Genomic DNA, 143,721 nt, shown 5'->3' on the forward strand with positions numbered 1-143,721 from the left:
TTCTGCAATTTTCTTTTCCGTTCGTACACGGGTGGAAAATCTTAAATAGACACGTCCGCTCCAGCTCCAATGCCCAACCGTCGGAGTTCGAGTGGGCGCGTGTGGGATTCGTACACACTAAAAATCATCTCAGCCCCAGCCCTGGGCAACCATCATTTAGGCACTGCTTGCCTTGCACTCACGATACTCTTCTTTTGAGCTTTCCTCCTTCCTTCCTTCAAAAGCTTATTCTGTATTTTTGCAATTGCGAATTAGTTTTCTGCAACCCTGAGTTAGTTCTCTTTCGTCCTCAGCATCTCCGCAACTATACTCTCCGGGCTCACATTCCTTCCCAGCGCTTGCTTCAGGCTCCTTTTCTCCAATCAAACCTTGGGCAACGAAACATCACATGCTCTGGATGTTCCGACAATTTAGTGAATTATCCAGCCAAAAAGCGATGTAGATACTGCCTGTATTTGGTTCCTCCATATTTCCGGAAAAGTCATACCCTAATATTGGTAATGAGGTTGCGTATCCACCGGCCCTTCGAAAGCTCGTCCCATCTGTGTTGCCAAAGATCATGCGACTCTGACCATGTCGCATTCCTGCATTCCGTGTGCCCCTCCATACGTCTTGTATGGGTTAGTACACTCATTTCATTCACCAGGATGTTGATTTATCATGCCCGCGACTACTAATTCTCCCTCATTTGATGTGGTTCTAAAAGCGCTGATAATCCGCAAAGCCAAAGTCGATAATCGAAAACCCGCCAACGCCACACAGGCGATGCGTAAAACAGAATGGCTTGCACCACTACGGCTAAAAGCAATCATCTTAATGTTTCGGCACCATTCTTGCAAGTATCGTGGTAGCACTAGTTGCCTTTTGAGATCAAAATTCTAGGTGCTCTCTGAAGCTCAGCTTGGAGTCAATTATCTCCTCCAGTTATTTGATAACCTGCTTAGGGACGATCATATAACCTTTGACGTCCATCTTCACGGTATTTTTTCCAAGGTTCGTAATTAAGACCGTTTTCTCATTCGACAGGGTCAATCAAGCCTTTTCCAGTCAGGTCTTAATAGATCTCGCCGTCTCCGTTGCATAAATCTCCACATCTTCTGGGTGCTTTACTGCAGCAACTACAACCAGGTCATCGGCAAACTCTACAAACCTAGTATCCTCGGGACGGAAAACATAGCCACTTCATTATAAATGACATTCCACAGCGAGTGACGCAGTACCGAGCCTTGCGATACCCCTACTGTGACAAGTAGTCTTTGGAACCCTCATCTCCCGGCACCAGAGCGTTCTAAAAAGTAATTCTCGACAAGACTCGCTAAATATCCAGGAACACCTATGTCAGTCACTGTCCCAGTTGGCTTAATGGAATGCATTTTTGACATCCAGTGCCCACACGACACACCAACCAGAATTCAGTGCATCTTCTGCCAGGATCAAAACCATGCTTATTGCTTCCAACGTAGAGTGGGCGCGTCAAAACCCGTACTGGCGCTGCGACAGACCATTGCCGCTTTCAATGATGGGTAGATAAATAGATATATAGATGATTCTTTCTATCATCCTCCTCCTCATTGTATCCAACAGGCAGATTGGACGATATGATGCTGCATCTGGCTTATTGGGTTTGGGAAGCAACACCAATTTTTGCTTTTATCGGTGGGAATTGTATATTCCTTCTTTTAAGCACGTTTCGAAGGTGTTGGCAAAAACTCAGTCTTAGTCTTCACTGCTAGCTTCAAAGCTCTTAAGGATGCCATCCAAACCTGGGACCTTATTGTCACCGATCCTTCCATATATTTCCCGTAGCTCCTCCTCGGTAACTGGAGGTATCACGCACTCATAGACATGGACCACCGTTTGTCCTTCGCTGTTTTACTGGTGAGGAAACAGTGGGGTGATCTTCGCAGTTTCTTCATTACCACCCTTTAATCCCCACCCCAATGGTTTATATTGGCATCTTCGCAAAACTGAAGCAGCTCCTTTTACTTTTGCGAATCGCCTTCTTTAAGCGGTCTCGCAGTTGTCTATACGTCTTTTTTCGATGGTCGCTACCGGGTTTTTCCCGAGCTTCTGGTAAAGTCTAGTTGAATGAAAACATGCGGCTCGTAAACTTGCTTTTTCATTGTTCCACCAATAGTTGGACTGCCCACTGGGGAACTGTCGCCTGTTGGGCATAGTGGAATCGCATGTTTTCGTCACTAATTCGATGATCTAGGTGGTTTTTTCTATGAAAGCTTTTCCCTCGAAGGCTTTCGCCATCAATACGGCATCCTGTCGGAGCTCTTTTTCGAGATCAATTCACCCTTGATCTAAATGCAGATTGTCTGGTGTTCACTGTGAGTACAGTCTTTACTAACCTGGCAAGCAAATCTGACTGTGAGTAAAGTCTTCACTAACTCGCCAAGTAACTCTTCTGACCACACGGGAGCGACGCTCACGTATGTCATGTCCACTATAGACTCCAGGACCCTTTCCCTGAAAGTGTATGAGGTCCCAACATTCGCAATACCACGTCTAGCTCGGCGCAGGATACGTGCTATTCGTTGTCCGATTGCCCCATTCAAGAGCCCACACATTAAAATCCCCTGCTACGATTATCGGCCAACGTCCTCTTACATCCAAAACCAAAGCGCTCAGCATTTGTTTGTACTCGTCAAGTGTAGCGTTGGGTGGAGCATAGCGACGGTGTTTGTTAACTCCTTTCACCTTCACCCTAATGAAGCATTCCAGGAAGACTTGCTCTCCGCATGCCCATAGCACTGCTTGGGCCGTTTGATCCTTGACCCAAATGCCACCATGGTGATTTCAATATGGCTCAAATTATGCCCGCGTCTATATATTTCTCGCGTATGTTTTGCGAGAGCAGATCCTGTGCCTTCTGTCAATGGTTAAGGTTGATTTGTATCAACATCATCTGCTACTTGCATGCCGGACTCTCCTATATTTCGAGTATCTGCTACCTGTCGATGGTTCACACCCTCCTTCTCTTTGCACAGTGGCAATTTGGGTCTAATCTACAGTCCTTGCTGATGTGACCCTCCGCTTCACATCTTTTGCATTGTTTCGACCTATCGCCGGCACTGGAACATGCCTTCGCGATGTGACTGAAGCCAAAGCATCTAAAGCACCGTTTCAGCGACACCTGCTCCCTAAGACGCCCTAGCCTATTCTTACCTTTCTTGCAGCCAACAGTTTGAATATTACTTTCACTGGTAGACTGATGATCGCGGTTTGTACTCCAGCCCCCAAACCAAACTGACCACCCCATTCGTCGTCTCAGAACGTCTGAAGGTCCGACGATAACTGGTCAGCCCCAGCATTTTCTTATAAAAAAAACAGACATGCCGGGAGCTCTGGCAAAGGCTACCCGAAATGCGGCACTACATCGCCTCACAATTTACAACCCTTTGAGCCGGCACAACTACCTGGTCGATACGGGGGCTGAAGTCTTAATTCTTCCCGTATCCCGCCATCATAATTTATCACCGCAACCGTTGAAACTCGTTGATCTTTATATTTGGCTACAGGCACATAGACATGAGTCTAGGACTTCGACGAGTGTTTTCTTGATGCTTCATTATCACGGACATCAGCATTCCCATCTTAGGCGCAGATTTTGTGCCACTATGGATTGCTAGTGAATCTCTCATGGACCCTACAACTGAGCAGGAAAAATCTCATCGTGCACATACAGCACTCTTTCCATCCATTTAAAGACGTTGTCGACCCACGTATTTGCGCACTTCTTCTTCCCCAACATCACTATCGAGCGTAGAGTCTTTGAGCCATTTAAGGATGATGTTCACAAAATCAACACTAGTGGCTACCCCATCATTTCTAATGTGCTTTCATTACCACCGCAGAAGCTCGCATTGTCGGGGAAAAAGTTCGAAGAACTCCTTAAGCCTGATAGTTGCAGATCTTCAAACATTTGTAATTCTTCGTCACTTCACATGGTCCTCAAACCCAATGGCGAGTGAATACCTTGTGGCAACTACAGACGTCTAAATGCCCAGACGATTCCAGACCAATACCCCATTCGCTTCATTCATTCTCGATTTTGCGCACTCTGTTACAAACTGTCGCATTTTCGCACCCGAAGACATTCCGAAAATGGCAACATGCTCAGCATTCGCACTCTTTGAGTTCACTAGAATAATTTTTGGACTGTTAAATACAGCGTAAACCTTTTAGAAGTTCATTCACTTTGTGCTGCGAAACTTGCACCTCTGTCTCGTTTATTTGAATGAAGTTCTGGTCGCGTTTTCTTGTGAGTCCAAGCATATACAGCACGAGTGCATTTTTCAACGTCTCTTTGAGGTCGACCTAGTAGCTAACATTGAAAAATGCGAATTTTTACAATTGCAAGTGAGATTTTCGGCCATCTGATTACCCCTGAAGGCATCCAACCGGATGATAAAGTATTTTTTTCCCGTCGTTTCGTGCCCAATTCTGCCCATCATCAGCGGATTCTTAACACCTGGGCAGAAGACCAAAGACTTCCGCCTTTCCAGGCGTTTAAGACCAGCAAGCAATAGCTGGTGGATGCTACACTTTTGGGATTCCCACATAAAATGCACCCCTAGGCGTATTCGCCGATGCCCACAACGTAACTACAGCACTTACAATCGTGAGTTATTAGACGCGTCTCTCACAATTAAATACTGCCGGTAAGCCACTCACTTTTGCTTTGAAACAAAAGGACGGCAAAGCCACTCTTTGTACTTTGCGGGGAACGCCTGATACTCCCCAGCGACCCTATACTCGACATTAGGGACCTAAAACTACCGGTTTGCTGAGTCTGCTCAAGGACGCAATGCTGAAGCTACCATCACCTGACAACCACACGGAAAACGTGGCTAATGTGCCCAGGAGTCTCGACTCCTGCGCGCATGTCTTATTAGGACCAACGCCCCCTTTGAAGTCCTCGAGCGAGGCCTTCACCATTACAGCCTCAACTTCGGGAGCACAATCAAGAGAGTCCGGCTAAAGCCCTTTTTACAGGAAGAAAGCGCAGTCAGGAAGAGAGGTGCGCGACTTGTTCATTTGGACTTGCGGCAGCTGAGTTGAGGAAGCCGTGTGTCTAGCTTCTGGCTGAAACCCCCTTTATTTTTTTATTTTACAAGAACGGAAACGAATTCTATAAGAACGAAAAAGGAAACGGATTATTATTATAAAGGGGAGAGTCCGCTTTTCATTTTAGAGAAAGGGTAAACATTTTGTAGTGAAATTCAAAAGTTTTCAGAAAATTTGTAAAAGTAGCCTCAATTTCTTTCACCTGAATGCAGTCATCAAAATAAACATTTGCTAAACTATCGTTTGTACATGTTATTATATACTTTTTTCAGGTAAAAGTTCGTGTTAAGTTCCTCCGCAACGAATATTTCGATGATCATTTCGATTTACGTGACAATTTCCATCTAGTTGGGAAAACGCTGCTCATGATCGGTTCCCAAATTCAACCAGGAAATATAGGCAAAAATGCACAATTATTAGGGGCAGTTCTATATCAAAAATATGATAAAGTGCTTACATTGCTTCCGGAAGTCAAATCAGTTCTCCACAAGGATGTTGTTCAAATTGCTTCAAAACAAATTGAACAAATCCCGGAAGACAAACTCGGCGAAAACGGTCAACAAGTAAAAACACAACTACAGACTCTTTCTGCAGACTCTAGTCTAAACTCATCCAATTTTGGTGAAGATGTTGAGAATCTAATAAAAACTGCAGTAGCTAAATGCGAAAAAGATGAAATTGCTAAACAAGAGAGCGTTTATAAAAGTTGGATGGAATTACGAGAAAATAAATTAAAGGAAGAAATAGAACGATTGGACCGAGCGAAACGATTGCAAGAAATCGAGAAGATGACAGAAAGCATGAAGTTGGAGGAGCAGAAATTATGGTTCTTCGAAAATGAAGATAAAATTGATCTACAAATCGACAGTAAGAAAGTGTTCTATCCTAAACGGTGGTTTGGCAAAAAGAAGAAGCCACGAGTTATTGATGAAGGCTATGTGCCACCTGAGGTTAGGCAGAAACAGTGAAAAGTTTGTTTTATTAATTTGAACGAATAGGAAATAAAATAGGTTGTAAATAAAAGAAAATTCGCATGTTCTGATTTAGTTGAAAAGTTGAAATCAAAAGACAGGTAAGTAGTATGCTTGATTTTCTGAAGGGGTGAATGGCAACCATATATATAGTAATGCGGCAGATACCCTTCTTGAAACTCATTCTTAGCTGTTGATATAGGAAGTACTTTCGAGATTTACGACCGTGAATTTTCTAAACCTACCCTTCATTTTTCTCCTGGCGGACTGTGAAATGTCTGCGCTAGAAATATTCGGATAACGAATGAGTTGAGTTTAGCGTCTTGCTTTGCTCATATTGACTATCACGGCTACGTCGGTGTCGAGGTATCGATCACTTTAGAATGAAATGAAGCTGTTTGTCGATATAGGTGGAATTATTTGTACAAAAGCGTTGAATTCCTTGAAAATTGCGTATGTAATATAGAAATTTTTTAATTGCAGAGAAAAGCGTTTGACCTCAGCGATTACATTCCTCGAATTCATAGTCTTGCCCAGCTTTTGGTTCAGATTCTTCCTCTCCCGTGAAAAATCACAACCTCTGGAAGCTCTTGTATGCCATCGCATCTAGAGCTATTCGGTGAATCATCCAACCCATAGCGATGCAGATACTCCATATAGCAACCGCTCTGTTCTGTATGTAACTGGCCTACCACATTACCCCGGGCTTTCCCATGATTCCGCTCAAGTAACATCTTAATACTAGGAATGAGCCTGTCGACCCTTCTTAAACTCGTCCCATCTGCATTGCCAGATATCATACGACTATGGCCTTGCCGTATTCCATTGTTCCGTGTGTCCTTCCAAACGTCTTGCATGGTACAGCACACTCGTTACTTTAGCTAAAATATCGACTGGGATCATGCCCGTACATCAGTACTGCCTCATCTGAAATGGTTTTAAAGGCACTGCAAACCCTCAACACCATCAGCCGGTAAACTGAATTCACCGACGTCCGTTTCTGAGAGTTTGCAACCGCCTAAGCCCACACCTGACGCATAAAGCAGAATGGAAAGCACCACTCCGGCTAGAAGCAACCTCCGATAGTGTTTTGTTGCACCAATATTCAGTAACATTTTTGTAAGTGCCGATATGGAATACTATAAGTCTTCTCTAAAGCTCAGTTTGACATCAAAAATCATCCCCAGGTATCTGATACGTAGCTTTGAGACGACATATGTCAACCAACTTTCACTTTCACAGTGTTTTTCTTTCTACGGTTCGATATTAAGGCCGCTTGCGTTTCATCATCTGATCTGTTAGCTTTGCTGTAACAACTACAGTTATGTCGTCTACAAAGCCCACAATGGTAGCCTCTTCTGGGATAGGGAGAGCAAGCATTTCATTATGCATGGCATTCCACAGCAGAGAACCCAGTACCCAAGCCTTGTGGTCCCTGTGCTCTCATCCGTCCTCTCTGTGAGGAAATTTTCAACCAGACTCGCTAAAAATGCATTTATGTCAGTGGACCCGGCTGTAATTCGGTTCCGGCTGTCGGAATTGAATGTATTTCTGACATCCAATGCCAACACGGCATAGCTGCCGCCAGCTGCACAACCATGCTTATTACATCCACCGTAGAGTTGACACATTGAAAACCATACCATACAAGCCATTGCTGCTTTCGGCGCTGTAGATGATTCTCCCATTGTATCCAACAGGCAGATCAGGGCATACCGTGTTGGATTTCCAGCTGACTTATTGGGTGTGAAAAGCAACACCAACTTTTGATTTTTCCACTGAGCATGGAATATTCCTTCGTTTAGGCACGGCTCGAAGGTGTTAGCAGAAAGGTCGTCATGGCGTACACTGCGCTGAACTTCACGAGATTTCGCTCGGCATCAGATTTCGAACTCGTCACGCCCACCATCATCTGCGGTGGTTAATAGAGCATTTAACTTCTTTCATTTATCAATTTGGTTCTACGATTCAGTCAGTGAGATCTTATGACGAACCTTCGGGACATGGACGACGTCATGTGTAGCACCCGAGAAAAGAACATTTTTGATGGCAGCCCAATTCTCAGGCGAGTTACTAGGTATATCTGCCGTCCAGGGCGGGGTTTGCAAATCTTCAACTTTGCGAAAAGCGGCGAACGCAACACGCAAGTGAACGTAAGCGACCAGCAAATTTTGATCCCTTTCGAGGCCTATGTCCTCTCTCGTTACATGCATCAGGAGACAACTCCTAAATTTACTGCTGATCGCAAATGGTCAACCTGATTGCTCGTATAGTGTCGGTCAGTTGAAACTAAACTGACCAGAGGCGATTTTCGTGCCACAAACCCCTAACACCGGGAAAGATGATTGGAACAACGATCCAAATCTTCAAGGCCAGCTCGTGGCGTTTATAAAGGTAACAGCTTCTATAATCTACACTAGAGATTTCTTTAAGGTCACTAAAGAATTCCTTATCTAGTGTCCGCAGGGTAGCTTTAGTTCAAGCTGGACAATTGCGAAAAAAACGCCTAAGAGTCTGTACCTCTTCTCCGCAAATTCGATAATGTGAACTGTACGATATGCCGAATCTAGCGTCATGGTTGGGCAGTGGCCTCTGGGGACTAAGAAGAGCAGAGCCTAGCTTGACCAGCCCGTCGTCCTACCTATTTTCCGCAAGGTGCCAATGATCTGGAATCCAGGGAAGGGTGACTTTGAGTGTGTCACTCAAACTCTTCAGATCGTTCCTGCACTTGATGACGGCTTGGTTGTCGGTCACAATAAATAGGTTGCGCTTAGGACTCAGATTATGCTCCGGGAAACGATAGGCTTCCACTATCACCAGTACCTTCGCTTTGAATACACTGGTGCACCCTGAAGAGCGTATGGCTCGGCTGCATTGCGTACATCTGAAAATATTCTTGCTCTGATTGCACAGACCGTCTTTGATCCATTGGTAATGAATACCGTGTATAAACCCATAACACATTAGCAGTCTTTTTGTATGATACTGTTCTGAATGCTTGACTTCATCATCAACAACTATTTGAGCACTTCTGAATATATTGCTCTTGCTGTGGCCATGTCACTACTGGACTTCATTTCATAGCTGGTTCTCGTTACTAGTTTTATTCCCGTTATAAACCTTAACGTCAGTCGGAATTCAGTTGTAGAATTTTCATAAATCAGTTAGTCCAGATTGATGCGCTACTGGATAACTTCTGGTGGTTTTAGATAGTTAGAAAGGAAAATCTGGAAAACAAGCCAATGTAAAACACCTGAGAATTCATTTCGAATGTATCTTTTTATTTCTTATCAAATAATTTCTATATAAATATCAGAAGGCTATTTTGGGCATTTTTTAACGCAAGGGAATAGACATTTTCCTTTTTTTCTCCTCTCTTCTATCTCCAGTCACTACTAAAATGTCGCATACTAGAATAATTATCATATTATAAGTTTTAAAATGAAAAATAAAGTCTATAACGTATGCATTGGCGAAATCCAGTCAATATAGAATTGAAAGTAATTTTAGCGTTCAATATTAATTTTTTTTTCATTGATAATTGCAATATTTTCCTACTTTCGTTTCTTGTTGCTGTTTTTTAAGTTTTTTATCTTTTTTTTTTCATTGAGATTACTTTATTTGCGTTTTTTGTTTCATTTATTTAAATAGTGTGCTTTGCTTTTGGCTTATTTTAAATAATTAACTTTACAAGTTTTGCGTCTTATAAATGAGAACTGATCGCCAGCGGTCTTTAATATTCTCTCCCAGTTTTACTTTTAACGTTGCTTATCCTTGAGTGATTTCGTTTTCAATTTGTCGAATTTTATCTTGCAAATTTTTACTATCCTTCTCCATTTCCTTCAAATCGGATGTGATTTTCTCTAAGTTCTTTGCAATATTTCGACTTTTCTCGTTCTCGATTTGATCTTCTACGTCGCGCATTTCACGCAATACGGCACCGGTTTCTTGTACGAGTGTGACTAGGTCGCTACAGTCGGAATGAAGTGTAGCTAAAAGTTTATAGATTTTCTTTGAATGTTCATCACGTCTGGCAGTCTGTAAATGTAGAGGGAGGATTTTTTGTTATGTACAGGTGGAAATAATTCAGCCAAATTGAAAACTGAAAATTAAACGAAGCCATGGGCATGGATACTACTTACTTTATAAAGCAGATCATCTGTTACGGTGAACTGACGATCTAGCTGTCCATTGATATTATTAATCTCTTTCTGCAGCTCTCTTGTATCACGAAGCACTTTATCAATATCATTTTTCTGTTTACGAATGTTGCCGACTATTTCTAAGATTCGAGTTGTGTATGCGTTCCTGTGAATAAGGAAATATTTTTATTACTTTCCTCAAATCCACTCGGTGGAAATTTGTGCTTATGATGGAGGATATCGCTCACCTGCTGATTTTGTTATCAACTTTTTGCAGCTCCGTCGTAAGCTGCGCATGGAGATTGTTTTTATGCTTCAAATCATCTACTATTTCGGATATTTTATCACGCACTACTTTGATTTCGTTTTGAATAACTCTATTTTTTTCCTGTAGGGTGAAGGGAAAGAAAAAATTAGCTTATATTTCCCTATGCAAGGTGTATTTTTAACAGCTTATGCAAGGCAACATTCTTCTGTGAAGTAAATTAGTACTCAACGTCCCATAAACATTAGAAAATTTCTTGAGTTTCAAAGTTGAAGAGTTAACCTGCAATATCGATTTCAAGGAAAGAAATTTTCAACTGGTTATATCTAGCTTTGTGAAACTCTCTGCTGGGTATTGCCGTTATTTTATTCCCCACTTTGCAGGTTGTTTGTATGCTAAATTACATAGCACGGCAACAATTGTAAAACACCATCATTACCATCACTCATAAAGAACTTCTTAGAAACTACATTGGGCGGCCTACGAAGAGACATCATCTTTAATCTGCACCAAAATTTCCGTACTATCATGATATCACTCACAACAGAACCTACGCGCCATCGTGGCCAGTTTTCCCCTCTTTCTGTGCTTCAGTTTCTTCCTAAGACAATGTAGCAAATATTCGTCGAGAAGTTGATCAGAAGGCGGAAGGGTAGCAGTTGATGATATTGAGAAACGGCCAACATTCCGGTGTAAGTTGTACCACACAGTGGGATGGGTCGAGCTACAGTATAATAGTATAGGAAGAATGTGATTTTCTCAAAAAGTCGGGCGGATTCAGATATGAAGGATTTCCAAAATGCTTCCTTCGTCCACCTCGAGCGAAACTTCTTGCGCGATGATACGACGGTGGATAGCACTCTATGTTAGTCCTTCCAACGACACTTTAGCACTATCATTGGTTGCACAATGTCCGAAGATAGAGAGATGTTAGTTGGTATTCGACTCAAATAAACCGCATTAAGAATAGGAGTAGATTTAGTTACCTTTAGGATATGTACAATAAAATCGACGTTGATATTGAAATTATTTTGAAACTTAGAGGAGGGCAATTTGAACCTGCAAGAGCCCATAAATGAACACTGTGTCCTATTTTCGCTTTTGATGCACCTTAAGTACGGAAACGTAATAGAATATTCACAAACGGGGTCAAAAAGCTACTGATGAGCATGATGCAAATGTGAAAAACGACATTTTGAGAAAAAAGCGTTTGAAAAGTCGCTTTTCAGATATGAAGACATTTCTCATTCTTAATTACAAACAAAATACAAAATGTAATCATCGAAGGGACTGATGCCAAGTAATTATAAATACACTACTTACTTACGTGATTACGTAAGGACATAAACGTTCTGGCCTGTACTGCACTCGGTTCAACGCTCATAAAATCTAAAGGAACACGAATTTCGTACTGAAATTGTTACAGCGTATTCTGGCATAGCTAAGTTAACGATATATGCATTTATTATGAAAACCTCCTAGTGTAGTTTCCCCCTTAACAGACAATGATCTAAAAACTCATGATGAATCAAATTCAGGCGGGCCGAACCCTATTCAACGGAAGAAAAACAAAAGGTACTGGAGAACAATATAATAACTCGGTTGAATTAGGATACAATATATGGTTGCCATTGGTAGAGTATAGAGCGTCAACCGCACCTATGCGCCATCGTTCGCACCTGAAATGCGCTTCAAATCCTTCCACGACTTTCTGAGACAATTGCACTCCTTCGGTTTGGGAAGCCACACTAGAAGGTTTTCATAATAGATTTTTTTATTGCATGGCGTAGCCAGCAATGAAATTTTTGTCCCACCTTAATGTGTGACCTACTGATTGCCACTTCCGCCTTCCGATCACATCGCCCACCTGCGCCCCGACTAAATTTTTCATTTGAATAGTATCGGGCCAGCGTACCCCGCTGATACGATTCAGACAAGTTTTGACGAAAGGTTGGAGCTTTTGAATAACAGTGGGTATTACTTTCTATGTGCTACTCCCATATAGTAACACAGAATGAACATTAGCACAGAACAGTCTCAACTTGATGTTAGTGATGAGACAGATACATTTCCAGATTTTAGACAAGGCAGCGAAAGCAAATCTAATAGCGCTATTAATGCGTTGAGCAACATCCATTTGGATGCCACCATCGACAGAAACCACGACTCCTAGACATATAAATTGGTCAACGCTTTCGATTCCCATTAATGCAGATAGGAAGAGTGTGATGATCCGTTAGACTGAGAACCGTGGCTTTGGTTTTGTCGGCGTTATCTTCAATCCAACTCTACTTGCCCCTCTTTCTAAATCCAGAGTCATTTGGCCAAGGTCGATGACTTGGTGAGAGAGCAAACAGATGTTATTAGTGTAGTCGAAGTGTTTGAGAAAAGATGTCATAGTCCACTGAATTGCTCCATATCCTCCGTCACCGATAACGCTTTGGATCTGAAAATCCTCTGAGATTTTACATTGACGCAGCATGTGACTTTTTGCGCCATGTCGCTACAACTCTGCGATTAGATCATTAAGCTCAGAAACTTTACTCCATTTGAGTGCATTGATGGCCCAAATGATTCCTCTTCTGCTTGGAGGAACAATCCGCCTCCATTTCATCCACAAGAGGAGGAACTTCACCGGATGTGATACGGTGAAGAATCGTAGTTCTTTCCACCTCTTCAGTTGCTCACGGTGCACACTACGCTGCACTTTCCGGGATTTCGCTCAGTATTGAATTTCGAGGGTGTCCCAGTGTTCAACAAAGCTTTCAATTCCTTCTGTTCATCGATCCACTTCCGCGATTTCGGAGTAAGCCAGATCTTATGACGCCCCTTAGGGACGTGGCTCAATGCTCACCAATATTCTCAGGGGGGTTACTCAGTGTGTTTGCTGTCCGACCAGCAAGATAACCCGCTCACTGTCCAGTGAGAACTGGACCTTATAAGCGGTCGATGTTAAACTTGAGGGTCGCCAGCTCTCAAACTCTGCGAGTAGAGCAGACGCAACACGCAAGCGAATGTAACCATCCCTTTCGAGGTCAATGTGAGCATCTCTCTTGTTACGTACATCCAATTGATCGTAAAGTTGTCAATCTGATTGCTCGTACTGAGTCGATCAGTTGAAACATAAATGACCATATGGCAGACTCTGTGGTTAAACAATGTGCTACTAAGGACGAAGCGATAGAAGCTGCAGTAGTCCACAAACCTTTCACCGTTATCGTTTCCGTCACCAAGAGTGTGTTCCCCATAACATTTCTGAGCAAAGTTTTGTCAAAGCCTACCATAGCATTCAGAGCACCCATCACGACCGCAACGTCACCTTTGGGAAGCCTCTCCTGAACTGCGGGTAGTGCATTCTACTCCACCATATCCGAGATCTCCGTTCGTGTATAGCACTGTAAAATTGTGCCACTCAACCTGGACCGGAATCTTGTAGTCAGAAATATGTTAGAAACCGGCTCGCGCCCCTTGCGAAAGCTATCAGAAACAACTCGACACCGGATTCGCGTCTGCTATCGTTGGACTTCCCAGAGTACAAAAGCACATTGCCACAAGAGAGAGAGAGAGAGGAGTACTTTCCAGGGCTCCACCATCTTTCTTCGCTTAGGTCCAGAATGTTCAGCTTAGAATTAGAAAAAGTGAGCATTCTGAGAAACCTCGCTACCGCTGTCGAGGAGCGTGCGTACATTTCAGAAACCAACCATAGTCCGTCTTCGATAGTTAAAGATCGTAGCCGTGAGGTGAATTCCTATCCGAGGCGTTGTTGTTGTTTCGGTAGAAGTAACATTTTAAAATCTGCAAGTCGCTGGCCCACAAATTTCTTTTCTTTTTAGTTACCTCTAACGACAAGCAGAGAAGCCTTTAGGCGTATTCTTAAGCCCCAACTCATAGCGCGCAGATTCGCAAACTGTTTGCTTAATCGTTGGCGCAAGAATCCAATTGGATCAGTTCCTTGAAGTGTGTTAGAGAACTTCATTCAAGACTGCAACGGTACACTACAGGATTACAGTACCTTGTAGGAGGCAATGTGGTCAGTTTTGCGCTCCCCCGAGATTATTACTCTGATTTGACTCAGGTACTCATTCACAGCTCGAGTCTACTGGTATCTGACGTCAAGTCACGATACAAATCCCACTGCCACCAATGAGATTTGAGCGGCGACCTTCCATATGACAGCCTTGCGCTCTAACCACTCAGCTATCCGGACACAATCTCTAATGATCTCTTGATAATAAATGTCTGCTGCTGATTGAAGTGTTTATTGTTTTAGTGGAACATCATATGTAGAGTTAAGTAAGGTATCTGAGACCCGACAAACGCTCACCTTTGGGTGCAATGGATAACGTTATCAATGCAATGTTTGCCTTTTATGATATGTGGTCCTCAAAATTTTTCAGGATCTTATTTATTGCACTTCACGATTTTTATCAAAGATGGAATCCATGTTTATGGTATATATGTGTACTTTATCCGTAATTTGTATTAGTTCTATCTACTTCTATCCTCATGAAACAGGCACTATCATTGTCAGTGGTAGTGATTTGGGCGATTTAAATATTTCAGGTAAATGCTATCAGCCAATGGAGAACTGTGCTATGAAATTGTTTCACTGATTAGCGCAACTTGAATGAAGTGACGTCCTACAACTGGTGTTCTTTATGATCGACGTATCAACGAACGTCTAAAATCTAAAATTTATCGCAGTGTTGTGCGCCCAGTCACCCTCTATGGTTCTGACTGTTGGCTAATGAGAATTCATGTACCAAGATTGGTCTGAACATCGAAGTCGATGGCAAGCGACCCAAAACAAGGGCCGGTGCAATGGTGGCTTGATAAGCTAGAAGAGTATTTGAAAGGGTTGCGACTGCATCTAGCTTAAGCCTTTGCTAGAACAAAATGGGGAAACCGATCACGACGAGCCGACGTAGACGGGACAAGGGCTTAAGAAAAAGAAGAAAAATCTCGCCTTCCTTAATATCAATTACGTTTGACAACGCTCGTATCTAAAGAAACTATATTTAATACTTACAAATGAACTGCTATTTTTCGACTTTGATTTCTCCAAAGTCTTCACTAACGGGTCCTTGTGACTCTTCCACTGTTCCATCAATTTATTCATCCGCTCCTTCGTCGCCGCTAGCACCATGTCCATCTTCTTCACATTCTCCTCGGGATTCTCCAATAAAATGCATGTTCGTTCCCGAATCTTACGTTCATTCCGCAACTCCTTGTTCGCTTCCTCTTGTTTTGTGCGAGCCTCCTTGATGCTCGTTATATCCGCGAGAATCTTCTTCCTACTCGTCAACAATTCATCCATTGCACTCTTAAGTTTTCCAATTTCCGAATTGAGAACTTCCTGTGTGTTGCCGTCTAACTGACCAGAACTACTTTGCTGCTGGATGGACTTTGTTTTGTCCGCTATGCTACTACTGCTGCTGCTACTGCTTGTGTCCACGTGATTGATTTCGTTTAACTTCTTCGAACTATCGACGGCTGATGACGGGCGCTTGGCGCCCAGATTCTTTGTGATAATTGACTTCATCAATTCCTCGGGATCAAGATTGAAATCACTGCTGTTCGATGCGACATCGTTCTTATGGATAATTGAAGATAAAATCGTTTGACTGTTTGTCTGCTGAAAGACACTGGGCGACCGCTTGTGCCAGTAATCCTGCTGTTTGTCGGGAATGTTGGACTTTCTAAGCGAATTTGGTATGTTCAGGTTGATACATGGCTGGAATGGGGTGCATTCACCGCTGAGTATTGGATATGATGAATTGTACTTGCGAATGCCGGACTTCATACAGTACTGCGGGATCCACGGACTACTAAGCTGTATTCGAATGTTTTGTTGTAATTCGTTCTCTAGCAACGTCAGTTTGTCTGTAAATTGGATGGAAAAGGTATTCATTGCTTTTGAGATTATACTTGTGTGGCAGGAACCTACCCAAAGGCTGCGCTAAGACCATTTTCTCCGATTCCTTCGGTAGTCTCTCGATTAGGAACATAAAAACACGCCGCACTTCAGTCACATTTGAATAGAGAAAAGTCTGGTAGCCAATGTCACCCCGAAACCCAATCGACTGGAAAGGAAATTCAATATTTTAATACACCCCGGCCAGGCATAATCCCGAATCTATTCGAACTTACAGTACAAGCCTCCGCCAGACTGGCGGTCACAGTAAATCTTTGCGCCATGCCTGGCGGTAGTTTTTTCGGCACATTCATGCTAGGCTTGATCAAGTGCAGGCACATCGAAACTGTCTCGACAAGCAATTCTGGGGTGAAACTTGATAAACTTAAAATATCCGGTTCGATATTACTGGAAAATCAAAAGGAAAAGGGACAATCAGAAATGGGTGACGAAAGTGGTTTTCTGCAAGAGGCTGTGACATGAAAACAGTCTACGAACCATCCGATTTGGCGCAAGCTATGTATTATGATATTGTCTACTTCATCCATATTATTGCTGTGGATCTAATTAAATTCACGTTTTACTACTAGCTACTTAAATTAATATCTAAGAAAGTGAATTTGTTCTCCGTTAAATTATCAACATTGGTCGGGGAGGAGAAAAAGTGATAAGTTGTGACAGTGACAGTGCAGATAGATGTCTTTTTGACAGTTGGAGAAGTGTCAACGTCAGGTTTTAACGTAGAGGAGTTCGTTCAATTGCCTAATTTTTATATTTTATCCAAGTAAAGTTTTAACTTGAGTGATAAAGTGAACACAATTCCAAATAATGAAGTATTTAGGAGAAAACATCTCTTTCATGAAATAAATTACTATGAAATGAGAACGTTGTATGAAAGTTCCTACCCTACTTAGACTCATATGGCAGTACTCAAATTAGTACCAATTGGATGCTATCTCAGCAACGGCAACCCGTTTGTCACCACAACTTCCTTTTCCTCAGAGCATATGTCAAAAGAGGACTTGAAAAATGGTAATTGCCGTAAATTTTCCGAAGAAATCTTTTTAATCCTTACGAGAAATTAAGTTAATTTCTTATTAAAACATGGCTTTTATTGTTCTCTCTTTAGGCTGCTCATAAGTCGTTCCGAATTAAACAAAAGTTGGCGAAAAAGCTAAAACAGAATCGTTCGGTCCCGCAATGGATCCGGCTACGTACTGGAAATACCATCAGGTGAGCCGCGTACTTTATTCAATAAAAGCTTCCAATATTTTACCAAACGAAATGAAGTGGATAATTTGAGAGTGCCGGGAAAGTGGTATTTAGTGAGATATTTTGCGAAAGTCCTGATCAATTGAGGTGTAGACCATCCAACTTGGTTTGTTTACTTGCGGTGACAGCAATGTCTCCTCGTTTGGATCTGCAAACGACACAAGTTACGGATGCTTTCCGGTTAGGAGTAAGGGTGTTTCCTGATCGATTAATATAACTCAAACAGGAAATGTGAGAAAAACGATTGTGGTTGCTCAGTTGTATATGAGTAAATTTATGTATTTTCGTCTAAGTAAAACCATCCATTGCGACACTGGTGGGAAGAGAGGAATTCACTTTAAGATGTTTTTGTGCGGTTCTAAAGGCGTGGATAAGTGAATTGTAACTAGAAAATCAAAAAAGAACCCTTTGCACTTCAACATCTTTCTCCAATACTTGCTTATTGAAATTTGAATCGAAAGCCCTGTGCAATGCGTTGCCGCATGCTCGTATTTCGGCAGAATTCTGTTTGGAATTGATTATATTTAGGACACTAAGTAATACTAATCTACTAATACTAATTATAAAATATCTTCGTGTTGATCCCTCTCTGATATTTCGAATCTAACCCCTTTCTCAATACGATCGGGGTTAAAAAGACAAGTTTGTCTCGTATCCTGCCATAGGTTGCCGTGCAATGTGTTCAGAGAAAGTGAGAGGAATCTTAAACATTCGGGTAAAAGTCTATAGTGAATGCTACACTGAAAGACCTAAGGGTTTAGTGAATTTCGGCTGACATTGGCGAATATTGACGGTTAGTTCCGCCAGCACATAAGCGCACTATCATCATCAACGGCGCAACAACCGGTATCCGGTCTAGGCCTGCCTTAATAAGGAACTCCAGACATGCCGGTTTTGCGCCGAGGTCCAACAATTCGATATCCCTAAAAACTGTCTGGTGTCCTGATCTACGCCATCGTTCCACCTCAGGCAGGGTCTGCCATGTCTTTTCTACCACAGATATTGTCCTTATACTTTCCGGGCTGGATCATCCTGATCCATGCGGATTAACTGACCCGCCCGCCGCAGCCTCTTTATCCACAAGCAGACGGTCATGGCATCGCTTATAGTTTTCGTCGTTATGTAGGCTACAAAATCGTCCATTCTCATGTAGGGGGCCAAAAACTCTTCGGAGGATTCTTCTCTCGAATGTGGCGATGGGTGCACAGTTTTTTTTTGCTAAGAACCCAATTTTGCAAGGAATGCAAGATTATTGTCTTTTACAGTAAGAACTTTGAACCTAGGGTGAGACATTTCGAGCGGAACAGTTTGTGTAAGCTGAAATAGGGTCTGTTGGCAGCCAACAACCGTGCGTGGATTTCATCGTCATAGCTGTTATCGGTTGTGGTTTTCGACCCTAGATAGAAGAAATTTTCAACGGTCTCAAAGTTGTAATCTCCTGTCTTCATTGTTTTCGTTCGATGTTGTTCGTTCTTTTGGTTTTGGCGCTGACGTTGCCACCATGTACTTGGTCTTGCCTTCATTAATGTGCAGATAGACTACATCTCGGGTTGTTCTTCCCATGATGTCGATATTGTCAGCGTAGGCTAGTAGTTGGGTGGACTTGAAGAGGATGATGCCTCTCGCATTTTCATCGGCATCGCGAACCACTTTCTCCAGGGCCAGGTTGAAGAGGATGTATGATAGGGCATCCCCTTGTCTTAGACCGTTGTTAATGTTGAATGTTCTCGAGAGTGACCCTGTTGCTTTTATCTGGCCTCGCCTAGTCATTCTTATCAATTTCGTTGGGATGCCGAATTCTTTTATGGCTGTGTACAGTTTTACCCCAGCTATGCTGTCATAGGCGGCTTTAAAGTCGACGAAAAGGTGGTGCAACTGATGTCCATCTTCCAACAGTTTTTCCATCGCTGATTTGCCTGGAGTTCTGGGCGTATGGTGCTATCCGGCCTAGCAAGATAAAGGAGAATATCTTATAGACGGTACTCAGCAAAGTGATACCTCTATTATTGCTGCACTGCGTTATATCCCCCTTTTTTATGATAAGATAATGCCTCGATGCCAGCGGTCAGGCATAGATTCGCTGTCCCATACTTTGAGCATCAGTTGATGAACCACTTGGTGTAATTGGTCGCCTCCATATTTAACCAATTCGGATGTAATTCCATCGGCTGCTGTCGGCCTATGGTTTTTAAGCCGATGAATTGCACGGACTGTTTCTTCTATGCTTGATAGTGGCAGCAATTGTCCGTCGTCTTCAGTTGGCAGGACCTCCAACTCGCCGATATGTTGAGCAGCTCATCAAAATACTCAACCCATCGCTCAAATATGCCCATTCGTTTGGAAATCAGAATTCTCTCTTTCTCCCGGCAGGATGAACATCGAGGTGCATAAGGCTTCACCCTGCTCACTTGTTGGTAAAACTTCCGTGCCTGGTGCGGTTGCTCCCTGTACATAAGCGCAGCCCAACTGAAACCTAGGTGCAACGCCCTTGCATGCATCTATGCTAGCCAAGCTCGGGAATATGGCGGGCTTCGTTGGATATTTCAGTCCTTCTTGTGCGACTACAAAAGAAGATCGCGTCTCAAACAAGGGCAATTGTAATTTGCGTCAAAACAAAAACTTCATCCATATACGAGGGAAATCGCGAAGCGTTATCGTCATGACTTGATGCAAAGTTGGATTACACTGAAAGCATCCATCAAGCCTCAAATGACGTTGAGACACGGCTTGTTTTTGGCCCCACTTTATCTTATTTTTTCAATTATTCCGAAATGTCCATTTCATACTGGAACTCCTGTATGAGGTGAATAAAAAACAAGATCTACTGGGTGAAACCTTCTACACATCAATTACTCGGATAAATTTCCACGGTGGATATCGTGTATGAACACTTATATTTAACGGAACATGTTTCGTTTGCGTTGCTTTTTATTCCTTTGACCACGGGTGGATGTGGCGCGGAGGTCTACATTGGTTTCGGAATCCTTTTAAACACAAATGCAGGAAGTGGGAACGATAAATTGTTAGATGAAATTACACAAAAACTATCGTTTACATGAAGTAGTCAAAGACACGACTGCTTAAAAACAGACGCATTATCCGATAAATTGAATGAGCTTAGAGAATATTGACAAACTAACCTTCTCGCGACGTTCTGCTCAAGCCGCAGATCATTACAGCTCTGTTCTTACCCTTTGATCGTTAACATTCGTTCAGATTAAATTCATTGTACCAGTTCTAAAGCGGGCAATTTCAATCCAAAGTTGATTAGGCGTCTAGGTCTTCCTCTCTCTTCATAATTGTCTTACCTTGATATCAGAACTCTACAGGATACTGTGCTCGTAGATTTTCCGGTACGTTAGCCTAATATAAAAAATTAGCATTTTATGAAAGGTCTTGCTCACCAATAATTTGCTGGAAAATTTACCAAACTTCCTCTTTTTCTTTAGTATTTGTTCCGTTCACAAGCGGGGTCGGCTAGTCGTAATCGGTTGCGTCATTTCTCGTTAGCGGTAATTACGTGACCATATCAACAACGCCTCGCTTGCCATTTTTCCACGGCCGGTCCAACCCCATGTCGATCGCGGATATCCTCATTTCAGATGTGATCAAAACGTGCCACGCCACTAGTCTAATGTAACATCTTCGTCTCCACTACCGCGAAACGCCGTTCATTATCTTTTATAGTCGACCAGCACTCAGAATCATAGATTGTGACAAGACAGATGACGGTGAATTTTAGATTTGAGCCGTACGTTGATATGTCGATCACAAAGAATGTCAGTTGTGGAAGCCCACTTCATCTAAATTGAGCTAATACCTGAAACAATTTTATAATGCAGTTCACCATTAGCTAAAAGCATTGACCCGAGATATTTAAATTGCTCACTTCTGGTCAGATCACTGCCACTGACAGTGATGGTGCCTGTTTCATAGGGTTCGGCCGACAAAAATTCTGTTTTATGCAGATTCAATTTGAGATCGTGTTAGCATGAGGCGGTCCTTGGACAAGTTATTCGAGATAAGCTTCGCTACTAGACGCTAGGAAATATTTGCATAAAGTAGAGTATAGGGCGCTGGCCGTTGGATGACCCGTGTGACACGTGTTCACAACAAGAGGAAAGAGGGGTGGTGAGAGGGCGCTTTGTTGAACACCTGCCGTTGATACACCTGCCAGACTTCCAACTTTATGGTACTTTTCGAATCGTGGTAAAGTAATTCAACCCAGCGCACGAGTTCTTCTGAGAGGTGTTGAAGAAGAGCATACCAGATGGGTTCAGGTGGCACACGGTCAAACGCTTTCTCCGGATCCAGAAATGCAATGTAAAGATGGTGGTGTCTCCATGAGTAATCGCGCTGCGCGTATTGCATCAATAGTTGCGCATTCTTTGCAAACTCCACTTGATTTACGTTTATTTGAACGATTTCGTGAATACGATTGTCAAGAATGAATTAAAAAATCTTCATGGTATGGGACAGCAACCGGTTCGGACGGTAATTTGAACATTCTGCTGGACTACCTTTCTTTCTCCATATTGGAACTGTGTTGCTTTGTTGCCAGTCAGTGTTCTAACTTCCTCAATAATCCGATTCAAGAACTCACAGAGGCACAGTGTTGTGTCCCAGCTCTTAATTTTCCAGAGCTCAGATGCAATGTCGTCAGATCCTTTTGCTTTCCCCGACTTAATTCGTTTTATTGCTCGCTCCACGTTAAGGGTGTTGACAGGTGGAATTGCCTTAAATGTCGCCAATGCTTGTGGAAGTGGAGGATGAACAAATTTTTCCGTTGAAATTTGCTCGAAATCTTCTCGTCATCTATCCGTCGCGACTTGCCGATTGGTAAGAAAAGTACCGTTGTTGTTACTAACGTAACAGAAATGTTCAATATTCTGTGTGCCATTAATGTCGAATTTTGACAAGTTGATAAAGATCTCTTTCATCATGCCGAGGGTAATGCATCGCTCGGGTAACAGCTTTCTTTGTTTCCCGGTTGGCATTATTGTAAACATGACAATTGGCCAGCGTTCTATCGTCGAGAAATTTATGGTAGAGGGTTTTCTTTACATGGACCTTCATTTGAATATCGTCATACCAAAGCCAAGTATCTCGGTTGATGAACCGCTTACCTGACCTGACGTTTCCGAAGGTTGCGTAGACTGCTTTGTGAATCGTGTCTTTAACTTAGTTTCATGATTCTTCCACATTCGTAATTTCCACCACCGGACCAGTCTGTTCCTCATCGTTGTGGTCATTGGTCGATATTGAGGGGCAATGGTGTCATAGGGAATGGCTTTGCAGTCAGTGACGGTGGTAAAAATATCGACGTCTTATGAGAATATAGTCGATTTGCGTTGTACTGATCCCACTATAAAATACAGGAGGATGAGGCAGTTGTTTGATAAACCATGTATTCACAAGTACAAGGTCATAAGTGTCCATAAAATCGACATGCCCCTGATTGCATTCCAAACCTTTTTACTCCATAGCATCTCTTGCCGTCTGCTTTTTCAACCACATGAAAATTAAGGCCGCCTGATGATATAGTCATCAGATGTTTATGTCGAGAAGTTGTAAGAAAACTTCTTTGTCAACAGCTGCCAATTTTTGCTGTGTAGACACGTATTTATTTTGCTCGGACTAATTTATTATGACCTAATGCCGTCCATTCGTCGAGAACCCTCAATTAAACTTTCGTGAATCTTACTCATCATTTTATCTCTGAATAACATTTTTGAGTCTAAGTTAAAAGATTCCTTTTGGCAGAAATTTACTGTTGTTTCTAGAGCGTTCCACTCATATGCGCTCCTGGGGCAGTGGATTCTACTGCATAGAATAGTCAATGATGTTTCACGCTACATGTTCGTCAACGTAACTCTGCCTTGGAGTTTGTGTCGAAGCAGGGTATCTCCAGCGTTGATGGTGGAATTCTCGAGTAACAATGATTGTTGCTTTTCAGTTTAAAGTTTGAAATTCGGACCCCACAACAAGACGTTAATGGGTGGGATGGCACAATACTACACCGATATATGAATTAACCAATTATCCCCGATTACTGAGCTCCTTCCTTTTTTTCAATTGGACTTTTGTTTCTTTTTCTTTCAAATTCTTTTTGCAATCCCGCAGTAGCGATATTATTTTAATGACAAAACCACTTGGAATGACTGCTATTCGGAGTTCCGGGAAGAGTATATATGTCAACAAGTTTTGTCATTAGAACGGAAGAAATCTTTGAATTTATAATCCCGTTTTAAGTAACTCGTTGCCTATAGATTTCTAATCCTTTTTTCTTTTTCTTTGCAGATATAACGCCAAGAGGCGTCACTGGAGACGCACCAAGCTAAAGTTGTAAGAACTTTGGCTGAGGACTTTTGGATGTATTACAATTTATGCATTGTATGCGTATTTGAGGTGTTTAAAAATAAAATGATGGATTTTAAAATCTATACGAAGTTTTTCTTTTCAATTGGTTATTTAAAACACAGATTTTTACCAGGCATTGTTGTAGTTCAAGGATCTATACTTTTTCAATAGCGAAAATGACATTAAATATAATCTTGCTCTCACCTACCTATTTGGAGGAACTGAGCTTCGTTCTTCAGTTTCAACTTATTTCCGTGTGGGTAAGAGTACCGTCATCAAATACAGATTAGTAAAACCTTGAGCATACTCCGGTTAAAAAGAATGTAAGGCAAAATATTGAAAGAGTTCACATCATTGTTGCAGCTAATTGACATAGCCTTTTTGAACTCGGGACCAGGAAGTTAATTTCCTCCTCGCTCATGAAAAACTGTCAAAAGAAATACTAAGCCAAAATGCACGGCCTTTAGAATTTAGATAAATCAATTTCTTAGAAACGGGGAGGTATTTCTGCACTCATGGCTACACCATTAAAGGGTCGAGAAAATTGCTATATTTCTGGTAAATCTGACTGTCTTGTCTCTGGAAGCATACAGCTTAAATGCCTAATGTAAACCGAATACTAGATGGAAATATTGCGACCGTTATGACCGTAATTACTTGCTATGAAGTGAGATGACCGAGTGGAATTTGATATTACACTTATTGGGAAGCAAAGCTGACAGAAGAAATATAGACTCGGCAAGAAGTCCAAGCTAAAGAAGTGATAATTTCACTGCGATCGCAACTTGGCGACAAATGAGCAATCTCGCTGTAACCCACAACTCGCTTTCCCATCTATGGCTAGTATTAAGCCAGGTCCAGGAAACTCCAAACCTCCATAAACATAAAACAGTGCATAAACGACACTAAATATTCACAAACATGTGGATGTGTTGCGTGTGCTTGTGGCAAATTCCTTATGATTTGCGCTAGAAAGCCGACACTTGATGGAATCGGCGGCAAGCGCTACCGAACCTATAGATACCAAAGTAAACACCCTATGCACGCGTTTGCGTTCAGTGCGGTTTGCTCAAGTTTGGCAAGTGGCAAGTGGAGGCATCAAAACGCTTTTAAGCGCTAGCAAATCTACAAAAACCAAGCTAACGCCCTAACCACATGTTTGCGTTTGCGACTGTTTGTTAGGATTTGGCAAACATGTTGATGCGCCTTTAATTTCCATGATCCTAAATAAAACTTGAAGCAGACGCGGTGATATCCAAACTCCACTAATGTTTTACTTCTAGAGTTTCATAATTCTTTCATTTTTGTGCCACCCTTATTTCCAAAAGTCATAATACAAGCGGCAAACGTCCGTTAGATCCTGTCTCCGCCAGACAGCTTTTAGGGATATCGAATTGGTGGACCTCGGCGTAAAACCGGGATGTCTGGAGTTCCTTATTAAGGCAGGCCTAGACCGGATACCGGTTGTTGCGCCGTTGATGATGACTTGCCTCCTCTGTAGTTTTCGCGGCATTGTCTGCATTTTTTTTTAAATAGGACATATGGTGACTATGAGCCAATCTTTCATTTTGCTTAGTGCCGGTCAAGAAGCTGAAACTAATCAAAAAGTAGGACAAAAAATAGATCATCCGGTTTTGAGGCCGAGTCAAATTCGCAGTGCTTTCTGTGCATTTGTAAATGCATTGTGTGTCCTGTTACTATAGCACTTCTGTGCGTGCGAATCCATGCAACTACGCAACCAGCTACAAACAACCAGACATCCATACATACAATAGGAAATTGATGATCGCCGCCTTCTACGGTTGACTTTGGCATCAAGTTTGAAAATTTCTATATCAAACGCGGCCAGATGCACTAACACCATCACACAAATGGGAACTAATACCAATGAAAATGCGCAGAAAGCAACTGCGATCTTTACTGAAAAGCCCCGCTTACCGCTGTATTTTTGTCCCGCAAAAATTCAAGGCTTGCCAAGGATGTTTCACCCCCTGTGTATAGTCTCCTTGGTGCCGGTGAACTTCTATACATTTGATATCGGATTACAATTCAGCTGAACTTTTGTCAACTTCCGGCGATGAGTCTCGTCCGGACTTTGATCGCGACCTTCCTTTATGGAGAAATCGGCGTAGTTTTGTTGCTCGTTTTGCCGGTGGCCAGCTCATCGCATGTATATTTCTTCCTTTTGCTCGGCGTCTTCGTTCTATTTCTGTTGGAGGCAATCTGCGAGATGCGTAAATACTCATAGGTGGATCTCGGCGCCGAGACGCACCTAAATGTGGAGATGCAGCACAGCATGCGGCTGTTCCGAGCTCAACGCAACTTCTCCATTTCTGGGTTTGCTATATTTCTGTCGTTAGTGAGCCGTCGGCTAGTGACCTTGGTTTCCACTCAAGCGACACTTCTCGTCCAGGCAGGGGCTCCATGAAGCAAACCCAGAGTGCCACTACCGCTGCTCGCAGTCTCTTCGAACAGAAAGGAAAGCCGTGTGGCGCGGAAGGGAGAGTCAGAGGCAGCAGAAGAGCATACATATGCGTCTAGGGTATAAGAAAAAAGATCTCGGTCGAATAGATACGACGCGAGTAAGAAATAAAAATTCACGGAATTATTTTGTGTTTCTTTTTATATGATAAGTGCATTTAAGTGCTTTAAAACACTGTTCAGTGTTTGGAGCGTTTACCCCCTTTCTTCTCTGTGAAGACACGGAAAGTTATTACTTATTACTTTATCATGGAATAAAGTAGGTTAACTCCAACTAGGATTTCTATCTTCTCTACAAGGTGCTCGCAACCATGCTTTTTCGGTTTTTCCCGCTTTTCTCTTTCGGGTAAATCCAATTGTTTCTGTTAGAATTCTTTCCAATAAAGTTTTCGGTGCTAGTAAAGGATTCTCCTTTCAGCCAGTGAAAAATACGAGCTCCGAGATTTCCATCGTAATTTGGACCATTAGATAAAGTATGCAGCTTAAACCTATAGAGATAATACGACACTTTCCATGCGCCGTGGGAAACTTGCCAACCAATCCCCGGTGGTAGGGTTCAGCCACTGTATCCACTGGCCCCTTTTCGGGCACTTCGTCGCTGTTGTCAGGTATTAATAGATCTCTTCCTTTTTTAATTTTCGTTCGAGATTAAAGAGAGATCACATTACATATGTTCACTATTTTGTGATGCCTGTCTGCTACATCACTTTAGACGGCCCTGAACACAGAACACACCCTTTATGTTACCTTTTTGTAAACTGCACTGAGTTTATGAAGTCTTCCCTATGCTGCGACTGCGTAAAGTAGGGTAGAGCTCATCACCTTGGCTATAAATAGCTTACATGTATGCGACGATGCTGGTATTTTCGATATCTTCTCTGCCACAGCTATACTCGTGGCGGATGACTTCCCGCGAGCATACCGCAGCTGTTGCTTAAAGCTAAGTTTAGCATCGACCATCGTTCCCAAATATTTTCCAATCGCAAGTGCCAGTTTAACGCTCTCTAACCAAGCCTTAACAGCACCGATTGTTTTACATAAGTATATCTTGGCATTCACGAAATCTTCGTAACCAGTATTAACGTCGATATAATCCACCAATGAGCTTTATTCAGGAACTAGTAATAAAACTGGTACAGATCACCGTGGAACACCTCAGAGACAACATACACCTCCGGTTTATAATCGGTTTCACATCAGAGTCTTCTACAAACTAGCTGTTGATAATACGTAGCTACAAATACCAACTGTTGCTGGGGACTTCCGCATAAGGGCCCAATCAGTTCTTCATTTTACTGTAGATTTTTAGGGGCATTTTCAGTAAGAGAGTAGGACAAGTGACGTACCGAATTGGATGGCTGGAGGTATCCCAATAACAATTCTATAGGCGCCTTCCTATGGATATACGTCCTACTCTGTACAAAGCTCCTTAAAACATTCTTTATTGTTTCGCTAGACAGCCAACTTGAGGTGTCTGAAGGGTTCCTTATAGGAGTACTCTTTGCCCCTTGATTGGCTATACCTACTGCTTTATGAGCCGCTTCTCTGGCTTGATGGTAAGTCGATCGCCAGTTTGCTATTCCATCTAACAGTTCAAACTGACTTACATTCAAAACACGAAGTTACCGTTGCTTGTATTATCAGGAATACTGCAGGGCAGGAGAGGAACAAAAGCAGAATTTTTAGGTGAATCACTGCGTTTAATAAGTCATAGTTGGTTTATTGGATGGTTTTTTTTGCTAGATGAGCTTATTTGCAGAATTCAAACAGTTCCATCCTCTTCGTGTCCTAACCTACTTGTTTACTAAATTCAGGCGACAATCAGGAAAACTACAATATTAGTGAAAGTCAACAAATTCTTGATAACAAAATAGATTTTTAATTCAAACCGACTATCGATTTCCATAAAAATCCAAAATAATAATGAATAAATAATTTGTACAAAATAAGTGCCTTTACAAATTAAGTTACCTTGTCTCTCATTTATAAAATAATTCTACACCTTAAGTGTTATATTACGACATGATTATAAAAAAATGTTGCAAGGAAAAGCAATTTTCAAAGATTAATAGACCACAATTTGTGCCTGTCCTCAGTGTCTCTCACTCCTCCTCCAATCATTCAGCAATAACCAACGTCCGAACTGATTCTTTCGTCTTTCGCGCGGGTGCACATTATTCCTATCTGTACAGCGTTTTGTATTTTACTTTATTCAATTGTTAATAATATTATCAACGTTACTTTTTATTCGTATCTCTTTTTTTCACAAACTATTGTCAATAATTCATAGTTCAGATTTCTTATTTACTTAATTGCCAATGGGGTAGCACTTATCAATGATATCATTTCCACTTCATTCTGCATGTATGCGTATATATTATGATAATTCATTAAATACTAAAACTTCATGATTTTAAAATAATTAAAATTAAAGAACAAGCGTTATTAGGGCTAAAATATAAAATATCTCTTACGAGGGATTAAACAACTCCGTTAAGCCGACACTTTGCCCGTTGTTCGTCAGAATGTCAGTCGCCCGCTGCAGGTTTCGAGATGGCAAGTTCATTGGAGGTAAGTTAGCTATTTCAATCTCTTGGCGGAATAGTTGGTTCATGCTGCAACCAATTAGCTGCAATTGGAGGTTTTTCGTATGAAATTATCTACTTTAAACCGTTTTCTACGATCGAAATATAAACGATACAGAAAATAAACATAAAGTGCATATTGAGTACGAACAAGGAGAGAAAGATGGTATACCTGCGCCGTGATTTTTTTAAATAGATCTTTCTTCGCCTTGTCGATCTTGTTTCCTTTCGTTTGGCCCAGCGCAATCTTCTCGTCTAGTTGCTGCAAGTCGGCCAAGTTGATGCTGGGGATCTGTTGCATTACGGCGATAATTGTGGGGAATTTCGGGCGTGTAATTTCATAGACCTGTACACCGAGAGTTATCAGACTTGCCTGAAAAATGGACGAACGTTTTTAGTTGTTAGAAAATCCTGTTCTGCCACTTTTGGAAGTAAAATATTGCTTTTTAAATGAATGATTGAAGATTACTATATGTTTAAGAGTGGAGACGTGAACTAGTATCCACAATAGAGTATAAGAACTGCTGAACTAACACCAAAAAGTTCTGCTACCATATCCTGTCTCCGTCTGCAAGCCGTGACTACTTGGAACTTTCTCTTAGCGAAAACTGTACACAGAGAAGGATGAGAAAGCGAGCCTCCTGCGCCTAAAAACCGAACTGTGCCAACAGGTTCTCGAAGTTATGGGTTGAATCGGGCTGACAACCATACACAACTGCTGTTGCGAAATCATGGGAGGAGCCTCAGACTGGATTGACTATATAACGACGGACTGGGGGAGAAACAATTTGCGCATTTTTTCATGGAACGTGTGCGATTTGTACAGACCACAAGCTGCATAACAGCTAGCCAATATCCTGATCCATTAAAGGTTGATGGCAATGCGTTACGATAGATTCGTTTGACAGGGACCGGCTCCCAGGAGAGGAGCCACTACACCATTTATTATAGCGACTGTCCAGTAAACCATCTTTTCAGTGCACGTTTCCTAGTCACCCGAAAAATGAAATCTCCTGTTACTGTGCTTGTAAGGAACATTTTGAAAACGTCCCTACAGAGGAGATCGATCGGAGGCAGTGGAACAGATCATCGAAGCCTTGGAGATTTTAACAGCCAAGAGGGATGGAGCCCGTTTTCAGGCGATATATCGGCTGTCATAGCAATGTCGCACGGGAAGGGTGAAACAAAATATAAGTCTCTATAGGCGGGACCACTCTCAAATAAATAATATATATGTATATGGTTGCCTTTCACCCCTTGGTGGAGTATAGCGCGTCAACCACGGCTTCCCGAGACGCTCGGAATCCCTCTCTCAACATGATCTTAGTGTTGAGATAACTGCATTGCCAGATTGTAGACATGGCAGGGAGCACGCAGATACCCCTTCAATCGTCACACTCAAAACGGATGCCCTTTTTTGGAATCTTAACGACCATCCCCTTCTTCCACTCTCTGGGAAATGTCTCGGATTTCCAAGGTTTCCGTACGAATGGAAGCAGCAGATCTGCAGTACCTGCAGGTGCAGCGATAAATAACTCTGCGGGGGATAGTCAAGTCCAAAGACTTTACTCCATTTGAGTTCATTGATGTCCGAAATGTTTTCTCTTCTATTTGGAGGAACGGTCCGTATCCGGTGACTAACCATTTCATCCACAAAAGAAGGAACCTCACCGGATGTAATACGGTTAAGGCCTTTGGTGAAGTATTCTTTCTACCTGTTCAGTTGTTCATCATTGTGTAAGAGAAGTTGACCGATAACGTGCTTCACAGGACCATCGAAAGATGGTTTTCGTGATGCGGTACACAGTTCTGAAATCATTAAGATCTGCGGCATTTTCCGCTTCTTTGATCAGCCCAATAGCAAATTTTCTTTTGTGACGCGGTACATTACGCTACACTACTTCTCGGGATTTCGCTCGGCACCGGAGTTCGATCGCGTTACATCGCATCACTCGCAGTAGTCAGTAGAATCTTCGACCCCTTTTGTTCATCGATCTGCTTCCACGACTCTGCAGTCAGCCACATCTTATGACGCCTTTTCGGAACGTGGCCGACGACTTGTAAAGCATCCGAAAAAAGAGCATTTTGATGGCGGTCCAATGCTCATCGATATTCTCAGGCGCGTTACTCAGCAGATCTGCCGTTCGATCAGCAAGATAGCTCTTCCACTGTCGAGCGACAGCTGGGTGGTACAAGCGATCGATGTTGAACTTAAGAGGTCGCTCCCCAACCCTGCAAGATTTAGCCAACGTAAGCGATGGTGATCCCTTTCAAGGCGGATATCAGCGCGTCTCTTGTTACGCATATCTAGAAGACAACTCCTAAATCTACTGATGTCGCGAAATAGTCGATCTGATTACTACGGTGTCGATCAGTTGAAATCTAACTGACCTTATGGCAGGCTCTGTTCTCGAACAGTGTACCAACGATGACGAGGCGGTGGAAGTTGCAGCGATTCACGAACCTCTCACCATTACCGTTAGAGTCGCCAAGACCGTGCTTCCCCACCACATGTCCAAGCAAAGTATTGTCAGATCCTACCTTGGCATTCAGATCACCTATCACCTTTATGAAGCTTCCCCTGAACCGCGTTTAATTGGTCATAGAAAGCATCCTTCTCCGCTACAACGGAAGTCTCCGTAACCTGGACCCAAGTCGAGAAGTTAGAAGTCTCTCAGAAACCGGCTCCTAGGTACTCCCCAGAGTCCTGCCATCTTATTTCGCTTAGGCCCAAAATGTCGTATATATCGCTGGAATTCCCGCTCAAGTTGGAGAAAGCGAGCATTCTGAGGACCCTCGCTCCTCGAATAGGGAGAAGCGTACGCACATTCCAGAAACCAATCACAGTCCGTTTTCGATAGCTGAAGGTCGTTGCCGTGAGGTCAGTCCTTATTCGGGGTGTTCTTGACATTTTGGTAGCAGTAGAGTTTCAAAATTTGTAGGTTGCTAACCAACAAATGTCTATCCCTTTTAGTCCTTTTACGACAAGCAAGGAAGGCTTTGAGTATATTCTTAAGCCCCAACTCACAAGGACACCCCAATCTCTCAGCCTTGATGAGTATTAAAGCATATAAGGGAGCCAGTATAGACTTGGATCACTTTCTAATTAACATAATAGAGGTTCGAGCACCATGCCAATGAGACCACCTCCGATCAAATACTAAAGCGATCCACAAGAAAGTTCTTCGTAGCTCCCATAAGGCGAAATGAACCATCAACAAATGACTTTCACAACTATTTTGTAAAAAAGTCGATCGAATGATCGGTTTGACGGTGATTATAAGTTAGCAAAGAAATGGAAGAATGCTGCATACGGCGCAAAGCGGCAATCTCAAAGAACGCGAGCACGTGCAGAGATTTAACAACTCCATCGAGGAGAAAAACAATTTCATAGATAGAAAAAGGAAGCTTCACGAGCATCCGCACAAGTCAGAGTGATGAAACCATATACTCCTCGATGTTTATAATTTCAAGGCGATTTTCGACGATATAAGCATATTGGAGCCATATCTATGCTGGCGTAATGGGGACAATAAAGCGAAATGTACAAACTGCCCTCATCCAGATCAAGTAAGTCGCGCGAGACACTACGCTGTACCTTAATGAAGGCATTACAAAATACATGGTGGCAACGTCAGCACAAAAAATGAAGACAACAATATTAAAAGGCATTGGTCAACTGGAAACACTGAAGATAAGAAAGTAATTATATAACAAGAAAGTACAACTTTAGAACCGTTGATAATTTTTCCTACCTAGGGTCGAAGATAACAACCGATAACAACTGGGACGACGAAATCTGCGCAAGGTTGTTAGGAGCCAACAGAACTTATTTTAGTTTACAAAAACTGTTCAAAAGGTCTCACCATTGGGTCAAAGCTTCTATTGTACAAGACCAGGTATTCTTTGGAGACTTCGGTTCGCAGAGAAGGCTCCTGTGCAGATTTATTGACCCTATACAGAAGGATATGCGTTCCCATAGTTTATATAACGATGAGATTTATGAGTGATACCACAACCGTTTGGCTGTGGATAAAATCCGGCTCATTAGCCTGTGGTGAGCCGGGCTAAAAATAATCCACTGTTCTGCGATACGTGTTTTTGCGTCGATCTAATGGTCGGCGACTTTGTGATAGTGGATTACATGGTACAGCCGGTGTGAGCTATCCATTGCTACATTCGCCTTCTAATCAATACATTTACCCCACCGGCACCTAGTTCGTAAAGCGCATTTTTGGAGGTGGCCCAAACTTCATCAATATTCTTCGGCGAACTGTTTAAGATGCCTGCCGTCCGGTCTGCAAGAACGATTGCCAGGTTTCGAAAGTCAATCGTTTAGAGGGTCGAATCTTCTCACTCATGCGAGTGGAGAACGATATGAAAGACCTCGCTCGAGGCCGATGTTAGCGCCTGTCTTATTTCACTCATCCAGAGAACCACTCCTAAATTTATTTGCAATAATGAGGCGTTGGAAGCGACAGAGAGGTAAATATCATGTTCCCCCTTTGCATGTTCGAACAACCTGTTTCGCTCTGTCATCTTTAGTTATCCTCCCCTGGGCTGCAGACAATTCCTCATAGAAAAGGAAGTCTATGTTGGTATATAACACTAGAAGGGAGGTAGGAAGCAGACTTTACCTGATTTGATTCGTGTTGGCCATGAATTTGTAGAGCCCGCAAAACCGACGCCATGGTATTAGTTGCCAACCACTCTGTAAGCAATTGCTCTGCTGTTAGGAAGCGAATAATTGGACCCGCTAGCTGCACCGCCTTCAGACTCGATTGTCCATCGTTCCAGAATATTGAGCTGAGATTATAATAATAAATTGAGCACACAACTTAATGCATCATGAAATTATGCATACTCACTGTAAAATAGTCAATACAATTGGATGGCACGTTGCTTGATTTCTCAACAGCTTCCCTCCCAAATCACTTATCACTTCGGACGCCATTGCCGATTGAGTCGCACGAGTCATCGATTGAACCATTCCATCCATCGATTGGTCTTCGAAATCCATCGTAGCATCAGATGCATTGCCCACCAAATGATCATTCATCGTAATTGATCCTCCCACTAAGGCGACTTTCAATACATCCAAATATTCACGAGTTAATGTTCTGTTGAGCATATCGTCCAACACTTCTTGAGTATCATCCTCTTCGTTAAGTTTGCCTGCAGCATACAGAGCTGTGATGTATTCCCACCGAGCTTTCAGTCGATGAAGCACTACAATTTGAAACAATTCTTAATAAAATTAACATCCTCTTTGAAATGGAACATTTTCACTTACTAATTGGAGCTAAATGTGCAAACACAGGAACTAAAACTTGCTCATAAAATGCAGAAGGACATGAGTATACGAATGGTTTGAGAAAAACTCGAATAATACTCCGCAAACGATAGTCGGGAACATGCTCGAGACTCGAGAAGCTGCTACCGATCAAATCACTCACCAAAGTAGGCCACTGGTACAGATCTCTCCCCAACGACGGACCTGATGCTCCCATCATATGATAACAACCATCAAAAATCAGGGTCAGAAATTGTTGCATTTTATCCAGCGCCGTTGGAACTTTCTTAATAGTCGGATCCATTGGATCTGTTAGCACGGGCGACACTCCCATCAGTACTTTCTTCTCATGCTCCAACATCGCATGCACGTTCTTGTAGCCTTCCGAGAGCATCGCTAACGCTTCCACACTGAAAAGTTCATTAAGTACTCGCAATAGCGCGAAAATATTTGGCAAAAGTGGGAGAACGTGGGGGGTGGCGGGATTTCGATAGACTGGATTGTACGACTCCGTTCTTCCAACTACAAAGCCTCCGCGAGATGCACGATCTGGGTCATCAGGCCACGAGCACCGTTTCACAACACCCAACACAATATGTAGAGCGTCGATGATTTTTCCTCTATTCGGAGCACACGGGTCGCTTTCCAATGGCATAATAGGAGCCTTGTTTAACCCAATGTAATTGATGAAATCTGGAGGTGATCGGAATATTGGCGCCAATTCCGTCCACTGCGATTGTGCACTGTCAATAATTTCCTTAACAAAGCTCGTTTGTCGAATATAATCACAGAAATGATTCGAAATTAGCAAGAGAGCCTCCTGCAAAGTCACTGCCTCCATTTTAGTAATCTGTTGAGATTGAATCAGGTTCTTGACAGTCACATGAATTTGGTCGAAAACGGGAAGCAACAGCAGAGGATACTTATGACCGAGCTTGACCATCAAAGATGCTGCATGTCGTCGTAAGTTTTTCACGGCCTTAGATCGAGGACTTTTCGATTCACTGTTTTCAGTAAACACCAATGAAGCGAAGATTTTGCTTAAGACTCGCATAAGTGTAGCTGCGGTCATTGCTGCATTGTTTCCAGCCGGAATTTGGCACGATGACATACTTAGAAAGACGAATAAAGCCGAAATGCATGAAAGGATCACGGAAAGAACTAGCGGATCGGATGTTTCGATTTTGATGCATTCTTCCAATAAACGGATGCCAGCCGTTACTGATGGTCGCTCCGAAACCATGAGAATGCGACTCAAAACGCCATCTAGAACGGCAACTAGAGCTTCCCACTCCATATACACAGGATCATGAATGCTACATCTGAAAATAAACCACGAAATTTGTGTTACCGCATGCTTCGAATTTTTCAAAACCTACACTTACGTTGTATATGTTTCGGAATGTGCCTTGGACAGTCTTAAGTTGAGCCAATTTTCGCAATATGCAAACGTCACTAGGGGAACTATTAAAGTGGCTTGTCTAAATATCTCTAAGAAATCAGTCCGACAGCGGTGGAAGAATATCGTGAACTCCTCTTCACTGTCATAGTCTATACTTATGTAAGATTCCGTATCCATTCCTATTGTCACTGGGCGAGAAGTGGGATAAGGTATCTGTAACCGAGGACCATACACTTTAAAAGAACTCAAAGGCTTGCTTACATATTTGAACTTTTACCTTTATCACTTTTGGTCCGATTGATTGGATCACTTTCGGAATATATTCTAAGAACAGTGCGTCCCTGGAGATGTGCTCATGTTTCAGTAACATGTTCCAAATCAGTGCAGCACCGTGGGATAATGTTAAACTGGGATGTCTAGTCAAGATATAGACAGCTTCTAAATATTTAGTAAAATGAACTGGGCGTCCGATTGTGCCTTCCTCCTTTCCCCACAGCGCCGTCAATTGTTGACTCAAGCCGTTCAGAACTGGTAGGATCTTCTTTAAAAATGCATAATTATGTTCGATGCTCACGGCTCCCGTTGGTACCATAACAACAGCACGATAAATATACTCAATTGGCTCTTCGCCGAACAGATATAACAACGGTTTTCGATCTTTAACTTGACCCTTACGATTCACAATTTGCGACAGGCATTCGGCCGCGGCATTTTGAAATGCAATATCGTTGAGGAGAATGCATAGAATTTGTAGGAGTTTCCCTTCGCCACGCATGATATGCGTTATGGAAACCCATTCAACGAAACCTGTTAGCGTTAAAAGGACAACTTGAACAACACGACTGTGAGCACGGGCTTTTTGTAGGTTTCCAATTGTTGTCGTGCTTCGGAAACCGTTCACATGCATTTCGATTAGGCGTAGGAAGAAGTCGAAGATTTCGTCCATTTTCAGAGTAAGCGCTTGATAGATGTCTTTACGACGTTGATTCGATTCGATTGTCTTTGGGATTTCAACTGATTATTATCTAAAATTTTAACAGAGGAAAGTGCAATCTTACCTGCAATAACGCAACATCCTCAACTAAACGAAGAAAGATCAGCAAAACCAACTCGGTTTGAGCTTCACCCCTAGCGCAAGCGTCCGACAGTTCCGCTAATAATGTAGTCCATTGTTGTGGCCATTCGCGCTTGATCATCTCAACTATGATACGCGAAAGAGCATCCTTCAACGGCGCCAAACTTATGTCTTCAGCTGGACCGACACCAGTTAGTAACAATTGCATCGAGCTCTCCTGTGAAACATTTATAGTGCAACAAACTGTGTGTTAGCATTTTCTTAAGCGCCAAATTACCTTAATGAAAATTTTCTCTTGATGTGATATTGTGTTCCATTTGAATTTCACCGTATGCTCCATCAGTTGAAGACCGAAATGTTTAACGCTGGTGCTGAATTGATGACCGCTTGCGAGAAAGAGACCAGCTTGCGCGCAAAGCGGCGATGCGTCCTTGAAGCTATGGTCAACAAAAAATGTGAATTAAATAGTAACTTCTTACGTATAATTTAGATTAAACAATAAATACCTCTCACAAGCTTCGTAAGCTTCCTTTCGGGCTTCTGGCGATGTAGTGGGATTCATAATGAGTTCTACAGCCCTCGCCAGTTCACTGGCTAAAGCTGGTACCGTAGGATTTGGCTCCATTGGTACACAATATTCGACACAGTAGAAATTATACTCTGAAATGATAATGGGGACGAAAGTTTCATTATTATGGCTGAACAAAATGTGGGAGATGTGAGAATTGATAACGCTCATGGCAAGCGATTTGAAAGAAATGACGCCAAATTGTTTCGGGACTATAAACGAAGTAGACCAAATGAAAAATTGTATCAAGTTAGAAGAAACCCGTATTTTCAGTAACAACAGGAGGTTCGCGGTCGAGAAATACTGAAACAGCAGTGGCCGCCTGTGTGTGTTGCGAGTTGAATGCTAAACCAGGTGAAAAACAGCTACAGTTGCAAAACAAGAACTTTTCATGCTGACGTGGGTGACAAAAAATTATCTTTGGTTCCTCTTAAGGAGTAGACTCGTAAAAAGCCGCCTTTTTGGCCCTCCACGCATACTATTACCTTAAAGAGTCGGATCGCAGAATATGGGTAAAAGTTGAGGCAAATTGAGATTTTAGGGAAGGATCTGCGTGAGTTAAGGAATCTGGAAGAAGTGCGACTTGTTTTTAGAGACATGACGACCCGAAGTTTAGAGGCCACTTAGGCACTAGCAAGACTTTTGCTGGAGTGAGTAGGTTCTTTAGGTGGAGTGGTATGAAAAAAAATTTTCAGCAGTATGGGGTCACGAAGAACAAGAACCATTCCATTCCATTAGATAGCAATCTTTTTGTGTTGGACGATTTGGCGAGGTTTTTAGCTTTAGCCTAATCAGGAAGCTAGCACAGTGGCTAAAAGTTGTTTAGTGATGTAATTAGTCGCTACTCTTTACAACGAGTCATTGCGACAGATTAAAGGGCGAACTTCATAGGCGAGATTTTCACATCTTTGTGCAAACCTTGAAAATGAAAAATTTCCAAATGATGACATATCATTCGCAGTTTAATACTGAAGCAATTGACCCTAGTGAACTATTGGAAATATTTCGTGGATGATGCCTTTCGGGTCTGTGGCTAGCAGCTGAGGAAGGTAAAAGACTGCAGAAAGGGCGATAAGATAACTTGCAGTCTCTAGAGTCGCCCAGCGACCGCAAACGGTCGAATCCAGATGTACCTTCAATATCCAGCGTAAGTAAAAACCGTTAGTGTACCGGCAAAATGGACTATACTCCCAACACTTTTGCCAAGAAGTCGGCTAAAAAAATTACCTATTCCAAAGTCTCTTCTGTTGGCGAGTCCGCCATCCAAAGGGTGAAGGTAATGCGAGTGGAGATGAATGTGCACGGCGTCGGGTATTAACGACATTGGAGGCGATAGTTCTACGCATAGTATCCAATAATGTTATACGGAGACCAACGGAGACCATCATTCTTTAGATTGAATTAGTTTTGTAAGGAAAATCATTCTTCTTCGAATACCGAAAGATTTCCATTGACTGCTAAATGGGGCATAGTGTATTAACCACGCGTGCGCGTTATCTTTGGCGATTTGAGGAAATGTGCTTCAACTTCTCGCTCTGTGCTTCTGGGGCCTTGTATATTCCATTGGATACGAATGGAGTTGTTGGCCCTTCTTAATGTGTGATTTATCCGAAGCACGAAGGTTTGGAGGTTTCAAGTAACAGCAGTGGTCACTTTTGCATATGAAGAACATAAAGTCAGTGCTGAGATAGTTGCATTTCCAGATGGTGGACAAAACAGAGAAGACGGAACGCGTTTTTAATGCTCCGGTTGGCAGAAACAACGCTGTACTCACTATTGATTGCCGGCCGTGATGCAGTAGGCGAATGTTCCAAAGGCCCAATCAGGACGATTAGACCCGAGTCTGCGCGGGGACTCATTTCAAGTGACAATACCTTACCAGGGGAAAGGGTGGTACCATGGAACCGGGATAGACCCTAAATCCACATGTCTCGGGAGAATTCCTGTATAATGGGCGTTCAGCTCGGTTATAGCGGTTGGCCCCCGGGTGGGAGTTTCATGGTTCAAATCTTCAGGCCTCGGCGTGGTGTTACGTTTCAACGTGGGTGCCGTACTCTTTAGTTCGCTAGAGATTGAGGTAGATCTTGTATCCACCAGTATGAATAAACTGAGTCATGCACTCAGTATAGAAACGTTATGCTTGTTTCAGCGGGACTGATTGTTGTCACAAAATCGATTCGTGGCTTAAGAAGACCGTAGGGTTAAGTCAAGTTGATAGGTACTCATGTAAGATCCCAAAGACGTAACTGCTCACAAACGAAAATTGGAGAAGTGTGATGACCAATCATCAGTGTAGTTTACATGTTTGAGGAAAGATGTCGCAGTCAATTGAAACCCTACACGTCTACCTTACAAGGCAGTGTGGAAAACGTTCTCGATAATAAGAAGAACGAATATCGTTTACAGGGTACAACCCTGGCAGGCTGGAAATCGACTGAAAACCCTCTGACGTTTTATCTCGATGCTCCGTGCTGAGCATTGCAGATACACTCCCTGTTAGCGCTATCAAACGTTTTTTTTTTAAATTAATGAAAATTAGATGAAGCAGAGTTCTAAGCCTTGAAAATTGCTCCAAAATAGATGGTAGATGAGAATCTAGACCGGAAACCCGCTCAGGAGTAGTAACTCCAGCGGAAAACGGGCACGGAATTTCATTGTGCACCTTTCGAATAGGTAAGTGGTGTTTTGGTGTGTCGATGTCGCCTAGATAGTTTTCTTGTGTTTCTGCATTATATCCTGGGAGGAAACGGATGCATCAGAAAGATTGATCTTGAATGCATTTATTTATTTCCTTCTCACTTCTTAGGAGAGCAAACATGGATCTATTTCCGAGAATGCTGCGCGTGTTTGCGTCCACCAAGCTTCTCGTGGAGGAATTTTGAAGTATCATTTGTTTAGTGATTCCATTAAGATTCATTACCATTAATCCGAAATGAATCTTTAAGGAAGCTTTGACTTTGGTTCTCGCTGGCATGTGAGAAGTCATAAACAACTGGGGAATGTTTTTTGTTATGACAGATGCTGCCCCGTACTCATAACCACGTGGGTGCACAGCATCATATGCCGGGCATGCAAAGCACTAACGCCAGCTCTTATGCGCGAATTTTGGGTTATGCAACTCCGGCCGCAGTCGAACGTGTGCACGTCTACTCCGTGTCCCTGAAATTTCTAAGAATATACAGGGAGTTGAATCTCCTATGTATAGTGTTCGTGCTCTGCGGGGAGACCGTCAAGGCTAGTGCCTTTACTCCGTTTTAGCGCCTTGATGGCCGAGATGATTTCAATTCGGAGGAGTAGTCCTATCCGCATACAATGACTAGTCATTTCATCCACAAAAGCTGAAACTTCATCGGATAGCATCCAGTTAAGAAGCGCGTTAAAAGAGTTCCTTCCACCCCTTCAGCCACCAATTATCGTGGCTGAGGAACCAACAATTAACTCCCTCACAAGACCATCGAAACATGTACCATCACATTTTGAAATCATTGTTAGCTGCGGCAGGTTCTTCCCTGGGTAGCACAATTCCTTTTTGTCATGTCGCATACTACGTTTAACTCCCCGGGTTTTCGCACGATATCGGAGCTCGAGTGCGTCACGTTCGACGTCGCTCGCCGCGATCAATAGACCCTTCAACTTCTTCCGTTATCGATCCGCTTCCACGATTCCGCAATCAGCCAGATCTTATGACAGCCCTTCGGGACGTTGCGGCGACCTGCGTAGTTTCCGAGAAAAGAACTTTTTCAAAATGTTCATCAATATTCTCAGGCAGTTAGTGTTGTCGGGAGCGGAAAAATTATGATATCAAAAATGTGACAAAAAGATACTAAATGCTACTTTCATATAAAGTTACAAAAAATTCGTATTTGCACTTAGAAATATTAATCCAACAGATCTCGTTTTCGTGCCATGGCTCTGCCTTATCTCCTTTTTCTACCATAGATATTGCCCTTATAGACTTCCTGGGCTAGATCATCCTCGCCCATACAGATCAGGTGACCTGCCCACCGCAACCTGTTGGGCCGGATTTTATCCACAACTAGACGATCATAGTGTCGCTTACAGATTTTATCGTTATAGAGGCTACGGAATCATCCACCCTCTTGTATGGGGCCAAGCATTTTTCGGAGGATCCTTCTCTCGAACGCGACTAAGAGTTCGCAATTTTTGTTGCTAAGAACCCAAGTCTCCGAAGAATACATGAGGACTGGCAAAGTTATTGTCTTACACAAAAAGAACTTGAGACCATTTTTTTTAAGCTGAAATAGGCTCTCTCTTGCATTAACATCTGCATCGTGGATCACTCTTTCCAGGGCTAGGTGAAAAAGGACGCATGATGGGGCATACCCTTGTTTTAGACCGTTGTTGATGTGGAATGGTCTCGAGAGTGATCCTGCTGCTTTTGTCTGGCCTCGATCAGACAGACATTGGTCAGGGTAAGCCTAGTCAGTCTTATCAATATCGTCGGGATACCGAACATTGACCTGGAGTACAAGCAAATCCTACAAATGTTAATCCAGGCTAAGGTTTGCCGATAGAGGAAGCACATACAGTAACCATTCTCGTGCCAACAATGAAGTGTCCTTGGGGTTGTTGTCCTGTTGGAAGACAAAGGATTATTCTATGTCTAAGGTGGCATTTTGTAACAAATTAATTCTAGTCAATAAATACCGATCTGTTCACTCTTGTCTTTTGAAGCCCCAATTTAATTGATTCCCCCCACCATGCTTGGCGGTTGCATGTATGTTGCGAGTTTTAAGCTCTTTATTGGCTTATATACAGAATTCAAACAGCTTGTATTTACTGTGGCAAGATCATAGAATTGGATACCAGAAATTTATGATTTTAATAGTGTGCAAACGTGGATCCTTTTCAATTATATTGGAAATCAACGTTGGCGCCTAGCACTGTATAATTTTGTTGTTCCGTAATTCTGCAGTAACAATTCGACACTGGATTCGGGCCTACTACCACTTGGCTTTCCAGAGTACAGAGGACCACTCTCCCCACCATTTTACTTCGCTTAGGTCCAGAATAATAATAATAATAATCGTAGGCGCAACAATCCATATTGGATCGGGGCCTTGAAGTGTCTTAGAGCACTTCCTTCAAGACCGTAACGGTACACTACAGTACACTGTAGGAGGCAATGTGGTCAGCATTCCGCTCGCCCGAGATTATTACCCTGATTTGACTTAGGTACTCATTCACAGCTGAGTCGACTGGTATCCGACGACAAATCACGATACAAATCCTACTGCCACCAGTGAGATTTGAACCGCGACCTTCCGTATGATAGCCTTGTGCTCTTAATCACTCAACTATACGAATATTCATGAAACCTGCTGTTATCGGCGTTGAAAACATAAGCGAACGGCTATGCACTCTGCGCTTGTGAGGCAAGTTTAGAAATATAAGCCTCATTAACGTTCACGCCCCTACAGAGGAGACTGCAGAATCGAACAAGGATACCTTCTACGAAGCAGTAGAACGAACCCCGTCCCAGATATGATATCAAAATCATACTTGGGGATTTTAACACCCAAGTAGGAACGGAGCCCGTATTCAGGCGATAAGTTGGCTCTCATAGTTTACATCAAAACACCAACACTACAAAATAACGGAGTACGGATTATTCAATTCAGTGTCACACGAATTGGTTGTTGGAAGTATTTGGTTTGCACGGAAAGCGATCCACAAACAAACGTCGGCCTCTCCAGACGGAACCTGTCTCAACCAAATTGACTACGTGCTGATCGAACGCCACCTCTCAGCCTGGATGAATGTCAGAACTTATAGGGAGGTCAACATAGACTCGAATCACTATCTCGTTGGCATGGTGATCCGAGCTCGAATAACAACATCACCGAGAATCCCCTCCGACAACCAGGTGAGAGTTAACACTGAAGCCATCCACAACACCTATAAGAGTGAAATGGATGCCGCAATAACCGCAGTCAACAGAGATCGTGGAGATGAAGCATCAACAAAACATCTTCATAATCACCTGAAGAACGTTATCATGGATACGGCCACAAACATACTTGGCCCCAGCCGCAAAAGCAGGCGGAACGGCTGGTTTGACGATGAATGTATGCTAGCAACGGAACGGAAGAATGCTGCATACCGGGAAATGCTGCATTCTCAAAGAACGCGGCGAGCGGAGAAGCGACTTCACAGACGGAAAAAGGAAGCCTGGGAGAATCAACAGATCTGTGAACTCGAAAGTATAGGGAACAACCGCACCAGGCGCGCAAGTTTTATCAACAAGTCAGCAGGATGAAGCCACACCTCGATGCTCATCCTGCCGAGACAAAGGGCGAAATCTGATTTCCGCCAGAATGGGCATATTGGAGCGATGGGTTGAGTACTATGATGAACTTCTGAACAACTAGTAGGTCTCACGTTGCAGATCCTGCCAACAAGACAACGGACAAATATTTCCACCACCAAGTATAGGAGAAACAGTCGTGCAAAATCATAAGTCGTCAAGAGCCGATGGAATTACAGCCGAATTGGTTAAACATGGAGGCGACCAATTACACCAAGTGGTTCATAAACTGCCTGAAGACTGGCAAAGAGGCATTATCTGTCTCATACATAAAAAGGGAAATATCACACAGTGCAGCAATTATAGAGGTACCACGTTCCTAAGTACCATTTATAAGATATTCTCCGCTATATAGCCAGGTCGGATAGCCCCATACGCCCAGAACATTATTGGCCCATATCAAAGAGGCTTCACTCCAGGCAAATCAGCAACAGATCAGTTTTTCTCTCTGCGGCAAGCGATGGAAAAACTGTTGGAATATGGACATCAGTTGCACCATCTTTTTATCGACTTTAAAGCCACCTATGATAGCATAGCCAGGGCAAAACTGTACATGACGATGAGAGAATTCGGTATCTCGATGAAATTGATAAGACTAACTAGGCTGACCCTGACCAATGTGCGAGGCCAGATAAAAGCAGCAGGATCACTCTCAAGACCATTCGACATTAACAACGATCTACGAAAGGGGATGCCCTATTATGCGTCCTCTTTAACCTGGCCCTCAAGAAAGTGATCCGTGATGCTGAGGTAAATGCGAGGGATACGATCCTCTTTAAGTCCACCCAACTACTGGCCTATGCTGACGATATCGGGAAGAACGACTCGAGATTGATAATTTCTCCTATCTAGGATCGCAAATCACAACCGATAACAGCATGCCAGGCAGCTTTTAAGGATATCCGCGTGGCAAAACTGGGGTGTCTGGAGTTCGTTATTAACGCAGGCCTAAACCGGATACCGGTTGTTGCGCCGTTGATGAAGGAAATCTAATCCCAGCACATGGGTTTGTGTGATGCAGTTGCTCTTCTCCAGGGAACCGCGTCCAGCGCATCTGACTTGAAAATGCATCGATGTATCAATTATGTTCTTCCATTTCTCCCCAAGGATCAGAAAATGGCTTCGTTGATCCCCGACTTGCTCAAGAACAATGGTTGCAGAATTTCGCCATCCTTGTCTCGTTTCTTATTACTTTGTTTGGAAGGAGGAGTCGGCACAGCCAGAACAGGTAAGATTGGAAAGAAATAGTAGATGATGAAAGTTAGCAACTACCATTTCAAATTGGGAAAGTTTAAGGGGAAAAGGGATGCTTTTGCAGTCATTAGAAGGATTCAGCAGCCTGAAAAATAACTGACAATGACATATTGAGAAGGGGTGAAATGTGCTGATGCAAGTTTCGAGAGCGAAGAGTAATGCAATCTCCGCCAAACATGACGCAAATTCGTATTTGGTATTTCAGTAAAAAATTTGTTTTTTTAAACGAATGAAGAGAGAATAGTAGTTGAAGGATTGCTCTTAGATTTGGTAAGATGATAACGTTTCTAAGGAGTGCATCAATTTGTGCATTCAAATGCCGTACATGCTTCAATTGTTACCTCAGAGCCACTAAACTTAAGAACTAGAAGTGGCCTTAGAGCCACCACGCATTGCTCTCCCTTTGCTAACACAAAATTGCCAATTTCAATGCCAAAAAGTGTCCGCATCTAACCCCAAAACGTGCTCCAACTGCCGCGAATACCTCCAGCCAGAACCCAGCACGCTCGCGTCACTGTCGAACCATCTTCCAATTAGCATATGGCCCCATCATGCTGCAAATATTTCGCACAAAGTAAACACCGATTGGCAAAAATCCACGGAAAACTCCTATCCAAACTTCATATTTGACAGCCACTTGTACACGCATTGCACACACGTTTTTGCAATTTTCACTACTTACATTCGACTTCCTAACGTTTCTCTCGCGACCTCCTCAATGCTCACATTTAGCTTAATTCTTCTGGTCAATTTTCACCGTAATAGTTCCACAGAAAGTGAATTTTATCTGAATTTTCTGTAAAGATTGACATCAGCGACCAAATTGCACTCGCGACAAAAATGTCAATTTGCCGAACACAACATTTTCCTAACCATAAAAAAAAAATATTCTTTTGTATCTTTCAAGGGGGCGGGAGGCTGATGATACAGCGGTTGTGTGCTAAAAAGTTTTGAAGGGAGAAAAGGGCGCGAAACGTTGTGGATGGCGCTTTGGTGGTGGAGGGTTGTTAAGATTGCGATTTTAGCAGATATACGGCAGCGATTTTTAAAATTTTATACTCAAGAAGCGAGGGGATAACAGTGGAAGTAAAAATGGAACGAAATGTTGACTTGACAATGGACGTTATACCAGTTGGAAATGAAATATTATTCATGGTGTGATTTTTGTGCTTTCACTCCTTAATTTCCATCTGAATCACGGAAGAAATGAGTGAAAGTATTTGATGAGAATAACGAGAAGTCATTGCTTTATTAATTTTAAGGAAAACTGCGTAGCTCAGGATTCCATCAGGAAACCAGTAGATTTGTGTCTGTACTAAACCAATAGAAAGTCAGGGGAAGTACCCGAAACCGGTCTCACCTGGCAATGCTCAGACTGAAGTGTGTGCAATTCCCAAAGTGGTGTGTGCACTATTTTGGAAATTTTACAGAATTGTACACTGCGTTGCAATTGTGTGGGAGAATAACAGACCGCATATGTGTGTAGGCAGTGCTGCCACTTGGCGGACAAAAACCGTGGAAAGTCGAAATCGGCCAAGTATGGGAAAAACGGCGAACGAGCAAAAGTACACAAAGTGAAATGGTCGCTGGCTGCCGTGCGGTGCCATTGTCGCTTTCGTCTCGGTAGTGGTCGTGCGCGCTGTGTCCGCTGTCGTGTCGCTAAGTTCCGTTCGCGGAGTGAAGTGTTGTTTTGTGCTCGTTTGGAATTGCCGAAAAAAATACTTTGCAAATGCAGTGATTTTCTAAATTGACGAGTGGCCGCGAAGTGGACAAATGCAGTTGGCATAATGCGGAGATCCGGTTTGCGTTGATGCGGGCGACATTGGTGCCCAGGATCGGTGGCTCTCGGATTAAAATCAAATCAGCGGAGACGGTGGTGCAGAGCAACAGAAACTCGAAGGAGAGAAGTAGGAGCAGCAGAACAGGCGGACGGACAGGCAGGAGGACGGATAAAAAGTGGTCGGGCTGGTCGCGGGAGGCGCAAGGCGACTGGTGGCTGGCTAGAGGCTAGATTGCGGTACAGTGGCGGCTGCTTTGACCTCTCGCTGGACTTGGATGCACCCCTGCGGAGGCGGCTGAGGCTCCGTGTTGACCCGTGCACTGCAGCGGCGACTGCAGGCTCAGGCGGCGCGGCCGAGCAGTTTGACGTCTCGCTCAAAACAAAGACGCAGAGGGCGGCGACCCCATTTTCACCGTCGTCGTCATCGTCGCGTAATTAGGTATGAATTATTAATAGGTGACCTTTTCTTCCCATGTGCAGCGCCCGGCGGCGAGCGTGTGATCTCGTCAGCGCGTATTTTAAGATAAAAGTTATGTAATTGCTGGTTCCGTGCCGACAATTGAGGAAGTGGACGGCAATGGGATGAATAGACACAATTCGAGTTCGAGACGAGTTTCGTGCGCTACTGCAGCTGGTGGCGATCGTCGGGGCACGGAACTGGCGGTGAACGGCCGCTTGCATCACATGGGAAATCGCCAATCATTGCATTTGGTACATTTCTGTGACGAAGCGGTCACGGCTGATCTGATTCAATGATCACAGTTCGCGGCGGTTGAGAGAACGTTTCCTGTCCGTCGAGTTTCTTCCTAATGGGGAGCCAGGTGTGACTCAGCCTCCGCCTCCACGTCTTCGCACCTTTGTCTCGCCACGGCTGGAACTGGCCGAAAGCAACCTTAAAATTATTGGAGTAAGACAAGGCAGCGAGGCTTAGCCTTAGAGAAACGAGATTCCGACCGCCAGCGGCCATGCAGTGGATCCAAACAAAGACGCGGGGCCCGCTCCGGTAGAATTAATTGCGGAGCGAGGCCGGCACCGTGCAGAAACTGCTTAAGAGATTTTAATGAATGTCATACGCACTTGGTTATCTTCATTACGATTTGCGTTTTTTGTATGTTTGGCTGATTATCGCTCGGCGTGCACGAGATGATGAGGAAGGTCGTTAGCACGTTATAAATTTAAATGCATTAAATTCATGGATGCACAAACGATTGACGCAGAAATTAGAAGTTGCGCCACTGATTTGAATTTCAAATTAATCACGCGTTAGATGAAATGATTACGAGAGAATTGGGAACTAGGAAGAGCCGTAGTTCCAAGTACTTGGGTCTCATACATTATTTTACTATTGCTTGACCCATCTACTTTCATTATTTCCCGCCTACAACATTCGTGGTTTTTTGTGAAGATATGGACCTCTTCGCATTGCGTAGAACCCGCCTTTCGTAGATAAATTCGTCTCAACTCTAAGGGAGTTGGGCAGATAGCTGAACTCATCAAATCAACTTGGGATCAACCTGTAAGTCCAACAACCCTTTTCTGACTGGTCCCATCTCTGTTGCCATCTGCTTATGGATCTCTCCTTTTCGGCTTTTTTCACCTGCGATAAGGGAGAGATGAACCTGGTGTTATAAATGTTCCTCATTTCGGTTGCCAGGATGTCAATCGCCATCATTCCTGAAATGACGAACACTGCACCATCTGAGACGGTCCTGAAGGCAGAACACACCGTTTAGGTTGTTCTTCTGTAAACCGTTCTCAGTTTATGTGCATTGGCTAAAACATGCAGAGCTTTTCTTCCAACTGGGACTGCATACAACATGATAGAATTCACCACCCTGGCTATAAAAAGCCTGCAAGTATGCCGCGGTCCTCCCACGTTCGGCATCAACCTTGCCGGAGCTATACTCGTGGTGTATGCATTTTCGCGAATATGCGTGTTGGCTATGTATTATATGTGTTGGCTAAAATTGAGTTTTCCGTCTATCACCCCCCAGTATTTGACGGCCGGCTTGGAAGTGATGATACGATTCCCGATTCTAATGCAGGCGTAATTTCTCTTACGGCACTTATGAGGATCGCTTCCGTCTTTTCCTCCGCGAGTGCTAGTCCAGCACCCTCTAACCAAGTCTTAACCACATTGATTGCTTCGCTTGAGTACAACTCAGCATCCTCGATATAGCACAACCAGTGCTATATCGTCGGCGTAACTCACCACCGTGGCCCCCTCCGAAATCGGAAGGTTAAGTACATCATTATACATGATGTTCCACAGTAGTGGGCCCAGTACAGAGCCCTGTTGGACACCCGCGGAGAAAATGTACTCCTCATCGGTATTATACCAGAGTGTCCGCTCTTGCAAGTAGCTATCGATATTAGCGCCGAGGTAGGTGGGAACACCAATCGTCGCCAGAGACTTTCGTATAAGGTTCCAATTGGCTGAGTTGAATGCATTCTTCACATCTAGGGTCACCACCACAAAATATTTACTGGTACAACCCCTTCCGTGCACTTTCGGCCAAGCCAGTAACCATTTTATTGCCTATCTAAAAAGTCCCCTTGGCTCTCGTCGACTGGGCGTAATTTATTATAAATAACCCGTTCCAACATTTTCCCCATAGTGTCTAGAAGACATGGGTCCATAGGAGGAGAGTTTTCCTGGAGGTTTGCCAGGCTTAGGCAGCAGCACCGGCTTCTGTTGCTTCCATGCAGGGAAGATACCGTCGGACATGCACGTTTCGAATATGTTCGCGAACATATTCGGTCTACATGTGATGGCATGACTGAGGGCCTTACTCGGTATGCCGTCCAGATCCGGGGCTTTGCTGTTGCCTATTTGACTGCAGCTCTCCAGCAGCTCGTCCCTGGTGACTGGTGGAATCGGTGCCACATTCAGGGTGCGCTGGAAGGTGTCAGTATCCCCCTCTTGCTGGGGAAATTACCCCTGGATTATTTTCAACAAGGGCATGGGACACGTGATCTGCGGAAATGATCGGCCTCTGTATAGTCCTGTCATTTTTTTTTATATTTTTATAGGCGCTACCCCACGGATCTATGTCCGCTTCCAAACAGAGCTCCTTAAAACATTCCCTCTTACTCCGCTGGATAGCGAGCTTCAGGTTCTTGCGGGCTTCCCTATAGGCATGCTCCTTTTGCCCTTGATCGATTCTGTCTATTGCCTTCTGAGCCGTTCGTCTGGCTCTCCTAGGCAGCGACGCGTCACATGCTTTACAGATGCTTTGCGTAACATGGAGAGCTCTATTCGTGGAGGTGGCAGTTTTGCTCGGCAGGTGTAGCAACACCTCCATGAATGTTTGCTCATTCATCGCTTTTGCAGACCATCCTGGTGTTCTTTTGGATTTCGGCTTTCGAGGTGCGGGTCTCCTACCTTGTGGCTCCGTCCTTAGTTCAAAGGTGATTGCCTGGTGATCGCTGTATGTGAAGTCCTCGCTAACTTACCAGGACATATCACATGCTAGCGCAGGGCTGACAAAAGTCAGATCTATTATACAATTGAGCCAGATCCCCCTTTCCGATAAGTGTTCACATCACCTTAGTTGGGCGAATGCTTCTAACAAGTACAGCCCCTTTGTGTTAGTCTGTTTGCTGTTCAACTCGATAGCCCACGCATTAGAGTCACCCGCCGATGCCGCTAGTGCACGCCTTCATGAAGTGTCCAAACATTAGGCATTTAAAGCACCTCTTTAAAGAGATCTGTTCCATTACGCTCACGATGGATTCTTTGCTGAATTCCTCCAACTTGAATTGTTGCTTGAAGGCAGTGCAGATCTCTTCTCTGGATGTTACTTCATCTAGATCCTTGCACCGTATATAGATCTCATGTTTTTTGGAACGAACCTCGACATTCTTCCTAGGGGACTTTATAACTTGGTTACGACCTCACGCTGCTTCGACAACGGTAGCGGCGATCTTTAGAATGCTCACTTTCCCCGACGTGAGCGGAAATTCCAACGATATAAGCTGGACATAATTGAAGTAATATGGCGGGGCTCCGGAGTGTACTCCTCTTCCTCTTGGGACAATGTGCCCTTGTATTTTGGAAAGTCAAGTACGTGGATCCGGTGTCGGGATGCGTCTGACGGTTACCGCAAAGCGCGCTTACTTGTACAGATTAAGGAGTATCACAATTGTATAATGCTATGCATCAACCGAGACTTCCGACATAGTGGAGGAGTATGCTTTCTAAGAGCAATTACACGCACTTCAGGGGAGGCTTCCAAAAGGTAACATTGTGATAATAATGGGTGATCTGAATGCCAAGTTGGGCTCGGACATGTGAAGGGGGGAACATGGTCTTGGTGCCGGTACGATAATGGTGGGATGTTCGTGGATTTCCGCAACTTCCACCTTCTCATCATTGGTGGCATGTTGTCCGAGAACGTGCCATAAGGTCAGTTGGGTTTCAACTAACCGACACCGTACGAGCAATCAGATCGACCACTTTGCGTAAATTTAGGAGTTGCCTGTTTAATGTGAGCAACAAGAGAGGCACTGACATCACTCGGTCACCATGTGATGGTCGCTTACGTCCGCCACTTTTCGCACAGTGCCAATTCCCAAGTTCAACATCAACCGCTTGTATGATCCATCTGTCTCTGGACAGGAAGAGAGCTATCTTGTTGATTGGACTTAGTAATCCGCCCGAGAATATTGACGAGCATTGGGCTGCCATCAAAAATGCTCTTTTCTCCTACACAGTTCGTTGGCCACGTCCCGAAGGGGCGTCATAAGATCTGGCTGACTGCGGAATCGTGGAATCGGATGGAGTTGAAAGGTGGGCGTCAACTCCGATACTGACGAAATCCCGAAAAGATCAGCGACAAGAGAGAATTTGCTATTGCGCTGGTTAGGGGAGTGGATAATGCCTCAGAAGTGTATATTGCATTACGAACGAGCGTGCAGCCAACTTCTCAGCTACGATGACGAACAACTGCAGAGGTGGAAAGAATACTTCATCATGGTTCTTAACCGAATCACATCCGATTTTTCCTCTTATGGGTGAAATGCTTAGTGACCGTAACAAGCGGGTACGGACTGTTCGCCCAAGCCGTTTGATTTCGGCCATCAATGCACTCAAACGGGCTAAAGCCGCAGCACCTGGAGTTTCTGCAGATTTGCTGCTCTCCCTCGTACAGAATAAAGGGATCATCGTTAAGAACACATTGCCCGGGGTTTAGATTTTCCCTGCACCTGCTCATGGAATAGTTAGGATCACTGCGATATAGTATTTGTCTCCCTTTTGCGGTACTGAGCTTTTTACTTTCTCTCTACCTACGGATAGGAGATCAAATCCTTTGCCGAACTGTTCCTTACAGTTATTGCAAGGTGCGATCTCATTACCTGGGAGTTGGTTTCTGACAAGATCTGGTATCCGAGATTCCGCTCCAGGAATATCAATATTAAACAGTGTTACGCAACAACGGACATTTCCGATGCAGAGGAGGAAGATGATTTCCATGAGGAATTTTATGAAGTTCAGGAGAAACTTCCCAAAATTTGTATTGGGATCGTGATGTGGGTTTGAATTGCAAGGTGGATTTACAATTTATTTATAGAATACGGGCTGTGCTGCTGTGCGGCTGTGAAGCGTGGAATCTACACAGGCGTTTGAGAAGTCCATCGACAAATTCGAACGTAAAGTTCTATTCTGAATATTTGGACCGGTAAAAGATGGAGCTGATTGGCGAATTAAATGCAACCATGAGTTGTACCAGCTCTATGATGACCTAGCAGCGTCGGCGGTGGTAAAACTACGAAAAAAAAATTGGGGTAGAGCGTAGTCATATCATTATCATCATCAACGGCGCAACAACCGGTATCCGATCTAGGCAGGAACTCCAGACATCGAGGTCCTCCAATTCGATATGTCTAAAAGCTTCTTCTGACCTACGCCATTGCTCCATCTCAGGCAGGGTCTTCCTTTTCTACCATAGATATTGCCCTTCTAGACTTTCCGGGCTGGATCATTCTCATCCATACGGATTAAGTGACCCCCCCACCGTAACCTATTGAGCAGGATTCTATCCACAACCTCACGGTCATGGTATCGCTCATAGATTTCGTCGTAATATAGGCTACGGGATCGTCTATCCTCATGTAGGGTGCCAAAAATTCTTCGGAGGATTCTTCTCTCGAACGCGGCCAAGAGTTCGCAATTTTTCTTGCTAAGAACCCAAGTCTCCGAGGAATGCATAAGGACTGGCAAGATCATTGTCTTGTACAGTAAGAGCTTTGACCCTATGGTGAGACGTTTCGAACGGAACAGTTTTTGTAAGCTGAAATAGGCTCTGTTGGCTGACAACAACCGTGCGCGGATTTCCTCATCGTAGCTGTTATCGGTTGTGATTTTCGACCCTAGATAGGAGAAATTATCAACGGTCTCAAAGTTGTATTCTCCTATCCTTAGTAGATTTTGACATATCTAAAATAGTATGAACTAAGCTGAGACATGGCAAACAAATCGCCTTGACACGTTTGTCATTTTATTGTGGCGTCATATTCTTTTAATTTTGTAAAAATGTCTGACTGTGTGCCAAATACTTGCATTCAAAGAAAACGACGATTGAAGCACATCGAAAGTTCAAAAAAGTTTACAGAAATGCTGCTCTAAATGAAGCAACGTACCGTAATTGGTTCCGTCGCTTTGATGTTGATGACTGATGTTTCAATCGTTAACTCGTGTGACCTAGCTACTACCACTTCTGGCTGCTGAACAACACGCCTACGGGTAACTGCTCTGCGTGTCGACGAAGTTCTTCGTTCGAAATTGTATCAACCAACAGTACCCCGATGACACGTCGCAGATAAGTTTTGACGAAGGCTTGGAGATTTTGAACAACAGTGGAGGTAACTTTTCATGTGCTACTCCAATATAGTAACACAGAAAGAACATTAGGAATAGAATAGTCTCTCTGTCGCTCTGACAATAGCAGTTAGTTTCTTTGAAATGCTTCTTTTATACAGAGCATTCATGATCGATGAAGAACAGATGAAGGCTTGATCTTTCAGCAAACTGCTCCACAGTGATCCTCTGTCTATCAAACTTTCGAGGTTTGATACGTTCTACCATACTTTTAGTTACTATCGACATGACATTAGTACAGTAGGGAGAACGCAAATATCTTTTCCGTTGTCGTACTCAAGACGAGTATCCATTTTTGGAATCTTAACGATCATTGCCGCCCTTTACCCGTGGGGAAAGATCTCAGATTTCCAGTATTTATGGATGAGTGAAAGTAAGAACTCTATAGAGACGGCAGGAGCTGCACGGAAACATTCCACAGGAGGTCGGCTGAACGTGTTGATGGTTCGTAGTTTTGTTTTTGTTTAATATGGCAGGTTTATTACTCGCAAAAGGTGGAACTTCATTGGATGTTATACAATTCAGAATCGTGATAGTGCTTTTTCCGCTCCTGCAGTTCATGAATTTGTTCATGGTAACAGAGCTCTAGCGTGTCGCGTTCAATAGAGTTAACAGTTCTTTACGTTCCCGTGGTTAGGGAGGCATTCTAATGTCTTCTTTGGGACGTGGGGACAACTTCATTCGCACCAGAGACGAATGCACTTTTGATGGCGGCCAAGTGCTCATAAAAATTTTCGGGTGGCTTATTTAAAGTTTGTGTTGTTTGCACAGCAAGAAAATGTTCCCGATTTTGGATGACAGACGGATCGTAGAGTCGGCCCGTATTGAATTTAGGAGCTGACGATCACCTCTCGCTTGCAGACGCGCAGGCAAAAGATAGCGACCATCAGGTGGTGATCCTCTTCAAGTGGGGCCCTTTTATGTCTCGTACATTTAGAATGAAATCCCTACGAGTTTTATTCTGGTGTTTCCGGCTTCTAATTTCTTGGATTTTTGGCCTTAGTGAGCCTCGTGGTTTTGTGTCCGTTTTCATTTTTTCCGTGACTATCTACGGTGTTGCTATTGTGACCATTGAGTTTTTTGAAGTTTGATATGCATACATTATACGCTGGGAGAATATAGCCACCACCTTTCCACCTTTCCGATAAGTGCTTCATATAATTGTGTGCTGCGTTTCGACTCCCATTACACAGAATACTGGCACTGGATTGTTCATTTTCCGAAAATTGGGATAGAGCGTAGTCATATTACTTGATCACATGTTTAAGAAAGATCTGAACCTTACAAATCAGTCATGTTTGTAGTTATGCGTAAGCGGTTATGAAATACCGGAACGAGCATTCATAGTTGTTTTTTTTAAACAGCTCAAAGTCATATGAATTTTCGCTAATTTGTTTAGAAAGTGAATGGGGAGGGGGGGGGGGAGGATGCCCATGTGTGTCTAATAATGGGATCAGAATGTGAATGCACAACTCTCTCATATGAATAACGTGTTGTTGTTATTTTTGTAACAATTGAGATTATCAAACCCTTAACCATAGCACGTATAGTGCCAAGGTCTACAAATAATAAACATCCGTAATTGTATTTAAATCACATTATCAGTTCCGTAGCCGCGAATCACATCTGAGCTGATAACAAATTATGTTAATTGCGATAATAGCGAGTATGCTTGGCAATAAGCACTTTTTCTATAAATTTTCATTGCCATCAGCAAAAAGTTCAGGGTCACAAGAAAATTCTTACTGAAATGTTTGAGCATTTGTTTGTACTTCACCGGCTTTTATTAAACTTGAAAATGATCCAACTTTTTCTTTATTTCTGGAACGATACGGTTTAATGGATGTATCTTTTGTGTAAACAATTTATTTATTGTTTACCATGTTCCGATCTTGTTTTCACTCTATCCATCACCAAGTTTGTCGTGTAGGTAAGGCTATTATTATTATTAACGCTAATCAGAACCATATAACTGGCAATTTGATGGGATTTACCACCACATCAATTATCACTAAACAACTCCATTGTTTACTCAACTTAAGTTCCGGTTTTTATTACTTTTAAGTTGGCTTATTGCTAGCATAAGAGGATTTTAGCGAACGCTTAGTACAGAATATGAATAGGCAATAAGGTAGTAACCGAACATAATGAAGTATAAATTTATGACCAAGCACTAAATTTTATATAAGATTCGATAATGATCTGTGTAAACATTGAACCTAGATTTACTGTTGATTGCGGAAAGACTCTAATTCTAAATTGGCTGAAAATTCGAGGCTTCTTAATCGTTTATCCACCGATTTATTGATACGATCTTGATTTTGTTTATCGAACATATTTCCAGAGTGGATCTTCTGTTTACTCTGGGATTCTGATTTTATTTATTTAACATGTCCCACGTATGCGCTTGATAATTTATACTTTTTGTGGATGTTACATGCATGGTTCCACTATGGTATTATTGTTACTGTGACTACTCTCTTACAAATAACGTTGTCGGTCGTATTGTTTCCAAGTATCTTTAGCTTTAATAGCTTGTCGACCGGTACAATTATGTGTGTTTTGGATAATGTTGAAGCAGACATGTGTAATTCTATTGTTTAGAGTTCATTTTGTGTATATTCTCACGAGCGTATACTGGAAATAAACTGCTAGTTCGTGATGGGGTCTATATGAAGATTTCCGTGTAGATTAGTAAGTACGTTTCTAGCTCCTCATTTGATCTAACAAGACACAGTCGTAGGTCATGGATATTTCTGGGATGCAATTGTTTCTGTTGCTAGACAAGAGGAAACTGTATTATTTGTTAGAATTCTCCACTCATTCTTAAATTGTTCTCATTCATTCATGAATATGGATTTAAATTAGGTAGCAGTTGCGACAGTCAGTCATGGGAATTAATAATGCGTGTCCTAGGTGGAGGGCAGAGGGTCATTGGATCGTGGTAGCGGTGTTTGGATCAAACAGAGACCAATTAACGCAATTTACTCGCTGGTTTGAGACCACACTTCACCATCATGGTGTCTAAAAATAAAAAGTGGCTAAAAAGATCTGACTCATTGGTTGTATGATGGCTTAAAGTCTTCAGAGTTTAAGTGAAAGATGAGCTGCCGTAGCACGTATTTTATAACATTCCCGAGATTATAATAATAGATTTTGTCGGTCTGACTAGGGAGGCAACTAAAGTGAAACTATAAATGGCTTCACTTTTTTTTTGACGTAGTTCTAGTTATGCGTCTCATCCTGTTTATCAAGTTTAGCCAGTTCGTGTTTGGTGGTGGTGTTATTTTAATTCACGCGTTCCTGTATTTAGGTGATATTACATGAGGAGGAAATCTGCTTGAATTCAACACATGGGTGCTTTCTGACTCTCAGTTTCGCTTTGAACGAAAAGAGTTACGTCGCTAGTTCATCCTGCTTATTTCTCTCTGCAGTCCTATGTCAGCATATGCAGAGAAAAATAAGCGAAGTGAACTTAGTGTACATAATTGACATGGACGATCAGATATGAGTTTGCATACAAGCTATTTAAAGTAGACGGTGCGATGGTCGAGGCTGTTGGGATCGTCAGCTCCGCGATTCAGTCCTCGAATCATGGCCACGGGATAGAATATTTGTTTTTGTCTCAACTAGTTTGATATATAACACAAAGGGATCACCAAAGGCCTAAGTGCAGGAAATGTGACTTTCTCCTTTAAAAAAAAGCTGTCTGGAGTGACCTAAACTATTAAACCTCACCATGGTTTGCTGGTATTGAAGCAATCAATGTCAATAGTCTTTTAGGGTTTATGTATTTCAAAGTATCTTTGCTGAACGAAGTAACGGTTAAATTATCAACTCCATTTCGGAGGGTATGGGTGCGTATGGAGGAGATCGCGATGAGAAGTCTGTTAAATCAAGTTTGGCAGATACTTTTACTGCCGGTAAAAATGATAAGATACCTCCTGCTTTTTAAAGAAATTGTAAAAAAATGAAACAATCCCCAGAGTTGATGACATCTCTGAGTAATTAACTAAGGTTTCGCGATGTAACACATCAAGTAATTAAACAAAATGCTCATAGTATATTTGTATTTTATTGAGTATCCTTTCTTGTTAAGGTTTTGTTCAAAACAAAACCATACAAAACCAAAGGGGACACAACAACCCGCTGGAAGACGCCCCTCCGTATACGGATGGGCTCTGAGGTATTAGCACCATCAGATGCACGCACTGATAAGGTGGTATGCCACCCTTCCATGATTGTCGCCAAAAACTTTATTAGTTTCGGATGAATGCGATACAGATGTACGATATCGATTAGCCAGGTATGCGGGACGCTATCAAAAGCCTTGATACAATGGATATAGCAACTAAAGAGGTTTCTTTGGCCTCTAGTTGCTTGTCCTACAACTACCGAGTGGATAATGAGTTGCTCTTTGCAACCCCTTGACACAACTCGGCAGCCCTTCTGTTCCTCGAACAGAATGTTGTTGGTCTGGAGATGCGCATTGACCCTTCCACTAATAATGGACGTTATGAATTTGTAGATGCTTGGTAAGCAAGTAATCGGTCTTGTGTCTTCGGGGTCTTGCACCGTGTCCTTCTTAGGGATAAGGTAGGTAAGCTCCGCAGTGAAGAAAGATGGAAATTCCTCTGGCCGACTCATGACCTTATTTATACTGTGTGCCAATCAACTGTGTACGCTGGTAAATTTCTTATACCAGAAATTCTGCACCCGACCCAGACCTGGGCCCCTCCAGTTCTTCGAGCTGTTTATGGCTCATTGAACTTCCTCTCCGGTAACATCCGCCAAATTCATGTCAGGCGGATATTGGTCAGGCAGGGATATTGGCATGGCGGGTGCCTTCGGCGGTGATCGACACAGCACACACCACCAAAGTCCACGCCAATACTCTTTCGCTTCCGTCACTGAAAACTGTACTGTCTGGATGCTCTGTTGGGATTCGTTGAGAGATCTGAAAAAGCTCGGCTGGTTCCTCGCATATGTTGCATTCTGGATACGTCTGGAATGACTTTCGCCATACCGTCGTAATCGACTGCATATGACAGAAAGTTTCTGCTTTAGTGTGTCCAGAATTTCAACTACGGGTGTCTAACTGTGGATGGCATAGCTTCGGTAAACCCTCTGCACTTTATTTCTCACCCGTCTGCTGGCATTGTCAGTGCTGATCTGAATCAGTCTAGCCTTAGTGAGTCTCGCCAACGTTCCAGACGAATTTTCTACGGTGGATTTCTTTGGTCACTCAAACCAATAACACGAAAGTGAATCTTCTGACCGTGCAATCTTATAGCCGTACCTGTACCAAAATACACAAGTGATTGTAGTATCAGCACACAGCCGAGATGCAATCTCATCATTGATTTGAGATAGAATTGCCGGAGTTGCTGCAGATGCATAGAGCGTGGGAATACCTGGTCTATGCAAAGGATATCCGAGAATTCTATACATGCTTTTTGGAATTCGTCCCGAACCTCAGCGGAACGCTGGACGGTGGAGAAGAGTGCTTCGGCGAGTACTGAAACTGTTGCCTGCACTGCGGCGTGATGTTGTTGATGCCGCCGCCTCTGCCCCCATGGATTCTCGGTCACCAGCTTCCCCGATGACTTCAAGTCGAACACGCTCCCTAATGGTGCCGGGATTGTGTCGCTGCGAGCAAGCAAGCAGTGCTGGTCTGCGACTCGCTGCATAATCACGTGCACGAATTGCGGAAAAGCTCGACGAATCTCTGGTGCAACAAGGGGCGGTAAGATGTTGTAACCGCCCCCGCCGTTATTTCGTAGTAGAAGCGGATGATGAAGAGGTTTATTTTTTCAGTCCATTTCATCCGCTCTCTACGCGAACCTGCTGAATTGCTCGCCACAGATTGTGGCGAAACAGCTGCAGCAGGCGCCTAGACGTCGAACCGCCCCACGACTAGCGGTTTCGACGCCGTGGTGTCCATTACGAGAGTCCGACCCAGTCACCAAATCAGACGACTCCTTGAATTGAATGGAATTTTAATATTTCACTGGAATGTCGATTATTCTCGTTATTTGTATGGCTTAGGATGCTGTTAATTCGAACGAAATTGATAAGTGTCAACTGCTATAACTTTGACATTAATAGTTGGATTTTCATGAAACTTGGCATGTGAATGCACGGCTGTCCTCTATGTCGGTGCCAAATTTAGTACACCTAAGATGAACTTAAGGGGAGTTTTTCAGTCAATTTTTAAAAGTTGGTAATATACTATTAGTAAATTTATTTGAGCAGATACCGGAATGGGGCATCTCTCGAGGATTAGATTTCACTTAAGTGTATTACACAAAACCTTAAAAAGGGCTGGAGAGAAGTAGATTCTTCATAAGTGCGACTTTAATATTTTACCGGAATGTCAATAATTCCCGTTCATCGCCTGCATCTTATTTGCATGGCTTTGCAATCAGTTAATAATAAAAGCGAAATTTTTAAGTTTGAACTGCTATAACTTTGGCGTTAATGGCCAGATTTCCATGAAATTTAGCACGTATATGCGAAATATTGTCCTAGTATGAATTAAGGGGGGTTTTTCAGTAAATTTCTAAAAGTTGGTAATATACTATTAGCAAGTTTATTTGAGCAGATATCGGAATGGGACATATTTTGAGGCCTAGATTTCATCTAAGCGCACCACCCTCAGTTTTTTCGGGTTTTTAGCTTAGGTAGTTTCCGAAAATGAGTCCTGTCTCCCCTAAGTGCGTACATTTTGACACCCCACTCGCGCGCTTTTCAATTCACGACTAAAATCAGTTGCGGAAAGTATTAATCGAGACCTTTCATTTGATACCCTACATGTATGGGGAATGTATGGGGAGCCCCCCTTTAAACTCTACCTAAATTTATGCCACTCGTTGTATGCGTGGGATTTCATAGTTCGCATCTGTCCTCCAAATTTCGTTCGGATCTGTGCCGTTTTGGTGAAAAGTACGTGTGACAGACAGACAGCAAATCGATTTTAATAAGGTTTTGTTTTACACAAAACCTTAAAAAGCAGCCCCTTTTCGGGGCGCCATAACTTTTCAACAGGGGATGATGGCCACAATTCTTCGACGGTGTTCTTTCTACTGTGTACCCCCTTTCTCTCCGTGATAGCGCTGACAAAACAAACTTCATTATGATGATATCAAAATACCTCACATTTGAAGCGCCATTACTTTTTAAGGGAGGTGACCGCTAGGAGTTTTCAGTGGTCTTTGAGAGAGAAGATCTCCTGCTTCTCTATTCATCCTCTCCTTTCTGCCAAGAGTGATGGGGTTCAAAGTTAAACCCTAGTGTTTTGACGTAAAAATAGTCCCGATTCGTGGTGGCATATCTTTTTAAGCGAGGATGGCTGTCGCAATTTTTTAACGGAGCCAGAGAGGAGGAACTTCCTCTTCCTCTTGCATACCTCTTCATCCTTCTCCTTAATGTGGTAGGATTCAGGATTGAAGAGGGGCCGCTCCTCTCTCTCTCTGCATTAACTTCTCATCCCCTACGAGGATGGGGCTGAAAATTGAACCTTTACCTATTTTCATGGCGATCAGTTGAACGGTTTCGGAGTCTATCGATCACAAACGGATATATATATACAACTACCTCCATTTTTATATAATAGGTAAATTAATACTTACAACTTCCCACACAAGAAAAAGTTGTAGTGGGGAAAAGTGCCAATCTAAAGATTAAATTCTATAAGTTCTTCTTCCGTTCTCCGTTGATTTTGGTAATATTTTCATTTAAAAAGTCTGCTGATCAACATTATTGTCGCAGTCCTCATACAGCAGGCCGTCTCCATTCTACAATTCTGGAGAAGTTTAATGTTAGGATCTTGTGTTTCTGAAGCGAAAATGTCAATGATGAATTTCGAGTACTGCTTTTATTCATGGAATCGAGCGGGCGTTTGACCTGTAATAAAGGACTAATCTTAGAAAGTTTTAAGTCTAGAATTATTACAACGACTTGGTTAACTAATAGTCCAAGCATTCGTCTCATCTGGGTATGGTGGAATATTATTCAAGATGTGCGCCCGCTTGTTACGAGACAAACGACAGTTTCCGGATTTTTTATTCCTTTGGCCTATATGAGTCCCTCTGCTGGATCGGTGCTGATGAAGACAATAACTAGTTTCTGAAATACATTTTTAAAGAAAGTGTTTTCATTGTCAAAAAGAAAATGCCCTTCATTCTTTTTGTATTCTATCTACAACCTTGTCTAATAGCACTAATAGCAGGTGACACCACCCCTCATTCCACCACTCAGTTAACAATCTCATGTTTACAGAGACTGGCGATAGTCTCTTGAATTCTTTATTTTTTTGGTCTGAGCTGACATCCGCATGGGGGTTGAAATAAAGCTTTAATTAAACTGGGTGGCATGCGGATCCGGGAAAATTTTTGATCGGAAAATATGTAATTATTTTAGCATCAATTCAAATAATTTCATCTCTATGGATCCAAATGATCGTAATTTAACATTTTGCGCACAAAACTACAAAAATACAGAAAAATAGCTGACAGGAAACATATTCATGTGAATTGTTCTCATGACTCATGTTCAAAAAGCATGACAAAACTGTATAAACAACGAATGTCAAGTACTTTGTTATCTTATCATTTATTTTTCCCAATTATCGTTAATGTATGTAGTATTATTATCTTCGAGACAACTCTTGACACTAATAGCTATGCAATTATAAATTAATTACTTTGAATTGGCACCACACTGACTCCCACTTGTACATAAGATATTGAATTGAAATGAGTGAGTTATTTTTTTACTTATCTCAATATTTTTGTTATCTATCTTTTTTCAGAATTGCCACAATATATCCTAGCGGAAATAATAGTCAGATCAGTTTAAAATGTCTGGCGGGAAGGATAAAAAGAATCGTGTAAATAAAGCGCATGGGTGGGAGGAGGCGGGCGGTGAGTTCTATCAAGAAAGTTATCCGGCCGATTGGGAAGGACTACAAAGAGATCCAGCCGCAATTGCAACGCTACTACCGTCGAAACAAAATAGAGCTGGTGAGTAGTTATCTGGTGTTTGAAAATCATTGACCTAGTAAACATTTAGATTTGAGCCCCATGAAGTTTCCAAGGAAGACGAAGGCTTTCTTGTTCGTATTTTAAAATGCTTAGTTCCGTTTCTCTGCTTATAAAAATGGGAGGTTACAAATGATTTGGTTGAGAAGAGTTTACGGTGTGTAAGCTGTGCAAACATGCCAAAATAGAAGCCTATTGCTTTTTGTAAGGGTATAATGCGGTCTTCTTTGAACTTGAACTAGTCCCAACACAGTTATTGACGACGTCTCTAACTGCTCTACGTCTGTATCTAACTGAAAGTTCTGGATGGCTAACGTGAATGAATGTTAACATTCTTAACAACGAGGAAGTTTTCTTACGCATCACAATAATACAAATTTGACAGGGTGAGCGTGAAATTGCTTCTGTTACAGAGAGTGGCGAGGTAACAGCCGCAACATACAAACAAGTCTGATAGAAATTACAGTAGTCATCTAATAGAGCTTGAAACTGAGAAAATTATTGGAAAAATTCAAATCATCGTTTTGTACGATTTGAAAGTGAAAGTGCGTGAGATAGCTGAAGCCACAAGCATATCAACAAAATGTTTATTATTGGATGTTTCATTGTATGATTGTGATCAATGCATTCTTTGGACCTGTGTAACTATAATTCCAGCATTTTTGTGTCGATTATGTGTTGCTGAGAAATGACAATGATAATAAGATTAGTATGATTATAGTTGATGAAGTAACAATTCTCGGCTCGATGAAGTATTGAAAATTCATTTTCAGTTGTCAGATCACTTATTTCAGAACCGCGGATGGCCCCAGAATTTAATTGTGATGGAATGATACAAATGACCTACGACAATAGTCTGGTAGATTATGCGGGTGAATGAGGTATAACTTATCATAGATTCCGCCGCAGAGGTTCACTAGACATTGGAATTAGTAATGCAGTGAGCCAGCATATGGATGATAATTAAGTTGTTGCCCCCGTTTTGGCAATCAAGTGAAGTTAATTGCGATTTTGGAGTATCAAACCACCACCAGTTGGCGCTGTGGGTGTTGAATATTGAAGTATAAATACTCCTACATTTAATCAAGGAGTCATTTCAGTTTTGACCATCGTTGGGATAACAGGGAATAAACGGGAAAAAAAGGATGGAAAAGAGCCAAGAACGTATACTTTTTCTGTATGAGTGCGAACTCTGTCATAAAGCCGCGAAGGTGGCCAAGAACATTAACAGTGCATTTGGAGCTGATGCGGTAACCGAAAGAACCACACGACGGTGGTTCGAAAAATTGCGGTCAGGCGACGTAAACCTTCAAAGTGAACCACGTGAGCCATCCAGGACCATCAATTGACAACGACGAGCTGCGTTTGCTAGTCGAATCTGACACACGTCAGTCTGTGAGGGACATTGCAGAGAAACTGGGCGTACACTATTCGACACTTTCCCGGCACTTGCAACAACTTGGAAAGGTGAAAAAGCTCGACAAATGGGTTTCGCATGCCCTTACGGAGCAAAACATGGCGCTTCGAATGGAAATTTGCAGTTCCCCACTCACCCGCAACAGAACCGATCCCTTTTTGCACAGAATAGTGACATGTGATAAAAGGTGGATATTATATGACAATCGTCGCCAATCAGCACAATAGCTAGATGCTGATGAGCCACCGAAGCATATGCCGAAACCGAGCTTCCATCCGAAGAAGTTATTGGTGACTGTTTGGTGGTCTACAGCTGGAGTTATCCGCTATTCTTTTTTGGCACCTGGAAAAACAATAAATGCGCAGAATTACTGTGCCCAACTCGAGGAAATGCACCAAAAATTGAGAATTCAACGGCCGAGATTAGTCAACAGAGATGATGTGATACTCCTTCACGACAATGCACGACCTCATGTTTCAAGAACAACGGTTCAAAAGTTGATCGAATTGCTGTATGAGACTCCGCCTCATCTACCATATTCACTGGACCTTTCGCCAACCGATTACCACTTTTTTAAGCATTTGGATCATTTTTTTGGCAGAGAAACAATTTAGGACCGAAGAGGCAGTCAAAATTGCCTTCGACGAATTTATCAACACCCGACAGTTGGACTTCTACAAAACTGGCATAAATGCTCTTGAATCTCGCTGGGAGAAGTGTTTTGAATCGACTGACACCTATTTTGATTAAATAAATAAATTTTTGTAAGCTTTACAGTGGTTTCAAATTTTTGTACCAAAACGGCCATTTCATTTGCAAGAACTTAATAGTAATGCAGCAGTGAGTCAGCATATGGATGATATCTACTAACTCTTAACAAATCAGAACCGTTCTTTCGTCCTAATCGAAGAAAGGATCCATATAGTCTTTCTTGTATCAGTCTGAGATAAAATTTGTAGAAATATTGAATTATTTCGGTATTAAAGATAAGTCACTTTAATTAGTTTAGACCAATTCTAGGGGCCCACTTCTAGGAAGGTGTCGTCTTCTGATGCTTGATATACAGTCCATCTTGTTTGAGGGTTTGAAAGTGTGAGTTATCTGGTATTTCAAGTTTATTGCATGTTTAATGAAAGGGTTATTACATGTTTTTAGACGAAATAAGGAAAACTGACTCACCTCAACAGTCTTATTTTCATTACGCTGGGAAATCTAAAGCACTCTATTTTGAAACCGGTGTTGATTGTCTCTGTTATATTTTTCCCTCTGTGAAAGTGTTTATACCGTGCCCTGGTTACACTGATTTTATGTATACTATCGGCTTCCAAAGGTGGCTCTAGAAAAAGGAAAAATTGAAATAATAAAAACTTGTTGTTTCTTTTTCGTTGGTGTGGATATTTATATATTTATTATTACAAATATCCACACCAACGAAAAAGAAACAACAAGTTTTTATTATTTCAATTAATTAATCGTTGGAAACACCGCATAATTTCACTCAGATCAAGGAAAAATTGTTTTTGAGGAGGATGGAAATCATATGAACTGCAGCTATGTAAAAGAGAAGTTATTGAATCTTCTGGATCACAGGGGTGGAATGAAGAAAATGCGTTAAAACACCGTTTTAGCTTTATCCAAAAAACTTTTCTTTTTGTGGTAGGGTAGGTGAATGCATTTACGCACAGATTGTTGAACTCCCGGTCAGTACGTCGTCGAATTACCAACTAAACACCTCTTCATTGTCAGAGAGCCGTTTTAGCTTTATCCAAAAAGCTGTTTTTTGGGGTATGGTAGGTGAATGCATTTACGCACAGATTGTTGAACTCCCGGTCGGTACGTCGTCGGATTACCAACTAAACACCTCTTCATCGTCAGAGAGCAAGCCTGGAATCATTTGTCACATTACTTCGGGCTAGTACCCGAACTCTCCCGCCTTGCGGAGTTTTCAAATCAGAGAATTCCTTTCACCAACGGGAGGTGAGAGAAGGAAGGGAACTGTCAGTTCAAGGAACCCCCTGCCATCCAGCTCCTTCACTGGTCGTGTTCTATCTTCTTAGCAACGAGAAGGAGTCGAACCTAATGGGCAATACGGTTTCACCTGTCAGCGCTCCTCAGCATCTCTTCGACAATGTTGTCTGGAGAGAGATCTCCTATGTTTAAATAGAGCCGCTGACGAATCCCATCCCACCTTCCACAAGAAAAAAAGTGTGATGGACATCGTCCATAACTCCATTGCAAAACACAAAATCCGGAGATCGTGCCTTTCCAATCTTGTGCAGGTAAGACTGAAAACTTCTATGTCCACTTAAAAATTGAGTAAGGAAATAGTCAGTCTAACTATGCTTCCCATTCAGCCACGCACCCAAGTTGCTGATGAGCTGCGCAGTCCATTTGTCTCTAGTTTCATATTGCCAAGAAAGCTGCTACTCGTCTAGAGTCCGTTGCCGTTCTCCACGAGCAACCACTTCCCTTGGCTTTTCTCCCTTGCGCATGTATATGGCTTGACGCTTCTTAGCATAAAGGGCAACAGGAATCACTCCCGCGAACAGCATCACGGCCGGTTCAGAGACAGTGCGATACGCAGACGCCACCCGCAAAGCTCCGCGTCTCTGTACTTGCCCGAGACGCTTACGATATACTTCTTTGCCAAGAGCGTCAGTCCATACCTCTGCACCGTAGAGCAGGCCAGACTGCGTTGAACTCATCAGAAGACGTCGCCTGCTAGATGTAGGATGTGCTTAAAAAAGCTTATCTTTGAGTTAAATGTCAGCCCAAGGTACTTTACCGCTGGTTTTGAGTTTATTATCGACCCGCCGAACGATATGGGACGCAGGGTCGGAATTCTCTTTTTAGGCAAGATGACTAATTCGGTTTTTTTCCAGTGCAAGGTTGAAACCATAAGTAGTCATCGATCCGCTTACCCGTCGCATCAATATGCCGAGTCTGTTTTGCGCCTATGACAGTGCGTCCAGCAGCAAGCGCCACGACATCATCTGCATAACCGACCAGGCGCGACCCTTCTGGCATGTCGAGTTTAATTAGACTATCATAGGTAGGGTTCTAGAGGTCCAGCCCTAGGATGGATCCCTGCGCTACCCCCGACGTGACCTTCATCCTCCTCTGACCCTCTAGCGTGTCATAGAGCAGGGAACGGTTCCTCAGATAGTCCCTCAATATCCGTTAGAGATAGTTCGGCACGTGGAAAATATTGTCTAGTGTGCCTAGAATAGAATGTCTTTCCATCTTACGGAATCAAAGGCGTTTCTGACGTCAAGCGTTACGAAGAGCACCACCCGACGAGTTTGGCGGCGATGTGCCTCCGCTCGTCGAACGGCATCCACGATTGCATGACAACATCAACTGTGGATATCTATGCTCTAAAACCAAACCGCCGGAGAGATAAATCTCCGGCAGCGCGTATTGCTTCAGCGAGCCTACTTCTGATGAGCTTTACGAGCGCTTTTCCAGCGGTGTCAAGCATACATAGTGGGCGGTATGAAGACGGCAACTCGTAGTCGCCTTTCCCTTTGTGAATCAATGCAAGCTTCGCCACTTTTCAACGAGCACGGAAAATGCCCTCTTTCAGGCAAGCGTTGAATACGCCGAGCAGTAGGTTTGGTCGGTGTTGGAATACCAGTTTGTATAACTCTGCTGGAATACCATCGGGTCCTGGCGCCGTCTTCCTTTTCATAGAGAGGACTGCCAGTTCCAACTCTTTTATAGAGAAGAAAGACCCCCTTATAATGCGGTCCACCTATTCGGCCTTAAGTGAACAGGATTTCCGCAGAGTCCCGATTTTTCGGGTTACCAGTTTGTAATCGAGTGCCCACGGGTCCCCCCATTCACCTCGTCGACCAGATCCTGCCAGCAGCGCTGCTCTTGTTTATTGCGCTGCTTAGGCTCCTTTTGGCTGATTTGTACTCTGTCATTATGGTACATGCCTCCTCTCGGTCGCTTAGACGTTGTGTTAAGCGGCGGAGCCTGTGACACTCCTTCCGGAGCTCTGCGATTTCCACCGTCCACCAATACAAAGAAGGTTTGCCACGCCTCAATGTCCTCCTGGGCATGGAGGCTCCGCAGGCCGTCGTTATCAGGTTCATAACTAAATTTACGCAGTGTCGGCTGCAGCGCCACCGCCCCCAGGAGTACCCTCCAGCGGGACCCTACCTGTTCCAAGAGTTTCGACTAACATCCCGGTGTTCACGTTTCATGCACAGAAAAAGCGCCGGGGTGGCGCACACCGAGGGTTTGTGTCCACCACTTCGAAGACAATGTATTGATGGCCGCTTGTCGAGAAGTCTTCCAGAACTCTCCACGACGAAGTCTTCCAGAACTCTCACGACGTGAAGATTACGTCTGGAATGCTTTCCTCACAGCCCGGGCGTTGGAACATTGGGGTGGATTGGAAGTCACCTCCGATCAGGATCCGTCCATCTGTGCCTAAGATAGCGTCCTCTAAAGCATCAAGCCTGCGCCGAAAGTGCGGCATCGTCTCATTCGGCGTAAAATAGACACTAAAAAACGTTACCCCTGAACATCGAATCCAGACAAAGCCGTCCCGCTCGGCCTTGCCTAAGAACCCTAAGGAGGGTGCCGTCCCGAACCCAGATGGCAGCGGTACCTGATATGTCAGAGTGGCATGAAACTGGGTCCTTATTTTGATACTGCTCACTGATGAGTACTAAATCAGCTTTGGTCTCCGCAGCGAACTGCGCTAGTAACTCGTGAGCGGTTGCACTACGGTGGATATTGATTTGTAGGGTGCGAATTATGTTGTTCTCATCAGTCGCGCCACGGTCCCTGCATAGGACGCCGCTTTCCTTATCATTGCTGATGTTCGCTTTATGGCCTGACTGACCGCATTTACGTCATGCTATCCTTCTGTCAGGTCCCCGACAGGGAATGCTAATCACTCCGTTTGTATATGTACCATCGAAAACACAACATGAGTGCGAATTATATTGAAGTGAAACCCGTCCTATGTTCAGACCTAAACTAGACCGAAGTGAATTTTTTGTTGAGGATGCACGGAGTCCTGAATCCGCATCCACTTGATGCCGGACCGGACCATTTGGGAAGCAACTTACTTCCTGTCTTGTGGTTCATGGACCCCTCGTTTTGAGCTAAACACTCAGTTTAAAAAAAAAAAACAAAATTTGATTGACGGTTTCGTCCAGGACCTCAGTTAACTTTTTTTTTTTTTAAAAAAAAACTTGGGTGTTTAGCCAAGGGCAGAGGTGAGACAGCGTTTGATGAGTTGCCTCTGCTCTGGACGAAATCGTTAGTCCACCTTTTGTTTTTTTTAAAACTTGGGTGTTTAGGGGATCTGTGGACCACAAGAGAGGAAGTAAGTTGCTTCCCAAGTGGTCTGGATCGTCATCAAGTGGATGCGGACTCAGGGCTCCCTGCATCCTCAATAAAAAATTCTTCTACCTTCTTCAGTTATTTCTTGATACGCTGCGGTGGTTGTCAGTACTGTAGGTTGAAGCTTCCTATACCATCTCCTTTCATAATCGGCCTTGGGGCCGGTAACAGCGGAGTTAATCATTCACAAAGAAGAAACTAAATGTCTTAGAAAATGTTTTTTATCACATGGAAGTCTTTTAAGATTACCATAGTTGTTAATCAATTAATCAGTAATTGCTGTTGCTAAGCTTATTACGCATTATTCACTTCTCTCCACAATAAATGTATTTTTCATAATCACTTTTTCAATATTTCTAGCCACGACAAGACGAGCACGTAGTACACATCAGGACACAAAAGGAAGTCGTCGACAACAGACTGCAACACGTCGTCGAAATTCCACAGCCCGGCGCGGATCTCAATATCATGAAGTGCAGGTAGCAATGTTACCTGATTTGTCTCAAGATTTGACTGATGAAGAACGAATATGGGAGGAAATTCACGAAATAAAAACTATGCCAGTATCGATGGCACAAAAGAAAGAAATGAAAGCACAATTACAGGTGAGTCGATTACATATTAAGAGTTACGAACAGACGATATAATTTGCATACAATGCAAGTTAGTTAATGCGAAAATCTCTGCTGTTCGGTTGGCTTAGTATTAGTAGTTCAATAGCGTACATATTTTTTTAAAATTGAGTTATTCGAGTTATAACAATTGAATCTCTTGTTCCATTTCAGAATGCCACAAAACTACGACTACAGGGACTCGATCAAATTAAATGGCAGCGGCGCAAAGTCTGGCACCAGGTTGTCGCCAAATGGGCTGAAGTCCTCACGAAAATGGAACTATGGCGTAACTCGCTTAAAGAAATCGAAGGAAATTTCGGTACAGGTGTTGTAGCCTATTTCCTATTTTTAAGATGGCTCATGTTTTTGAATCTCGCCATTTTCGTGTTGATATTGTCATTTGTAGTAATACCGCATGTGGTATTACAAGAGCCTATGGATAAGCCATGCGATGCTATCAGTGAGAGTAATTCAACACAATGTTGTACAGAAGACTATTTCAATCGCACCTCGTCGGAGAAATTCTCGATACTGGACATAATTCAAGGAACGGGCTTCATGGAGAAGACGTTGATGTTCTATGGAATGTATACGAATAAGATTTTCGGGCATTATCCATATGAAAACGCATCATCGGTATCATCTAGTCATAGTAGTCTATACAGGGCCGAGCTGTATTACGATCTTCCATTGGCTTATATCAGTATTACGGCTGTATATTTTCTCGTGTCGCTGGCTGCAATCGTGAAAGCGGCCTCGCGTGAATTCAAGGATCGTCTAGTCGATGGCGAAGGCCAATTCTATCAGTATTGTAATTTAATCTTCGGCGGGTGGGATTTTTGTATACACAATGAAAAATCGGCTGATATCAAGCACAAGGCCCTGTACAATGAGATCAGAGGCTTACTGCATTCAAAACGACTGGAATACGAGCGTCACAACCGATCACGTGATTTTATGTTTAAATTGATCGTTATACGATTTCTAATCAATATCTTAGTTTTAATTATTCTGGCAATTTCGGCTGTTGTAATATATATTCTATTCGAGATAAGTTTACGGCACTTAGAACCTAATTATAAGCACAGTCATTCGCCGTACAAATTGTTCCAGAGTACGTCGACGGGGACATTAGCATCGTTCAATGCATATGGAACAATAAATTCTAATTTAACATCATCAACATCATCTTCTGGCGAGCAAATTGATGAAGAACTGGCGAATAATGACTCGTTAATTCTCCGATCTGCACAAAATGACGGGATGCTAACGCTTGAGATGCAATTGCAAAATTTATTTCATGAATTCCTTCCGTACATTGCAATTGTATGCTTGAATGTTGTAGTCCCAATTGTTTTTAATTACTTGGTAGAATTTGAACAGTACTCGCCAATGTTTGTGATTAAGATCAGTTTGTTGCGTACGATATTCTTGCGGCTATCGTCGCTGGCGGTGCTTTTGAGCCGCTTCTACTTTCTCATCATACCAGAGGTGGTGGACGATGAGTGCTATCGTAAAAATTCAGGCACGCCACAATGCTGGGAGACTTTCGTAGGGCAGCAGTTTTATAAATTAGTCATAACCGATTTTGTCACGCATATTTTTGTAACGTTCTTTGTTAACTTTCCGCGATCGTTGTTTGCGAAACATATACGGTCCAAATTTGCACGATTTGTTGGCGAGCAGGAGTTTGAATTGTCAAAGCACGTTCTGGATGTGGTTTATTCGCAAACATTGTGCTGGCTGGGGAGTTTTTACGCCCCATTTTTGCCAGCAATTTCGACTGTTCTCACGTTTTTCATGTTTTATATTAAAAAGTTTGCGTGCTTGGTGAATTCAAAGCCATCATCAATTTTATATCGTGCTTCCCGTTCAAATTCATTATTCATGTTAATTTTACTGATCTCATTCGCGATTGCCGTGATCCCGGTAGTGTATGCTGTTGCGGAAATCATGCCATCGAGATCATGTGGGCCATTTAGAGGGTTACGGTCCGTCTGGGATGCGGCAATTACGGCTTTCATGAAAATGCCACAGTTTTTCCAGAATATTATATTCTTTTTCGGTACAGCAGGCTTTGCTATACCTGCATTTGTTGTTCTCACACTTTTCCTGTATTATTATTATGCCGTGTCTGATGCCAACAAGCATATGGTGCAAGTTTTGAAGAATCAACTGGTTCTGGAAGGACACGATAAGCAATTTCTACTTAATCGGCTGAGTTCGTTTATAAAACAGCAACAGGAGTATCAGAAGAAGATGGTGCAATACGAAAGGGATCGTGAACAGAAGAATGCAAGGGACAGGAATCGAACAGCAGCTGATGAAGAGTAGAAGGAGCGGGTATCGAACGCGGAAAAGACAAAAGATAAAGGCGTTATCGTGGTATAAATGTTTAGCCAGTTCGCAATCTCTTATAATTTGGCATTGACTGAAATACGTGATATTCCTTCCCAATTTTTCGCAATGGTATATCAGAGGCTAAGCGCTATTTTATTAAACACAGCCTCCATCTCACATGTCAGGTTGTGCTATACAAAACTCTTTAACCTTTGACAATGCGAGCAAGTTCCTTTTTTTATTATTTCGTACTTTACCTCGTCATATATTAAATGAGACTCCTCTTTTTTGCAAATTTCGTGCCGGTTCACGAAGAATTCCGAAACGGATGTGGTAAATTTTCGGCATTTTGCAAAATTCGTTGAGGAAACAATTTGAGAAAATATCACACTGCGCAGAATAAGACTTAACAACATGAAACCCACCTGAATGAAGGTTTAAATCAAAGTTAATTCAATCGCATGCCAATTACTTTCACTGTACTTTTGTAAAGTGGATCATGCGCTCCAATGAATCTGCCAGAATAGTAGGATATCGTTTATCTCTCATTAGTTGCAGTAAATCTATTTCGATTGGCGGTTTTTTACTGGATAAACGATTATACTATGAGCGCTATGTGAAATTATAAATAAAATTATATAAATACAAATAAAAATTATATTTAATTAGATAAATTTTATTGATGCTAATAGAACTTAGCACACATCTGAATTATATTCTATAAGAACAAAATTTTTATATATAACTAAGCGATAAGTTCTCCTCTTGGCTTTGTTTTATATAAGCTACTTTGATTGTGATCTATGTTTTTATTTCTACATATTTTTTTAAAATTACAATTACTAGAATTATATATATATATAGCCTATATATATTTACTACACTGAGAAAGGATCCTTGTGTTGAAATATTTAATTATTATATGACATATCTATAAGGAAATCAAGAATCTAGAGAGAGGATATGATAAAAGATGAACAGCAAGGAATCATGAGAATGTCACACGTTCACTTTTTAAATAAATTATTTATTTATTTAGTTATACAGTACGAGATTTGTATATAAAAGTTTACACAACTCCTACACAATTATAAAGAAATCGAAATCCAATGTTAAACTGATTGCATTTATTCATCATTTTATACGTAACATTTTCATTATTCGAGATTCAATGGATAATAAAGAAAAATGATAAATTGCAATTTGTAAATGTGTGTTTTCCTGTTATCTCTGGCAACTGGTGTTGTACTGCTCACATTTCATGCCGGAAATGCCACCAATTAGTTCGGTTTTGGTCGAGTTATCTCTGTAACAAGCAATGAAATGTTATTATTTATGGGCACGATTGATTTGAAGTCTCTTTAGAAAGTTTTTTGGTGTTTTTAGCAATACAGCGACGTTATTATACCTGAGTTTCATGCCAAATCCGGTGCTTCTCATCTGGGTATGGTCTTTCATTTTCTAATTGGTTTTTATCCGTAGTTCTCTATGTTACACTTTGGAAGAAGGGAAGGAATAAGAAAAGAAATTCCAATAATTAAGCCCTGTCCAGTGAACGAATGACTAATTTTCACAATCGCATTACAATATTAGTTGGAAAGCGCAGTTTTATTTGGCAGTATTTCCGGTCATGTATACACATATACATAAAACTCAACTGGATTACCTACTTTATGAGCGTTTTGACAAATGTTCGATTTGCATTTTAATGAAATTAACATAATCAACTAAATAATGTTCTGGGTTCAAATAGTGTGCGAAAACCCCTTCTCTTTTTGGGGCCGGATGGTAGTCCTCGGCTTTGTTTTGAAAGTCCTCGCGTGTAATTTGAGGATTCCTTCCATAAATGCTGCCCGGAAATTAAGCGCAAATCACTGTGCGCTTTTGTCCACTTATAATTTTCGTTCTACGTTATTTCCTACTCAAATCATTTTAATTTAGTTACCTACTAGAAGTACACTTCCGTGTCCTAATCCGCCAGTACTTTAGATGATCTCCACCCTGGTCCCAAACGAAAAGCCCAGCCAACTGCTGAATTTGGATTCTTTCAGAATTCCCCGGTGAGTCCGTCTGTTAACTCTTTTATCGTGTATCTCAAAGTGCATTGACCGTGACATAGATGATCTTTCTTTTTTCCCCTGGAATCCCTGAACATCATGCTTTTTTCTGTTTTGGTCACCCGAACTTTCCCAAGCGCTGAGGCAGTCGATAGCAGTCTTATGTTCTGTCTCGATGAAATCTGGAAGTGTTTTGTATGTTGAGTACACTGGTGGTGTGTCAGGAAGTGCACAAGTACTTCGATTGACTCTATAATTTTTCGGTGATGGGTCTTTGTCAGAACACGCAATTGGATGCCATCGCTTCCAAATAAACGCGTTTCAAAGGTTGGGTGCTCACAAGGTCTCGAAAAGGGCTGAACAAGCGGTGTGCACACGCCGTCAATGTGTAAGAAAACGTGAACATGCTCGAAACTCTTCAATGAAGAAAGCAGCTGACGAGCAGTGTTGTGCGTTTGGTGTCGGCAGAATTTATTCCACGGTTCGGCAAACAATGGAAAACAGTTGATTTTACATGGTAGGGTAGGGTAGGGACTAGAAATTCTCCCGACAAGGTTAGTGTAGTGACGTAAATCAATTTTGCACTTAACGGTAAAAAAATGTACCCAACCCTTCGTTTATGACGTTGACGTTGATTATTCGACATTCGATTTCTTGTACAGTCGATGAAAGTAGAAAGGTATTTAAGGAAGTGGAACTTGAAATGGGTTCTCTGATCCATGGTGCTCTGAATAGTGCAACCCAATTGTTGTCAAGTGCCAAACGGAATCGCTTTAGACTACCTCGCAAATAGACCTATTGTGCCTGTGAGGCAATACTTTTATGCCTGCGAGCAAATAAAGGGGCAAACAATATCTATTTGGATTTGTTCAAACCTTCCTGAAGGCAGTATGAATGGCACTCATTTTGTCGGTGTCGGATGATCTTAGAACATTGGCATGTGATACATGAACAGATACACAGTTATGGACGTCTTTCCGCATTTTCGGTTAGCCGAATTATTGGGATATAATTTTGTTTGTCGAACATCCGCTGGGATGTGACGGGTGTTGAAATCCGTGGAAGATCCCTCTTCGTGACGACGCAGGGAAAAAAGGACGAATACGATCGCTGGAAACGTAAAAGAGCTCTCTCTGTTGGCAGGGAAATGGTGTCCACCCTCAACGACTGTCCGTAACATAGTTTCGGGTTGGTTAGATGTGCCTAATGTTAGTCGAAAAAGAGATAAAATTGAGCTGATAGGGCTATCGTTGGGAAGCACATAATAATAATCGTTGGCAGATTTCATTCAATACCATAACGCTACACTACAGAACTACAGTAATAGGCAATGCGGTCAGCATTGCGTTCGTTCGTGATTATTACCCTGATTTAACTGAGTTACCCATTCGACTGGTATCCGGCATCTAGCTATGAAACAAATCCCTCCGTCACCAGCAAGATTGGAACCGCGATCTTTTGCTATCACAGCCTAGCGCTCTTGCTTTTTATTCATTTCCATGTGAAAGTTTGTGCCTTCGAAGTAGTGCTGAAAACGGCGGATGCAGAAAATAGTCGGAAGTTGGCGATGTGTGCTATGAACAGTCTCGGTTGGATTGACCTTTCACTGAAAGCTTGCAGGGGCCACCCAATGAGCGTGTTGTTTCCTCTGTAATACTGCTTCGATGGCTGCATCAAATGCTTCGACGACTAATGACGTACTGTGTAATGCGTGGTATTTGACTTCTGTCTTCTTTTTTGGTGCCTTGTGAAACTTTTTAAGAGGCGATGAGAATGGGGTTTGAGTAGTATGTGCAGAAATAAAGTCCCCTGAAGATTTCATCCATAAACCTTTGGAGACTTGGACTGGATGTCTAAGCCTAAATACCATCATAGTGAACTTATAAATCCCAAAATGTGTTTTCACGCTAATCCTGGGAACGTTTTCTTCGAGAGGACGTTTGAGAATATGATCTTGTTCAACAGATAGGTTGCGAAGTCAAAGATATGCAGCATTGGGTACTTATTCGGTCGTTCAGTTTCCGCATGGGTACCTCGATTGGTCTTTCTTCGGGACAAGATTTAGTGGTCTTGCCCAAGGACTGGAAGATGATCTTTACTAACCATTTTGCTATAAACATCTTCACTTTTTTAAATGATAGGTCGACGGGGACAATCAGCTACTGGCGGACTTTTAGGTCCAATATGGTGCCTTATTTGGTGTCGGTTTTTCAACAGATGGATTTTTAATTCCAGGAGCTTCCTTGAGACTTTTGTGGTATGATGAGTCTTTTGTGATAGTATTTACCGCTAGTTGTTCCGATGCTCTGATACAAACGCTGGTATCCTTTGATCTTTTGTTTTTAGTGTGAACGAGAAGGTCGTAGTGCGAAAGAAAATCGACTCCTAAAATGGGATGACCTATGTTCGCAACAAGAAACTTCCAAACTTCATGTGCGATACATTTAGCTCTCACGAAAACCTTTAACGACTTCGTGCCGCACGTGTTTGTCATGCTACCGTTAGTAGCGTATAATTTCAATACAGGCTTCTTTAGTTTGGCTGATCCTTCGAATCAAATAATAGACGTCGGCAACAAGTGTATGTGTGACGCAGTGTCGCGCTCAACTTACAGCCGGTTAGCGTGCATACCACTAGGTTCTTGCCCATCCGATTACCGGATTCTTTCACTGGAGACGTACAATAACCGCAGGACGAAGAGGTCAGAGGTTTGCGATTTTCCAAGGCGTTGATTTTGGCGTGATGTTCTCGCATTTATTACTTTGCAGTCGCCGCACTGTTGCACGCAATTCCGCCACCTCCTGATTAAGCGTATTGAAAGATGGAGTATCGGGTGTTCCGGGAGATTATGGCAACATTATTTGTATCGCAGGCGCTCATGACACGGTCGGTAATGTCAGTAAGACTGTCGAGTGTTGGAACATCCGATGCTGCGAGTATACCGAGTGGCTCTGAAGGGCGTTGGCATTCTAGTTCGAATTCGTGAACTAGGTGGTAGGTTTTTTCGTATTCCAGTTATGTCCATTACTTGATTTAAGGCTAGGTTCCTCAAGGTTAAACTTGCGCTAATTGGACAAACGGGAAGGGGCGTGTAATGTATATTTTTGCAAGAGATTACAAGAAACTGTGTTGCTTGAAAAATGTGGCAATAAACAACGGAGATTCGGGAATGAGTGATCAGGGGATTTTAAGCGAGCTGAGAAAAAATAGATCTCACATCTCTCATAGATCGCGTTAGAGGCATTAATACTTCATTGGGATTACAGATGATTACAGATGTTGAAATTGTAAAGGGTATAACAGAAAGGTTTTCCATCTAATCCTAATCCTTGGCATTCTTTCTGCATTACCTAATGCAGGAACAAAGAATACTACCCAACAATATGACTTTATATATATTGGAACACCAGTAGTCATATTATATACAACAACAATTTGATTTTTTGCCGGATTGTTATTCTTAAGACCAAGTCCTGCAATATCCTTCCATTGGTAGCCTCATTGCTGGGCAATCAACTGTTTTTCCAGCAAGAAGCTTCCATTTTGCGTCCACAGCTCCAACATTGTATCATCCAAAATTATTGTTTGTGGCAATCATGCTTCGCCTTTGTTTTGGAAATCCTGAACATTTTTTTGCTGAGGTTAACTTAACCTAAACGGCTGAAGGACAACAATCACAGCAGACCATGTACTTGCATCCTTCCAAAGCATTTATTCGCCAAACTTCATCGTCATTAATGGTGCTACAGCCGAATTCAGTCTTTAGTTTTCAGGATGCCCAGTTGAAAACTCCTAGTATAGTAGTTATCGATTTGTTATCTGTGTTTGTTGGGTGCACCCATCGTTTGCTGGATTTTTTGGCTGATCGCTTGCATTGACCTTTCCTCTTCATGTTGGACCTGGGAGTTGTCCCGTCGTTCCATGCCGATAGTCCACTGCAGTTTGTGGAGTTTTATAAGGATTCATACTATTGGACTATCTTATAATGTATGTTGTAACAGCTTTGTAAGTCTGATTCTTTTTTAATTGGACCCAGTGTTCGTTGTTCAAATGTTTGTCTAGCTTTTACGGACGCTTGCATCGTGGCTTAGTTGTATAGAAGCTAATTTTTGTATGGTACAGTGGAATCCCGATAATTCAAAATCGTTTGTCCCTTCATCATACGAATTATTGGGATTCTATTGTACCTCAGTATACTTAAATTGTACGGGTTTGATGCCGTCGGTAAGTATTCTCCTGACGGCATTCTTTAGGACTAGTTTTTAAGAGCATGGGGGAAGCTGTCTGGTCAATTGTAAATTGTTAATGTTTCCTGTTCCCTTCTTAGGGCATTCACACAATCAGACTGTGCTTCAGTTTCACTATCATCGTACTGAATGATGTGCAAGAGTTATGCTCACAGCAGCGAGACAAACATAAGATGAACACAGGCGATTCGAACCCAAAGCAACGAGACGCCGTTCGTAGTAAATTGTTAGCTCTACTGTTATTGACCGACCACCTTGTCGGTGCTTGGATTTACAAGCATAATGAACGAAAATAAAAGGCAGTCATTACATGCAAAAAATAAAAAAAGACTTAACGATGTACAATCGAAAGATCTTCTGTTCCAGCAGACTGGAAGCAGGCTGTAATGTCTTCGAACGTTGAGTCCTCAGTCCCCTAGTGAGGGCATTTGTCGAATAAAGTACGATGGGGGACCCATAAGTTCCGGGAATTACTCTGCGGTGGAGAGGGAGAGTGGGGGAATCTATTGTTTGACCACATGTCCGTTAGTGTTACGCCACCTGCGTCAGTGTGCGAACTTGTGTCACTGTGAGATTTTTTTTAGTAAAACAACTTTTTACATTTCAGCGTAACGTAACGTAACGGCAAATTGTCGGGAACAACCCGCGGCTGTGAAATTTTGTTTACTGTTGGCGAAATTGGCAGCGGAAACTATTGTAATGCTTAAGACTGTTTATGGGGATGCTGCCTTAAGTAAAACCAGAGTTTTCGATTGGTTTTAAAAATGGAGAAATGTCTGCTGCAAACCAACTTCGTTCACGACGCCCCTCAACATCAAAAACTAATAAAAATGTCTACAAAATCAATGCCCTCGTTCGTCGCCGAACCATTGATCAACTCTGTGAGATGTCGGGAATGTCATGGAGTTCAATTCAGAGAATTTTATGCGAAGATTTGCACCTGAGAAGGGTTGCAGCCAGATTCGCCCTGCGCCTTCTCACAGATGAGCAGAGGTAGCATCGACTTCAGGCATGTTTTGAGCTTCAAAATCAGCTCGAAGGGGACGCTGAATTTTTTTCCAAGGTGATTACTGATGATGAATCGTGGTGCTATAGATACGACTCAAAAGGAATATGAAAAGAAAGCGTTTTGCCACTTTGGAGGAGGTGAAACAAAAATCGCTGGAAGGCTTAAAGGACATCCCGATGAGTGAATTTAAAAAATGTTTTGAACAATGTAAGAATCGTTTGGAGGAATGCGTTGTAGTCAAAGGCGAATACTTTGAAGGTGATCGAAATTTGATGTAAAAATATTGAGAAATAAAGAAGTTATGACGAAATTCCCATTTTTTTTTGGGTCTCCCCTCTTACAACAGGAAGGGTTTCCCTTATAAGCAGCCGCTATTCATAATTTTTCGAACGCTTCAATGGGCAAGCCAAGTGAAAAGGATGGGATAGAGAAAGATTCTTAGAGGCCAATTCAGAGGGATGGTAGAAGGCTAATCCGAAAAACGTTGTACCAATTTTTGAATGTGCCACTATAGAAAGAGAAGTATGATTTTAGTTCTGTTAATACTATTTTCGGATATATTTTCCAATCATCCTCAGGGATTTCCAGAATGATTGCCGTGGTAGGGGTAGACAGGGTCGAGCATATAATGTCAATTTGGATGTCAGTGAAATTGATCAGACGATTTTCCGGAGAAGTCGTTCCTCTTTAGCAAATAAAGTTTCCTAATAGGATACTCATTTTGTTCTAGGGTAGCTGAGGAAGTGTCTTTCTAGGATATATTGTAAAATTCATCGTCTATTAAATCTTCTCTTTAGTCGCAGTTTGATAGCTGATCATTCGTTGGTAATAAAATACTTAAACATATTGTCTCAATCAAGGCAAATCCAAATTTCCTGCTGTGGATATTTTCTCAATCGTATCTAAAAATCGTCTCTCGGCGCGTGTCGCATATCGTTAATATCCTTTTCTGTTTTGTAAACTTCGTCAACCCACGAATCAAATGCCCATGGACGTGTTTATCAGAAAGCGAAAGTGGCAGTTGATAGGTTGCACATTAAGGGACGTTGTTGACGTTCTTTGCCAATTTAGGGATCAATGGTAATCATGTCCTGCCGCAAGGACTTTGATATTTTTTCAAGAACTTCGTTGAGAAGCTTGCTCTTGCTCTTATTCTGTACAGCCAGTGGACGTTCCAATATCTAAAAGAGTATTCAAATTTTCTATGTTGTTTTTTCAATTAAACCGAGGTTTTCTTCCTGGATCCTGAATAACCTATTTTTTAGAAAAAGCACTGTTGATGAACATTTCAGTTTGAGTTAGAAATATGCATACCTCTCAAAATATCACGGGTTTACTTTGTGCCGGTCTTCATACTGATGAGTTCCTTGACGTACTTTTAGATATCTCTTCTGTTAACTACAATTGCTTACTTTATATCCTCGTTTACCCTTTTCCTAATTGTTCAATATCTCTTGTAAACCTTCCAGTATTTATTTTGTGACTGCTATGAGTCCAATTACGTACACATGTTCTAACTGCAAACACAATTATTTTCTTGGTTTAGTAATCGGCGAAAGCACTAAACGTTGTGATGACTGCATGACTTAATTTGTCACGAAAATTCAAACCTGCAAGCATTGATTCATAATCAAAACAAGCTGATAAAAATTTTGCACTCGCAGATGAGTGAAATCAAAATTAGTCATTGGAATGCGAACAGTATAAGCTGATATATTATACATTGGAACTTCAACACTTCCTAGCCAGCAACATGATCGACATCATGCTAGTATCAGAAAGTTTCTAACAACGGAAAAAATAGTTAAAATACCGGGATATATCTTGTTGAGTACTATCCACTCCGAGGGCAAAACGCACGGAGGTTTGCAAGTACGCTAGCACTACGTCCTAGAGGAATAAAGCAAAAATTACCAGACTACATAAGTCTGCTTAGGAATATGAGGAGAAAGGCTAATTATATCCGCAACCTATTGTCACCCAACTTAGTTGCATCAATAAGCAAAAAGGTCTAGCTGCGTAATGTTATAGTGTGAAGCACGTACGTTAGTGATCGAGACTATCAACACTAAAGGGTAAGGAATCGTGGACAGCTGCTACCAAAGACAGCAATTTAGACCTTGTATCCGCAGGGCAACCGACCTACTAGCCCTTAGATAGTCGCTGAATCTAAGATCTTATAGATTTCGGAATTACTGAAAACCTAAATCGCGATCAAGTAAAAGCGGAACCATGATTGGAATTATCCTCAGATCACTCTCTACTAATAGTTACCATAAATATGGTGCTTCGATATGAGGAGACTTGGCCTGCAATATCGCGAGCGCTCTCGTATATTACCCAGACTTTACTAAAAACGAAAAATATCTTAAAGAGGCAATCTAAGTATTTAGCCAATAAAAAAAGCACCGATGCGATTGATGAAAATGGCGAAATGAATGATGTCATGAATAACTACCTCGCAAATCTGGATCCAACGAAACCATTCGAATATCCACTAAATTTAAACTCCCCCGTAATCTACCAAGTGTATAAGTTTAAATCCCCTGTTTTTCTTTTCAAGAAAAACACGTTTTTTTTTTTATAGGAACCAAAGAATACTTTATTCGAAATACTGGCCCTCGCCATCTACACATTTTTTCCATCTCTCGGGTAATTTATGGATACCATGCCGATAAAATTGTTGATCCTTCGAGGCAAACCACTCATCAAGCCATTTTCGAACGTCTGCGTAAGAATCGAGGTGCTGCTCAGCGAGCGAGTGGCCAATCGATGAAAACAGATGACAGTCGGATGGGGCCAGGTCTGATGAATAAGCGGGGTGGGGTAGTACCTCCCAGTTGAGCGTTTCTAAGTAGTTTCGAACTTTTTTCGACGTGTGCGACGGTGCATTATCATGGAGGAAGACCAGCTGTTCATGTCTTTGCTGATATTTCGGCTGTTTTTTATTCAGAGCACGATGCAATTTGATGAGTTGTTGGTGACAACGGTGGCCATCGACAGTTTCAGTTCATAGTAGACTATACCCCGCTGATCCCACCACACGTACAGCATCGTCTTTCGTCCGAAGCGATTTGGTCTTGGAGAAGATGTCGGTGGTTGGCCGGCATCAACCCATGATTTTTTTCGTAGACGCATGGAAACGGATTGTTGAGAAACACCTAATTGCTTGGCGAGCATTTTCTGCGTTTGCGTATCGTCCTCGTCCAAAAGAGCCTCCAATTCGTGGTCCTAAACTTTCCTGGGCCAATTTTCATGCTCCTTGTCATTCAGATCGAAAACGTCATCTTTGAACTGACGGAACCAGTCTCGGCACGCTGTTTCTGATAGAGCATTGCCGCCGTAGGCCTCCACAAGCATTCGATGCGATTCAGCGGCTGATTTTTTTAAATTGAAGCAAAAAAGTAGAACTTCCCGCAAATGCTTTCTTCCGGGAACAAAACTGGACATGATTATTGTAGAGAAAAAATATGTTTTTGAACAATCAAGTCGCGGCTGAGGTACGGATTTTGGAGGCTTCACCAAATTCATGTTCCCCCACGGAGAAATATGCATGTCTCCCCACTTCTTTGGAAAGTCTGCACTCAATGTCTACGGCGCGGTCAGCTGGTCAAGAAGAACAGCAACTCCCACAATGAGAGGAACTGGAAACCTGACTATGTCCGATCTGTCGATTGCATTGCTTCCTAATTCTTCCAATAAACGTGAGAGGAATGTTCGGCAGAAAGAAACTTCAGCTGTAAATGAGAGATGGCTACAGGCTCAATATTGCTTGTCAGAACCTTGTCTTCCATCTCTACCAGGAAAAGCGGATGAAAGGTGAACTGGTGTTGTAATCCCAACGGTATGTGGAAACGGATAAATGCAAGTCAGACACCATGAATTTGGGAAGACTCGAAGCCCACGACAACGAAGATACTACAAAATAAGGCAATGCTTCTTCGAAATAATGACATGGGTTTCACTGCACTCACTGCAGTTGTGGCAATATCCAGGCAAATCGGGCGCAGGGACTTTCGACGGTAGGGACAAACAGCTAAATCCACGCTGAACTGAAACTGAAGGGAGTTTGCTGCCGTTTTCACGTTAGACTTCACTCATGTCTATAAATATAAAGATCAGTCAGTAACCTGCAACATTCCACTGCCCCTTCTTATCTACAGGTAGTAACGTTGGCAAAGATGGAGCACTGTCCTTATAAATTTATTGTACAATACCCATTGGTTCGTTTTAACAAAATCTTTTGCATTGGAATAGGGAGAGGCTAGGATTTTCAAATTTGTTGGAGACAACCTTGCTGAGAAAATTCTGTTCCAAGGGTTAAGGAATCTGGTAGTGTATGCAGAAACTGATTTTTGAACTTTGAATCACACACTTATAGAGTGCTGTGATGAAACCGAGAACTGCTAAAATGTAGGAAATCGATCAGACGACTGGTTAAATTTCCGGAACTCAAAGCGTGAATATAAGAGGCTTATAAAACCTTCGAAGCGAGATTCTTTTATAGAATACTGTGATGAACTGGAGTGCGAAAAACAGACTTCAAGGGTGTGCAAATTACTTAAAAGGGATGTGTCGGCAAAGTTGGACTGTCTTCGAAAACCGGATGGAACTTTGGCGATCTCCAGAGTTGAGACTTTCTTGGAAGTACACCATCCGGAAGAACAGATGACAGAAGTGGGAGAGAGCGATCTGCAAACCTTTCACGAAAGTCTTTCAAGTGGAATTTATATACTGTGAGAGTTGTGGCTATCAATGAAAAAGCGAGAGCTGCTATAATGTCCTTTGAACACTTCAAAGCACTTGGTATAGATAGCGTCTGTCCAACGATACTAGAGGAGGGTATAGAGCACTTGGAGCGGCTTCTAAGAAATATTTTTCGAGGATGTCTTGATCTGGGTTTCGTGCCTTGGCAGAAGATTAAGGTAGTCTTTATACGTAAGCCTGGGAAAAATAATTATTGAAATCCGAAGAACTTCAGACAAATCCGCTTAACATCAATCTAGCTGGTAGGTGAGGTTGAGCGTGACATTTGCGAGAAGGCACTAAAGTCGCACCCACTAAATGAAAAACAACATTCTTATAAACGTGGAAAGTCTTGTGAGTCTGCTCTTCAGTTTATGGTTTCGAAGATAGAGGATGCAACTCTGTAAGACAAGAGGCCTCTTTGGAACAAATATGTAGAGGTAAAAATGCAACGAGCTCTCATAGCCTATGGGCTATGCAGGTGGACATGGGGACTTAGGTTTCAAGTAGTAATGCGGATATATAGGTATGTTGTTATCATTAGGCCTACGTAGTATGGTGGGATAAGTTGAAACCGAAGGGTTTCACTGTTAGTTAGCCTCACTGCAAAGAACTATATGTCTGGGTATTACTGGTGCCATGAGCAAGATATCCGGCGCAGCTCTAAATGCTTTATTCAATTTACGGCCTTTGCATTTATTTATTCAAAGCATTGCAATGAGAGCAGCTCATATACGAGTTTAGATAATTAAGTAATGAGACCAGATATTATTGCCGCGCTTGTGGTAAACCTGCAACTTGCAAATTCCTTTCCCAGGCATCCTTCCCCTCTCCATTGATATATTCACCATCGCTCCAGCTTGTTTAGTTCGCCTGCTGTGTCGTGTTGAGTAGAGTTGTGTTGATGGTGCTCGTCACGAAAATGGAGGAACGAAATCTAGAGCAATGTGTCGCGATAAAAACGAAACAGCTTCGAAAACGTACGCTAAAATTGTAAAAGTGCATGTTAATAGTGGTCTTAGTCGTTTTGATGGCATAAATAGTTAAAGGAGGGGCGTGAAAACGTGGAAGACGAGGCGCGAAGTGGGAGGCCAGTCGACGTACGGATTGAGCATGTGCGTGCCTTAATCTGTGAAGATCGGCAGGTTTAGCAGTTCGAATGTTGGCCTCGGAACTGGGTATGAACGGTGAAACAGTTAGGCAAATTTTAACAGGTGATTTCGGCATGAAAAAGTTGTGCGCGAAGATGGTTCCAAAGAACGTTTCTGAGGAACAAAAGCAGCATTGAGAGACCGTCGCAGAAGATTGTTTGGAACAAGTGGAAAACGATCCCACGCTGCTTGATCGAGTTATTACAGGCGATGAGAGCTGGTTTTTCAAATACGACCCGGAAACCAAATGCAAAGCTCACAATGGTTGTCTTCGTACGCTCCCGTCTGAAAAAAGCTCGCATGAGCAAGTCGAATGTGAAAACGATGATTATTACCTTTCTTGATAGCCGTGGAATCGTCCACAAAGAATTTATTCCGCCGGGGCAAATCGTAAATCGAGTCTACTATCGCCAACTACTCGAAAGATTGCGAAAACGAGTGAACAAGGTGCGCCCCGACATCGCTCGTAACTGGAACCTTCATCACGACAACACGCCGTGCCACACCGCCCTTAGCTTGTCCCAGTATTTAGCTTCTAAAGGGATCGCCGTGCTACAACGTCCGCCTTATTCGCCCGATATGTCACCCGTGACTTTTTTTGTTCCCTAGAACAAAATTGGTGGTCACAAGAACCCATTTTGAGTCAATTATGGACATCCAAGCGGCCGCGACGAGGGTTCTCGCGGACATCCCAGTCGAAGCATTCCAGAAATGTTACGAAGAGTGGAAAGCGCGCTGGAATCCCTGTATAGCTGGCCAAGCGAACTAGTTTGTAGGGGATGGCAGAGTTGTAGAATAATTTTTAAATATACGGTTTTTATGGAATCAATCTCATTACTTAATTGTCTAACCTCGTACTAATTCTATTAAATCAATGGGGAAACAACGGGCGTGAGGGGCATAGAGCATTCGAAGAGTTATTAGGAGAGCTAAGCCCAGTTTTCAAAATGCCTTCGAATTTCTATAAATCTGTTTGGTTGGGGATATGAAGTTATCCTGAAACATCCTGAAACTGGCACGAACCAGAAGAATGGATGGCAGGACATACTGGGGTGTTCTACATTGATGGTTCAAAAACATAGCACAGTTGTGGGCCTGCCCCACAACTACCTTTCAAATAAAAATGAGAAAAGGGCCTTTCCCCCATGGCGGGACCGGAACCAGCAATCAATGTGTCAGTAGCATTGTTGCCATGCTGCTATTAAAAGCTGGCAACAAACTGCAAAGTTTATCCTGTTGAAAAGCAAGAAGACTTGCAGGAGTACTGTGGGCATTCTGAGTGGCCTTAATTCATTAGCTGGACATCTGTAAGGAGAAAGCGGGATCCACGGAACACTTTCTATATGGCGCATTCGACATTAAATGTTTCAATGGATCACTAGGTCTGAGTGCTTAGAGGCACACACCCTGAGTTCAAATACGGCTTTTGAGGTAATAATAATAATAATCGTTGGCGCAACAATCCATATTGGATCAGGGCCTTGAAGTCTGTTAGAGCACTTCATTCAAGGCCGTCACGGTATACTACAGGATTGCAGTACCCTGTAGGAGGCTCTTGAGGTACCCCCACAGAAAAAAGTCACACACTGATAAGTCAGGAGATCTGGGAGGCCAAGGAATGCCGCCAAATCGTGAAGTAATCCGTCCACGAAACATGCGTCGAAGAACTACGATTGACTCTTTAGCGATGTGGGTTGTATGCCTGTATGCTTCCTATCCATTATGTTACCTGTTGATCTGAAGTGTTTCATTCACCCTTTTGAGAATAATGTGACGACTGGAAACAACTTCATGCTGACCGACATTGAACTGTTAACGAAACAATCGCTGCGTAGCTGTAACAGACTCACCAGTTATGTACAAACAAATGACGTTCCGCTGCTCCATTGCAACTGAGATAGCGTCTTGTGTGGAGAAGACATATCCCCACCACGCTCTCAATACAACGCAGTTCAAAACCGTCCATCTCCTGGCAGATTTTTATCTATATCCACAAAAAAATGCAAAATCTGACAAATCGAGCTCGGATTCTCAAGATCAGATGTATCTTTTTCACTTGAAATATATCAATGCCTTCCTCGTCGCAACGCGGGGTATAGATTATGGGCACATCACATGGCCATCGATATCTCCATAGATTCCGAGGAAAAGGAGCAAAATTCGTTGTTTTGGGGAAGGAAACAGTTGGAGAATTGCACATTGACTACTGCTGAAATGGCTTACAAGTTGTATGGTCAAAAATATCGGCAAAAGTGGGGCAATAAATGCTAAGCGTCAATATCTCTAACACCTTTTATTGTTTATACATATTTATTTTCCACTATATACTCGTATACCTTCTCCAGCACACCTCCTATTATCACCCTTATGTATAGATCCTTGGTTTCAATTTGAATTTCAATGCATTCTTTGACTTCAAAATCAACTCAGCAACCAGAAGTGGTTCTTCTTGATCAGGAGCCATCTCTACTGTGAAGTGCCGTAGGATCTTTGAAACGACACTCTTGATCTCCAACATTGCAAACTTTTGTCCGATGCAATTTCGCGGTCCAGCCGAGAATGGGATATAACAGTAAGGATTCATCTTATCACCACCTGTAACCATGCTGGAGTCAAAACGTTCCGGTATGAATTTGTCAGATTGCGGGAAAATTTCCTCCATACGACCAAGAACAAGTGGTGATATGCCGATGTTGGTACCAGCGGGAATACGTTTACCATCTGGGGAAGAAGCAGGCAGGAGATTAGAATTTTTATGTAAAAGGAGGCTCATTTTCTAGGGAACGATACTCACTTATAGTACACTCCTTCGTAACCTTACGTCCCAGCAGTGGTACTGAAGGGAACAATCTCAATGTTTCCTTCGCAACTAGCTCCATGTAGTTCAAACTATTTAAGTCGGTATAGGTAATCGCTTTATCCTTATCCTTTCCAATAACGTCACAGATTTCCTCAAAACACTTCTGTTGCGCCTCAGGATACAGAGCCAAATTGTACAGGCAGAAGGTTATAGCCGATGTTGTGGTGTCATGTCCTTCAAACATGAATGTGTCTACCTCCTCTTGGATATCCATATTACTCAGAGGTTTCCCATCGATATTCGATTGCAAAAGGATATCGAGGAAGGCCATTTTCTTCTTAGCTCCGATACTATTATCATTTTCGTCTGCAACTTGGGCAGTAGATTTATCCTGTTGAGCTCGGAGGAGTTCATTACGTCTAGCCACAATCACGTCATTGCTGAAATCGTGGATAATCTTGAGGGCTTGGTTCTGAATGCGAGCTAGATTAGTGAGTCGGAAAAGGAAGTCGAGGCGATATTGAACGTCAAACATGCGCTTATGGAGGACCATTGAAATTCTGAAATTGAATTATTGGATTCGGATGATTTTACAAGGAGTCGTGAAATTGAGTCTAAGGTCTTACGTTTTAACAGCTTGAACATATTTGGAGTCGGAATTGATTTGAGCTTTGCATGAAACTCCCATGGCAGTCTCTGGAAATAAAACAAAAAAATTCTGCGTAAATAGATTGCATTTAAAAAATTGCTAAATAAACCAATGTTGGAGAAAAACCTCCATGGGTAGACAATGATGGACACGGAAAAAATACCCAAAACAAGAAATCACTAGGAAGCCCAGTACTGGTCGTTTTTATAGTTTTTTTTTGAGTGGACATGCTAGCTACCGACTCTTAATATCCACTCGTATAGTTTCAGCTGCGGGAAATTTGGCTACTGTGGCTTCTAATACTACAAGAGGTCATGAGCGAGTGAAACTTAAATTTACCCAAGGTTCATTCAGTTTCCCTGGGAAGCGCATCAAATACGTTGCTGAAATTGAGAAGACAACACAGTTGATCACAAAAAGCATGAGAGAAACTTTCGAAGAAAACTGTCCACTCAAGATGTCAAAGAAGGGAAAAACACCATGGTGGAACTCGGATTTGGCAATCGTGTTCTGAAGTGTGATTCAGGCGCTAGCTGGAATCGCTATAAAGAGGCACAGAAGGCCCTAAGAAGAGCATAAGATAAGCTAAACGATCATCATGGAGACGCTTTTGCGAAGAGACTAACTTGAGGCAACCTCAAAGCTGAAGTGGATTCTCGTTAAAGAACGCAGCCAGAAGCTGGGTTATTTACGTTTACAGAACGAGAGGTACACAGAAAGCGATGAAGAAACTATGCTTGAGTTGCACTTCCCAGGCAGCATTCAAACTCCAATCTCGGGGCCGACAGGTGCATACAGTCCTCAACTGAGAGACTTGAATTTGGCATGCAAAGTAGTATCACTGGAGCGACTAAAATGGGCATTTAACTCGCTCCAAGATATAAGTCTGCAGATTCGGATGGCATTATTCCTGCGCTAGTAATAGAGGGAATGGATGCCCTGAGTTTACATATCCGGAATATACATCGTGCATGCCTAGCACACGCTTCTATTCCAATTAACTGGCGTGATGTGAAGGTGTTATTCATTCCCAAACCAAGGAAACCCACCTACACAGACGCAAAAAGCTTCCGACCGATCAGTCTAAAATCCTTTCTACTAAAAGGACTAGAAACACTAGTAAATCGGTTCATAAGTCAGACGTTCCTAAGTGGCCACTTCACCATAGGCAACACGTCTACCAGAAAGGTAAATCGACAGAGACAGCACTCCATACGCTCACGGCAAAAATTGATAAAGAGATGTCCGAAAAAGAATACGCCTTAGGCGCATTCATGGACATCGAAGATGCCTTCAATTATGCCTCATTCGCGGCAATTTGTGATGCGGCAAGACAGCATGGAATCGAACCGCTAATAATCAGTTGAATCCTTCACATGCTAGAGTGGAGAAAAATCCACATATTGGTCGGCCAGGAGTTTATTGAAGCAGGATGTCTTAAGGGCTGGCCACAGGGAGGGTTTCTCTCTCCGCTGCTACGGCCATTAATAATGGATATCTTGCTGTGGCTCCAGGAGGCCGATCTAACCGTAATAATTACCGGCAAGTTTGCGGACACAGTATGTGACCTCACGGTGATCGCTAGGAAGACTGGCCTAGTTATGTTCACTAGGACCGTCAGATGGGGCGACTATACGCTACCCACCTTAGTAGGGCCGGAAATCCAGCTGGCACAAACAGTCAAGTATTTAGGATTACATTTCGACTCCAAATTAACGTTAGCCACAACGAAGCCCTCCGCGATACCTATAAGAGGGAAATGGGTGCCGCAATAACCGCAGTTAACACTGGTCCTGGAGGTGTAGCATCAATAAATGATCTTCACAACCACCTGAAGAACGTTATCATTGATACGGCCACAAACATACTTGGCCCCAACCGCCAAAGGAGTAGGAACGCGGGCACGCGCAGAGACTTATAACGAACTCCGTCTAGCGGAAAGCGACTTTACAGACGGAAAAAGGAAGCCTTGGAGAATCAACAAGTCTGTGAACTAGAAAAGTACAGGGAGCAACCGCACCAGGCACGCAAGTTTTACCAACAAGTCAGCAGGATGAAGCCTTATACAACTCGATGTTCATTCTGCTGAGACAAAGAAGGAAATATGATTTCTGACAGAATGGGAATATTGGAGCGATGGGTTGAGTACTTTGATGAGTTATTGAACAACCAGAACATCGGCGAGTTGGAAGTCCCGTCAACTGAAGATGATGGACAAATATTGCCACCACCAAGTATAGGACAAACAGTCCGTGCAATTCATCGGCAAAAAAATCATAAGTCGCCAGGAGCCGATGGAATTACAGGCGAATTGGTTAAATATGTAGGCGACCAGTTACACCAAGTGGTTCATCAACTTGTACTCAAGGTGTGGGACAGCGAATCAATGCCTGACGATTGGCATTAAAAAAAGGGATATATCACACAGTGCAGCAATTATAGAGGTATCACGTAGCTGAGTAACATCTATAAGATATTCTCCGCTATCTTGCTAGACCGGATAGCCCCATATGCCCAGAACATCATTGGCCCATAACAAAGAGACTTCACTCAGATCAGATTTTCTCTGTGCGGCAAGCGATGGAAAAATTGTTGGAATATGGACACCAGTTGCACCATCTAGGTAAAACTGTACACGGTCATGAGAGAATTCGGTATCCCAACGAAATTGATAAGACTGACGAGGCTGACCCTGACCAATGTGCGAGGCCAGATAACAGCAGCAGGATCACTCTCAAGACCATTCGACATTATGCGTCCTCTTTAACCTGGCCTTCGATAAAGTGATTCGTGATGCTGAGGTAAATGCAAGAGGTACGATCATCTTTAAGTCCACCCAACTACTGGCCTATGCTGACGATATCGACATCATGGGAAGAACCATCCGAAACGTACAAACTGCCTTCATCCAGATCGAACGGGCGGCGCGAAATCTTGGGCTGCACATCAATGAACGCAAAAGAAAATATATGGTGGCAACGTCAGCACTGAATCCCACCAACCAACAACATCAAACCGCACTGGTCAAACGGGAAGAATAAAGATAAGAGAATACAACTTTGAGACCGTTGATAATTTCTCCAATCTAGGGTCGAAAATCACAACCGATAACAGCTACGATGATGAAATCCACTCACGGTTGTTGTCAGCAACGAGCCTATTTCAGCTTACAAAAACTGTTCCACTCGAAACGTCTCACCAAAGGGTCAAAGCTCTTACTGAACAAGACAATGATCTTGTCAGTCCTCATGTATTCCTCGGAGACTCTGATTCTTAGCAAGAAAAATTGCGCACTCTTGGCCGCAGATGCAGGGGCTTGCCTAAGTATTACTGAAGCAATGAGTGCAATGTCGACTGCGGCACTTGAAGCTATCCTAAATCTTTAACGAGACACTGCTCCTTAAACTACCATATGGGAAAGATTGGGGTGGTGGTTTCGGCTATGTGTAGGCAATGTGAGGAGGAGGAGACGGCCCTGCACTTTTTATGCAGCTGCCCGACCTCCTCAGATCTCAGACGAAGACACCTTGGTAAGGTTTTCTTCAATCAAGAATCTGCACGTTCTCTGCCTCTGGAGAATGTTCTTAGATTCGCTAAAGCCTGCGAACACCGTAGACGGGAAGCCATTGAATAGGCGATTTACGGGGATGGTACAATGGGCCTAACAATGGCCTGAGTGCTCGTGGCTGCGGCTTCCCCCCAGTAAACTAAACTAAACGATATGCTAGATCGATTCCTCTCGAATCAGGCCTATGATCGAAAAAGGTGATGTATTCGAGCCGACCACTCAATGAACGGGATAAAGGTTAAAGGAGAAGATGTGGTGAGTTGACCTTTAAGGAAATTGTGGATCATTTTAAGGTGCAGTTAGATGGAACAGACACAGCGGCTAGAAATCGGCTCAACTATTGCAATTTGCAAGTGTTAGGGGTTAAGTCAAATAAATCTAATGGATGACATAGGCGAATCTGGACTTGTGGGCAAAGTCTTCAAAGATCTTGTTATTACAAGGACGCAGCTGCAAGTTTGAAGATAAAATGGTATCTCCGAGAGATCAAACAATGCCGTCCTACAAAAGAGATAGGATCTACATATTGACATTGTCAGAAATTGTAGTCAGTTGATGGTGATCAGGTGATCACTTAGTAAATAACAAGTCAAAGTTGGCTGTTCAGTGATAGCACATTAACTTGACCTTCTTGGAAATTTTTTTCTTGAATTATAATTATGATAAGACAAATCCAATTATAATACTTATTTCATTATTTAATTGAGACAAACAATAACATTGGATTTTTATCAACACCATTGTGTCCAATGCTTATATACTACCCCAAGTTCAAGAGCACCTAAACATTTTTAATTCATATAGAATTTCTTCCAAAATTTTTGATTATTCTTATCGTAAACATTTCCTATTATTAATATTTGAAAGTAAAGTGGATTCAATTGAAAGGTCATGCCGGGGGGCCGCAATAAAAATAATCCAAAAGAGATTTTATGATATGAAAACCGTGGACGTTGTACTCACTGATAATTTTCCCTCGTAATCAAAAGTTATAAATAGCAAAATTATAATTTATGACTGACGTGCGCTGCCGAGCATGGGGTATAAAAACATAAACATAAAATTGTGGAATCATAAAAGCTTGTTACTCACCACAAATCACATCTAGAGCGCAAAGAGTTATGTAAGGATAAAGTTCAACTTCGTCTTCTGGAGAATACTTCGAGAGGAGTTTTACCAAAATATTACTTTGAGCGTCAAACACGTCAACGAATTGCTCTAAGATTCGGAAATGGAATGCTGGCGTGATGATCTTGCGACGTCCGAACCATTTTCTTCCTAAGAATTATGAATTTTAGTGAAGTAGATTAGATACTTTCTTGGAGAAGAGCAGGTGCATCCACTGTTTATCAGTTTGGGTTTGCGTACAAGGGAAGTTGTTCACCAATGAATATTTCAGCTAGTGACAGCCCTGGAGAATCAGTAACCTTAGCCTTCACAACTCGAACGATAAACAGTATCCGCAAAAGTCCTCCATGTTTGAAACAGAAACCCAACCTGTGCTCACTAGTAATCCTTGATGTAGCCACGGCCTCAAAAAGTCATACTCAGTTGCCTTGTCCAGTAGGTCATGGCTACTAAGAAGGGGCTCAACAAATTTCATGTCGGACGTCAGAATATTTAGTTCAGGACCAAACCACACCCTAATTGTCTGGCCATAAATGTCCATCCAGTTTATAGCGATACAGATGAAGTCCTCAGCTTGCTTCCCGAAGAATGTATGTCCGTTGCCAACTATGGGCAAGGCAGGTGGACCAGGGAAATCTTTGGATAACTTAATAATTCGCGCATATTTCCGCACTACAGTTAATGCGTACACGAATATTACTACCGATATTGCAGAGAATATTAAAAAGAACATTTTAGGTAACTAAACGACTTGGAATGGGTGGTCAATATCTCACGATGGTTAGAGAAAGACTAAGTTCATTGTGGGAGCATTGCCACAACTTAAATATGCAATTTATCAAATACTCGAGTTTGCTACTTATCAATTCATCCAGAATTTTTAATTTATAACTTGCAAGAGATTATAATTGTTTACAAGTTGATAAACTCAGTGTAAAATTTGAGGAATTCAAAAAAATGCAATCATAGAAATAGCTTCTATTTTTCATTGCAGAATGGCTAAGAAATGGTTAGTGCATACTCAACGCGGGATAGTCAACTTAGTCTTTTGTTTCAGATTTAAGCAGATTTTACAGAGTTTAGCCAACATTGTCTTATCGTTGTTGTTAATTAGACGGCGGAAGTGACAGTGAGTAAGTCACACTGAAGCTGTCACTTCAGTATCACATAGTGATCGACGGGTCGCTCTGACGACGGCAATTGAGTCTTTAATATAGTTAGGTTGATTGGGCAGTTTTAGGGGGCCCGCATGATTTCACTCGAGGCCCGTAATTTTTTCTCGTGACCCTGGTTCTCCTTCAATATTCGATGCACTTATTTATTACCTGATTTTATTCATTTCTTATGCGACTTTTGATTTTCCTCCCATGGGATTTTTACCCACTAAAATCACCCCCGACTCCCTCCCTGCCCCGCGGAACCACCCTAAGGTATTACATCAAGGGGCGGAGTCAGCTAATTCTAGCTTAATCCCATTTCTTCTATACGCGGCGTACGTGACCGCGCTTTTCCCGAGCGTCCCCACCGCTCTTGCCATCTATTTATGGATCTCTCTTTCTCAGCGTTCTTCGTCTGCAATAAGGGAGTGATTGGCTTCGCATGCTATATATTCGCCATCTCATCTGCCAAGATGTCAATCGGCATCATTCCAGAGATGACGAATGCTCCATCATCTGAGACAGTCCTGAAGGGAGAGCATACCCTCAGGGCTGTCCTCCTGTAGACTTCATTCAGTTTGCTAGTGTTAACTGATATCTGTAACGCCTCCCTCCAAACTGGGGTTGCATAGAGCATGATTCAGGTCACCACCCTGGCTATAAGCAACTTAGAGGTATGCCGTGGCCCTCCCACGTTCGGCATCATCCTCACCAGGGCCATACTAGCAGTGGATGATTTATCATAAACATACTGTACGTGTTGCTTATAGCTGAGCTTCCTGTCTATCACCACCCCCAAGTATTTGATGGTCGGCTTGGAAGTAATGATATGATTCCCGATTCTAACACAGGCATAATTTCTCTTCCGGCGCTTCGTGATGAGGACCGCTTCTGTTTTTTCCTCCGCAAGCGTCAGATCAGAGATCTCTAATCAGCATTTGACAGCACTGATTGCCTTGCTTGAGTATAACTCAGCATCTTCGAGATGCTTTGCGACAACAACCAGCGCTATGTCGTCAGCGTAACCCATCACTGTGGCTTCTTTTGGAAGGGGAAGATTAAGTACATCGTTGTAGTGGGCCCAATACGGAGCCCTGCGGGACACCCGCGGAAACAACGTGTTCCTGGGGTCCGTCATCGGTGTCATACCAGAGCCTTCTTTCAGTTAAGTACCTATCGACGATAGCAGCGAGATAGGCGGGAATATCAACCTTAGCTAGGGATTTGCGTATTAGATTCCAATTGGCCGAATTGAATGCATTTTTCACATCCAGGGTTACTACCACGCAATATTTGCTGGTACTACCATTTCCGTGGATTGCATCTTCGGCCAAGCCAGTAACCAATTTGATGGCTCTGTCTGTCTGTCTGTCACACGCATTTTTTATCGAAGACTGTTACAGCGATTGATACCAAATTTGGTAGAAAGGTGGAAACTGTGAACGCTCACGCATACAGTGAGTTACATCATTTTACGTGGAATTTAAGTGAGGGTCCCCATACATGCAAAAGGGGTGTACATTTTTTTTTCATAAAATATGCTTATGTGGGGTATCAAATTAAAGGACTCGGTTAGTACTTTTTGAAGCCGGTCTTAGTTTTGACATTTGTTGGAAAGGTGGGGAGTGCGGGGGGTTGAAAGTGATCATTCTTTTAAGGGGGCCATTCTCAGAAACTACTCAACCGAAAAATCTGAAAAAAATCAGGAGGTTGCCACTATATGGTGCCTGGGCTCCGAAATACCTTCCATACTGATATCAGTACAAATAAAGTTAATAATAGTATATTACTATAATTTTTAGCAATTGGCTGCAAAACCCCCCTTAAGTTCATGCTACCACCATGAAATTGTGCAATATATAGGGTATAATATAGAGCATGATCTCACCAAGTTTGGTGGAAATCGCACTATTACTGACAAAGTTATAATACGTCAAAGTTGTCGCTTCCTTGCAAATTCAAGACTATGAATGTCAATATCATCCGAAAGTGGATATTCTCACATAATATATGCATCTCTTACGTGCTACGTACTAAGAAATACACAAAACCTTTTGTACCTGAGGCGTCCAGCTTCCAGTTTCCCGACTTGTTTGTAAGTTAGTAATGTGCTTTTTGTTCCACATTTACGAACTCATAGAGCATTCCCATTTTAAGTTTCGTCTAGAAAGGCATGCAATCTTCTTCGTGATTTTCAGATTTTTTGAGCGTACTGGAATCTTGATGCGAATAATTCCCAGAGAAATGAGATGTCGACATTGCTCTTGTTTTTGTTGAATGAACGGATTGCGCTTTCTAGAGACATATCTAGGTCCCCTGGATTGTGTCTTCTTAGTCATATTTACCCGTATGGTCGTATATAGAGCACCTGAAATTACCCGCCGTGTGGAAGGGCCGCGGACCCCGCTAGGGAGTGTTTGCTTCCAACAACTCATGTCCCTTGGTCCATCGATTAAGGAGCGTGGGGATGGCACCCTCCATCAGCTCTTTAAGAATCAGCGGAAACAAGACAAGTCCTGAATCGGACACTTCTTATCTAACACATTACTTTACGTATAATATCGTGCCCCCCCAAGTATATAGATATTAGCTAGAGAACTACTCTGGGGCTGTAAAATTTTTTTACCTAGGGATGTCCAAAGCGATACGGGTTGTAACGTTAATAATATGGTTAGTATTATGTAACTTTCCACAATGAAGTTAGCATTTCAGGATTTCCACTTATTCACTCTGGTTTGCTGCATACCGTGTGAATAAGCGTTTCCTGGTGGCAACAAAACGGAAGGAGGGGGTGAGGTGCTCTTTCAGTGGCTTGGCCTTTGGCATGCTATCCAGGATACTGTCCGGGAAGACATCCAGTAATCCTTTTGTCACCATTAGGTGGCAGAAGAATTTGATGCATTTCAGATTTCGAAGTGTGTACCAGTGGAAATGACAGATTCAAGCAATGTAGGAACCGCTGAGCGGATGGCTATATCTGGGTAGGCTGTGTGGACTTGACGGAAGCTGCACACTGTGGACAGGGACGGAAGGTGAGGACTTTCGTCACATTGTTGGGAGTATAGAAGGAGGACTTATTCTCGGAAACCTTACACTTATAGGTACAATAACTAGCGAGCCGTATCGGAATTGCGGTTGTGCATTTGGGTCAGAGATCAAACGGGCAAAACAGCGCTATGGGCTTTCGGAGGACATGTCTTTCGGGAAATGATGGAGCACTCGGGATTCGTTATAGCGAAGATGAAAGGAATCTACATATGAAGCATTACATTCACCAGGCATCAGCAGATGCTGAGCGCCCTGACTTTCCTACCCGCGAATGTTGGGAACCCACACACTTTCAAAAGAAGGGGTTGGGGTTGGGTTTTAGAGTACATCTAATATTCGTAAGCCCTAATTTAGTTACCTTCAGCAATTTTCATGGAGGTCAAGTACGAATCGAACTTCAAAAATTCATCTCGCCAAATGCAGGGTAGGCTCTTCGGACGGAGGGGGAAAGAGGGGAACATGTTTTCCGCGAGGTTTGAGCCTGATATATGTATCCCTGGATAATTCGGCTGTAGGAAAACCCACCCAGATTACTCAATAGGGTATGTAAGCAATGCTTCTATGCCCCTATGGGGGGGGGGGGGGTCCATCCAATTACTGGTGGAACAACAACCGGCCGAAACCACGATGACGTGATACGCTGGGTGATGATTTAAAAGCCTTGCGGCTCCATCTAGATCAGGCCGACCCCGCTTCTGAAGAAGATAAATTGCGAAGAAGAAGAACTTTCGGTGAAGCAACAATATCGTAACTTTGCAAACTGCATGTTTTAGAACAAGGATATTTCACGAGAGGCTTAGGGGAATACTCGGCAACGATGATATACTATAAGCCAGTTGCAGATCCATTATTCATTATATCATCTTATCTGCTTGTTAGGAATCATGGGGTAGATTTTGTAGGGACCTATCTAAAACAGACTGCTACCCATCGTTGAAATTGGTAATGGCAAGACCACTCCACTGTGGATGTAATAAGCATTATAACGAACTTGGCAAGAGATGTGGTGAATTCTAGCTGGTGGTGTGCTGTGATCTTAACGTTGGATACCTTAAGCGCATTCAACTGCAAAGACTGGGACCGAGTTAAAGGTGCTTTGGCTAGCATAGGCATTTCTGGATACATGGCAAGTTTGATCGAATACTATTTCTCCGGGGAACTCTCTGGTACGGGAGGGATGAGATGCCAGAGAGTATTTCGTCACAATTGGGGAGATTGCATTTACCTAGAATTGTGCAATTCATTCTGCTATAAGGGGCGGTTTAAAGGTTCTGCAGTGTTTTTAGAACTACATCAAATGAGGCAATGCTAGTGGTGGTGGGCATGATCCATTCTACATTCAGACGAGACAAATTCGTGTTCTGGACGTATGTAGCAGGGTGGAGAGTGCAGGAATGTGGTAAGGCCAGTGTCATATGATCTCTATCCACGGATAAAGGTTGGTGGATGTATAGACTCATTCCTAACAATAGGGCTTGGTTTGGGAATAAACAAGTAGGAACACCACTACCATACCATCTAGTTTATCATAGGATATGGTATTTGCTACACACAGTATCTGCATCGTTTTACACTAGATGACTTGCTGGATTTTCCCCGATACGGTGGAACATCGGAGCTTCAAGGACATGTGATGTTTCGCTTCCTAAGATTCGCAACCGTAAAAGGAAATCTGAACCAAATGCTAGGAGCAGAGAGTACAGTCGCAGAAATGTTGGGGTCGAAAGATAGGGGTAATTTTTAGTGGCTATAAATCTCATATACGTCCACTCTAGCTCATAAGGCTGACCTGGAGAGGAGGTGCCTTTCTAAAACTTTTACATCTCCACGTATGAACAAAAAAACTTAATTAGTTAAGGGCATCCTTTAAAGGTAGCATCTACCAAGAATACGGATAAAAATATAGAAGCCTTGGGGTTCGCAAATGCAGTGTAAGCAGAGTTGAGCCCCCCCTTTGATAATGTGTAGGAGATTATAGTCCCTACAACGTGCTGACGATACGATGACAGAGGTGGCTAATTCATTCATGTTCTGGATTCGAATCTTGGCTGCGTTGTCTTTGGTTGACTTATTTTTGAACAGCATCAAGTATTGTAATGAAAACGAAGTTGGGAAAAATTAAAAAGAACAGAAAACTCTGCAGTGATAAAAACAAAACCTCTTCAAAACGTCCTCTCAATAATTATCAATAGTCATGGTTCGATTTAGGCCAACCTTAGTAAAGAACTCCAAATATTTCGGCTTTGCACCTCGGTCCACCAATTCGATATCCTCAGAAACTGTCTGGGGTTCTGACATATGCCATCATCATACACTTCAGATGGATTTGCCACATCTTCTTTCTCCACCCTAAATATTGTACCTATGGACTCCCCAGGTAAGATCATCTTCACTGATACCGATTAAGTCACCGCAGGCTATTGAATTGCACCAAACGGTCGTAATGTGCTTGTAGAATTGCCGAGGACAATGTCCGTTTGGGTGGGCATATAGGCCGACGCTTCTCCCCAGGGGATTTGATTATTGCGACATGCATTTCCAATTCGCTATTAATCTCTTCAGTATTGGTTCTCACCTGATTGTTAGAGGGGATTTCAGTTGATGCCGTATAGATATTGCCCTTATAGACTTTCCGGGTGGGATTATCCTCACCCGTACGGATTAAGTGACCCGCCCACCGTAACCTATTCAGCCGGATTTTATCCACAACCTGACGGTCATGGTATCGCTCATAGATTTCGTCGTTATGTAGGCTGTGGAATCGTCCATCTTCAGGGGGCCAAAAATTCTTCGGAGGATTCTTCTCTCGAACGCGGCCAAGAGTTCGCAATTTCTCTTGCCAAGAACCCAAGTTTCCGAGGAATACATGAGGACTGGCAAGATCATAGTCTTGTACAGTAAGAGCTTTGACCCTATGGTGAGACGTTTCAAGCGGAACAGTGCGCGGATTTCATCATCGTAGATTTTATCGGTTGTGATTTTCGACCCTAGATAGGAAAAATTGTCAACGGTCTCAAAGTTGTATTCTCCTATCCTTATTCTTCTTCGTGTTTGTGTTTGACCAGTGCGGTTTGATGTTGTTGGTTGATTCGTCTTCGGTGCTGACGTTGCCACCATATATTTTGTCTTGCCTTCATTGATGTGCAGCCCAAAATCTCGCGCCAATCGCCGCCTGCTCGATCTGGATGAAGGCAGTTTATACGTCTCGGGTGGTTCTTCCCATGATGTCGATGTTGTCAGCATAGGCCAGTAATTGGGTGGGCTTAAAGAGGATCGTACCTCTTACATTTACATCAGCATCACGGATCACTTTCTCGTGGGCCAGGTTAAGGAGGACGCATGATAGGGCATCCCCTTGTCGTAGACCGTTGTTGATGTCGAATGGTCTTGAGAGTGATCCTGCTGCTTTTATCTGACCTCGCACATTGGTCAGGGTCAGCCTAGTCAGTCTTATTAATTTCGTTGGGATACCGAATTCTCTCATGGCCGTGTACAGTTCTACCCTGGCTATGCTATTATAGGCGGCTTTAAAGTCGATCAATAGATGGTGCAACTGTTGTTCATATTCCAACAGTTTTTCATCACAGAGATCTGATGCTGATTTGCCTGGAGTGAAGCCTCTTTGGTATGGGCCAATGATGTTCTGAGCGTATGGGGCTATCCGGCCTAGCAAGATAGTGGAGAATATTTTATAGATGGTATTCAGCAACGTGATACCTCTATAATTGCTGCACTGTATGATATCTGGCTTTTTATGTATGACACAGATAATGCCTCGTTGCCAATCGTCAGGCATTGATTCGCTGTCCCATACCTTGAGTACAAGTTGATGAACCACTTGGTGTAACTGGTCGCCTGCATATTTAACCAATTCGCCTGTAATTCCATCGGCTCCTGACGACTTATGATTTTTTAGCCGATGAATTGTACGGACTGTTTCTCCTAAACTTGGTGGTGGCAATATTTGTCCGTCGTCTTCAGTTGGCGGGACTTCCAACTCGCCGATGTTCTGGTTGTTCAATAGCTCATCAAAGTACTCAACCCATCGCTCTAATATGCCCATTCTGTCAGAAATCAGATTTCCCTCTTTGTCTCGGCAGGATGAGCATCGAGGTATATAAATTCTGACATTCAACAAGAGTGAGAGGTAGCGGCGTTTGATCAAGACATAGCCACTTTGGTTCAAGGAGGTCCCATTTGAAGAGACTCACGTTCGTTTGTGAATCTCCCTCCTGGAAGGCCTCCTCCTCCTACTTTGTAGCCTTCTCTGTAGGGGCATTTTCGAAATTTACTTCGCAAAAGCAGATTGCGGAGCCGTTCGCTAATATTTTCAAAGCTATTTCCAGTAAATGATTTACTAGATGGCAGCTATGCTAAATATGTGATATAATTAGAAAATCCATTCCTGTCCAGCCTATCGAGTAGTTGCTTAGTAGCTCCTGCTAATCAGAGGGACCGCACCTTCCATGACTTTTCTTTTTTTTGCAGTTCAAACCCTTTTAAATTCAAGACACTTACTACTGTGGGAAGTATTCTTGCTATATAGGGTACCTTTCACAGAACATTATGCACTGGCTCCGATTTTACTCCCTCGCAATGGAACCCTTGTCCCTATGTCTTTTGAATGGAATGGATCGATGGTCTGATGATACATGAGACGCAAGGCTTAAAAATATCCATTAAATATGTACTGTTTTAACCTTAGGCCTAGATCGGATACCGGTTATTGCGACTTTGATGATGATAATGTTTTAACTTTCTTGAGTTTGTGAACTCCTTCTCTTCCAAGTGATCTGGTCGTTCTCTTTCTGAGATCGTACGCCTTCCCGTGTTTTATAACAAGCACTTCCTGTAGGCGATGTATGTGTATAAACTGATTCATTAAGGCAGTGCAGATTTTGGTCTTAGATGTAATATCGTCTAGGTTCTTACACTGCATGCAAGCCTCTCGCTTTTAAATACACAGCAGACTACACTTTGTGGATGAAAATATACGTAGACATATAGTATAGTCGGTCATCTCCACGAAACAGGCCCCTGGCGAATGCATTTCTTACCATCTAGAACAGGTTTTTAGCTGCTTAGCAGCGTTGGCTCTATACAGAGAACCTTGCGTTAAGAAAATGCGAAAATCGTTTACCCTTTTTATTTGCTGAGATCGTTGCACTGTATCCAATTCCTTTGGTCACTTCGTGATAAGTAGTTTTCGGGGTAAGATTGTTAACCATACATCAACCTTAAATCAGGACACAACAAATTGGCACAGTTTTCCCTGTTTCCTCTCTGCTTCTCCGTCCGCAGTTTTCCGTTAAGAAAAAAAACTCTCCAGCAACCATCACTTGCAGGTGGAGGATTTGGTAGCAAAGCTGTTGATATTGATTGAGCAAACATTTTTCATGTTTTGTTTTCTATCGTAGGTACTCCTCCATGCTTCATATAGAGTAGTAAAATCTTGAAACTTTCGGATTTGATATATCTTTTGAACTTAGAACTGCACAACTGGGAAAGTAGTAATTTTTGCCAGCCCCTCAAGAGGAAGGAGCTCAAGTCGGAAAAGTCAAGTGGAAAAATCTAAGACGAGATGAGCAATTGTGATGGTAACACAATAGTGGGGTCGAAAATATCGAAATACTAGAATGATTACTATAGAAAGGTCCTAAAGTTGGTTTAAGTTTCAATAATTGCTGTGGTTCTTTCTGAAGGACGGTCCATAGGGTCCCATACATGAGAAACATCCTTCCTCGAAAGCACAGAATGACAGATTTGTCCGCTTGAATATTACCCACAGCTACCACGAGTCCAATTTCAATGACCAAGCCTTCTGAAGGACATAGGGGGGTTACGCGGTAGTCTATGGTATCCTGTATCCCCCATATGGTACTTAAAGAGAACTGGCGACTCTCACGAGAAGCCCATGAAGATGAACGGATTGGCATTTGTAGCCATGAATATACATAGATACATATGTACATATTTTGGGACTACTAATTTCATTTATGATAAAAATGTTTCAAAATATTTAACTACGATACATACCACAAATTATATCCAGGGCACATAGTGCAATAAATTCAACCAAGTCGACATTTTCCTTATTCTCGAACGCGTCCCTGTCGAGGGACCGTTGAAGACTGAGAACTAACTCATTGGTTTGAATATTCAAAATACGTACGTATTCTTCTAGGATCTTAAAGTGAAAAGCAGGCGTAATTATTTTGCGTCTGTCGTGCCACTTTTTTCCTGTAATTTATATTTTAGAGTAGAGACTGCAGCGCGGATACTTTTTCAACCATCTTTACCTGAACTTAGCAGCAACCCATCATGTATCCATGGTCTCAGATAATCATATTCATGAGCCTTAGTGATAAGGCCATTACTATTAAGTACACTTTCAATGAATTTACAATCAGACGTGAAAATATTCAATTCGGTTCCGATCCAGATGCGGAAAGTAGCTCCGTATTTCTCAGAAATATCGTAAAGTAACTGAACTAAATCTTCAGGCTGCCATCTTTTAGCCACCTGGACGTTACCAAGGATAAATATCGCGGGTGGTCCTTCAAATTGAAACGATAGGAACCAACGCCGTATGTAATTTCGAAAGATAGAAATTAAGGTTAAAATTGAGAACAATATTAAACCAAACGCGAACATTGTAGGAGTGTTTATGTAAATATTTGCAGCCATATTTGGTGGAATTGTACCAATCCATGCGGTGAGAATTTGAATGGGTTTTTAATTGTTTATGTAGTTAAAGAATATAATTGTTTACGCTTCCGGAAAGTTATTATTGTACATTATATGAGTAACGGCAAGTCAATTAAGATCAGAAATCTCAAATAGAAAATAACAATACCCGAAATTCGGCCCCAATGGAGGTCATCGTTTATGAGATAGCTTTACATGGTAATCACATAAATACTGTATGCATATAAAGTCAAAATAACTAAAAGTGTATCGCTTCAATTGACCACCTTAATGGCTGCTTATAATCTAGAAAATATTTAGGAGGTATCCCAGGATTCAGTACTTATAATTGCATTATACATAGATGGATGCTGGTATCCCATTAACACGGCATGGCCGCCATGGTCGAGTGAAAAAGGCAGCTACAAGGTCCCATCGTGATCAAAATTCCTCAGCGCAGGTAGGTGGTGGAGAGAATCTTTGATATTAGCTCTTTAAAGATTCGGCTCGCTCCTGATGGGTCTGAAGACGCTAGTTCAAGTGACAATGTTGGTTAAGATTGATAGCCGAAATCCGGAGTTTTTTTTTGTGCGTACACGGATGTGGAAAATCTTAGAAAGACACGTCCGCCGCAGCTCCGCCGCCCGAATGGCGGAACAACAGCGGGCGCGTGTGGGATTCACACCCACTAAAAACCACCCCCAGTCCCGCGGGACCACCATTGAGGTATTACTTCGCGGGGTAGGTTTGCTCTTAGGCACTCATCCTTTTCCTATTTGCAGCTTTTCTCCTTCTTTGTTCCTTCTGCAACTCCTCCTGCATTTGGATGATTGCGGAGCCAACCGTAAGCCACTTCTCCTCGGACACCAGCATCTCAGTAACCAAGCTCTCCGGGGTCCCGCTCCTGCCCAGCACCTGGTTTAAGCTCCTTCTCTCCATCGCAAATCGTGGGCAGTGAAACATCACATGCTCTGGATCCTCCGGTATGCCATCGCATCTGGGACAGTTCGGAAAATCATCCAACCCAAAGCGGTGCAGATACTGCCTGTAGCAACCACCGTGTCCCGTGAGGAATTGGGTAATGTGGTAGTTGGTATTCCCATGTTTTTGGCTCAAGCCACACCCTAATGTTGGGAATGAGCCTGTGCGTCCACCGACCTTTCGCAGACTCGTCCCATCTGCGTTGCCAGAGGTCAAGCGACTCTGACCTTGCCGCATTTCTACGCTGTGCATGCCCCTCCATATGTCTTGCATTGTACAGGACACTCATTTCTTTCCGACCGCTTTCCATTCCCCGCCTTCACCTCTTTTGCATTAAATGTTAGAGGTGAGGCATTGAGAAATATTAATCAAGACTTTTTATTTGATACCCCACATGACTATATTCCTTGAAAAATTTTTACATCCTCATGTATGGGGACCCTTTCTTAAGTTCCACATAGACCGATGTATCTCCTTGTATGCGTGTGCGTTCACAATTCTCACCCTTCCATCAAATTTGGTGCGATTCGGTATAACCATTTCTGAGAAAAGTGCGTGCGACAGACAGACAGATGGAGAGACAGCCAGACAGACTTGTCCGAAGTTGCTAGATATTCCATCAGGCGCGTCCCTTCGTGCGGAAAAGGGAATGCTCGGCGAATACATAAGAATATGCACTTGTATGCACATGAAAGTATGCGTGCATGGGTATGTTTATGCGGGGGTCGGGTAGGTTGGAGGAGAACAGCCGCCCGTGGGCAAAAATGGTTATGAGAAGGACACCCAAAATACGAAACGAATATGGAGGAAGAAAGGAAAGAAAGTCAACGTTGGTGAAGGAAGGAAACCAGGGAAGCTCTCGAAAGGCTAATAAATACGGAAGTGCCAAGTGGGAAAATCAAGCAGTCGTTCGTCCTACTCGGAGGAAAAATAATAAAGTTGCCCGAATTCATAAAGGACAAACACAATGTGCACCAGGTCATCAAAAACATGGTTCGACCCATTCATGCACTGTACAATAGTGCCAAGGACGAAAAAAGTACCTCGAAAAAAGCAAGCGTCGCTCAGGCAGCACAAGTGACGCCCCACAAAATCCAAAGGGAGGTAAGCTTGAGAGGAGTAGAGAGGGTGCGAATGATTCTCTTAGATCCTCGAAGGTCACGAAAAGGCCTCTCACCGGCAAAGGGAAAGCCAAACAAAGCGACCAAAATCGTGGAAACAGCGGCGCCGGCTACAATCGACCCAAGAGAGGTAAAGCCTCAAAAAGGAATCAAGGAAGCATGGATCAATGTTGGCAGAAAGACAAGTTCGACACGTAATCTTTTTTCATTTCGAAAAAAGGTGATATGGCATACGTCGATATCCTCAGGAAGGTCAAATCTAATCCGGAGTTGATAGACCTTGGCGGCGGCTGATTAAGTAAAAGTAGGTTGTGTCGTTCGCCGAATCAGGGAGTAGGTGTCCCTCAAGCGCTCAAGCGGTCAAAAAGAAGAAAGAAAATGTGGGGGAGAAGGTCATACGTTCAGGGAGTGCAAGGCCAACCCTGAATGTATGCTTTCATCATCATCATCAACGGCGCAGCAACCGGTATCCGGTCTACGCCTGCCTTAATAAAGAACTGCAGACATCCCGGTTTTGCGCCGAGGTCCATCAATTCGATATCTCTAAAAGCTGTCTGACGTCCTGACCTACACTATCGCTCCATGTATGCTTTGCAAGGAGAAAATGGGTGGCGACTTCCGGCACGTTGCAAACAGATGCTCAGAGCCTTGGATGCAGTAAAGAAATGCGGTTGATAAAAATAAAATTCAACTACTGCAAGGCAACGCAGGATCTACTCTCACAGACCATTTATGAGAAGGGAATCGAAGCTACCGTAATCAGCGAGTCTTATTGAAAAAAATAAGAGTGGTACCTAGGCTACAGATGTAACTGGCAAGGCGGCAATATGGGTGTGTGGAAATCAAGCCATCCAAGAAGTGATGGGAATTTCCAGAAGTTGAATTCGTTAAGATAAGAATAGCTGGCATTTACATATATAATTGCTATGCTCCACCAAGCGCGACAATAGCAGAATTCGAGAAACCCTAAGATCAAAGCGGGTGATTTCAATGCATGGGCGGATTGGGGCAGTCGAACTATGAAAACCAGGGGCCGTATCCTGTTCGAGGCTTTTGCCGAGCTAGACTTGGTGCTTGCAAATGCGATAAATGTATCCACTTTTCGTGGGATAGAGTTGGGCTCAATAGTCGATCTGACATATGTGAGTACCACATTGGCGAGGAGAATGGTCTGGTTTGTCAGTGAGCAGTATACTTATAGCGATCACTAGGCGATTTTCGTCAAGATCGAATATGGGCCATGCGGTAAAGTGCGTTCTCGAGGAGCTGGAAATCATGGCTGATGCATGAAAAAGAAAGATAGAGATGCTAATGGGGGGGGGGGGCGCAATCCCGGTGGTATGGCTTCAGAAAAGGTTGAGCAAATGATTAGATTCATAATGAGGGCATGGGACGCTGCCATGCAGGGGCGGCGAGTCTTCGCAATTAGACAGTCAAACTATTGGCGAATTGAGGAGATCGCGCAGTTGCGGGCTGCATGTTTTTGATCTAGGAGGATCTGCCCACGATCTAGAGAAAGACCAGACTTCGACCAGAAACGGCAAGTATTTGCGAACCTTCGAGGTAGGCTTAAACAGAATGTTACAAGGAAAATTTCGCAGAGGCAGACCAAAGCCCCTATGGTATAGCGTACAGGGTGATTAAGAAAAAGATAAAAGGGCGAACACCATAAATGACTTGTTCGTCTCTTCTGCTTGATATCGTGAATGCGCTTTTCCCCCGGATAAAGGGGAGCGTAAAAAACATAAACAAACATTGGACGTCTACGCCTTTGCCGGTCGAATAAATCGATGATAATAAAACTCCCGATTTGGATTCTATTCCCAATAGAGCTCTTAAACTCACTGTTAAGACCAGGTCGCGACTGGTTTATCAGCGTATTTGAAATATGCATGGTAGAAAGAGTTTTCCCGCTCGTTGGAAGAGACAAAATGTTGTGCCGTGGTGACGTTGGACATAAAAAATGTGCTCAATTCAACCAGTTTGGAGTGGATAAAAAGGTCACTGGTTAAAAGGGGGTGCCTCTAGTTATTTAACTAAGCTCTTCGAAAGTTACCTCTCGGAGAGGACACTTTGGTACGATACGGATGAGGGATTCAAGCAGTACACCGTCACCGGAGGAGTATTGGGTCCTTTCCTGTGCAACGTGATATACAATGAGGTCCTTGTCCTTCCCGCACCAAAGGAAGCCACGATAATCGGCTCCTCAGATGATTTAAGTGTGGTTGTCGTCGCGAAATAGCCTGAAAGCGTTGCACGCCGTGCACGCCAAAGAAACCATTAGTGCATAAAAGCGGAGCTGGAGATGGTTCAGCTTGAACTTATAGAACAAAAGACGGAGGCAGTCTTAATTACCAACCGTAGGGAGAGGAATACGATTAGTATTCGTGTTGGTGGTTACATCATCACTTCGAAGCCGGTGATCAAATACCTGGGGATGATGATTGATACTAAAATTAATTTCAAGGGACACCTGGATTGGGGCAGTGGGATTTGTATCTTACTTGACGCCGGATATCAGTCAACTCATATGTGAATGAGTAGCTGAATCAAATCAGAGTAATAATCATGAGCGATTGCAATGGTGACCACATTGCCTTCTATAGGGTGCTGTTATCTTCTAGTGTACCATTATGGTCTGAAATGAAGTGCTCTTAACACGCTTCAAGGCCTTGATTCGATTGAAGTGTCGCACCAACGGCTATTATTATTATACGAGCAGCATGAGAAGAGTATCAAACTTGGCAACTTCTCTACGCTAGGTTTGCATTGGAGGCCGAGTTAATTTTATTTAGTTTCGAGGAGTAGCCCGTATTCAGGTATCATAGGGACAAGCCGTTTCACTCATTAGAGGATAAGTTCCATGGAATGTAGTACTATTGAAACTCGTGGTGAAGTGCTTCTTCCATCTTTTCAACAGGAGAGCTTCCGATCTTCCACAATTTCTTGCATGATTTGTTTATTTAATTTATTTAGGTAAATATTGTCCACAGAAGGAGGAGCAAGTAAGTAACTTAGCTTATGTTTAAAACTAAGGAAGGAGACATAGCCAAAGGACTGAAGCTGTAGGGCGTTGTAGAAGCGGTACAGTCTCGGGATCGGAGAGTGGAAGTAGCTTTCGAACTCCACGAAGGGGATTTAAAAAAATGTGAGGTGGCAGAGCAGTCCATCAGGCAGTTGCAGCATTTAAAAAGCTATCGTTTGCATTGCAAGATAATTTTTCTGTATAAAAGCCAGATTGCTGTTGATCGAGAAATGGTCGACCTGACTCAAACTTTCCTACTAACTAATCGAAAGGTAGCTGACATTATGGCAGCATAGGTTTGGTGGATGATAACATGCTCAATAAGAATCGGGGACGTGTACCTTAAAGCCTAACAAATAACTGAGACCGTCTAAAATTGGATTCCAGACGAAAAGGGTTGTAAATCCTGCAAGAATTAATCTGGCAGCTAGGATTGTTTGACCAGTATCGCAGGAATTCTCGGTCAAATTGGTCGAGCTCTAAATGTCGAATAAATGAGTATTCGATAGTGGTAGCCAAATTGTCCATCCTTATTTATGTCTAGATAATGCATCAGTAATAAGCTCTGATTTGCCTTTTACAGTAAGCAGAAAATACTTTGACCAAATACTTAAACCCCAGCATGCAGTGAAGTCATCATCTCTGGTATTTGGTGCATTAAGTGAACAGTAGAATAACTACCCAATAAGGGTATTAAAAGCACTTGGAATCTCTCCATTTACTTTCTGAGTCGACCAGATCTTCCCCGGCCATCGGTTTATAGTGTCTTTTTTTTCGCAGACGATCTTATGTCTTGGTTTAGGACAGATCTTCAACGGGAAAAGAAAAGAAAAACACCGTAAAGCCACAATTTACCGCAGCGCTGTTCACCCTCTCGTCTGCTATGGACCCAGGGTATAGTTGGTTATGAAAACGTCTCAAATGTGGACATCTGCAGCCAGTATGAAGACGTGTGCATTGATCAAAAGTTACGAGAGAAAAAGGCCTTCGGTCGTACTAACACCTCATCTCCGATAATTGTAATTCGCTACAAAAATTTGGTTTTCAGATCGACCTAAAGCCCACTCGATATAGCAATGGGTTGACAAACTGACCGAAGACATAAAAATTGCTTGACCTCGCTCGAACTAACTTTACGACCGGGAGAAGTGGCGAAGCTAATCTCGACAAGACAACCTCGCTTTCAAACAGAAAAAAAACCTGGGGAAAAAGGAAGACTATTAACAGCTTCTTTTTCTTCAGCCTTTGTCCTGTTCACAGGCGGGGTCGACTCGTCGTGTTCGGTTTCGTCTTTTGGCTTTATCGAATGCCTGATCTGGGTGCAATCTCGAGGTTTTAAATCCTCATCCCGCGTATCAAGCCACCGTTGTCTTGGCCTGCCTTTTGGTCGTTTACCATCGACTTCGATGTTTAGACCAATCTTGGCAAGTGAACTCTCGTTAGCACGAATTGTGTGACCATACCATCGAAGACGCCTCTCTCGTAACTTTTTCACGATCGGTGCAACCCCATAACGATCGCGGATATCCTCATTTCAGATGTGATCAAAACGCGTGGCGCCACTAGTCCAACGTAACTTCTTCGTTTCCATTACCGCAAGACGCCGTTCATTGTGTTTTATAGTCGGCCAACACTCAGAACCATAGAGGGCGACAGGACGGACGACATTATGGTAAATTTTAGATTTGAGACGTTCGTTGATACGTCGATCACAAAGAACACCAATTGTGGAACACCACTTCATCCAGGTTGCGTTAATGCGTGAAGCAATTTCATAACACAGTTCTCCATTGGCTGATAGCGTTGACCCGAGGTATTTAAATCGCTCAGTTCCGGGCAGATCACTGCCACTGATAGTGATTGTGCCTGTTTCATGGGGATCGGTCGTCAAAAATTCGGTTTTGTTTAGATTCAATCTGAGACCGTGTTGCATGAGGCGATCATTCTATTTTTGGAATTTCCTGGCTTAGTTTCTGAGATGGTTAGGTATTTCTTCGCCATTCAAACTGTAATCACTCGCTCTTCTTCCTCATCGACAGAGTTGCTTTTTAGCGTTTTCTGTGAAACAAAACGTTATTAAAATCGATTCAACGTCTGTCTGCCTGTCTCTCCGTCTGTCACACCTGGTTTACTCTGCAACGGTTGGAACTGTTGTCACGAAATATGGTGAGAATATGTGGTCTATTAATCGCTACACGTGCAACGAGTAGGGTATGCGAAATTGGGGTGTAATTTTTTTTTCTACAGAATATAGTCGTTGGTGCTTTTTGGAAAAGGGGCTTATCTATGATATCGAGGGAAACTTAATGATTTTCGTGCCCCGCGTTGAGTATAGTTTTTAGAAATTGCAAATTGTGGGTGTTCTAAATGAGGATTTAAATTGACTGATGCCAGTCCCGAATGACTATTGTCTACCACGAGGGTAAAATTGGTTAATAAATAGAAAGAGTGATGAATTTTGAGCGTTCAGCTTCGCTAACTGACTAAGCGAAGCTCTAACGAAGTTTTGCTAACCAATTCCGGAAAGAGGGTTGGGATGGATGCTTCGTCACTTTTAACGTTATTAACACGTGCCTTAGGCCTGATGTATTGGGGATTATCAAGAACCAAGCAATCTTGCGATAGAAGATGTGCTTCGAATGTACTATGAAAGCGAGAAAAGTTCGTAAAAAGTCGTAAATTTAGATGCTTTAACGACGGAGGAAAACCTTTCAGAGGTATTATATTTCGGGGTAGGGAGTGTATTAGAATATAATTTGTAAAATCTGTGGCCTTTACAACCAGTTCACTTGATTTGGACTGGTTCTTTGGAGTTTGGTAAGTATCAAGAAGCCGATAACATGATTTTTAGATGAAAGATAAAATCATGAAAGGCTTGATCTGAACATCCAAAATTTATCTATGTCAAAGTCGGTTTTTAGGATCATCTTGTGTTTTTTAGTGATCTCGGTAGAACTTTTCGCTAGGTATCAAAAACATTGATAAGCAATCTATCTATGATCTAACATCCTCCGATTTTACAGACGACTTCTATGCAGAGATTGACATATGAGAAATGAAGGATTTGATAGTAGTTGCCTTTGAAAAGAGTGTTTACGGAGACCACTTTCTTCAATCCTATATCTATTTTCAATTTATATTTAATTAGTACTGAAAAATTCCATTACGGGCATACAATAAAACTATGAAGCAGGGGCTTCAAACTTTCCTTATTCACTGTCACATCGGATGAGTATAGTCACTAAAAGCACATTACAAAACCTCTTTTCCTTTGTGCCTTTTGTTTTTAAGTTTATTCCCCAGAATACTCCTAAGACGTTGAAGTGGACACATAGTTAAGTCAAGCAAAATGTTCACTTACCACACAAAATATCCAAAGCACACATTCCGACGTATTCATGAAGCACCACATTATCTTTGTCCTTAAGGTCATTCAATATCCGCACCAGCGAGGAACTTTGCGCATCGAAAATTTCAAGGAATTGCTCTAAAATCTTAAAATGAAACGCTGGGGTGATGATCTTCCGACGTTTGAACCATTTTTCTCCTGGAATTGTTAAGAAAAATCCCTTGTTAGAATACATACTAATTATACAGTGCAAAGTATGACTCACCTGAGCTGACCAACAGCCCCTCTTTCAACCACGGATCCAACACCTGATATTCTCCTGCCTTATCCATTAGTAGATTCGTCCCCAGGATCGTCTCGATGAAACTCGGGTCCGACACCAAAAGATTCAGTTCTGGACCGAGCCATATTCTGATAATATTCCCGTATTTCTTAACTATCTCTTCAAAGGTTAAGATATATTGCTCTGGTGGCTTTCCAAAAAACAAATGTGCATTACCAATGAATGGTAACGCTGGAGGACCCGGAAAACTTTGGGCAAGGATAAGTCTTCGAACAAATTTACGGAGAAGAAAATGCGTTAGGATCAGAGTTAAGAAAATTATTCCGAATTCAACCAACATTTTGTTGATACTGAAGATCCGCACAAGCGAAGTAAGATTTTACAGCACATTTTCGGTTATTTCAGGAGCAAAAAAAGTAATTGCTCAGTCGAAAGTTCTTGAGTTATCGCCTTTGATTTTATATAAATAATTCTTAGAGTGTGTTCAATATGGCGTCTGTCATGAACTTGAACTTTATAACTTAATTTTACGTTAGAAAACTTGTATTCATACGCATCAACCGTTGATAAGAAATCAGTCACGCTTTCCCTGAAATGTTTCCTAAAGATGAAGAAGGCGTGCTTCTTGCCGAAATTGTTAGTAACTTTGCCTGCAGATAGCCGAGGTCAACGAATTTTTGGGGGAGTCGGTAAGATTATTTTTGACGCATTAAACAATTGTAAATAAGATTGTTTTTTCTAAAACTTTCCAAATAAAATTCAATAATTACTGTTGTTGTCTTCACAGATTTGTCGAAGTTGAATTTTATGAGTTCGTGATTAAATTATGAAATGATTGATACCGTCGGGGTTAGAAATGAGTATTGTTGATATCTCCAATGGTGGGGTATGAAAATCACAAATTAATTTACCGGGGTTCACAGAAACCCGTCTCCTGTCAGCCGGATAGTCGCCTCTGTGTGCTATCAAACGTCTTTTCGAAGCTCACTGCTCCTGTAGGCCGCATAGTTTAAAGGGGTCCTTTGAGGCGGTACAGATTTTTGTCTTAGATATTATCTCGCCTAGGTCCACACACTAGATGTAAATATCGCACTTTTGTGCACAGACTCCGGCATTCTTCCTCTGCGCGGAAAATTCTCCGACGTGTGATCTGTTTTTGGTTTTTCCAGATACTGTTGGCATTTCATCTTAAGTTCTTTACGTTGAGATCGGCCTTAATTTTTTAAAGTTTTGTTGAAAACGGGGATCGTCCTCCCTGCACCGGAGAAGGTGCTAATAGGACCCCAAGCCAAGGTGGAACAGCATACGCCGAGGGCTGCGTGGCCAATGGGGAGCTTGGTCTTTAGTATGCGAACTCTGAATACCTTGGGCACGTTCAGTTTCAAATAAGACCCTTACCCTGGTGGCCGGGCCAGCCAGAGTGGACATTCTTCCCGGACTACTCGTGGGACCAAGACATGGACTCAATTAACAAAAAAACTAAAACGACGATAGAAGAGGAGGCGATGATGTCAGGCGCATCATCGGAGGACGAGCTACTGGCCTCCAGCCAGGAGACAGTGGTCGTCGAGAGCAGTACACTCGGTGCCAACCGTAGCACCGTTGTGCTGAAACCAACCGCAGGGACCTCCCGGAGCGAGGCGTCAGACGGACTAGTGGCTTCCAGCCTGGAACCCACTGCCGTCAGGCTGAGTGTAGCCAGTACCAGACATAGTACTCCTGACCCGAAGCCCTCAGCGTCGGGGGATCCCTCGAAAGCGAAAACCGACAAGAACGTCGGTCGCCGGAAACCGGCTAAGAAGCGAAGGTCCACGGGTGTCCTGCTCAAGAGCCAGTACCAGAAGGCCATGCATATTCTCGGCAAGATTGCCAAGAATAAGCAGGCTGGTACTGTCGACGAGCGGGATGAAAAAGACCTCGCTAAATACCAGGCGATTGTTGATGAATACAACAGCAAACGCCGGGCTGACGAGCAGAAGGCGAAGCCCATCGCTCTAAAACGCAACCGATCTCAAGACGAGGTCGAACAAGATAAGAAGCGGAGCAGTGTGGGCAAGAGCGCAGACGCCAAGCAACATACGGAGGAAATTGTACAGCAACCGTCAGCCGGCGGGCCACGTACTGCGAAGCCCTTCAGCGACGTGGCCAGGAGTCACTTACGTGTGGCGCTGGCGGATGGTAATTTTGCTAGCGGCAAACTAACGTTGGAGGTGTGGACCAGTGTTGAGGCTAGGCTGTCGGGCATGGTCTATGAACATCTCGTGGAGACCGGAGGCAAACACCCGGGACTCACTCCCCACTTTGATTCATCTCAGGTGGTCCGTGGGTTCCACGTAATAGCTTGCATGGACCAATTCTCTAAGGACTTTCTCGGCTCGTGTGTCGCTAAGATCAGCGACGCCTGGGAGGGCGTTAAGCTCAAGATTATCCCTTACGACGAGATTCCCAGGAGACCGGTCGCTCGCATCTGGTTGCCGAAGATCCGCATGGAGAAGGACAAGCTCGTCCATTTCCTGCGCCTTCACAACCCCGGGATTCCCATGGACGACTGGGTTGTTATAAAGGAAGAGGAACCTCATAAACAGCCAGCCCGTACTACTCCGCATAAAGAAGGAGTGCCTGGAGGCACTGAAAAAGGCTGATTATAAAGTGTGGTTCGGAGTCAGGAATGCCAAAGTAAAAGTATTCCGCTCTGCAAAACCGGACGACGACCTTGACCCAATCGACGCCGCCAACGAGCTGTTGGAGGAGATGACGATCGACGGTCCGACGGGGGCTGACAAACCCCCCACGCAAGCAGATCATGCTGAGGGTAACGCAGATAAATCTGCAGCACTCGAAGTGTGCCTCGGCTAATCTGCTCGTCTTCCTCTTAGAGGAAGACATCGACATCGCATTAATACAGGAGCCCTGGGTCGGAAGCGACCGAACCATCAAAGGGCTCCAAAGCAAATATTTTAATTTATTCCACAGCACAGGAGACGCTGATCAGGCTAAACCTAGAGCATGTATTCTTGCGAAGAAGAGTCTGCACGTTTTCCTGTGCCCGGACCTGAGTTCCAGTGACCTAGTTGTGGTCAAGCTGGAGCAGGTGGGGGCAGAGAACGTTTATATTTCCTCGGCGTACATGGCTCACGACCGATCAGTTCCGCCAGAAGAACTACAACATCTGACGAACACCATAACAGCAAAGAAAGCCAACCTGCTGATAGGCTGCGACGCAAATGCAAGGCATACGCTTTGGGGCAGCTTCGAAATCAACGAAAGAGGTGTTGCAGCGTGCAGTGCCGTCAGACTACGTGAGTCCGGATGCTGGGCAGCGAAGTCCTACGGCCACAGCAACATTCTAGATGAAATACCTCGAGAAATCTGGGCATCCCCCACGGACTATGTCACTCGCAAGCTGAACTTCACGAGAAACTTTGCTGTGGACCTTCCAACCAGGGCAAAGTGGAAGACCGGCGGCGTGTTGCAAGACTATGACACGGTATTCTTTACGGACGGATCAAAGATGGCCTATGGAGTCGGCGCGGGGGTTTTCTCGAATACACACAGTGTATCCAAGTCGTATGGTCTCCCAGGTTTCACCAGTGTATTCCAGGCGGAAGTACTGGCGATATTGGAGGTCTGTCGATGGCTGGAGCGTGATTCGAGCCCCAAGAGTAACATAGCCATTCTGACCGACAGCCAAGCGGCCATCAAGGCCTTGTACTCAACGACGACATCTTCCCGGCTGGTGGGGCAGTGCAGAGACACGCTCAATCATCTGGGCGGCACGCTCAAGATCACTCTCCTCTGGGTTCCCGGGCATAGGAACATAGAGGGGAATGAGCGGGCTGACAGATTGGCCAGGCAAGGCTCTGCTCTTGGCAGTCCCTCGGGGAATACAGTCGGTGTTCCGCTGGCGGCTGTCGGGGGCCGAGTCTACTCGCACTACCTAGCAGCCGCGGGCCTGAGATGGCGAAGGCTTACAAGCTGTGCCAAATCAAGGAGAATTTGGCCCGCTTATAACATAGCCCGATCACGAGAGCTACTTCGAATCGAATTGAATACCGGGTATATTCCTCGTGTATATACTACGAGCTATATATAAATGGAACCATCGTGTATTCAAATTTTCTGACACAAAAATCGTTTATACCTGAAGCGTCGAGCTTCCGGTTTCCGACTTGTTTGAACTTTAATAGCGGAAACATGTCGACGAGATAACGAAGTTTCAGCTCTACAAGTCACCTCAGTTCTGATTTTGTTAGGCCGTTTAGACTGTGGCCCTTAATTGTTCCATGACAGATAGGCTTCTTTTCGCCTTTGGCATTAAAGTCACCGAGAGCTAGGTTATTTGAAGACTGCACCAAACACCATGCAAGTTTTAGCAACCCACCCTGAGGCAGATCTTTATACCCTTCTATGATACTTTGGAGTGTAATAAATTCACATAAAGAACACGACTTCCACCTATTAAAATTTTATTAATAATAGGAACTCCGCCGTGGCCGATCCCAAACCCGGTTGTGAAAGGAGGAGGGATAGATAACTTCAGTCTGTATAGCTGTACAACACTGCAGCATCTCAGTCAGTTGTAGTCTTGCAGATTACTCACCGAGGAAGCTATCACCACAGCCGGCAGTTAGGTATAAAATGCAAATCCGAAAAATGAGGAGAAGGAGCAACTTAAAGTCTGGTGCGGATAATCGGCAAGAGTCGTCTGACCTAATGGCTGGGTCGGACTCTCGTAGTGGACAGCATGGCGTCGAAACTGCTAATCGTCGTACGGTTGACCCGGAGCATTGTTGCGCTTGCTGCAGCTGTTTCGTCACAATCTGTGGAGTAAGCAGCGGATGAAGTGGACGAAATAACGATGGGGGCAGGTACAACCTCTTACCGCCCTTTGTTGCACTAGAGATTCGTCGAGCGTTTCCTGCAATATGCGCACCGCTTCATTACTCGCAGCCACACAATCCCGCCATCATCAGGGAACGTATTCGGCTGGAGGTCATCGCGAAAACTGGTGATCAAAAGTCGATGGGAGCAGAGCCGTGGCATCAATAACACGACGTCGCACTACAGGGGACAATTTTAGTCCTTGCCGAAACACATTTCATCACCATTCGGCTGAAGTCTCCGTTAAGATTCGGGACGAATTCCAAAGAGTGTGTATAGATTTCTCGGAAATGGAGTTTTTGCATAGACTATGTGTTCCTGGCTTCCTGGGAGAATTCTATCTTAAATCAATGATGAGATTGCATCTCGACTGCGTGCTGATATATCGCTTCTGCAACTTCAATCACTTGTGAATTGTGGTGCAGTTGCGGGTGTCAGATTGCATGATTAGAAGATTCGCTTTTGCGCTATCATGGAAAATTCGTCTGGAACATCGGTGGAGCTCGCTAAAGCACGACATTGTTAGGATGATCCAAAAGGACCCTCGCAATGATGACAGACAGGCAGAGAATAAAGTCTAGAGAGTTTATTGGAACTATGTCATCCCTCGTAAGACATCCGTAGTTGAAATTCCGGAAGCAGAAACTTTCTGTCACAGTTGTGACGGTATGCCGAAAGTCCCTCCAGATGTGCAATATATGCGAGGAGTCAGCAGAGTTTTTTCAGATCTCTCAAATTCTACTAGAGCGTCTATACAGTACAGTTTTCGGTGACGGAAGCGGAATAATATTTGGGTGGACTTTGGGTTTTACCCAACCGGGGTGAAAATTAAGTGAAAGTGAAGTTAAAGTTATGCGTGTCTGGGCTAAAATTTACTCGGGCCCCTCTAATATCCCTTTTTTCTTTAGAAATTTCTAGTCCCCTAAAAAAGTTCGGGCCCGGGAGGATTCTTCCCTTTCCATCTCTTCCCGCCTGGCCTGGCTAAGGCTTTTGACAGCGTCCCACATACCTGACTACATCTGTATCGAAATTCCGAAATTAACAGTTTTTGGCGCGTTCATTGAATGGTGGTATACCACCTTTTTAGTGAATTAATCTGAGGCTACCAACATCTTAGAGTCTATCCGTATACGGGGGCATCTCTCAGGGAGATTCAATGAGTCCCTTTCGTTTCAAATGTTACATGGGTACTGAATGATGCTAGAGGGCAGGGTTTTGCAATAAAGTATGGCCTACGTGTTAAGTATGTGTTGACACGCTTAATGTACTTAGATGACATCAAGTTATATGCTGATGACGGCAGCAGGGGTATGGTTGACGTGACGGCAGAACAGCACCAAGTCGGCTCGTTTCCCGTTCATTTTTACGACAAAGAGCACGGAAGGCCGATTGTTTGTTAAGCATCGATTTTTAAATCCTCTGAGTGGGATGAAGTCAGACCAGGAGTGTATCGATGAATAGAAGTCGAAGGCAATGCACCATGTCGAACAGATGGTTGTACGTTATGAAGCTTTTTACTGAAACGGAGGAAACGGAGGGAGGGATGTTTGCCATTTAGGACGGCATGATCGCCACCCGAGCTTACAAAAAGACGTAGAGACGAAGGTGATAAGGGAAATCAGGGAGATTTGGCGTCTCGAGAGGGCGGTTGTAGTTCTTATAATTTTGCCAGCTAAAGGTATTGTACCTAAACTCCTCAGGGCTCCCTTTGGACTCTCACACATGGAGAAGTACATCATTCTGCATACATGTTCGATGTTGCGGGGAGTGCTTGGTACTTATTGCTAGCATTAGGTAAAATCTAGCATCTGCAGACATTCTGACAACTCGGAAAAGAAATAATAATAGAACTTTTACCATTTTCAATATGGGTGTATCTTGACATGTGTGTGCTGCATGGCGTTTTTTCCGGACTAATGTTTTCCCTGGTCCAAGAAAGCTCATACCATTCGTTGGCATACATATTAGAAAGAATCTATTAGGCCAACATTTTATATTTTAGGTTTTGGATTAAGAGTGTAATTACAATTTTCAGTAGGAGCACTATATGTGATATCCCATCAACTTTCCGAAGCTTGTATTCTCATAGGAGACAAGGCACAGTGTTAATGTTTTCACCATTTGCGTTTGCTTCAATTCTACAACTATTTTTTAACACAATTACATTCCAATTTTAATCCTGTATCATCAAACCAAGAGAAAACATTACTCTGGCATAGAAGCAGTTTCTATCATGTTGAAGATGACAAATCGTCCACTAATTTCCTGTATTTTTTCGATAATATGACATTTTCGATGTTCAGAAATTTGTCTGAGGTTTAATTGCTAGCGCAATTGATAACCGTAATTGTTTTTGCTGTACATATCAACGAGATGCGATAATTTTATTTTGGTAGTCCGTTGTGCACTGTCCAGGTTATAGTTCACTTTTTATGTGGGGTCTCAGATTTCGTCCATTAGTCATCTTTGAAAAACAACAAATCCTATATATTCAGATGCCTTTGGAAATATGTATGGTTATCTTTTACCCTTTGGTGGGGTATAGCACGTCAACCACACCTACCTCTTAGGAGAGTGGATTCGACTGTATAGCATAGCCTGCAATGCAATTGTCGCCCGTCCTCAATGTGTGACTTATTCAATGCCATTTCCGCTTTCTGATCACAATGTCCACGAGTGTTAGGCCTGTGCGCCGAACACGTTCTTCGTTTGGGATAGTGTCAGGCCAGCGTTTTCCCATGATACAGGTGTCATGAAGGCTTGGAGCTGAGGACCTTGATTTTGTTGATGTTTATTTTCAGTCCAACTCTACTTGCTTTTCATTCCAGATCAACAGTCATTTGACTAACGTCCATAACCTGGGGAGAGAGTAAATAGCATGAAAAACGTCAGAAGAAAAAACTAACCTAACTCGGTGACAAGAAGCAATTCTTCGAGATAAACTCTCTGCATACGATATCGAAAGCTTTTTCGAAATCGATGAAGAGCAGGCGCAGTGAAGATCAAAATTCTTCCGAAATAATCCTAAGGGTCTTGATGTGGCGAATGCATGAAGATCCAGACCGGAAACCAGTCTGCTTTCTGTCGACCAATCTTTCACGATGTTATTTAATGTGCTTTAGGATTATTTTAGCTGTTTAGTCGACTGTTGACATCCTTCACAGCACCATCGAAAAATTTGCAACCACATGCTCTTTTAGGTTGCGGTATAAACTTCTGAAATCATTGCGTTCTGCGGTATCTTCTGCTTCCCTGACCAGCGCAATGGTAAATGCTCTTTTGTCACGGCGTATACTACGCTAAAATTTTCGGGATTTCGCTCGGGATCGGAGTTCGAGCGCGTCACGACCGCCATCGCTCACAGCGGTTAATAGAGCGTTCAAACCCTTTCGTTCATCGGTCTGCTTCCATGATGTCGTAGTGGTTAACATGTGAGAAAAAAGAAGCGGGCCAATGCTCATCAATATTCTCGCGCGGATTACTCAATATATCTGCCGTCCGATCAGCAAGATAGCTCTCCCACTGTCAAGCGACAGCTGAATCATATAAGCGGTCGATGTTAAACTTGGGGGTCAGCAGCTCTATGACCTTGCGAGAAGTGGCGTACGCAAGACGTAAGCGAACGTTATGCGCATTCGGGCAACAATTCCTAAATCTAATACTGATCGCGAAGTGGTCAATCTGATTGCTCGTGTTGGTCAGTTGAAACCCAGTTGACTTTATCGCAGGCTCCGTGCTCGAACAACGTTCTACCAATAGCGAGGCGGTGGAAGTTGCAGAAATCCACGAACCATCAATTCTACCATCAATTTTGCGGTCGCCAGGACCGCGTTTTTCTATCACATGTCCGAGCAAGGAGTTGTCAGAGCCCGCCTTGGCATTCAGATCATACGTCACAATCACAATATCATCTTTAGGAAGCCTCCTCTGAACTGCACGTATCATAATTACTCGGGGAAAGCATCCTTCTCCACTATATCGAAAATCTTCGTTAGTGCGTAGCATTGTACAACTGTGATGCTCCTTCACCCTGACAAGAATCTCTATCAAAAAAAAAATCTATCAGAAACCGATTCCCAGTCAGGAGAGCGTGTCTTATGACAGCAGTCAGGAGCAACCCGATAGAGGATTCGTGTCCGCTACTATTTCGCTTTTCAGAATATAATGTGCCGCAAGCGGGAGAGGAATACTCTCCAGAGTCTTACCATTTTATTTCACTTAGGGTCAGAATGTGTAACCTATATCGTTGGAATTTTCGTCCAAGTTCAAGAAAGTGAGCATTTTGAGGACCTTCGTTACCGTTATTGTGAAGCGTGCGCACATTCTAGAAATTAATCACAGTTCGTTTTAGACAACCAAAGGTCGCAGCCGTGAGGTCAGTTTATGTCCAAGACGTTGTTAGCATTTCCAGGTTGCTGGCCCTGAAATGTCCATCTCTTTTACTTGCCTCTTACGGCAAACAGGGAAGACTTTGATTGTATTTTTAAGCCCAAACACCCGGAGCCATATATCGATTAAAATTAAAGGCATCAATGACCATTTTAGTAGTTTGTATCATACCAAGCAGCCAAAAGGACATTTCTACAGGGCAATATCGTTAGTTTACTCTTTCCTGAGTTTAGGTAGTAATTCTTTAACTAACCAACTAAAGGCTCCAGGGTGTGGATGAAGTCTGGTAAAGTGATATGACGACCAGGAGGGGGCATGCACCAGAATCACGGAGGACAAATAAGCTAAAAGGAGAATCTACAGCGCGATAAGTTGAAGCAAACTCCGCTCCTGGCAAGAGGTAGTTGATTAAAAGGATGGGGACCTATTGGGTTTGCTTATAAAGTGGGCACCTGAAATATTCACGTCCTGCAGATAACCTGTTTATTTAACATCGTATAGATCGACCGCATCGCACGAGAATAGTGTGTGGCTTGCCCACTTTTCACCATGAAAGAGCTGGGAAAGGAGGTATTTTCTGTGAAAAGTAAAAGGGCGTCAGAAGTTGTCGTTATAAAGGCATAGGCACACAAACAACATCGGCGACTTTACCACCTGCCTTTGCTGATCAGATTCGCTTGAAGGAAGCGTTAACTTCAAGGGGATCTGATCAGCAAAGGCAAAGGAACAGTCGTTTGCATACCGACAATTCAGTATGCTTGATACAGCCAGGAATGTCTTCGGAAAGCTCATTAGGAGTAGATTTGGCGCCAGGAACTTATCCTGAAAGCTCAGTCGGCGGTCTCTAAAAAGTGAATCCCGATGCTGAGTTGCGTGACCATCGGGGAAGCAATTATAGTGCCAAAGCTAATGGTTAAGTACCTTGCATTAACGTCGAAAATGAGTTTTTTAGAACAAATCAAAAAATAACGGAGAAGGCTGCATTGGCAGTCGGCTAATGGTAATCGTTGGGGGCCTTACTTACAGCAAGATATGCTTCTTATGAGCGCGATGCAGTTCATTTTGCTTTTCCTCGCGTAGGTACGGGTTGATGCCATTGGCAAGAAGGTACATTGTAAGTGTCTTACGCAAAATGAGGAGGTCTGCGAGTGGCGTCTGTCTCTCGTACTGTCTAAAAGTCGACTGTAATGATAACTGCAGGAGTGACTCTTGCTGCCGTTGGCTTGCTGTTAACAAATTCAATACCGTCTAAAAAAGCAACTGAGAGGACTCAAGAGAGGTGGTTTATCATTAGGAGTGGCAGCGTACACTGAATGAATGGCAGCTCTATCTATCTATCGCACTCAATTTCTAAGCGGACATGGAGGTTTTCACATTTTGCATAAGACTGGTGAGGCTGGGTCCCATGGCTGTATGCTCTTCAACGGCGGCGGCGTACGACGCTGATTACACTTTGTGTAAATCAAACGAAGTTTGGAGGGGATGCTGGAACTGTGAATATAGTTAGGTTTTGATTAGTTCTTTAAAATGCAGATTAGAATAAGTGCACACTTAAATAAATGGCGCAGTTCCAAAAACGCTCCAATCGGAAAATCTCAAAAGATTCATGAAGCTGCCTCTATACTCTATCTAGGCATCAAAATGCCCTCCATTCCAATATCTGGTCAAATAAAGTACTACAATAATAGTATAGTACTATATCTTAGTTAATATCATAAAAAGTGCACAACCCTTTTATACTTGAAAATCCGATCTTTCCTTTTACGGCTCGTTTTCTGGTTAAAGCAGGAATGGGATTCAGATGTTGATTAGCGTTAACAAAGGGAGTTATATTGCACATTACATTCGAGTTGTTCTTCTCGCGCAGAGGTTTGAGTTCGACTGGCATAGGAACCGGGAGGTTCTTTGACCTTTTTTTCCTCCTCTTCAATACTGTCCTTCCGTGGCGATTCAGTTTGATATCGGTCCATCGCCTCCCGAACTCTTCTTCTCCATTCTTTTGCCCGGGCGACTGCATTCTCCAATTTCGGAAATCGAGAAGTGTGTAACTCTAATGGAGGACACGCGGTTCAATCGCGGGCTTGTCGGGGCTGGATCCGGTGACAATTGAGGTTGTCTCTGACGTTCCCGAGGACTGCTCCTACAAGAAACTGAAGGAGCACACCTGTCAGTGAGTGAGACAGCCAAATTTAATAACATGTTGACAGAGCTTACATTTGGTGACCATGCGCCAAGCCAACTACAGCATGAAGTAAAGTAGTTCGGCGGTTACAAAGCCGACCCCGAGTTGTTACAGTCTGTGTGGCTGCAAAGACTTTCGGAGAGCACACATGACTCCTGGCATGTGCAGGCCCCCCGAATAGGGTGATCGAGGAGTGGGTCGTCGGGACCTTTGGCAAGTATTGGGGCATACTGGTACAACTATAGATTCGCCGAAAAAGCAGCGAAGTGCGTTGTTCATTGAGTCCCTTCATCTTTTTTGAGGTTTTTCTGGTTGTCGTTTACCTTTCACTATGTCTTTAAGCAGGCGCCTAGGAATTCTTTTGACATCCGTATCTTCTAAATGGTCTGTCCATTGGAGAGCACTCGATGCCAGAAAGCAGTTATTTGTTTATTTATTATCTCCGGCCTGGTTCACGCTACTCGCTGTCGTAACCCAGGACACCAAAGTTTTATATATTTTTAAGTTTGTTTTCCTGTTGATTAATTCGAAGTTGCAATTGTTTATTGTCGCGTTTGGTCTGATTGGCGTCTTTCTTCTCATATGTCATAATTTTGGTCTTCTCTTCGTTTCCTTTTAGGCTAAATTCCTTCCCTGCTTTATCATGCTTCAGTAGCATCTCCTTCGAGCTCACTTTCGATTGTGCGCATTGTTTTATAAGGAGTCGTTAAGGCAGTCGAAGGAGGAAGACTGAACGCGTTTCGTCGGTGAGGGAAAGCCAATGCTAGCATGGCGTGATAGTGTTTGTGCTTTGCTAGGCAAACTGTTTCCGACATCCGAGCATTTGGGGACTTTTGGTGATCGCGCTAAAGGGGATTGAGGAAATCTTTCTGTCCACTGTTATGAGACCGAGGAGGGCCTGGCGAGGCCTAGATCGCGGAAGTCAGCTGGTTGGGATGGGATAACTGGTGAGATGGAAAAAGCTATCCAGAGTCTATATGGATGCTGCATACGGAAGGGCTATTACTCTACTTTCTGGAAGACTGCTGGGATTGTTGTGCTCCTGAAGTCACTAGAGAAGGATAAGAGGAATCCTCGGTTGTATAGGGCCATGTTTCTTCTCCCGACCTCTAACAAGATCCTGGAGTGGATTATAGTGCAGCAATTGGAGGGGATTATGGTGCAGTTTCCGAACTGGCAAATCTAGCGACGACGCCTTAGTGCATGTGAGAAGCTTTGTTATCTGTTATGTTAGCAAATACGTCCTTGGAATCTTTGTAAATTTCAAAGGTGCACTTGATTACCTAAGTTGGTCGTCAGTGCTTATAGCTCGAGCACCGGACTGCTGAGTGCATGTGTATCATTTGCCTCTTAAAATTGGTATCGCGATCTCATTGAAAAAAAAAAACAGTTGTGATGTTTTCCAAAATGAACTTACGTCGAACGGGCTTCAAGCAGGGGTGCTGCCAGATATATGTGGAACTCCTTGTTGCGTGCTCTACATCTCTTTTGTATGACGTGCAGAGCAGAAAACTGTTCTACGCCTATCAGTGACTGGCACTGTTAGCGTATCTGTCTGTGTTCTGGTTTCGACTGATGTCAGGTAATTTTCAATGTTCCTCTTCTTGATGTGGAAGTAGTCCGGCGTGCTGTGGCTTACAGTATAAGAGAGAGACACCTTTACTGCATACAGATTTAGTTAGTGATGAACGAATGGAGTGGTTATATGTTTGCCAGAGGGAACTCTATCGTCGACTTTGTCTTCAAGCTGAACTTCCTCCTGACGGGGCATAGTGGCTTGAATGAATTTCTCCTCTCGAAACCCCCTTCGACGCTGCTTAATCTGCAGTATAATGAGTGGCCATACTGGCTACCAGTTCTGTGTATTTTGTGTTAGTTGACTGGTGGGAAGGTTTCGTTGCGTCTCTCCGCACCGGGCTGATTCCAGTCAAGCCGAGGCGTGATCTGCTCACGCACCCGAGGAAGACGATCAGAGCCGAATCTCAAGCGTAGAGTTATGCTGTACAACTCGGGAGTCCGACCCCTCAATTAAAGCGGAGATATTGTAGATTTGCGTCGACTGGTAAGAAGGCTGAGCCTGCACTTAGTGTAAACCAGTACTGCTTTGCTAGTCACGGAGGGGCTCTGATTGTGGTCACCAAATCAGCTCTTGTTCAAAGAGGACGGTGGGATTATGCCAACACAACAGATATTGACGTCAGAACCTTTAAGTTCTGCCAATATTATTTGTATGCAGCGTCTTTCTCATTGACTGCATGTGGGCACTCTTCGACAAACCATTCATTCCTCTTGTGCAGAAGTTCGTGTTTGTTGGCTTTCTCTGAAGTTGTCTTGATTTCGCCTTTTAACAGTCTTCACTTTACAACAATATTATCGGCTTCCTGGTGTCGGTTCAGCATTCGCAGTATTTGGTCTCCTAATACTCCGATATATTTCGGTGCTATTTTTTCTTTGGAGGACCCGCTCTTTTTCGATCTCTGCGTTGAAGATGCTCAGTACTATTTTCAATGACACAAGAGGACTATAGAATTTGTCTTTTACTGAGTTACCCTTGCCTTCCGCTGGATCATGTACGTTGATTTGCCAAACGCGTTTTTATTCGTAGCACACCAATTCCAGCAGCAGGGAGTCAAATATCTCACTGTCCAATTATTTCGCTATCTAATTTGTACTTTCGGACCTATTCATTGAGTACTCTATGAGCGACAGTTCTGAATAGGGAACGCACGTTCAAGATTCCAAACTCGTAAGCCTTTTTGCGTTACCGTAGTTTTCGTTGTATTTTCGATTGGATCTGAGGCTCCCCTCCTGGGGGTGAAGGGACTTCTCTGACATGAAGATTTCATAAGGCGAGAAGGTGGCAGAGTGGGAGTTGTAGCGTGAAGTAATGTGTCGACTGGTTCCAGGCTAGTTCTCCGGTGACGGGAGGGTGTTTAGTTGGTAGTCCGAAGGCTTATTATTCTTATAAAAAAATGTAAAATAATTAGCTTCCGTGCTGATGTGTGTCCTTTTTGTATCTTCATTCTTCGCAGAGGTGAGTGGCGGTTATTGAACTTGATAACGTACAACGCGCCAGTCTCTTGCTGGATCTGTACTACGATCTGCTTCTACGCACCGGTGCGGAGTCGACAGTCAACCAGACTTTCTTTTTTTTCGCTAGCCCTATTTGACAGGAGGAGTGAAGGAACGGTAGTATTTCACCCGTTATTCAACTTCGAGCAATTATCTTTTAAATGAGTATAGCAATATTTAATTGGTTGGGGGGAAATCTAAACTCATGGACTTATTGTTGTGCAACGTAGATTACGTCCACAGATTATCAAACTTTGGTCTCTGTTCCTCATCTTTTTTTTTTGCTTGTTCTATTTTCAAATAATAATTGGCGGTTTATTTATATTTTTATGTGTTTCTTTATTATTTTTATAAAAAATTGAAACGCAATAAATCTTTTTTTCATATTTCACTTGTTTAAATACTTCATCATCAATTTTTCGTTTGGGATACTTTTTTTTACTTAATTTTCTTTTGCTTATTTTTCTCACTTACATAGTTGTCATGAACTCTATATGCACTTTTTGGTATTCATCAATTTCACTAGACTATCTTTTATTATTTTCATTATTTTAGTGTGTTTTTTAATTCATCGATTTATATTTTGCTATTTTGACATCCTAATAACATTTTATCTTTTCAGTTTTAATAAATGAGTACATTTTGTATTCTCACAGTTCCTTAAGGATAGTTAATCAATTTAATCCAGTTTAGTTTAAAAATTCAACAATTTGGATGTTTCAATCACTTGCTGAGATCATTGTTTTAAGTTTTTTATATATATTTATTATATAGGTGTAAATGCTAACACAGTTCACATAAAATGTATCTACCTCCTGCCTACGCGCTACTTCTACAAAGTTTCTTTTATACACAATCTTCGTTTGAATTTTTGAATCGCTCGTTTTTATAGTTTATAATTATCCGTTAAATGTAACTATTTGTCGTCTACTTACAGTTAGATTCGAATGAGATTAATTCATCTGATGAATGCTTACTGCTTTGCTAATATGTTCAGGTTTCTATGAATTAACAAATAAATTTGACTAGATTTCTTGTTTCATATGCAATTGGTTCATAAGTTGATTTACGTTCCGACTTTTTTGTTTGCTTTAAGGATCCATGGAAAAGCTTTGAATTGTCACTAGAAGAGGGAAAGGTACATGAATTTTCAAAACACGTGTGCTAGGAGAAATCACTGCTGCTCTCAGAGATCAGATTACAGTAGATGCGTGTCTAACAATGAAAAGGACTATATTTATGCTAACTCACTTCTGAGGACCAGAAACTTATTTATGATACAACTTCAAGTAAGGCTTGTCTATTTGAAACTTGTTTTTTTTCTTTTTACATTCGTTGGATTGGTTCACTTCAGGTTTTTTGTCAAGTAGAAGAATATAAGTTTCGATTCGATTAAAAGGACACAACAGAACCTAGGAACCTAGGTTTTACGTCCAAAAAACGATTAAAGGACATTAAAAAGTGTCGTAATAATGGAGGCTATTTAACATGAATAAAGTTGGGTAGGTTGTTGAAAGTACCAGGAGAATTGAAGTGGCTAGCCTACCATTGAGAACTGATTAAGAAAGAGGTTAACAACTTCTTTTACAACTCTATGAAGCTGTTGATTACATTATTACGTTATTGACGTCTCGAGAGAAAGGGATTTCTATTTAAAATTAAATCCAATAAATTCATTTTACCACGGAAAGAGAATTCATTACTTAAAATCAATTTTTATGTTTTTCGCAAGAAAAATAATAAGACGGAATATACTTCCTATTTACGGAAAATGACCTTTCTTCATAAAATATGAGCTGGTGAAAGCCAGACTTATGCTATAGTTCAGTAAAATTAGTTTAGTTACCGCTAACACTACAGTATTTCGGGATTCAAAATGCCTTTTTTGAAGTGGCAAGTGTTAGAGTTTTTATTTATTTTTGGATGATATTGCAAACCAGACGAATGACGAATGGGATTCGAACGCCGAACCTAGTTGGCCTAATTTCATTTCATACTGCTTCCTACCTGATCACACTCCTACCAGAGGAGAGTTTAAAGCAATTGATCTGGTCCTCCAGATTCGAGGTTCGCAGCGATCAACTCATCTTTCACCAAAAAGCCAAAAAACATGTATAGAGACAGTATGAGCAGCCTCGCACAGGATCGATACTATGGAAACGAATGAATGGCTACGCTCTCCGATACTGGAATGTCGGATCACACTGTCAAAGACCTGTCCCGACTCCACTTTCCTGTCGCGCGCAAGCTTTCAACTTTCGTAAGGCGAACTTCGAAAGTCTGAACTCAGCCCTGGCGGCAATCAATTGGGTTCCCCTGCTCTCTCCATTAATGTGTGACCAATCGCCCAGCACCTTCTACACCATTTTATTTGATTTTCTTCCCTGTTGTGTCCCCTCCTCTCCTAAGTGCTTTTGCTTTTACCCTGTATGGTTCACCACTGAAGTCCACGAAAAACTTCGCCAAAAACAAACTGCGAGGAAGAAGTTCCTGTCTTCTAGAATCTATGCTGGCTTAATTTTTTTTTCAAAACTCTGCGTTCCTCGTTAAATTCTTAATACGTAAGTCGAGAAACGAATATTTGACCAGTATTGAAGACTCATTAAGGCGGAGGACTCATTCTTACCCCTCTCCTTGTCGAGTACCTCATTGGCAAACTTGATGTCAATGTCGGCCCTGGCTACGATGGTCTTCGAGACCTCTTTTTGCTCAAAACTTGTAAGTCCATCTCCCTTCCCCTATCTCTTATTTTCAACAAAAGCCTCGAAGGGAATTATTTTCCCCGCTTGTGGAAAGTGGCCCTTCATCCCCATTTACAAAAGTGGCGATAGTACGCTTGCCGAGAATTACCGTCCCGTTTCCCTCCTCTCCAAAAAGCTTGGAAACATATGTCGGCGACTGGTTGTTCGCCCACTTTGACCACCACATAGTGAAAGAGCAAAACGGTAGCGTAGGTCGACTGCCTCCAACCTGCTTGACTTTACCAACTTTGTCGCTAAATGTCTAAATTTACGGCAAGAGGTAAATACCATTTGCACTGATTTCGATAAAGCCTTCGACACTGTAAATCTCAAGATACTTCTATCCAAACTCTCGTCTATAAGTGTTCCCATACCACTTGCTTTATGGTTTGCCTATTACCTTTCCAGACGATCCTGCCGCGTTCCTTTTAACGGCTGCACTTCTACCCCTCTATTCTGGGCGCTTTGCGATTTTAATTTTTTTAATCCCGAACTCTTGGGCGCGTTCGAGAGAAGAATCCTCCTACATAACGACGAAATCTATGAGCGATACCATGACCGTCAGGTTGTGGATAAAATCCGGCTCAATATTTTACGGTGGGCGGGTCACTTAATCTGTATCGATGAGGATGATCCAGCCCGAAAAGTCTATAAGGGCAATATTTATGGTAGAAAATGAAGGCGAGGCAGACCCTGCTTAAGATGGAGCGATGGAGTAAGTCAGGACGCCAGACAGCTTTTAGAGACATGAAATTCGTGGACTTCGGCGCAAAACCGGGATGTCTGGAGTTCGTTATTAAGACTTTTAGAGCTATTTTGACAAATAAGAAGAAGAAGTCAGTTTCTATTATGAACTTAAATGCAGAAGTCATCGTCATGTCATCTACTCGTTTCTAAGTCATTCATCGAAGTAAGTAAAAAGGGAATTCACGGTTTTATGACATGTGGATCATGTTTGTAACTCTGACATATTTTATAAAAAAAGTAGAGGTGGATGTCCAGCTTAGTTGGGCCAATTCCACCATATTGCATCCTATCTGCTCACACCTCTTCGTCAAGGAGGTCTAAAGCAATTGACCGGGTTCTTTAGGTTGGAGGTTCAAACCGATGGGTTTACAACCCCACAAAAAAACCAAACAACATGTGCAGAGACAGGAGGACTAGTCTCGGACAGGATAGATCGCTCTTGGGTCCTGCAATGTTGATCTACAGTGGATGCACTGAGTAACCCGCCTGAGAATATCAATGAACATTGGATGGGCATAAAAAATGCTTTTTTCTAGGGTGCTATGTGGGTCGCTGAACTTGCATGTGGTCGCAAATCTTTCGATGGTTCTGAGAAGGACGTCAACGGCCGACTCCCACGATGACGCGCATCTGAAAAGATGGTCCACCAGGATTCTTAATCGTATCACAACCAGTGAAGCTCCTCCAGATCTGCTATAACCATTCGTATGGAAATTTTGGGAATCTGAGACCTTTCCCAGAGAGTGGGAGAGGGTTATGATCGCCAAGATTCCAAAGAAGTGGGCATGCTTTGAGAATGATAATTGGAGGGGTATCTGTGTTTTCCCTGCCGTTGCAAAGCTAAAATAATCCTGGAACGTAATAAAGAATATCTCCAAAGCTGAGTTTAGATCGTTGCTACACCTGCGATAATGTGAACAGGGAGTGCATCTGCTCTACGCAGGAAACGCAGACCGGCATAAGATGGAGAGGATTTTGGGGTCATCCTCATCTTGTCACCGATATCATTTCTTCTTGTTATCGGTGACGTCCATTACGTTGTCTTGTCCCGAGGACGTGGAGGAATTCAATTGACAATGGTATCGTTCCTCAACACACTGAGGTGACATCTGTTTGCTCTACCACCGGGTTGTGGACCTAGGCCAAATGGCTCTGGGTTTAGAAAGAGGGGTAGGTAGAGTTAGACTGAAAATAAACACCAACCAAATCAAGGTTCTCATCTCTTATCTCTTAACACACTCCCCCTATCTGCACTAATGGACAGAGCATCAAAGACGTTGATCAGTTTGGAAATTGCATTGCTGGCTACACCATGCCATGGAACTCACTGTCCCAAGATAGTTGACGAATGGGTCGCAACCCACCATTCATCTATAACAGGTTGTAATATCAAAAGATTGGCCACAGCGGCATAAGAACTAGTAGCTGCTGCTACCGCTTGGTAGCTAAGCCGAAATAAGTACTTACATATATGCAAAAGGAAAATTATTTGTAAAGAAGGGAAAGCTGCATGTTTAACTTCTATAGATGCAATAATTATCAGGTTGATAACGGTCAGGACCCTTCTCTCAGTCAATATTGAAAAGGATCCCATGAAGGACATGGATGTCAAGAAAGCTTTTTTCCACGTGAGACCTGAGGAGACTTACGTCTGTATTGAAGAATGATTGACGTACAGGAATAATTACGTCTGCAAATTGAAAAAAAAACATTTCCTTGTATTGAACAACCGGCACGCATATCGCGATACACAGTAGATAAATTGTTCTCTGGATTTGGATTCATTTCCCGAACGTTGAGAGAAATATGTATATTTCATTTTCTGTGCTGGCTATATTTTGCTTGCAGGTAACAGTTAGGGCAAAATAGAGCGTGTTTGAATCGCCCTCAACAGTACAATCTGCATGAAAAACTTGGAAGAGCCAAAAATGTTTCAGGGAATCAGAATTGACCGTCAAGAAAGGAGCGGACTATGTCTGTGAGCAGAGGTACACCCCAGAGCGCGTTATCTCCCCTGTACTCGGATTGATAATGATTGACGAAAACCTACCTATAATGGGTGAAACCCGGGCAAAGGAGGTGGCGAACGCCGAAAACTTGGTTATATTGGTATCTGAGAATTTTCCCTCGGTTATGAGTGAAATCATGGAGTGAGTGTTGGGAAAGATCTGTCTGTGGACTGCCGACTCTTTTGGTAGAGTGAAGAGATTACACTTAGAATTCTGAGGAAAGGGTGGAGGCACCCAAGCAAACAGGGATGACCAATAAAACCCAAACGGAAAAAGTACTTTGAACTAAAGCACTCTGTTCACAAAATCATATATGTAAGTAATATAGTTTGCAAATTGGGCAATGACCCGTCTTTTAAGATCCACCTACAGCTCGACAGAATCAGTTACAGCAGCATTACAAGAACAACTCGATGTGATCTCTCAACGAATCCCGACAAAGCGTCCAGACAGTAGAATTTTCGGGGATGGAAGCGAAAGAATATTGAGGTGGACTTTGGGGTTATCCGCTCAACCCGATGAACATGCTGAGTGGAATACCGCTCAAGGCACCCGCCATGCCACTACTCCGGGGACGGATGTTACCGAAAAGCCATAAACAGAATTTCTGGTATAAAAAGTTTACCAGTATACATAGTCAGTTGCCTCAGGAATTTTCACCCTTCCTCACTGCGGGGATTACCTACCTTGCTCTAAAAAAGAACACGGTACAGGACCTTGAAGTTTTTGACGACAGTCATGAAAGGGCGGTATACAACTTTATAAGTGCAGTCATCCGAGGGTACTAATACATCAGAGCTCATCCGTATACGGGCTGTCCGAGCTTATAGGAAGCTCAAAATGAAAGAGCGGGTGTAGAATGATCAAAGCAGAATGTGTGGCTCGGCGTTTCTGAGGCATAATGCTGTATGTAAGGTGATTCATTGAATCTTCGGGAGCTGCATGTTATCTTCTTTAGTGGGCTGAAGCCTGATTAAAATAAAACAGATCACTGATCTTAAGGAACAATTTTATTGTTTATTTTCAAATAATTGAATTAGTACCGACAGGCAACACCTCTTTTAAGACATTGGGAATCATCATCATCATCAACGGCGCAACAACCGGTATCCGGTCTAGACCTGTCTTAATAAGGAACTCCAGACATCCCGGTTTTGCGCCGAGGTCCACCAATTCGATATCCCTAAAAGCTGTCTGGCGTCCTGACTATTCAGAATAAAGTGTATTATTGTGAGATATACTATATGTCACAATTCCGTTGATATTAGGTCATAGTATAACCATATACTGGTGGTCAAATGAAAGTAAAAATCACAAGGCGACACCGAGATCTGGTACATGGCTAGTACAAATCTTGTGAAACGTCTCCTATTTTTAAATATCGACAGCTCCGGTATTGAATCCTACCTCCACCTCCACGAGGTAACCATTACGTGTTTTGCCCTCAAAACAGCAGAGGGAGGAGGGTCAAGGCTAGCTTTCCGCGTCTTCAAACGGCAAAGATTTCGGCCGGACGGACTACTCTTCTGGGTTTTGGAATGTGCTATCCCTTTTTTGAACGAGTGTGCGAAAGCTTCTCCAAGATATATCCCGTAACAACACTCCAAAGCGGTAAAACGGTTTCTTGATGGAACCGAGAACTGCAAAAACTCAGGAAATCAACCAGGCCACTTCTAAATCATGCTTGCAAAAGTAACAAGAACGAAGACTGGTTAAATTTCAGGAATTCATAGCGAGAATATAAGAGGCTCGTTAGGTGTTCGAAACAAGACTCCTTTAGAGCGTACTGTGAGAAACTGGAAGCCGAAAGAGAGACTTCAGGGCTGTGCAGAGTCCTTGAAAGGGATGAGTCGGCCAAGTTGGATTCTTTTAGAAAACCCGACGGTACTTTCACGAGCTCCAGACTGGATTCAGACCTTCCTGGAAGTACACCACCCGGGCGAACAAGTGAGAGAAGTGGCAGGGGGAGAGTTGACGATTCTTGCAACCCCTTCAACACGCAAGTGCTGCAAGGGGAACTGGAGTACTGCGAAAAGGTGAGAGCTTCCATACTGTCCTTTGAACATTTCAAGGCACCTGGCATGGATGGCATCTATCCGGCAATGCTAAAGGAGGATATGGAGCATTTAGAGCGACCTTTAAGATTGAAATAATAAAAAACTTGTTGTTTCCTTTTCGTTGGTGTGGATATTTATTCTTGCAAATATCTTCATGAAGGGAACAAGTGGTTCCCGAAATATCGGTATTTGCAAGAATAAATATCCACACCAACGAAAAGAAAACAACAAGTTTTTTATTATTTCAATTAATTAATCTTTGGAAACACCGTATAATTTCACTCAGACCTCTAAGAAATATTTTTCGAGGATGTCTTGCTCTGGGCTACGTATCTTCCTCTTGAGAAAAGGTTAAGGTAGTCTTTATACCGAAACCTGGGAAAGATGACTATTCTAATCCAAAGAACTTCAGACAGATCAGCTTGACTTCATTCTTGCTGAAACGTTTGGAGAGACTGGTGGAGCGTTACATTCGTGGACTCACTTAATGAAAACCAACATGCTTACCAGCGTGCAAAATTCGGTGAGTCTGCTCTTCATTCTTTGGTCACAAAGATAGAGGATGCAACTTTGAATGGTGAGTACGCGATGGGGCTGTTCCTGGACATTGAAGGGGCTTTTGACAGTGCCTTTTCAAAAACATTCTGATGCCGCCAGAGCGCATGGTGTTGATGATGCTTTAATTAAGTGGATCCATGCTATGCTAACGCAGAGATTGCTGTGCGCTGAGATATGTGTCGATCCCTATCTGACTGTAGAAGCAACGAAGAGCTGCCCCCAAGGAGGTGTGCTTTCGCCACTTCTATGGAGTATGCTGATCTACTCACTACTGCAACTGCAAAATTTGCCAATACACGCTCAAGCTTATGCTGATGACGTGGCTGTGCTTGCTGTTGATCGAGATCTTGGAACGGTGTGTAGGGGAATATGGAACGTGCCGTTGATCTGATAGACCGTTGGTGCCTCAGACATGGTCTTTCAGTTAATCCAAATAAAACCATAATGGTATTATTCACAAAAAGAAAAAAAATGGATGGGCTTTGCCTCCCTGAGATGAGGGGTACTAACCTTCAACTCGCCGAAGAAATGAAATATCTGGGAGTTACTGTAGATAAAAAACTTCTTTGGAACAAACATGTAGAGGCAAAGATGAAACGAGCTCACACAGCTTATGGGATGTGCAGACGGATCTTTGCCTCGACATGGGAACTCAGGTCTCATGTGGTATACGGATATACGTTGCCATCATGAGGCCGATGTTCGTATATGCATCCGTAGTGTGGTGGGTTAAGCTGAGACAAAAAGGTTTTCACCGTAAACTAGTGGCATTGCAAAGAACTGTGTCTGGGTATCACTGGTGCCATGAGCACGACATCCGGCGTAGCTCTGAATGCACTACTCAATTTGCAGCCCCTGGATATATTTATTCAAAGCACTGCAATGAGAGCAACTCACAGACTAATTCGATTAGATCTATGGGGAAGCAACGGATGTGGGGCGCACAGAGCATTGGAAGAGCTACTGGGAGGACTGAATCCAGTCCTTACAATGCCTTACGATTCTCGTGTCCCCATACATCTGTTTGATAGAAGATATGAAGTTACCCTGAAGCGTGGAGAGGACTGGGAAGACCCAGAGGAATGCGTAGCGGGATATACGGAAGTCTTCTACACCGATGGCTCAAAAACAGAAGAGCGTTCTGGAGCCGGAGTCGACCTCTCGAATAAAAACGAGAAGTGTGTTTTTCCTTTGGCACAATATGCAACGATTTTTCAAGCCGAAGTTTATGCGATCCTAAGGGCGGCAAACTGGGTGATTGACGAGCGGTTGAAGAGCAGGCGCATCGCAATCTGCAATGACAGCCAAGCTGCGTTGAGGGCATTGAGTAGTCCTTTGATCACCTCGAAAATCGTCCAGGAATGCAGAAACTTCAATGCGGTGGAACTACTCTGTCACTGTGGCGTAGAGGGAAATGAAATTTCGGATGCTTTAGCGAAAGAGGGGCAATCTCCCCTATGCCGGGACCGGAGCCAGCAATTGGAGTATCAGTAGCATTGGCTAAGTTTGTTTTCAAAAACTGGGAACAAGTTTTCCCACAATGACAGGTGGCAGAGCCTATTTTATTTTTTATTAGGAATAGGATTAGCTTGGTGCAATTAGAACCTGAAAGTTTATGACAGTTTTTCATTTTGTCATATGGTATTGTCCAAATAAACATATTCTCGTACTATTAAATAGTCAGGATTGTCCCTATATATACATATACCAGCTGCATTATAAAGAAAATAGAGGATGTGAACTTGATTGAAATATAATAGCATAAGCCTGGTTGCCGACCGTTAATATTCTACAAAAGGACCCTAAACTTTTTCTAATATTACATGTATATCAATGTATTTAACTGATAACACTATGAATGTGTGCAATTTATCATATCTAACTTTTTATTATTTTCTTTTAAATTTTATATGCAGTCTTTATTATAATTTCATTCATTGCTCCTTTCTCTATAAAAGTGAAACATGGGGAAATTAGTGACACATTTAAAAGTTCATTGTTTATGTTCAGGAGATAACTATATCCTTTACTTCAGATACAATAACAACGATCGCAGAGGAGAGTGGTAGAAAAAGATAACTTTATACTTCATCATTCAACTTTATAACATGTTCACTAACCAACGATTTTTTCATACTTTTATATTTTCTAGTTTTAACATTGAAATTCGCCCAGCGCAGAGGCATTTATTCGCCCCCCGTATTGCTACTATTTTTTATCCGAAAACTACTTCTAACTCGGTTTATGTACAATCTAAAAATAGTTAAATTTACTTACTTCCATAAATGCAACTGTGAATTATGATTTTCAACTTTCAATGCGTTCCTTTTTCGGAGATATTAAATCGATCTTTTGTAGGCCTCTATTTGATTAGTTCCTCTTCATTTGAGTAATATTTCCAGTGCTATTTGCATCCATTTCAAATGAAAAGTTTCAACAGTTTTAAAGCTGCTTTAAGGCAATTTTATGCTCTTCGAAAAAACGTTAATAATATTCAAAAGTTTTCATTATTTTTTGTGTCATTTAAATATTTGGCAATTGCTGAAGTTTAAATTTCTAAAATTAATGGAAGCATCGTCGTTTCTCTTAAGGCAGAGAAATCGTCTTGAATTCATTGGTATTTTTCGATAAAAGATCCAAAAACGAATTGGCACATTAGCAACAATGCCAAAAGTGTCAAAGGCTTCCAGCTAAGAAAAAGTTACGAAGATAAGTTTATCAACAATTTTTGCATAAGAACGGAAAGAACTGTCTCAGTAAAAGCACCAACGTCTTTATAAACAGTTTTGGCTTCAGATTCATCTTTAGCGGAATCGCTTTTAAAAATTATCTCTCAAAAAGTCGGGAATAAAGTTGAGTGAATATCTAACAACGTGCTTTTATCAATCAAAAGTCGTTGTCTGGAATAAGCATTTCGATTTGATAGTATTATTACACTTAAAATGCACTTGACTAATCTAGTACTCCTTATTGTTTGCACTAATGCTAGTAGTATCTATTCAGGGCAGTAAATTGATCGAGTTTGTTTGCTTGTTACAACTATGCAGACTATTATATCATTGACGAAATTAGTAGCACTTGAGAATATTAAAATGATCGAATTTGCAGAGGAGACGGCATTCAATTTGATACCAAATTGTCCTGACAAATTAACTAAACTTTCTTCCTTCAAACAGCAAAACATTGAAGTTGGTTGTTTTTTCATCCCCACTTCCCGGTTTAACGCCGATTGGTACACAACGTTCGCAAAAATACGTTCAACATACTAAGTTTTAATCGTTCAGCTGGTTGGATTAGATATTTCAAGGAGAGATACAATAATGTTCCCGGGTTACAGGAGGGTGCTTGGTTGGTCCTTGTGAAAATGGCATTTAGTCACGGTATCTGGTGAGGATATGTGTGAAACACTTTACATTATATATGTAAAGTATCATCATCAACGGTGCAACAACCGGTATCCGATCTAGGCCTGCCTTAATAAGGAACTCCAGACACCCCGGTTTGGCGACGAGGTCCACCAATTCGATATCCCTAAAAGCTGTCTGGCGTCCTGACCTACACCATCGCTCCATCTTAGGCAGAGTCTGCCTCGTCTTCTTTTTCTACCATAGATATTGCCCTTATAGATTTTTCGGGCTGGATCATCCTCATCCATACGGATTAAGTGACCCGCCCACCATATAACCTGACGGTCATGGTATCGCTCATGGATTTCGTCGTTACGTAGGCTACGAAATTGTCCATCCCCATGTAGGTGGACAAAAATTCTTCAGAGGATTCTTCTCTCGAACGCGGCCAAGAGTTCGCAATTTTTATTGCTAAGAACCCAAGTTTCCGAGGAATACATAAGGACTGGCAAGATCATTGCCTTGTATAGTGAGAGCTTTGACCCTATGGTGAGACGTTTCGAGCAGAACAGTTTTTGTAAGCTGAAATAGGCTCTGTTGGCTGACGAAAACCGTGCGCGGATTTCATCATCGTAGCTGTTATCGGTTGTGATTTTCGACCCTAGATAGGAGAAATTATCAGCGGTCTCAAAGTTGTAGTCTCCTATCTTTATTCTTCCCGTTTGACCAGTGCGATTTGATGTTGTTGGTTGGTTACTTTTCGGTGCTGACGTTGCCACCATATATTTTGTCTTGCTTCATTGATGTGCAGCCCAAGATCTCGCCTCAATGGCTGCTTGCTCGATCTGGATGAAGGCAGTTTGTACATCTCGGGTGGTTCTTCCCATGATGTCGATATCGTCAGCATAGGCCAGTAGTTGGGTGGACTTAAAGATGATCGTACCCCTCCCATTTACCTCAGCATCACAGATCACTTTCTCCAGGGCCAGGTTAAAGAGGGCGCATGATAGGGCATCCCCTTCTCGTAAACCGTTGTGGATGTCGAATGGTTTTGAGAATGATCCTGCTGCTTTTATCTGGCCTCGCACATTGGTCAGGGTCAGCCTAGTTTTGATGCTTCTATCCCCTATAATAGCATTCTACGCAAGTGCATGGAGAAGGAAGTGAACTAGGAACCACTGGCTCATTGCTGGTTGTAGCTCCTAAATATTGTCAGCTACAGGTATTTTACCTAAATCCCTTACACCGTCCCTAGATGTCCTGGCAATCTTGTACAGTCTGGTTCAAACCGTGCAGAAGTATACCATTTTGCTAATGTGCTCGATATTGTGGAGAGTTCTCATAAATTCAAGCCGCTAGAGCACAGCTTCCACAAGCACAATGTTTCGCTTTGGGTATAGATATGCACTATATGCGTAATGTGCAAAAAAAAAAAAATGAAAAATAATCATCTTTGAATTATTATTTTTTTAAATGAGTGAATGTTGGTTGGCATATAGGCAATTGAAAGGGGGCTAATTGAGGTATTGGAAGGAATTTAGTGGGAGAAACGGAAATATGCTGCATGCAAGTAAATGAATCTCTCATCCGTTCGCTATCGGACGATTAGAACTAAATGATGCAGACGCTGAGACGCCATGGACACTACACGGTACAGAATTGCAGTCCCACATCTGGGACAAATTCCTTCTTCTCTGCATTGCCACATGGTGATTACCCTGCCGCTAACTATGGAGTTCGAGGCGGGGTTTGACGTTGCCGATGTGTCAAAGCCTTTTCAGATGAAGTTATTATGAACGCGTGTCGGTGCCGCCAGGAGCAAATAGTACAAAAGCATACACGAAAATCGTCGTCGGTGTAACGATTCAAATCGACATTTTCAGTACGACAGGTGCGATTACCTGCAAGTTTGCGGAGACAGCATGTGACCGCTTGAATGCAACTCTGCATGAAATCCACAGCTGGTGGCTCCGCAATGGACTCATGGTGAATGCTAGGAAGAGTGCACTAGTTATGTTCACTAGGAACGACAGGTGGGGCAGCTATACGTTACCCACCTTAGCAGGGACGGAAATCCAGCTGGCACAAACAGTCAAGTATTTAGGAGTACATTTCGACTGCAAGTTAACGTGGAAGCATCATATCCAGGAACAATATCAGAAATCCTGCAGATTGCTCTGGTGCTGTAGGAATACGATAGGTAAGACCTGGGGACTTTCACCAAAACGGATAGACTGGATGTATACATCCATAATAAAACCCATTTTGATGTATACATGCATCGTCTGGTGGGCAAGACTGAACTTTGCTAACAGCAGGAAGCTGCTAACGCAGATTCAGAGACTTGGTTGCCTAAGTATTACTGGAGCAATGAGTACTACGCCGACTGCGGCACTTGAAGCTATCCTAAATTTACTCTCCATCCACTTGGAGGTGAAACGGAAAGCAGCCGACGACGCATATAGGCTCGATACCATTGGGGCGTGGAAAGGTGTCTATCTGGAAATTTACTGAAAAACATCCAGTAGCCCTGATGCCGACCTATCATATGGTTTTCAGATTCGTTTTTAAAAAGACATACACTACACTACACTGTAATCACCGAAAGGGAAGAATGGTCGACAAATGGCCATGAGTCTTTTCAGATTATAGACTTAATAAGCTTCACCGACGGGTCAGTCATGGAGGGTGGATCGAGCGCAGGGGTGTGCTCGGAGAATCTGATTATAGAACTGGCTCGACCCCTTGGAAAAATGACGACCATATTCCAGGCGATATATATGCCATTTCATTAGCAGCCGAAGAATGTCTGCGACAAAAGTGGAGGGGTCGCACCATTCGAATCTGTTCCGACAGTCGGGCGGCATTATCAGCACTAAATGGCAACGACATATCAAGCCAGTTGGTGTGGAGTTGTCATCAGGTGCTGCCGAAACTTGGCCGACTGAACGAAACATTCCTGATGTGGTTGCCGGGGCACTCCAACATCGATGGTAATGAGGAGGCTGACAGACTGGCTGGCCGAGGGTCCGAATCCACAATGGTGGGGCGAACCAGCTCTTGGAATCCGACCATCTACTATCAAGTCTATCATAAAGGGTGAAATTGCAAGGTTTCACAAAGCCGAGTGGAGAAATTTGAACTCTTGCCGGCAGGCGAAAATCCTTGTGAAGGAGCCTAGGGCCACTAGAGCGGCATTTTTGTTGTCCCTTAAGAAGTGGGACATGAAAACCCTAGTAGGGCTTTTAACGGGACACTGCTCCTTATACTACCATATGGAAAAGATTGGGGTAGTGGTTTCGGCTATGGGCAGCCAATGCGAGGAGAAGGAGGAGACGGCTTTGCATTTTTTATGCAGCTGCTCGGCATCCTCAGATCTCAGACGACGATACCTTGGCAAGGATTTCTTCAATGAAGTATCTGCACACTCACTGCCTCTGGAAAATGTTCTCAGATTCGCTAAAGCCTGCGAGCACCTGCGCACCATAATTGTACTTTTTGGACAATGTACTCTATGGCATATCAACGCACCCCGGATACCCGGATAAGGACTGACCTCACACCTACGACCTTTGGTTATCCAAAACGGACTATGATTCATCCGATCACCCGTCGGGGGTCCTCAAAATGTTCGCTTTCCCCAATTCGAGCGCAAATTAACAAAATATAAACTGGACATTCTGGGCCTAAGTAAAGTAAGATGGTGAGACTCTGTGAAGTACTTTTCTTCTTCTCGGCACACTAACGGCAATATGTTTCCGTAGTCCAACATCGACCGCTGCAATGATTCAGTTGTCGCTCGTCAGTGGGAGAACTATCTTGCTGATCCGATGACAGATACACTGAATAATCCGCCTGAGAATATCGATGAGTATTGCTCCGCCATCAAAAATGCTCTTTCATCGATGCTACGTAGGTTGTCGGTCACGTCCCGAAGGGTCGTCATAAGATCTGGCTGACTGCGGAATCGTGGAAGTAGATCAATCAAAGGGAGGGGTTGAACGCTCTATTCGGCGCTGCGACTGACAGTGGGCGTGACGCGCTTGAACTTCGATACCGAACCAAATTCAGAGAAGTTCAGCTTAGCGTGCGTCATGACAAAGGAAATTTGCTATTACGCTGGTCAAGGAAGCGAAAAATATCTCAGAACGCAATGAGTTCAGAAGTGTACACCATATCACGAAAGACCTTGATGGGGTCGTAACCTTTCGATGGTCCTGTGAAGGATGTAAAGTTGACACCGCATCCACGACAAAAAGCAGCTGAAGGGATGGAAGGAACACTTCGCCGCAGTTCTTAACCGTATCAAA

General features: G+C 42.8%; 8 protein-coding genes and 1 long non-coding RNA gene across 11 annotated transcripts in view; 3 read left to right on the forward strand and 6 right to left on the reverse strand.

Moving 5' to 3' along the window:
• Nucleotides 1–6,067, forward strand: part of LOC119654265 — a 10,627-nt gene extending 4,560 nt beyond the window's left edge. The window contains exon 2 of the mRNA XM_038059532.1: nucleotides 5,349–6,067. Within this exon, the coding sequence (XP_037915460.1) occupies nucleotides 5,349–6,044 (696 nt within the window). The 3' untranslated portion in view covers nucleotides 6,045–6,067. The remainder of the gene's footprint in view (nucleotides 1–5,348) is intronic.
• Nucleotides 6,068–9,307: 3,240 nt separating this feature from the next.
• On the reverse strand, nucleotides 9,308–17,123 carry LOC119655640 (coiled-coil domain-containing protein 22 homolog). Its single transcript, XM_038061617.1, has 7 exons — nucleotides 16,867–17,123; nucleotides 16,605–16,776; nucleotides 16,402–16,537; nucleotides 15,484–16,337; nucleotides 10,438–10,577; nucleotides 10,190–10,355; nucleotides 9,308–10,085 (listed from the first exon to the last, which is right to left on the reverse strand). Exons 1-7 carry the CDS (start codon nucleotides 16,914–16,916, stop codon nucleotides 9,816–9,818), a joined length of 1,788 nt encoding a protein of 595 aa, XP_037917545.1. The 5' UTR covers nucleotides 16,917–17,123; the 3' UTR covers nucleotides 9,308–9,815.
• A 138-nt stretch (nucleotides 17,124–17,261) lies between these two features.
• Nucleotides 17,262–24,083, forward strand: LOC119655641 (60S ribosomal protein L39). Its single transcript, XM_038061618.1, has 3 exons — nucleotides 17,262–17,400; nucleotides 17,498–17,601; nucleotides 23,941–24,083. Exons 1-3 carry the CDS (start codon nucleotides 17,398–17,400, stop codon nucleotides 23,987–23,989), a joined length of 156 nt encoding a protein of 51 aa, XP_037917546.1. The 5' UTR covers nucleotides 17,262–17,397; the 3' UTR covers nucleotides 23,990–24,083.
• Nucleotides 24,084–28,337: 4,254 nt separating this feature from the next.
• LOC119654955 (exportin-5) lies at nucleotides 28,338–45,959 on the reverse strand. 2 transcript variants are annotated; one of them, XM_038060612.1, is made up of 12 exons: nucleotides 45,669–45,959; nucleotides 37,343–37,496; nucleotides 37,114–37,273; nucleotides 36,820–37,053; nucleotides 36,039–36,761; nucleotides 35,745–35,974; nucleotides 34,360–35,681; nucleotides 33,935–34,295; nucleotides 33,704–33,872; nucleotides 29,239–29,439; nucleotides 28,956–29,110; nucleotides 28,338–28,839 (listed from the first exon to the last, which is right to left on the reverse strand). In XM_038060612.1, exons 2-12 carry the CDS (start codon nucleotides 37,459–37,461, stop codon nucleotides 28,824–28,826), a joined length of 3,690 nt encoding a protein of 1,229 aa, XP_037916540.1. In that variant the 5' UTR covers nucleotides 37,462–37,496; nucleotides 45,669–45,959; the 3' UTR covers nucleotides 28,338–28,823. The 2 variants fall into 2 exon arrangements, with proteins under 2 accessions (XP_037916540.1, XP_037916541.1); XM_038060613.1 differs by having other exon boundaries at nucleotides 28,338–29,158.
• Nucleotides 45,960–46,426: 467 nt separating this feature from the next.
• On the forward strand, nucleotides 46,427–73,600 carry LOC119654800 (transmembrane channel-like protein 7). Of its 2 annotated transcripts, none has more exons than XM_038060352.1 (4): nucleotides 46,427–47,205; nucleotides 62,459–62,669; nucleotides 69,829–70,073; nucleotides 70,254–73,599. In XM_038060352.1, the coding sequence occupies exons 2-4, from the start codon at nucleotides 62,507–62,509 to the stop codon at nucleotides 72,414–72,416; spliced, it is 2,571 nt and encodes an 856-aa protein (XP_037916280.1). In that variant the 5' UTR covers nucleotides 46,427–47,205; nucleotides 62,459–62,506; the 3' UTR covers nucleotides 72,417–73,599. The 2 variants fall into 2 exon arrangements, with proteins under 2 accessions (XP_037916280.1, XP_037916281.1); XM_038060353.1 differs by lacking the exon at nucleotides 46,427–47,205 and adding an exon at nucleotides 53,420–53,630 and having other exon boundaries at nucleotides 70,254–73,600.
• A 14,306-nt stretch (nucleotides 73,601–87,906) lies between these two features.
• LOC119655128 (cytochrome P450 4d1-like) lies at nucleotides 87,907–94,579 on the reverse strand. Its single transcript, XM_038060862.1, has 5 exons — nucleotides 94,147–94,579; nucleotides 93,742–93,927; nucleotides 89,059–89,128; nucleotides 88,427–88,992; nucleotides 87,907–88,353 (listed from the first exon to the last, which is right to left on the reverse strand). Exons 1-5 carry the CDS (start codon nucleotides 94,508–94,510, stop codon nucleotides 87,998–88,000), a joined length of 1,542 nt encoding a protein of 513 aa, XP_037916790.1. The 5' UTR covers nucleotides 94,511–94,579; the 3' UTR covers nucleotides 87,907–87,997.
• Nucleotides 94,580–104,001: 9,422 nt separating this feature from the next.
• LOC119653415 (probable cytochrome P450 4d21) lies at nucleotides 104,002–104,669 on the reverse strand. The gene is made up of 2 exons (XM_038057983.1): nucleotides 104,282–104,669; nucleotides 104,002–104,222 (listed from the first exon to the last, which is right to left on the reverse strand). The coding sequence occupies exons 1-2, from the start codon at nucleotides 104,667–104,669 to the stop codon at nucleotides 104,002–104,004; spliced, it is 609 nt and encodes a 202-aa protein (XP_037913911.1).
• Nucleotides 104,670–112,797: 8,128 nt separating this feature from the next.
• LOC119653417 (cytochrome P450 4d1-like) lies at nucleotides 112,798–113,768 on the reverse strand. Its single transcript, XM_038057991.1, has 3 exons — nucleotides 113,411–113,768; nucleotides 113,158–113,343; nucleotides 112,798–112,919 (listed from the first exon to the last, which is right to left on the reverse strand). Exons 1-3 carry the CDS (start codon nucleotides 113,766–113,768, stop codon nucleotides 112,798–112,800), a joined length of 666 nt encoding a protein of 221 aa, XP_037913919.1.
• A 14,498-nt stretch (nucleotides 113,769–128,266) lies between these two features.
• LOC119655341 lies at nucleotides 128,267–139,606 on the reverse strand. Its single transcript, XR_005249901.1, has 2 exons — nucleotides 138,342–139,606; nucleotides 128,267–129,075 (listed from the first exon to the last, which is right to left on the reverse strand). It is a non-coding gene; the product is annotated as an uncharacterized LOC119655341 (long non-coding RNA).
• Between the last annotated feature and the right edge of the window lie 4,115 nt (nucleotides 139,607–143,721).

Source organism: Hermetia illucens, chromosome 4 (assembly GCF_905115235.1).
Source record: "Hermetia illucens chromosome 4, iHerIll2.2.curated.20191125, whole genome shotgun sequence".
Classification (NCBI taxonomy): Eukaryota; Metazoa; Arthropoda; class Insecta; order Diptera; family Stratiomyidae; genus Hermetia; species Hermetia illucens.

Excerpts from the sequence above, each read along its gene's own strand:
- LOC119655128 (XM_038060862.1), bottom strand. The coding sequence starts at position 94,510 with ATGTTCTTTTTAATATTCTCTGCAATATCGGTAGTAATATTCGTGTAC. Across the intron at positions 93,928-94,146 it reads AGGATTACTAGTGAGCACAG|GAAGAAAATGGTTCGGACGT; the intron begins GTTGGGTTTCTG and ends CATAATTCTTAG. Across the intron at positions 89,129-93,741 it reads CGCTCTAGATGTGATTTGTG|AGACTGCCATGGGAGTTTCA; the intron begins GTGAGTAACAAG and ends TTTTATTTCCAG.
- LOC119653415 (XM_038057983.1), bottom strand. The coding sequence starts at position 104,669 with ATGGCTGCAAATATTTACATAAACACTCCTACAATGTTCGCGTTTGGT. Across the intron at positions 104,223-104,281 it reads TGGGTTGCTGCTAAGTTCAG|GAAAAAAGTGGCACGACAGA; the intron begins GTAAAGATGGTT and ends TATAAATTACAG.
- LOC119654800 (XM_038060352.1), top strand. The coding sequence starts at position 62,507 with ATGTCTGGCGGGAAGGATAAAAAGAATCGTGTAAATAAAGCGCATGGG. Across the intron at positions 62,670-69,828 it reads GTCGAAACAAAATAGAGCTG|CCACGACAAGACGAGCACGT; the intron begins GTGAGTAGTTAT and ends CAATATTTCTAG. Across the intron at positions 70,074-70,253 it reads AAATGAAAGCACAATTACAG|AATGCCACAAAACTACGACT; the intron begins GTGAGTCGATTA and ends GTTCCATTTCAG.
- LOC119654955 (XM_038060612.1), bottom strand. The coding sequence starts at position 37,461 with ATGGAGCCAAATCCTACGGTACCAGCTTTAGCCAGTGAACTGGCGAGG. Across the intron at positions 36,762-36,819 it reads AGGATGTTGCGTTATTGCAG|ACAATCGAATCGAATCAACG; the intron begins GTAAGATTGCAC and ends GAAATCCCAAAG. Across the intron at positions 34,296-34,359 it reads TGCACATTTAGCTCCAATTA|TGCTTCATCGACTGAAAGCT; the intron begins GTAAGTGAAAAT and ends TTCAAATTGTAG.
- LOC119653417 (XM_038057991.1), bottom strand. The coding sequence starts at position 113,768 with ATGTTGGTTGAATTCGGAATAATTTTCTTAACTCTGATCCTAACGCAT. Across the intron at positions 113,344-113,410 it reads GGGGCTGTTGGTCAGCTCAG|GAGAAAAATGGTTCAAACGT; the intron begins GTGAGTCATACT and ends TAACAATTCCAG. Across the intron at positions 112,920-113,157 it reads TGCTTTGGATATTTTGTGTG|ATATAGGATTGAAGAAAGTG; the intron begins GTAAGTGAACAT and ends AATTGAAAATAG.
- LOC119655640 (XM_038061617.1), bottom strand. The coding sequence starts at position 16,916 with ATGGATGAAGTAGACAATATCATAATACATAGCTTGCGCCAAATCGGA. Across the intron at positions 16,777-16,866 it reads AGCTTGCGCCAAATCGGATG|TAATATCGAACCGGATATTT; the intron begins GTTCGTAGACTG and ends TTGATTTTCCAG. Across the intron at positions 10,086-10,189 it reads CAGATGATCTGCTTTATAAA|ACTGCCAGACGTGATGAACA; the intron begins GTAAGTAGTATC and ends CTACATTTACAG.
- LOC119655641 (XM_038061618.1), top strand. Across the intron at positions 17,602-23,940 it reads CGTACTGGAAATACCATCAG|ATATAACGCCAAGAGGCGTC; the intron begins GTGAGCCGCGTA and ends TTTTCTTTGCAG.